Source organism: Hibiscus syriacus, unplaced genomic scaffold, assembly GCF_006381635.1.
Source record: "Hibiscus syriacus cultivar Baekdansim isolate YM2019G1 unplaced genomic scaffold, ASM638163v2 tig00112926_pilon, whole genome shotgun sequence".
Classification (NCBI taxonomy): Eukaryota; Viridiplantae; Streptophyta; class Magnoliopsida; order Malvales; family Malvaceae; genus Hibiscus; species Hibiscus syriacus.
In genome coordinates this window covers 39,841-166,527 of record NW_024063421.1, presented here as the reverse complement: position 1 = coordinate 166,527, position 126,687 = coordinate 39,841, and the positions used below count along the sequence as shown (strand labels likewise).

The window sequence follows — 126,687 nt, the reverse complement described above, 5'->3', positions numbered from 1 at the left end:
ATTGATATACAGGATGTGTAAAATACATGTGATTGTTTATACGGTCACATGTATTTCAATGATAAACCTTAAATAAGACAAATAATATTATTTTTAAAAAAATTATATCTAATTTTCTGATATTTGAAAGCGGAAATTGTCTCATGAAATTGTCACACCTATCGATATTTGCATTGATATCACATGTGGTCTTATTTTTATCATTTATGTGGTATAAACAATAAAAGGGAACTTTGTTCTTTCTAAGGTTTTTGGTTCGAATAGTTGCATTTATAGGGTGTGTGTATATTGTCAATTAGTTAAAAGAATTCCGAATGGATTTGAATTCTTCTCTAACGTAAAATTCCGAATGGATGTACAGTTGAAGGTTTTTGGTTCGAATAGTTGTATTAGAATCTTAGTTAAACGAATTCCGAATGTATCACCATAAACTATCTAAAAATTAAAATTATTATGAAATTGAACAGTTTTAACCTTTTTCAAAAACAAATCTCGGTAGATACAGAAAATCTAGTGTACATGGCCAAGATTAGTGTGATTCCACTGCATTGTGTTGTACAACTAGAGAAGCAAACTTTTTTGAATGGATTTTAACTGATTCCCGTATAAAATAATACTTGCCATTGAAGCTTCAAATTAGAGAATTTTCTGTCATCATTATTTTATTGTATAAATGGACTGCTTGATCAAATTGTTTTCATCACAACTTATCCGTGGACAGGACACACTCAGTTTCTCCGACCACAATATGCAGAGTTATACTCAGATGGTTATAGGTCTGAGTTTTTAATTCATCCGAATCTGATTTGAATAATTCAACTCGACCCGACTTTAAAAAGATTTTATCTATTTTAAAACTCGACTCGGTTGAAGTCCATGAGAAAATGAAAGAAATGCATAATTAAGGTAAGTCAACCGTTGCAAACATGTCAAAGACGAAGATGGGACAGTATTAAGATCAACATGCTGTAGGAACGGGAAGGCGGCGCAGCCCTCCTACTGTTTAGGTGTTAATATATATATTTATTGGTCAAAGTGTTATTCTATTCAGGGTCAGAATATAAAAGATTAAGAAGTAATATTTACATATCATTCGGCGGTTTAATTTTAAGGTTAAAGAACAATTGAGAATAGATGCAATCTAAAATGTTATATAAAAAAACATAATATTTTCGGTTAATTGTAACTTAAAATGTTAATTTTTTAATACTTTCGGTTAAACCGAAAATATTACTAATATAATAATATTTTCGATTGTCAATAAAAAATGTCATGAAAAATATGTGCAATAGAAAAATATTAAAGAAAAAGTTAACATTTTAGGTTGCGTCAAACCGAAAAATTTTATGTTCTTTTTTATTACATTTTCGATTACGACCCTTCTCTGTTGTTCCTTATTCTTAAACTAGGCTACAACGTCCCTTAGTCTCAAACTCTGATACTTATTAAGATATTAACGAGTATCCATAATTTTTCATATATTTAGGGTTATGAATTATAACTCAAATACACCTGGTGTAAAATTTTTAATTGCATAATTTTTAGGATAATTGAATGACTAAAAATAGACAATTAAGATTATAATCCTAAATACATGTAAAATTTTAAAAAAAATTGTATATATATATATATATATATATATATATATATATATATAAGATGGGTAATGTTGGCTTGAAGCAGAAGCCATTAAGAGTGGGAAGCATTGGATTCTGGGAACACAAAACTTTAGTGTTTGGGAACTAAGATTCAAATGAAATGGATAAGACAAAATGTACCAAAATGCTAAAGCTTTAGCTGTATTCCACTCTACTCAGTTGCATGTAGGGATAGATATAGGATACGAATCTAACGGGTTCTTATTTGATCGGGTCGATTTAAAAAAAAAATATTTGGGTTGGGTCGGGTTGGGTTCGAGTTTAGGGTGAAAAATACTCGACCCGACTCAAAAAATATAATTTTATATTATTTATTTAGGAATATTTACAATAATATCCCTCTATATATAATTTTTTTTTCAATTAAGTCATTGTTTTTATTGAATAAAAATAATATTTTATTATTATTATTTCGGGTAAGGTCGGGTCGGATGAAATTTATTTAATCAGGTCTCGGGTGGAAGATCCTTTGTTCTCGGGTCAGGTTGGGTGGACCAAAACCCAACCCGACCCATGCCCATCCCTAGTTGCATGTTTAAAGTGACGTAGAATTTTACGTTAGAGAAGAATTTAATTTATAAATTTTAGGGGAGACGGACTTAAACTTATAATTTTTAGAGGACGAAAATAGATTTTTAATAAAAAATTAGATAAAAATCTAAAATATATAATATTTTTAAAATTTTAGAAGGACAACCTCTCCCACTCGTGTCGTCCAGATCTATCTCTGCCGCTATTCCGGTATTAATTTCTGTGCTGTGCCCATCCCGTTCATACTTATTATTCATTTTGTTACATTTATACCTATATAAAGTGTAATCCTTTCTCCACCTTTTGTTTACATTGACTATATATATATAATTTCAATTTTTGATGTTTTATGATTCTGAAATAGGAATAATAATAATTTAATTTAATTTTAAAATTAAAAACTATATATTATAAGATGATATTTTTGAATAATCTAAAATCATATTATTATTATTTTTTAAATTAAACTTAATTCGTTTTAAATATTAAAAGAGAGTTTGATTTTCATACTCCACTTTAAATTTGATTATTAGTTCTCTAACTCAAACAATATTAAAAATGGAAAAGGTTTTCAATACTAATTATAAATAAAAGTATATATATATATTGCCAAATAAATTGTTCTCAAGGATTGTTTATTGGGTAAATTACACCCCAAAGTTATTTAATCATGACTTTGATAATAAATATGTCATATTTTAAAAAGTTACAAATAAACCACTCAATTAAAATATTTTTACAATTAAATTACGTAAATATTAGACAAAATAATGATGTGACTTAATATACTAACAATTTTAATCATTAAAACTTATACAATTTATCAATTTGGCCTTAATCTAAAACAATTCAATAAATTTAACTCTTCGTATGTATAAAAATTATATCATTCTAATCTTCGAATTTTTCCTGAAAAATTAGATTTAACTCGTAATTTTTATTAATCTCCCTATATATATTAAAGTATATGTAAAGCTCGGTTATTGTGGTACGTAATGCATGATAATGTGGGGGTGCTTTGGCATTTTAGGAATTAAGAAGTGCATGAAAATACCCAAAACTGAAAGCAAAAGAAACATGGCACCGTATAAAGCAAAGCAAAGCTCTTGGAGAAAGTAGCAGCGAATCCCATCAACTTCCCCTCTATAAAGAACACCCAGTGGCCGAGCCGTAGCTTGTTCAGGGTATGTACGTGCTCATCTTGAATTTCGAATTTTTTCTGATTAGTCTATCTTGAAATATGAATTTTCTTCTATTAATTATTTATTTTATTGAAGACGTTCATCCTGAAATTTTATTTATACTTACCATATTTAAAAATTTCATATGGTTAAAGATATGTGTTTTTACCTTAAAAAATATTTCTGGATCCGTCACTGAGAACACCCATCGAACCATATGCCCTACTTCCCTTCTCTTATATATATATATCACCATCATCATCATTTAACGTTGCTAATAATCTCCCTTTCCTTCTCTTCCTTTTATGTCCCAAAGATATAGGGCAATAACAGTCAACCATGGGAGGAGCTGGTACTTCGTTGTTGTTTATAACTCTTGTAGTTTTGGGAGTTGTGTCGTTTATATCGATCGGAATCCTGCAAAGCGAAGGACACGGAACGAAGACGACGATAGCACGTGGTGACCATCGGTCTTGGACGTCGACGACGACGGCGAAACTGCAGCAGCGGGAAGAGCAAGTGAAGGTCTTAGGAAAAGGAGAGTCGAGTGTGGCGCATCCCAAGCAGGATCTCAACTACATGAGCAAAAGAAGGGTTCCTAATGGACCCGATCCTATTCATAACAGGTACAACTCTAATCATATTTCTGCATGTATACTAATAATTCGAGCTTAAATCATAGAGATCACTTGGTTAAGCGAACTTCGAATTCGGAACATGAACAGTAAAACGAATATGAAAGAAAAAAATGTAATCAACTGTTACATTGAGTCTTGCTGTATATGTTGTATAAACATTCACTTTATTCAATCTCTTAATCTTGCTTATCCACTGCTAATTATCATTGGCATAAAGCATTTACAAAGCCTTGAATTACTTATGTCATGTTAGCAACCTAGCTGATCAGCAAATCAATAGAACTATAAGCTGAGCCAGCATATTTAATAATATACTATTTATACGTAGATAAAGTCGGAAGACTCGAACAAAAAATAAATAGATCGATCGTAATGTTAAATATGTACATATAATATTTTTAAAAATGATTGTATGAATCAACTATTATTTCACGAGAAAAATTATTTCATCTTTATTAGAGATTTTTTGCACTTTTCAACAGACGAGCCGGCAACTCGGGACGACCGCCGGGACAAGCCTAGCCTCGGCATCGATGTGTGTGATCGGGAAGCTTCGAATCAAGCCGAAGTGCTAAAAGATCGATGATGAACGATGGCAACTGCCATATATCTTGTATGTATTTTTTTGTTAGAAGTAGGACTATAACATTAATATTGGGAAAAAAACATTTGAAATATCCAATATTAAAGCTTGCAATGCATGCTTGTGTAGTTCTTTTGATGTGATAGAGGAGTAAACAAATGGAAGCTTGGTTCATACCATGAAAATACATTCCCATCAAAAGCATCTTGCAAAACCCTTTTGTATCAACTTTTAAATATGCATGCATGAGAGGTCATGTACCCCAAATCTATCGAGCGTTTGAATCCTGATATTTGAGAAGTCAACAAAAGGTCTAAACCGTTTCTCGTTTACATTATTAGCGGATTCGGTTTATCGAATGTGTTTCGAGTTTATATTCCGGAGAGAGGAGGGGCATGAGTTCCAAGACTAAAGTGAATTCACCATTAAAGGTGTTAAAGCTCTGAAAAGGAAAAGTTGTTTTGCATACAACTTTGGGTGTTGGTCTTTTTCGCTTGATTCTTTTGGTGACTGTTTTGGTCTTTGGGTCCATTCAAACTTGCATGAGCATGAGATTCTTACAACTCGTGCCAATCAAAGCAAAACAGATCTTGTGTTTGAGAAGCAAAGCAAAAGTATGGTAAGATTCAAATTGGGGCAATTACTGCTAAAGAGAAAGCAAAAGGAGGGAAATGCATATGTATGAAGCTTTTGCTGCATTTTGCATGTGAGATTGATGAATTTTTCTTCTATTTAAAAGTCTTATGAAAATAAAAGTGTACATATTATTAAAGTTATATCTATAATTCGACGATGACAGAGTTATAAGTACATACAATAATTGATTCTTAAATTAGTTATATAAAAGGGTTATAGTCTCCAAGAAATAGAAAATCTCGTATTTATTATTTTCCTGTTAGAGAGTTTATACTTAAGAGAAGTCTATTTTCTTGGAAGATCACAAGTAAAGAAAGATCCAAGGATTTCAACTTATCAATTAATTCAGTTTATTCCGCGTTAACTGCAGATTACTTTAGCAATTGAATTACCATTAAGTAATTCATTTTTCCCTTCGCGGTAACTTTGTTCTGATTAAAGATTTGCTATTAAACATATATTTGTTTAATATTATGTGGAATATATATAAATTAAATTATATATCCAAACTTTATTTTAGTTTTATCTATCGTGTTTTGTTTTAATTTAGTGAAGTAATGATTAAGAAATTTTGAGTAATAGTTAAAGATTTAAGTTTTTCGGTTTCTAATAATGACTTTTAGACCATTTTATTATGATTTATTTCGGAAATTATGACGTGATTAGAAAATTTTATTTTGATTTTTTATTATCATGAATTATAGAATATACATTTGGAATTGATATATTCGATTTAGTTTGGAAAAGTTTTAATTCACTAGTATGTATTTTTTTTTGAAATATGTGTCTTGTATAAGAATTTGTGATAATTCAAGAACTCGATGAAACTATGGACTTCGTTAAAAAACCTCATTAGTCTTAATTGGAAGAAAAAGAGTGCACCATGGCCAAGTCTATGCATCGTGGACCAACGGAGCTTACACAATACAACTCTCAAAAACGCCAGCAGACCTGCTCAACAATACATCCACAGACCACCGTAGTTATACATTCGACTTAATCCATAAAAATGGCTGGTCTCGCGTCACCCCCTCACTTGCAAGGACATTGGCATCGAGGTTCTCTTCCCTATACACAAACTTCACAGACCAAGCAGAAGGAGCGCAACATTCAAAACATCTATTTACCAAATCAGCATAGAGAGAAGGGGATATACTTGGGTTATTAATCCAGTTAACTACCAGTTGGCAATAAGATTCAATACATAGATTCTTAATACCGTTCCATCTGGAAGAGGAGAAGAGCTAGCAAGCCTCATGAATTGCAACAAGTTCAGCGCTAGTTGGATCTGACATTCTAATTGATCGGGAGAAGCGAACGAGGGCTTCCCCAGAGTGATCTCGCAGAACGCCCCCAATACCAGCTTACCCAAAACTTCCGAGAACTGCAACTTTGACATTGAATTTCATATTATTGATATTAGGAGCAGTCCACACACCATTAGTAGATCTACAGGAGACGTTGCTGACGGGCATCTGACGAACTCATTTATAGAGACAACCGAGCTAGGCCAAATGCTTCTTGCCCAGGTTCCAATCCTCAAAAGTGATAAGTCGAATATGTTCTGTTCGTTGCACTGCTTGAATAAAATTCCATTCTGTACTAGCCATATGGTCTACACAATACCAAGGAAACCAACTTCCACAAATTATCAGCATTAACACCCCTACTTGAAACTTGTTCACATAAAACTCTGGGCATATAACATCCATTGGAGTTGCTAACACACCGCAACTCATCATGGCTCACCACGTTATTGACAGCATTTGATAAATAGTTAAAGAAGTTTTGCCACATATCACATTCCCAATTGAACAACCGCCGACGTAAATGGACTCTCTATTCCCAAACAGCACTAACCCTGAACCCGAATTCCTTTACCTTACCCTTCTTTTTCAAACCGAGAGTATAAATACGTGGAAACAAAATCTTAAGAGTGGATCCCCCAACCCACGGATCCGACCAGAAGTCAATTAAGCTACCATCCCTTACAATGAAACGAAGATTACTAATAAAATCATCATCTTGATTCTGCATAGGTCGTGATATGTCTCTCCAAATCCATGGTGAGTGATTCTTAGATGCAACACCCGGAAGCAGCCTTCTCGAATCAGAACCTAAACTAGCATCAATTACTCGCCTCCACAATCCTTCAGTTTCAGTACTGTAACACCATAACCACTTATTGAGTAGGGATCGATTGCGAAGTTTGACGTCAAACACACAGAGACCACCATAAGCTTTTGGCCTAGAAATATTTTGCCATCTGACCTAATGGATAGGACGATTGGAAGAAGGGACCCAGATAAAATTTGCTATCAACTTGTTTAGTGAAGATGCTTTGCCCAACGGGACTTGGAATATGAACATAAAATATACTGGCAGATTTACCATAACTGATTTTACTGAAGTCAAACGTCTGTCAAAAGACCGCAACTTACCTTTTCATCCACTTAACCTTGTTTTGAATTTATCAATGATCGGCTGCCATAGAGATTTTGAATTGCGCCGATGACCCAAAGGAAGTCCGAGGTATTGAGTCGGTAGCGATCCCACACCACACTATGGACTCCGCCCAATTGATTAACGTTCTTTCATCCACATTTACACCAAACAACTTCATTTTCTTCATATTCAGTTTCAATCCTGATGCGACTTCAAAATTTCTTAGGACAGTCTTAATATTAGACAAATAGGGTCCTGATACGGTTCAAAATAAAATAAGATCATCCGCAAATTGCAAATGAGTTACCAACGGACCGTTTGAACCCATCTTCACACCCTAACCATACCGATGTTCGAAGCCTTACGGATAAGAGAACTGAGAGCTTCGCCTAGAAGATTAAAAACTAGGGGTGAGAGAGGGCACCCTTGACGTAAACCCCTATTGATAGCAAAACCAGGAGAGGGAATGTCATTACCACTTGACCCAATCACACCATTTTTGCCCGAAACCCATTTTTTGCATAATAAGGTTTAAGAATGCCCAATCTACAGTGTTGTAGGCCTTTTTGAAGTTCGCCTTGAATATAATCGCTTCACTCTTATTGTGTCTAAGTAAATTGATTACCTCGTTAGCAATTAATGCACAGTCTAGAATATGCTTTCCAGGAGTGAACACAAATTGGATGTCGCTAACAACCTCATTCATGCAGCTTGCAAGTCTCCTAGAGAGAACCCGAGTTAAAATTTTATACAAGCTGCTCACCAGGCTTATCGGTCTGAAATCATTCATTAGCTCTTGACTTGCGACCTTAGCAATTAGTGTAATGAATGAACTGTTGATGGAAGAATCCACCCCGCATCCTTGGTGAAACTGCTCAAAGAAGCTCATCACTTCGCTTTTAATTTCCTTCCAAAACCTTTTAAAGAAGTCGAGGTTGAACCCATCAGGACCAGGCGCCCGAGATCCGTCAGATGAGCTAATTACCGACCAGACTTCATCCGCCGAGAATGGGGCTTCTAAAGCAATAGACGAATGGAAACTCAACTTTTTTCAATCAACATCAAATATCTTGACTGGTAGCGTAGGGACCAGATCGTACATATCTCGAAAATGCTTCACAGAACACGTTGATATCTGCTTATGGTCGCTTATAATTCGATCCTCCACTCGAATGCTCATGATGTGGTTGTTGGAAAATAAACCAAGTACAAGTAATTTCCCTATTACCAGATTAGTGAGAATATGAAATAAAAGCGGAAAAATAATACCCGAAATTGATAACGGAGTTCAGCCAATTGTGCTTACGTCTCCGGACTGCTGCAGATCTTTTTACTAAGAGAGAAAATTTACAGGTGTTTACAAAACACTCACTACTCACAAGAAAGCTCTCTAGTATTGGGAGAAAGAAATGATTTTTGGAATGGTTTTGAAGCTAAATGAGCTAGGGTATTTATAGTTGAAACTTAAGGACTTAATCTTGTAAATACCCTAAAGCCTAGGTATTAATTGTGATTATCCCATTATCATTTTTCAACAAACATCTACCAAACTTTGAAAAACTATTTTTCAAAGAAACATTTACCAAACTTTGAAAACTATTTTCAAAGAAACATTTACCAAACTTTGAAAACCATTTTTTCAAAGTTGGTTACCAAACTTGAAAACCATTTTAATACTTTCAACAATCTCCCACTTGAAGACTGATTTTAATCTGTCTTCACACCTCGATCAATGCAACAGCTTTTCTAGTCTTGTTACTCTAGCATGCCAACTGAAGTTGAACACAACTTCAGTTTGTCTGTAGTCACCGTCTTTGTCAACATGTCTGCCGGATTTTGAGCTCCACTGATCTTTTCAAGTTTCAAAATCCCATCTTCCAAAAGAGACATGATAAAAATGATATCGCAATTGTATGTGCTTTGTCCTGGAATGAAAAGACGGATTCTTTGCTAGATGTATAGCACTTTGACTGTCGTAATACAAGACATTGTTATCTTGTTTCTTGCCTAACTCTTCCAAGAAACTTTGGAGCCAAACCATCTCCTTGCTAGCTTCCGTAACAGTGACATATTCTGCTTCAGTTGTGGAGAGAGCAACTATCTTCTGTAGTTGAGAAACCCAACTCACTGCGGTTCCTCCTAGAGTATAGACATACCCTGTAGTGCTCCTTCTGATGTCAACATTTCCGGCTAAGTCAGCATCTACATAGCCTGTCAGTATCGTATCTCCACCTTTGAAACAAAGTGTTTTGTTTGTGGTACCCCGCAGATATCTGAGGATCCATTTGACTGATTCCCAGTGTACCTTGCCTGGATTATTCATGTACCTGCTAACAGCTCCCACTGCTTGAGCAATATATGGTCTGGTACAAACCATGGCATACATCAGACTTCCAATTGCTGAGGCATACGACACCTTCACCATGTGTGCACGTTATTCCTCCGTCTTTGGTGACTGTTCTTTGGAGAGTCTGAAATGAACACCTAAAGGTGTACTTACTGGTTTAGCATCTTGCATGTTGAACCTGGAGAGTACTTTGTTGATGTACTCAGCCTGTGATAATATCAAAGTCTCTGACTTTATGTCTCTCTTGATCCTCATCCCAAGAATCTGCTTTGCAGCGCCCAGATCCTTCATAGCAAACTGCTTTGACAATTTTTGCTTCAAGTTTATAATCTCTTGCATGTCTGAGCCTGCAACGAGCATGTCATCAACGTACAACAATAAAATAATGAAGTTATTGTCGAACCTCTTGATGTAGCAACAATGATCTGCTTGGCATCTGGTAAAACCACTGCTAATCATGAAACTATCGAACTTCTTATACCACTATCTAGGAGCTTGTTTTAAACCATACAAGCTCTTCTTCAACATGCATACCAGGTTTTTCTTGCCTGCCTCTATGAAGCCTTTTGGCTGCCTCATATAGATTTCTTCCTCCAAATCACCATGAAGGAAAGTTGTCTTTACATCTAATTGCTCAAGATGTAAATTCTCTGTAGCTACAATTTTCAACACCAGTCTGATTGTAGACAGTTTCACGACTGGAGAGAAAATTTCATTGTAGTCAATACCTTCTTTTTGCTGAAAACTTTTGACAACCAATCTCGCTTTGTAGCGTTTGCTCCCATCGTGCTCTTCTTTGATCCTGTAAATCCACTTGTTGTGAAGCGCTTTCTTGCCTAGTGGTAATTCAACTAATTCCCACGTCTGATTTGACATAAGCGAGTCCATGTCATCTTTCATGGAAGACTCCCACTTGACTGAATCCTCCACTTGCATTGCTTCATCATAGCACTCTGGTTCACCATTATCAGTCAGCAACAAGTAGTGCAAAGAAGGAGAATACCGTTGGGTTGGTTTAGGAATTCTGGAGGAGCGTCTTAGTTCTGGTGTGCCTGGTTCTTCTTCTTGAACTGCTTCAGGACTGATCTGAACATCATTTCCAGAAATCTCCTCGAACTCAGTAAATTCCTTTGTTTCAGCTTCGGTATTACTTGATTCTGCGGTTGACCTATCTTTGTACATCACATTTTCATTGAAAAATGACATCTCTGCTTCTAATGATCTTTCGATTTTCGTAGTCCCAAAATCGGTAACCAAACTCATCACCACCGTAACCAACAAATACGTATTTGTTGGACTTGGCATCAAGTTTACTTCTTTCAACAGAGTTTATGTGTACATAAGAAATACAACCAGACACTCTTAAGTGTGAAAGGTTTATTTCTTTCTTGCTCCAAGCTTCCTCTGGTATTCCGCCATCCAAAGGAACTGAGGGCCCACGGTTGATCAGGTAAGCTGCAGTGTTGATAGCTTCAGCCCATAGAAATTTGGGCAATCCGGCATGTATCCTCATGCTTCTGGCACGTTCATTCAGAGTTCTGTTCATGCGCTCTGCTACGCCATTCTGCTGCGGTGTTATGGGAACTGTTGTCTCCATCTTGATCCCATTGTTTGCGCAGAAATCTCTGAATCTACTATCTCTGTACTCTCCTCCATTGTCAGACCTCAACCGCTTGACTTTTAAACCAGTCTCATTTTCCACCATGGCCTTCCATTTTCTGAAGGTATCGAAGACTTCTGATTTCTTCTTCAGAAAATAAACTCACACCTTCCTTTGTTGAATCATCGATGAAGGTGACATAATATAGTGAGCCTGCAAGAGATGGAACTGGGGATGGTCCCCATACATCAGTATGAACCAATTCTAACCTTTCTGCCTTGGGTGTCTTGCCAATCTTTGCAAAACTGACTTTCTTTTGTTTGCCAAAGATGCAATCCTCGCATAGTCCGACATCTACATTCTTTAGATCCGGCTGCTTCCCCTTTGACAAAAGTGTCTTCATCCCTTTCTCGCTCATATGGCCAAGCCTTTGGTGCCATAGGTTTGATTTTCCATCAGCATCTGCTACTGCAATGATATTCTCTAAATTTGAGGTTACATAGAGAGTACCAGTCTTCTTACCACGAGCAATGACGAGTGCTCCTTTGGTAATCTTCCATTCACAACTTGAAAAGGTTGTACTGTATCCTTCTCCATCAAGCTGTCCTACAGAAATCAAATTTCTTTTGAGACCATGAATATGTCTCACTCCTGTCAGCTTCCAGGTGGTCTGGTTTGGCAGCTTTAGTCGGATGTCTCCTTTTCCGACGATCTTCAAGGTTTCATCATCAGCAAGATGAACCTTCCCAAAATCACCACTGACATAGTTCTCCATGATTTCTTGGCATGGCGTGGAGTGGAAAGATGCCCCTGAATCCAAAATCCATGATTCAATCGGACTGTTGACGCTTAAAATCATAGCATCACCTGTCTCCTCCGTCATGTTGGCAGATTCCTGTGCGTCGGTATTTTTCTTCGGTGCTCGGCAATCTCTTTTGAAGTGGCCCTTCTTGCCGCAATTATAACAGGTAAAATCTTTATTTCCTGTTCTTGATTTTCCCCTTCTGGATTTCGATCTGCCACAATTTGAATTTCTTTCTGAAGTTCTCCCTCTGGACTCCGTGTGCAAGGCTGAGGAGGTTGATGCTTCACCCGATTCTCTCCGTCGAATTTCTTCGCTCAGTACCAGATCCCGAACATCGTCGAATTTTAATTTGTTGTTTCCCGACGAACTGCTGACTGCTGTAACAGTAGCATTCCAACTGTGTGGTAAAGATGATAAGAGAATTAAAGCTCGAACTTCATCATCAAATTCAATTTCCACTGAACTCAACTGGGTTGTGATTGTGTTGAGTTCATTTAGGTGTTGTGCCACCGATGCCCCTTCCGTCATCCGCAAATTAAATAATCGCCTCATCAAATGAACTTTGTTTGAGGCCGATGGCTTCTCATACATACTGGAGAGAGCCGTCATAAGACCCGTCGTGGTCTTTTCCTTTGCTATGTTGAAAGCAACATTGCGGGATAACGTCAGTCGGATAACTCCGAGGGCTTGTCTGTCGAGAAGAGCCCAGTCTTCATTCTTCATGCCCTCTGGTTGTTTTCCTGAGAGGGGTTGATATAGATTTTTCTGGTATAGAAAATCTTCAATTTGCATCTTCCAAAATCCAAAGTCCGCACTATCGAACTTTTTAATTTTCACCTTCCCTTCGTCTGCAGCCATCGCTCCCACTCGAATCTAGCTTCGTTTGGATCGTTTCTGACAATTTCCGCGAACCGCCGTGTATTAGAACACCTCCGTCGACAAACTCGTATCGCCGACCGAATTTCACTATTCACAAAATTCACTATTCACGTGAATAGTAACCCGAATAGTAACCCCGCAAAAAATTGACAGAATTCACAACCAAAAGCTCTGATACCAGCTGTTGGGAAATAAACCAAGTACAAGTAATTTCTCTATTACCAGATTAGTGAGAATACGAAATAAAAGCGGAAAAATAATACCCGAAATTGATAACGGAGTTCAACCAATTGTGCTTACGTCTCCGGACTACTGCAGATCTTTTACTAAGAGAGAAAATTTACAGGTGTTTACAAAACACTCACTACTCACAAGAAAACTCTCTAGTATTGGGAGAAAGAAATGATTTTTGGAATGGTTTTGAAGCTAAATGAGCTAGGGTATTTATAGTTGAAACTTAAGAACTTAATCTTGTAAATAACCTAAAGCCTAGGTATTAATTGTGATTATCCCATTATCATTTTTCAACAAACATCTACCAAACTTTGAAAAACTATTTTTCAAAGAAACATTTACCAAACTTTGAAAACCATTTTCAAATAAACATTTACCAAACTTTGAAAACCATTTTTTCAAAGTTGGTTACCAAACTTGAAAACCATTTTAATACTTTCAACAGTGGTTTATTCTTCTTCTTATAGACGCAAAGGCATGGAAAAATTTCGTGTTCCTGTCGCCATCTTTGAACCACTTGAGGCGCGATTTTTAAAGCCATTCCCTTTCACCTCTTCTTAATTTGTCCCACATTGCAGTTCTGCACGCTTGTAGTTCGCTTCGAATGTTCAATGAGTTTTGAGATGATAATAATTCTGCTTCCAATTTGGATTGTTTCTCTTCGATATCCTTCAACAATTTACTCTCTCTTTCTTTGAACTTGTGACCCAAATTTTGGTTGCAGACTCGACGTCTTTCAGTATGTTCACCACACCAACTCCTTGTTTACCTTCTATAGATCGCTTTACAACCTCCATAAACTCAGCTTCATCAGCCCAATGTGAAAAATACTTAAACGGACGAGCACCCCCACCAAGTCTTTCTTCTTTCAACAAAACATGATTATGGTTTGACACTCCTCTCGAAAGAGAGCTTTGAATGACCGACGGGGCAATCCAAACACAGCAAATAAGCTTAATTTAGCCAAAAAAAATTACAATAAACAAAATTTATATGCTAAAAATAGTGTGAAATATATATTATATATTTAGATTATGCATAAATTAAAAGATATTTACAATAAAATAACGTTTGTGAATAAATTCTATATATAACTATATTATTATTAAAATTGAAAATATTAGTAAATTATATTCATGAATATGGATATTGTAGCATCAATATAAATCAAGGAGACGATTGTATTTTTGAAAACTTTAAATTCATATATAGTTTAGGTATTTCTTTTATATTTCGAATTAATTATCAAATTTTATTCGAAAAATCTTAAAAATATAATTTAACTTACTTGATAAAAAAATAAAATTGTGAAAAAACAATATTTATAATTAATCCTATAAATAATTAACATAAATTAAAAATGCTGATTAAATCTAAGAAGTGGAAAACCCTTGTAACACAAATATACATATATCATTCCATCATAGTGGAATTACGGAGTAGGTTACTCTCTTAAAAGGTAAATATATTTTTGGATTAATATTACATTTTGTGCTCAAACTTTACACTGTTCCTTGATTTAGCATTTGACTTTTTATTTCTTTCAATTTGGTGTCAAAGTAGACAAACGTAACACAAATTGTCCCAATAATATAATGTAATTTGTATAATTGATGTTTGTTAATCTAAATGTCGAGTTGGAAGAAAGTATCAAATATCAAATTAAAATAATCTTAAATAATAAATTAAATCACATAGTATCTAGGGATGAGCATGGGACCTGAACACGACGGGTTCTGTAACATCCCAAACTACGGGTTAATGACTAAATTGTAAAAATTTCAGAATATGGTGATTAAAGTAGAATAGTTGAATAGTTTAATGATTTATGTGGAGATATTTCCTGAAAGTTATTAGTAAATATTAAAGGAGTCAAAGGGCAAATAAGTAATTGAACAAGGAAAATAATTAAATAATAATTAATGGGTATTATAATACCCATGTGGATAATGACTGAAGAGATAAGCTTCAAAGCAATTATCTTCTTCATCTTCTTCTCTTCTCCACGTGAAAACTCAAAGCAAAGGTGAGTTCTCTAATTTCTTGATTGTTTGTTGATTTTAAGCATGAGTTTTGATCCTTAGAGGATAACTAAGCTTAAGGAAAGCTTAAGTTATCTTAAAATCAAAAGATGAAGAAGTTATAAGAGATTTAAGAAAATGAGTTTTTATATGAAATCATGGAATAGAGTTGATAAGTTGAATTTTAAGTTGAATTTGACTTGTCATCTATGAGAATAAGAAGATAGAAGTGTTAGAATTGTATTTAGAACATATGGAAAATTGGGTATGATTCTTGAATTTCATATGAAGGATAGGATTTTGAAGTCATAGAGGATTTTCATGGATATAAGTTAGTTTAAGTAATGGTAGTTGAGTTTAATGACATGGTAGGGGTTTAATATAGAAGAATTGAATGAAAAATTGATGATTTTCGAGCTTAAAATACAATTTCTGGGTAGAGGGAACCGATACCCTATGAATGGGAATCGATTCCCCCTCTTGAACGAAAAATTCCAGTATGTTCAGGGGGTATCGATTCCCCTGGGGGGTATCGATTCCCCCTAAATGAAAATATAGAATTTGATTCATTAAACCGGTTTAAGTTATTAACATCAAGTTTAAAGTTTAGGCTTCTGATAGTTGTTTTGAAATGATATATTTATATAGATATTGAGCCTAAACAAGTTCCGGAATAATCAAAGGATTATAATCGAATCAAAGCAAGGCTAAGGTGAGTGCAATTTAAATTGTACTTATGTGATTGATCAAACATTGGCTTGCGATGAGTCAATGATAGAGTTACTATGGTAAGAAGTAACTTATAAAATGTTATGTGATTACTATGTGTGCATTAGTACATAAAAATGGATGTATGTTTATATATTACATGATTTACATGCTTACGTGAAAATGCAACATATGATATTAGATATATGTTTACACATACATGTGGTATGTGACAGAAGAGAAGGAACATGTGATTAGGAGATCAATGATTACACGTACATGTGATACGTGATTGAAAAGAAAAGATATGTGTTTATAAGAGAAAGAATATGAATAAGTAATGTGAACTGTTATAAATGATAATGCCCATGTTATGTGATATGAGAGCTAGGGGTATAGTTGGCATGCCAAGGGTTGAGGGTTTACCTATGTTCTTCGGGATATATGGACTGTTTACCTATGTTCTTCGGGACATATGGACTGTTTACCTATGTTCTTCGAGACATATGGACTGTTTACCTATGTTCTTCGGGACATATGGACTGTTTACCTATGTTCTTTGGGACATATGGACTGTTTAACTATGTTCTTCGGGACATATGGACTGATTACCTAGGTTCTTCAGAATCTATGGACTGGTCCTTCGGGACATTTATACGAGCTGTTGTGACAGCATAGTGGTGCACAACCTCAATGTACTCACATACCTTAAGTTCTCAAAAGTATACATGGGCTAATACATGGTCTTTACAGAGAGTAAATAAATAAATTGATTTGCTACTATGTATGTTTTGTTGTGAAGTAGTATATGTATTCCATGGTATGTAGAGAAATGTTCGTTATATATATACTTATACGATAAAAAGGTATTAAAAGTACTTGTATTATCTTATGTTATCATGTATACTGAATTATATGCGACACGATTGAATTCATAGATTGAATGTTTATATTTATGAGAAATGCATTATTATTATGTTTTGCTTCACTAAGTCTATGACTTAGCGTGTAAGTGATTTACACGTAGGTACTGAGAAGCAGAAGGATCAAAGCTAAGTTCAAAGTAACAACATATCTCTGTTCAAAGATCAGATCAGAAGTAAATTACACAGTATGTATTATTACGTGATAATTAGGTTGGCATGTAAATAAAGTAGGTAACTTAGGTATTTATGCTCTGATCGAGTTTTGTAATATTTTAAACATATTTATATAAGTATAAATGCAAAGAAATGAACGGTTAAATTATTACGAGTATTATGTACAATTTACGAAAATCACTGTAACAGGTTATTGTAGTACTGTTCATATCGTATTTCACCGTTCATAAACACGTTTTTATCTCAAATTTTTATACCAAACACAATTGAATAATATATGATTGTATTTTCTTAATATAAATTCAAATGTTCAGTTATTTTACAAGAATAAAGGTTTTAAAAATGTCAATGTGACATCTCGGACTCGTATCCAGGTCGGGTACGGGTTTGGGTGTTGCAGGTTCCAACCCGACCCGATCAGGTCGGATTTTTTTGAAAAAAAACGGGTTCGGGTCGTTTTTTTTTTGTGATGTTCGGGTTGGATTCGGGTTTATGGTGAAAAATACCCCTACCAGACCCAACCCGAAAAATACAATTTACCTTATATATTTAGAAATAATTACAATAATACCCCTCTATATATTATTTTTTTAATTAAGTCACTGTTTTTATTGAATAAAAATATAATTTGTCTGGTCGGGTCGAATCTCGGGTGGAGGACTCATTGTTCTTAGATCGGATCGGGTGGATGAAAAACCCGACCCATGCCAATCCATAATCAAATTAATTGTCAGTCCTTTTACTGAAAATGTCGATGAGTAATGAATTTTCATCCTAGGTTGCCTACTTTTTTACACGCATCACATGCCTATGCCTCTTTCCAAAACGGCAAACACAGCAAATAAGGTTAATTTACCAAAAATAAAAATAAAGTAAACTAAGTTCATGAATATGGATATTACAGCAACAATATAAAATTAGGATAAAATTAAATAAAATATTTCTCATTTTATTTATGTCATGTTATATTATTATTTATCTTCATTCTATTATCATTCATGTTGTTTTTTATCATTTTGATTTTGTTGTTTTGTCATTAATATTTATTGTATTGTTATTTATATTTGTTTTAATTTTTATTACATTATATTAACATTCACCTTCATTATATAAAAATATATTTATTAATAAAAGATATAATTGTTTATTCATCTAATGTCATAGTCTTTTTACTAAAAACGTAAATGAATAATGAATTGCATTGGTTCATTCTTCACCTACTTTTTTACACACATCACATGCATCTTTCCAAACCCGCTAACACTGTATGGTTCATTTTATTACTGTTCAAGTTCGTTCTGGTCTTTGCTACGCTGTATGGTTTATATTACCATTCCTATTCGTTTCCGTCTCTGTGATGTTGTATTATCATTCACTTAATCACCTAATCATTTTTGTTCCAGTCTTGGCCACGCTGTATTATCATTCATCTTCATTACATTACCATTCATGTTCGTTACAATTCATATCACGTTTATTGTTATCCGTCTTGATTAATGTGAAAATCTGAAAATGGTATTTATTTTTAAATTAAAAATATATTCATTTATAGAAGGAACAGTTGATTTCTTGAAAATCAAGATTATTCAGCTGTTCTCTTCTCTTGTGCCTCAGAACAAAAGCCATGGAAGCGGTTGACATGGAGATGGACACTTCCCAACAAAACTCTTCTGATCCTCTCTTGTTTGCCAGAAGGTGGTTCCTTCTCATCTCTTCTCTTTTCATAGTTCACCTGACGATGAGGGATAAAAGTTTCTTCCTTTTCTCTTTATTCTGTGCTCTTGTCACCCTTGGTTAAATCAAGAAGTACGAAAGTTCAAAGCTGTGATGTTTTTTTTTCTGCATTTGATTGTTTATGAAACAGCTACCAGGTCGAAGCACTAGAGAAAGCTATCAACCAAAACACGATAGCTTACTTGGAAACCGGCTCCGGCAAGACACTGATCGCCATCATGCTTCTCCGATACTACGCCTGCCTTATTCGGAAGCCTTCGTCCTTTTTTGCCGTCTTCTTGGTTCCCCAAGTAGTCCTGGTTAAACAAGTATGCGCCAAATTACATGTCCATTTTTGTTCATACCATTACTAGAAAACCAGGAGAACAGTGTGGTTTTATTCGAGTATGACAAAATAGTGTTTTTGTTCTCATATTGTGAGCTCTGCATAACATATTTGAGTTATGTGTATTGATGTTAGTGTTTTCCTTTTTTGGCAAAAGCTTTGATTTGTTGTTTCTCTCATTGTTTTACATGATGATTAGCAAGCTGATGCTCTGGAAATGCATACGGACTTGAAAGTGGGCAAATACTGGGGAGACATGGAGGTCGACTTTTGGGATGGTGCGAAATGGAACCAAGAATTCGAGACATATGAGGTGGGGTTTCTCTATATGCATCGTTTAGTCGATCATGGCTGTGATGCAGGGCAACTCAGGAATGGATGCATGATTTTGTGTCGCATGATGCTAATCTAAGAAATTATATTAGAAATTCAGGGGTACGGAATTACAAAATTTAGGGAGATTTGAGTCTAAAATGGTGGTACTTAAAAAATGGATCTTTATGGTACAGCTAGTGAATGAGCAGGCTCAAACCCATTATTAACTTTATTGCACTAAAAATGGGTTTGAGCCTACTGATTCACTACCATGGGAGCATTTTTCTTTCGTTCTTACATGTTTTACATGCAGCTAGCAATGCATGTCTTTCTTACAAACAGGTGCTTGTTATGACGCCTCAACTTTTACTCAATGGATTGCGCCATGGATACTTCAAAATGAACATGATAAAGGTACTCATAATGGATGAATGCCACCATGCCAAAGGAATGCACCCTTATGCTTCCATCATGAGAGTGAGTTCTCTTTCTCTTCACCATGCATTGCTGGACATGTTTTATGTTATTACATATAGGTAACTAAATATAATTCTATATATATAATCCAGTTATGCTTGAGGATTTATCTTCATTACAGGAATTCTATCATCGTCATTCGGAAAGCGGTGTATCTAACCTTCCTAGGATCTTTGGGATGACTGCTTCCCCTATTAACACAAAAGGTGATTCATTCAAGTGTTCATGTTTATTGGTTACTTGTGTTCCTATTTTATATTATTTGAACATCTTACCCTTCTGCATTATTCTAGGGGAAAGATCGGCTGATGGCTATTGGAGGAAGATCCATGAGCTGGAAACAATCATGAATTCAAAGGTTGAATTTTTCATTTCTGTTTTTATGGGCCTGTTCTCATTTCAGTTTTCCTCCATTGAAGGTATATACATGTACAAGTGAATCAGTACTTGCTCAGTTTGTTCCATTTTCGACTCCAAAGTTCAAGTTTTACAAGCATATGAAAATACCAAATGACATGTATACACACTTGGAGAAGGAACTAGATGATTTAAAAGTGAAGGTACTTATATTCTTTGTTCCAACTTTTTGCTACTTTTCTTATCAGGATGATAACAGTAGATGCACTGCTTTGCAGCATGAATGTTCGTTGGACAGTTTGGATCTTGAAGCTTCTGCAGTAACGTCTGCAACGAAAAAGATATCGAAGATACATTCGGTTTTAATATACTGTTTAAACGAGCTCGGTGTCTGGTTGGCTTTTAAGGTACCTATTTCGACGATTAATTGATGTCGCTAATGTACGTAGCGTTGATTCTGTTCATTCTGTAATAGGCTGCAGAGTACTTGTCATGTTCTGAAAATGAGTTTCTTCCATGGGAGAGATTGGAAGTGTGTGCTGAGAAAATTATTAGGAAATTCAGTTCGGATGCTTTCCGTGCAATTAAACCGTGCTTACCATCTGGTACTTGTATATTCCTCATATAGTGAGTTGATGATCGGTTTTATTAATATTTTTCTTAATTGTTTTTCTGTTGTTTTTGATTTCACCATTTAGGTCCAGATTGGACCATTGGTGATGATATTAAAGGCAGCGTGGATGCCGGGTTTCTGACCACAAAAGTTTTATGCCTTACTGAATCTCTTTTCGAATACAGGTAATACAGTTAACATAAAGTTGAATCTCTTTACTCTTCTTTTTGTTATATTCTGTTATGTGCTACGATGCAGGGCGTTGAAGGACATAAGATGTATAATTTTTGTACAACGGGTTTTGACAACCATTGTACTTCAGTCGCTACTGAGTGAATTGCTTCCGAAGTACAGTAGTTGGAAGGCTAAATACATTGCAGGAACTAGCTCCGGATTGTTAAACCAGACTAGAACAAAACAAAATGACATTGTAGAAGAATTCCGTAAAGGGATGGTATGTTCTTACGTCACGTATAGTAGGAAACGATGCTTTTGCTAGCAGCTGCATTTGAATAATGGTATTCCGTTCCTGCAGATTAACATAATCGTTGCAACTTCGATCCTCGAAGAAGGGTTGGATGTCCAATCCTGCAACTTAATAATCAGATTTGATCCTTCATCGAACATTTGTAGTTTCATACAGTCTCGAGGACGTGCTCGAATGCAGAATTCAGATTATCTATTAATGGTGGAGAGGTAATGATCTATATTTATATTTCTAGTGCTACCGTAGATAACTTATAATACCTTAACAGTGGTTCTGGTTTAATTATTGCAGCGGGGATTCGAGAACACTATCTCGACTGCAGGAGTATCTTGCTTGTGGAGAAGTAATGCGAAAGGAATCGTTAAGCCACGCATCCGATCCGTGTTCTCCTCTAACTAACGACTCGTATGATGAAGAGTTCTACCGAGTTGAAAGTACAGGGGCACGTATGACTCCTAGTTCCAGTGTTGGTCTGATACGCTACTATTGCTCACGTCTCCCTGGAGACATGTTAGTAATACTCAGTATTCACTTGTTTTACATTCCAATTAGAGCATCAGTCTCCTTATGTCCGCAGTTTGATGTTATCGCTTCGTTCTCGTGTTTGTTTGTTCTCTCCAGGTACTTTAAACCGAGCCCGAGGTGTGTCGAAGACAAGGAAATGGGGATTTGCACCATCCATTTACCCAAGAGTTGTCCTATACAAATTGGTTCTGTCAAGGGAAATAATAGTAAAAACCTCAAGAAAAAGGCATGCTTTGAAGCATGCAAGCAACTCCATCAAATTGGTGCTTTAACAGATCACCTTGTGCCTGATGTTGTTGAAGAAAAGGATGTGGAAGAAACTGGTAATAACAATCAATGCATGCCTATATTTTATCTTATCTTTAACAATCATGCATGTGATTATTCGATGTAATTATTCTATTCGTAGGGAAGGAACCCTATAATGATGATCAACCTATTTTCTATCCACCTGAGCTGGTTACTCAGGGATCACAGGAGCCACTGGCAAAGTATTACTGCTACTTAATGGAGTTGAATCAGAACTTCGACTGCGAGTTTCCTGTTCATAACGTCGTGCTTCTCTTGAGGAATCAGCTTGAAATGGATGAAAGAAGTGTGGAATTTGAAATGGAAGTTGATAGGGGTGCTTTAACAGTTAACTTGAAACATATTGGATCAATTAGTCTTTATTCGGACCAGATTATAGTGTGTAGAAGGTTTCAGATCGCCGTTTTTCGAGTTCTTATGGACCGTAAAGCAGAGAAGTTGACAGAGATGTTGTGTGACCTTACTTCAGGGAACTCTGACATTGATTTTCTTCTTCTTCCATCAAATTACGTGGACCAGAAACCTGCCATTGATTGGTTCGCAGTTTCTTCTGTCTTGTTTTCTTATGAAAATGTCTGGAATCGTCACAAGAACTGTAATGCTGGTCTGATACAGACCAAAAGTGGCATGTTATGCGCTTGCATGATTGAGAATTCGTTGGTCTCTACCCCTCACAATGGCCATGTCTATATCATCAATGGTTTTCGAAACAATTTAAATGCGAATTCGGTGTTGAAGATGAGTGATGGAAGCGAAATGACCTACAAGGAGTATTATCGACAACGGTAAGCATATTTTTTTATTACTTATGCGAAGAATTGAATTGGAATATGTTAGTAATCCAATTCTGGTGTGACATTACAGGCATGGTATTCGATTACGTTTCGATCAAGTCAGTTTCCTTTCGGCACGAGACATTTTCCCTGTACGTAATCACCTTCAAAGGTGCAGAAAACAGAAGGAGAAAGGCATGTTTTCACTTATCATCTTGTCTTCTACAGATTAGAAAGTTAGCTGTGAATGATTTTGTTTTACTTATTTTGCAGAATCAAGTAATGCATTTGTAGAATTGCCTCCTGAACTTTGTGATGTCCTCATGTCTCCCATATCGATTAGCACGTTTTATTCTTTCGCATTCGTTCCATCGATCATGCATCGGATCGAGTCTTTACTCCTTGCTACCAGCTTGGGAAGGATGATTCATCCGGTTCACTGCGTGCAGAATGTTGCTATTCCAACCATGAAGGTAAGCTGGCATTGTTTCGAATTCGTCGTACAGGAATATTATGTGTTACTCTTTGGTTCGACTTGATTCGACTTAGGTTTTGGAGGCAATTACAACCAAGAAGTGCCAGGAAAGTTTTCATTTGGAATCGCTGGAGACACTCGGCGACTCTTTTCTGAAGTACGCCGTTTGCCGGAAGCTATTCCAAACACATCAAAATCATCACGAGGGCCTTCTCAGTATCAAGAAGGACAGAATCGTTTCAAACGCAGCTCTTTGCTTCCTAGGGTGTAACAAGAAGCTTCCGGTAAATTTTCCTCTACATATGTTTAATTCATCCATGATGAGCCTTTAAATATGCTTCAAAACTCCCCAAACTGCAGGGATTTATCCGCTATGAGCCTTTCGATCCGAAAAGTTGGATGATTCCTGGTTGTCGTTCAGGAATTTATACTTCTTTCAATGAGGAGACGCTTTGCAACTCAAGAAAAATGTATGTTAGTGGGAGAAGAAAGGTGAGAAGTAAAAAGATTGCTGACGTTGTCGAGGCACTTATCGGTGCATATCTTAGCACCGGAGGCGAAGCCGCCGCCTTATCATTTATGAAGTGGCTCGGTATAACTACCGAGGTTCCGGACATACAGGATGAACGACGATTTGAAGTGCAGGCTCAAAATTTTGTTAATGTCCGGTACTTGGAATCACTTCTGAAATATTCATTCAAAGACTCATCTGTGTTGGTGGAATCACTAACACATGGGTCTTACATGCTTCCTGCTATTCCGGGATGCTATCAGGTTAGTCCGGTGATATTCCGCTTTACGATCGACATGTTAAAATTGCATCGTTTCTTCTTTATCGACCGTAACCAATTCTTTTCCGCGCAGCGGCTGGAGTTTCTTGGGGATTCTGTTCTAGACTACCTCATTACTCTGTATTTTTACAACAAATATCCCGGCATCGTGCCGGGATTGTTAACCGATCTGAGGTCGGCATCGGTTAACAACAACTGCTACGCGTTATCGGCCGTCAAGGCCGGGTTGCATAAGCACATTCTCCATGCTTCGCAGAAGCTACACAAGGACATGAAAGAAACTGTCCAAAGTTTCCATGAATCATCGTTGGAACATACTTTTGGTTGGGAATCAGAAAAATCTTTCCCCAAGGTATGTTACTAGATGACAATAACATTTACTATTACATAAGTCATTGTTGTAAACTCTTTTGAATGCGTCTCTACTTAATACAATGCACCAGGTACTCGGGGACGTGATGGAGTCGCTCGCCGGTGCCATACTCGTCGACTCGGGGTACGATAAAGACATCGTGTTCCGGTGTATAAGGCCGCTGTTGGAGCCGATGATCACCCCCGAAACAATGACGGTTCACCCCGTGAAAGAGCTGTACGACCTGTGTCAGAAAGAACATTATGAACTAAGAAAACGGGTCGTCTCACGCGACGATGGCGTTTCTTCGATCACGATCGAGGTCGAAGCGAATGGCAGGGTGTTCAAGCACACATCCACAGCTTCGAATAAAAAGATGGCGAAGAAACTGGCTTCCAAAGAAGTTCTGAAATCCGTAAAGGCGGCTAATTTTAGCTAGCTTGGCTGTATAAAGAAGAAGTATTGCAGGTTGAAATATTTTGAACATGCAAAGTTGAACTTGCAGAACATATGGAGCACATTAAAGTTTGATGTTCGCGTAATTTCCAATTGGGATTGATTATGACTTTAATTTTGGCATCTAAAACAGGTTTCAAATCACGTTCCGAAAACGTGATTTCATCTGTGAAATTACGGTTTCGCCGCCGTCCGAGTTACTCGCTACACCCGTAATAGCACCCAATAATGTCTGCGACAGCCCAATCACGATAAACCCAAAATAAACGAAAATGCGACCGCGATTTGAAAACCGATCTAAAAGGAAATAGTAAATGTTTGATCGCAATTAAGAAGATAATGAATTAATGATAAATTTAAATTTGAATTTGTTAAGTTTGGACATCCAATACACAATTAATGTTGATTTTAAATTTGGATATTTTTATATTTAAATTCTATACCTAGGCCAATAAAAGAAAAAATTCATAAATATTAAAATAAAGGCTTAATACACTTTTTAGTGCCTAAATTACATCTCAAAATACAATCTAGATCCTAAAGAAGTTTTTGCTAACACTATAATCTAGATCTCAAAATAAAGGCTTAATACACTTTTTAGTACCTAAACTACTTCTCAAAATACAATCTAGATCCTAAAGAAGTTTTTGCTAACAATAGGTGCAGGATGTTTCCGGCGTTACACATTTAGGTGACTGGACGATGATGACCCTTAATTTTGATCGTTATCTGACACATGTCACATATATAAAATTTCAAAATTTATTTTAAAAAACTTAATATTATAATTTTAAAAAAACCCAAAAAACTCTAAATTTTATATCTTTTACCGCGATCGGCCACCGTTAGTCCATGACCATCACCATCGACACCATCAGAACCGTCTCACCATTGCGAACCAAACTCAGTCCCCCACCCACTGTAAAACGACACCGATCGTCGTGAAATATGCCGCAAAGGATCCTCGAATTTCTAGGTTTTTCATTATTGTTTTTCAGTGATTTGTCGGCTACAGCCGTCCGTACATTACACGGTCGTCGCCATTGAGTTCCTAATCCTGCTCAGAACAAAGCCCAACCGGTGGTGAGCCTTCGGCGTCGACGGTGGGGGATGGGAGTGTAACATCCCAAACTACGGGTTAATTACTAAATTGTAAAATTTCAGAATATGATGATTAAAGTAGAATAGTTGAATAGTTTAATGATTTATGTGGAGATATTTCCTAAAAGTTGTTAGTAAATATTAAAGGAGTCAAAGGGCAAATGAGTAATTGAACAAGAAAAATAATTAAATAATAATTAATGGGTATTATAATACCCATGTGGAGAATGATTGAAGAGATAAGCTTCAAAGCAATTCTCTTCTTCATCTTCTTCTCTTCTCCACGTGAAAACTCAAAGCAAATGTGAGTTCTCTGATTTCTTGATTGTTTGTTGATTTTAAGCTTGGGTTTTGATCCTTAAATGATAACTAAGCTTAAGGAAAGCTTAAGTTATCTTAAAAATCAAAAGATAAAGGAGTTATGATAGATTAAAGAAAATGGGTTTTTAAGTGAAATTTTGAATAAGAAGGTTTAAATGAATTTGGATGATAAATTTGACTTGTCATATATGAGAATAAGAAGATAGAAGTGTTAGAATTAAGTTTGGATAACATGGAAAATTTGGTATGATTATTGATTTCTATATGCATAATAGAATTTTTGAGGTTTAAGATGAAATAAATAGATATAAATGAGTTTAAAATGTATATTTGAGTTAAGAATATGAAAGGGAATGAAACTTGAAGAATTGAAGTTGAAAGAGTGAATTTTCGTGCAATGAACAGTGATTTCTGGGTAGGTGCATCGATGCATTGATATTTCGAAGCTATTCTGTGTACCGATTCACCCATAGTGCATCGATACACCCCTAAAGGAAAACTGAATTTTTGGGTTCATTAAATTAGCTCAAGTTATTAGTATTGAATTATAAGGTTTAGGCTTTTGAAATTCATCTCGGAAATTATGTTTATGTAGATATTGAGCCTAAACAAATTCTGGAACAATCAAAGAATTAGGATCGAATCAAAGCAAGGCTAAGGTGAGTGCAATTTAAATTGTACTTATGTGATTGATCAAACATTGGCTTGCGATGAGCCAATGATGGATTTACTATGGTAAGAAGTAATTTATAAAACGTTATGTGATTACTATGCATGCATTAGTATATAGAAATGGATGTATGTTATTATATGTTTACACATACATATGGTATGTGACAGAAGAGAAGGAACATGTGATTATAAGATCAATGATTACACGTACATGTGATACGTGATTGAAAAGAGAATGTATGTGTTTATAAGAGATAGGATATGAATAAGTAATGTGAATTGTTATAAACGATAATGCCCATGTTATGTGATATGAGAGCTAGGGGTATAGTTGGCATGCCAAGGGTCGAAGGTTTACCTATGTTCTTCGGGGCATATGGACTGTTTACCTATGTTCTTCGGGACATATGGATTGTTTACCTATGTTCTTTGGGACATATGGATTGTTTACCTAGGTTCTTCGGAATCTATGGACTGGTCCTTCGGGACATTTATACGAGTTGTGGTGACAGTATAATTGTGCACAACCTCAATGTACTCACATACCTTAAGTTCTCAAAAGTATACATGGGCTTATACATGGTCTTTGAAGAGAGTAAATAAATTAATTGATTTGATACTATGTATGTTTTGTTGTGAAATAGTATATGTGTTCCATGGTATGTATAGAAATGTTTGATATATACTTATACGATAAAAAGGTATTAAAGTGTTTGCATTATCATATGTTATCATGTATACTGAATCATATGCGATATGATTGAATTCATAGATTGCATGTTTATATTTATGATAAATGCATTATTATTATGTTTATGTCTCACTAAGTCTATGATTTAGCGTGTAAGTGTTTTACACGTAGGTACCGAAAAGCATATAGATCCATTATAAGCTCAGCAGAACAACATATCTCAACTTGAAGGTCAGATGAGAAGTAAATTAGATAATATGTTTTACCATGCGATAAATAGGTTGGCATGTAAATGAAGTAGGTAAATTAAGTATTTATGCTCTGATCGAGTTTTTGTAATATTTTAAACGTATTTATGTAAGTATGAATGCAAAGAAATGAACGGTTAAATTTTTACGATTGTTATGTACAATTTACGAAAATCACTGTAGCATGTTACTGTTCATGAAAGGTATATTTTCTTAAATTGATTATAACGAGCATAATTCAATAATATATGATCGTATTTTCTTAATATAATTTCAAATGTTTTGTTATTTTGTAAGAAAATCGTTTGAAAAGTTAATGTGACATCTCAGATTCGTATCCGGGTCGGGTACTGGTTAGGGTGTTACAGGGAGGGAGAGGGAAGACGCGGGGTGGGGCGTTTGAGTTTTTTAAATTTTTTTCTTTTAAAAAATATTTTTATTTTTAAAAAATTTTAAAAATATAATGGTAGACACTTAAAATTGTAATGGAGAAAACTATAAACACTTAAAAGTGTAACGGAAAAAAAATTATGCACCTATTATTAACAAAAAAAATATTAGGCATCATATCGTATTTGGAGGTATAATTTAAGCATGTTAAGCTTAAAATAAATCTTGAAATTAAATTTAAATATTAATAAAATATTATAAAAGCAGATACGATACCCGACCAAATGCATCCTAAAAATATAATCACTAAAAAGAAAGGTCGCAATCCAGATGTACTTAATTGTGTTGTTGGTGTTTCTTTTTCTTTGTTTGTGCTATTTTACTCCTTAGAGAGAGATCCCGTGGCCAATCAGTCGTCTTTCTTTTAAAAGACCGTACTGCGAGACAAGAGAGTTGAGTAAAATAATGTTATGATTTAAACTTTAGGGTTTATGAATTATAATTTTATATTTTAAAATTAAACCATATAAATTATGTAATAGATAATATATATAGATATATATTTATACAAATTAATTTATTTTAATTTTATTTATTTAAATTTTTGTATTTTCAATAACTCTATATATGTGTATTTGAACTCAAAATCTATAAAGATATTAATTACCTCTTTAATCACTAAAATTTGTTGGTTTGTATTTCTCACTCTATTTTTAGGAAAAATTACAAACTTAGTAACTAAACTTTATTCTCTCTTATTTCACTCACTGCACTTTAAATCTTTTTAATTTTCTTACTGAATTTTAATGTATTAGATTTTTTTTGTCATTCAACCGTTAAATAGTTAACGACATTAAAATGGGTTTTTATATAGATACAAAAAGACAATGTTTTGGTAAATTTTTTTTAAAAAAAAATATCATTTTAACGTCATTAACTATTTAACGGTAGAGTGACCTAAATAAGAGAGAGAATAAAGTTCAGTAACAAAAAAACCGACGTATTAAGTAATAATTAACCCCTATTTTATTGTGCATATGATAAATTATTTATATTTATTCAAGAGAATAAATCACACAATAATATCTTTTAAAAAAGCTTTAAACAACAAATACAGATAATTAAACCTAACACCTCTTAGTTCTCTGTACCTAAAAGTGCACAAAAAAGAGACCACGATGGGCTGAAGAACAGCAGCCAGTCACCCACAGCATCAAAGGCAGAGACATCCCACTTTCCTTGTGACTGCTCCTCTAATTAAGTAATAATTAATCTGTACAAAACAAGGGATTTCACCTAATCACTTAATAATCTATTCTCTTTTCTTTTCTTTTTTGTTTATTTTTATTCAATCTTGTCATAATACGGCTCCAGGTAATTTACTACTGTATGTATCCCCATATATTCTTCAAGTAATCTTCAAGCAACGCTGATGATGCTGCTGTTATCCCCGCTTGACATGGCCTGAAAACTAGACGAGTGTGCCGCCGACGTCGGCGGCTGCTCATCGGAGGAGGAGGGTGTCGAGAGTTTCAATGAAAGCGGTGAAGGGTCAAGTTGGATCTTCTGGTTTAAATTAAGATCGGGCATTTTTGATGATGGAGGAAGTGGTAGAATCGGCACCGGACGGTTAAGGTTCGGGGACGTTTTCGCCGCCGGGATCGGCCCTAGCTTGAGATTCTGCATAGATTTATTTTCGCCTGTGAATTTTGAAACTACCGGAGTAGTGCTTAGACTCACCGGAAACATTGACATTGGAAAACCACTCATCTGCGGTGGCACCGGAATGTTTTCTCGGTGGACTACTTCATCTTCTTCCAAAATGGTTATTTTTATGAACTGCACAATTCAGACCAACAAAAAAAACAAACATAAATAAATAATTCCATATTAGGAAGACATGATGCACGAAGTTCACGTACACGTACGGAATCAGTTGTAATATCAAAAAGACTAGATCTCCGACGGCGGCGATTATGGTTATTTCGCCGGAGAAAGTACTTTTGTGCATGACTGGCCACCTGAGTTGGTGTACGTGTCTTCACGAAGTTTCTTGAAATCCCTCTCCAGTCTCCTTTCCCTACCTTCTGTAACCCAAGTAAGAACAATCTATGCTCCTCCTCCGTCCACGGAACACCTGCAAACAAAATTTGCATTGAAAAATAAACCCAACATGAATCATAAAACGAACATAAAGAATAATAAAATAAACCTCTCTTTCGTTCACGGTATCTTCCCGATGCATGAACGACGTGGTCGGAGGCATATCCGGCATCGGCGTTAGAATCCTGAGGAGTCTGATCGAACTGAGACAGATTATTCATGCTAACACTTTTCCTAAACGATCCTTCCGTCACTCGAACACCGAATAACATGATACCCTTCTCTCCACCACCGCCGCCAACAACCCGAGACATGATGCCCCAAGTGGAATGAAGAAGAAGACGGAAGAAGATATACAACAAAAGAGTGGAGTGGAATTAGGGGAGTGTTTTCAGTTCATGAAAGAGGGGATAAAGGGTGGAGCATGGAGAAGAAGAAATAAGGACCTGTCCAACAAGGAGTAGTTATTCAAAGCAACATCTGCTGCCCATTTTAAGTGTTGCCCAATGATCATGAATCACGACCATCCAATGTCCCTAGCCCCCCTTTAACGATATAAACAAGGCCAAGTGTTATAATAATACCCAATAGACCAGATTTCTCGTGTGTCTCCTAACATTGATAGTTACGTTTTGGGACATGTATGTTAATATATTAACATTTTTTATTACGGTAATGATTATAAGATAATATATGTTTAGATCGTAAAATTTATTGGTGAATAGGATATTAATTAAAACCACGACGGAAAACGGGCATTGGTTTAATCAACTGTGGGTGACCATTGGTTTTGGATCCAATTATAAATTATATGATATTTTAAGAAATGTGTGCATATAAATAACAAAGATGCGTTAAAGGACAAAACTATATGATATGAGAAATATTAAAATAGAACTAAATCCATGATAAAAAAAAAAGGGTATGGTGGAAGAAGTGAGCGTCTCCCTACCGTCGAATTGGCATATTCGGTGATGTGTACAGAAAGATTTGGTTGTCTACTCTCTTATGCCCTTTCCTTCCCCCATTTCTTTACTTAATATCGTGGTGGAGGATAACAAAACATGGACCCCACTAATCACCCACACTTATATATATATATAAATCATTATATAATTAAAAAATAATTTCAAACTTTTAATATATCATCACTTAATGTACTGATATAATATCATCAATAAATAAAATATGAGATTGTATTAAAATATTTTAATTCTCGTAAACAGTTTGATATTATTTAAATAAAGTCTAAAGTTTGAGTTTTTGTATATATAAAAAATATATACCGATCAAGAGACTCATTAAAATCAAATTTACAAAGTAAATAGGTCCGAATTAATTAAAATGAACCATTAAAAAAAAAAGTAAAAGATGGATGATTGGAGTGTGCTTTGATAATTGGAGATTCGGTTGGGCCCATTTATCCCCTCGTCTTTCCGGGACATCCATTAAATAGTGTAGTGACTGGTTTACGACTTTCACGTATGGTGGGAGCACGTGTTTTATTATTAGAATCCTTGTTCTCTTTCACCTGCTATTCATCATTTTAAATTTTTTAATGCTTCCTACATATTTTAATGTAACGTCCTCGCCCTTGTATCTTTCTTTTCGTTTGGTCTTGTTGGCTTGCATTGGATGTATAATTATGACAAAAAGGGTTAGTACACAAATGGTACTTCAATTATAGGATAATATTTTGTTGACTTCCTAGAATGTTAAAAGTCACATATTGGTCTCTAGGCTATAGGACGTTGTTTTGTTGAGTCATCCGACTATTAAAAATTACAAAATGACCATTTATTAATAATTTAATATCGTCTTAGTTAGACGTTAATATACTGACTGAGATGTGATAGTCGTTTGATATTTTGGGATAAGATTTTATTATATCTCAATAAGCAGGTTAACGTCCAACTCAAATTGTCATCAATTTTTTAACGAAAAAAGACGAGTTTGAAACATATGAATAATCATGAAGTCATTTTGCAACTTTTAGTAGTCGGGAGATTCAACAAAGTGAAATCCTATAATCTATGGTATATTTTATAAATTTTAATAGTCGAATGACCAACCAAATAATGTTTTATAGTCGAAATATCATTTGGTACTTTACTCTAAAAATGTATACAGTATAGTATTGTATTATGGATTAATATTTTGGTAAAATATTATTAATAATTCCACAAATATTTTTTATGGTTATGGGTACTTTTACTTTGATTTTGTTGATAAAGATTAAGGTCTTGAGAATGTACTCTAATATTAAGTATAAATTTATGTATAATTAAATATTTACAAATATAATTGTAAACTAAAATATAATTAAGACATTTTCCTATAATCATTAATACAAAAATTAGCTACCTAGATCACACAAAGACAAAAGAATGAAAGGTTAAAAAACTAACCAAAAAGTTCAAACAAAATAAATATACGAACAAATTTGATTATATCTGCAAACAAACTATAAAAGGGGAAGAAGCTACTAAAAGATCATCGACAAATCGCAAATCAAAGTCGAGCGACATGAGAAAACTATCAACGAAAACAAAACGCGTAGCTAAATCAATATGATGGTCCAAAGCATAGAAGATCAGCATGATAGTAAATAAGCATCATCTTGATGAATTGTAACGATGTCAAATCCAACCCTAAGAAAAGAGATAAACGAAAAAACAGCCAAACGACCAAAAACTACCATCATCGATCAATAATTCTTTACTTACGTTAAAAGAAAATAAAAATATCAGGATCACCATTTAACTCGTCATATATTTTACGTTGATCAGAAAAATATTTTACGTTGATCAATCAATTTTCTTTCGACCAAACACTAGAAAATGAGGAAAATATTTTTCAAAAAAAATGTTTACGTTAAACAAACGGAGCTTACTTTTTCTATTGGAAAAGCATTTCGAGCTCTTTCCTTGTTTAAGAAGAGACGAATGAATTTGAACCGTTGTTTTAGTGCATGCAAGCTTCCAATGAACAAAACTGAAGTGGGATGACATAAGGACATAAATAACGTGGCAGATACAAGCATTATTTAGGGTTTTATTTTAAAATCTAAATTTCTTCGATTAATTATTTATTTTACTGATTATGTTTACGTTAAAATTTTATTCGTATCGATCCACGAGTAACAACTTTATGTTATTAATATATATAGGATCATCAACAGAATTATTTCTGGATCCGTCGTTCGAATATAATACGAGCCATACAAGAAGTTATGTACCCTTAAATGCTAAGCAATGATGATCAAATGTGGATGGTTGGTTTGTCCTTTTGACTTGGCATGAGATATTCATGGAATGGACGCACACCAAGCATTGAAAGTGAAAGGGAAGAAAGAGGAAGGTTCATTAGCAATATTCAAATTATAGTTTGAAAAGCATATTATAATCAGTGGGCTGCTTTTGGTGCTTTAGAGCAAGCAAAGAATCCATATGTTATTTGCTTTCACATCACTGTGCGGTGACAAATGGAAAAACATGAGAAAATTTTACTACGTGGACGATAAATATACAACAAGATCATTATTAATAAGGGTAAACTACTCGAATGATCACCTAGTTATAGGGTTAGTGTTGATATCAGTATAATTTTAAAAATTTTAATCACTATGGTCACTTAATTATTTAATTGGTTTCGATATAGCCACCTAATGTTAACATTTAACGAAAGTGCTTACGTAACAGTTAATAAAATTAGTATAATTACGTATTTGATCCTCAATACTTGTACATTCAATCAATATGGTCATAATTTTAATTTAATAAATTAACTCTCCAATCCGGACGTAGCATGTGTCAGCACCTAATTGGATAGAAAATAAATTGGAGATAATATGCATTCGTAGAGGCTTGAATCTAGGACTCTTGATTAGAGAGGGGACATCCAAACCATTGGGTCAAATGCTTCATTTGGTTAAGTAATGTAACGAACTCTATCTATCTTATACTATTATTAATGATAGAAAAAAAATGAAGAAATAAAATAATTCAAATGAGGGTTAACCTAGGTCAATTATAAAATATAAGAGCACCTAAACTAATTAAACAAATATGATATTTTTTATAATTAAATAGGATTTATATATTATAAACCGTATTTAATACAAGATTTAAAATTAAAAATAAATTTATTATTTTTTAATTTAAATTCAATTTTATATTAAAATTATTATTTTTTAATTTCTAAATTAAATTCGGTATTTTTTCATATTTATATTTCTAAAAATAAATATAAAACTATAAAAATAAGTATGAAAACATTGCATTTAGTTTAAAACTATAAAAAATAATAAAATTATTTTTAATTTTAAATCTTGTATTAAATACAATTTATAATATATAAATCCTATTTAATTATAAAATATATCATATTTGTTTAATTAATTTTGGTGCTCTTATATTTTATAATGGCTTAGGTTCGAATTCTTATTTGAATGATTTTATTTCTTTATTTTTCTATCGTTAACACGTGTCAACTCATGATTGAAGATTTGATTTATTAAATTAGATTAAAATTAAGACCAAATTGATTGAATGTACAAATATTGAGGATTAAATACGTAATTATATTAATTTTAACTACCACGTAAACACTTACATTGGATGTTAACGAGAAATAGCTATATTGAAACTAATTATATAGTTAAATGATCATATTGACAAAATTTTGAAAATGACGATCGTATCAACACCAATTCTATAGTTAGGTTGTCATTCACATAGTTTTTCTCATTATTTATGGTTATCAGAACCGAACCGAATTCAATTTTAAGAAGGTTGTGATAGTTCATCTCGTTCTTACTAGTACCGAATTATAGAAATGAATTGTGAAAGAAGCAAAAACTGTAAATTTTGTGATGATGAATTTTGTGACCGTAATTTCATCATCACAAAATTTACAGCTCTGAAAGAACCCTATGCTAAACTGTGATCCCAATATCTATTAAAAAAATGAAAACAATGGATTTTTGCTGGTGTAATTACTCTGTTTTACCCAAGTTTGGTATTGTTACAAAACCGGCTTCTCCCAAGGCAAGGCACCTGTGGCGGGATCAGCTAAGTTTGCCAAGACAAAGTCCCTCAGACCGGTGTCCCATACTTCACAAAACTGTAATTGCCAATTCGGTGGTTCAATGGCCTAGTTCCGAGCCCGGGCGCCCGATCTTTCGACCCTTGGTTCTGGTTTTCTTGCCAGTCGACGACATAGGTCGCCACCCTTCTGAAGAACTTGGTTCTGAATGTGCCCCAAACCTGGTACTTGTAGTGGTTTATAATCATGGAAATTTCGTGCACATTCATATATTTGAACCCTTTCCTCAGCTAGAAATGGTGCACCACATTGAGAAGTGTCTCGTTGAGCAAATCGGGTCGTACGATCGACTTTTGCCGCTCGAGACTTTGGAGCCGGCAAGTGTAGCCCACGGTTACTCCTTGTGATGGAGGTGAAGTCAATCCAGATGGCCCAAAACTGTGGTAAACTGTTCTTATTTCTGCAATGGTGGTTGAGGAAGAGTGATTTGCAACCAAGGATCTTAACGAATTCAGACCGAGAAGTCCTCTCCGGTGATGATGAGGGAAGTAGTAGAATTCATCAACGTCGAAGAATCCTACCCATTTACACTCATCTCTTGCTCTCAAAGCACAATGTGAAAAGCCAGCCTCTTGTGTTTTAATCCATGGCCAGGCATGTCTGCTGACATTATAGTCTAGAAAATCTAGCTCTTCAATTACTTGTTGCGTTCCATCGTCGCTGTTGTTGTCGTAAATGAACCAGCGTTCGACGCCTAGCCACGCGTGGTACATAATCCACTCGCGCAATGCCGATGCCTGGTTCCATAGCATAGTGAAGGCACAAAGCTCATACTTTCCCCTGTTCTTTTCCATCATGTAGGACTCCGAATTGTATAGTTTAGCTACGGATGGCATCCAATTCAGCTCGCCCCGGGCACCACGGTCACTAGCGTGGACGAGACTGACTCGAATTCCCTGAGCCTTGTACGGATTGTTTCGTATATACTCCTCGGCAATGAACACCTAACCTCCTCTTGTGCAGCCGCCACTGCTTTGCTCACCAGAACAAATCCTTCATTTTTACCTAAACCGAACCGGAACCCGAATCAAGTCGGATTCGATACTCGATGGGGTCGAAGATTTAATCCTTTAACGAAAACCACGGCCGTTTCCCCATCAACTGCGGCTTCGTACACCATTCTATCCCATGAATGAACCGTTGTATTAGTCTCAAAGACGAATTACGATGAACATTGTCACCACGCCGCCTCAACTCCGCCGTAGCCGAGTAATTCAGAGGTGGGAGAGGACACCTAACAATGGATCTAGACCCATCATATTCATCAACAGACAAAAACCAATGCTGGATAAACCAATTTATCAGCTTGATAAACTTTGCCGGAAACAAGTAAGAGCAAGTGATCGGGGAACAAGACTCGATCTTCTACTACCAAAGGGAACAGTGATTTACCACGAAGAGAACCCTGAAGGGAAATCTTGGACAAGATTGAGAAGCTCGAAACGCTGAGGAGCGGGTGGAAATGCACAGTCCGAATCGGAAACCGGGAGGAAGACAAGAACAAAGGCAAAACCAAGAAAAATAAGCATACCATTAACAACTTTAGAGACAAGAAATGGGGCCGGGAGTTGGGCCTGTAGCTTCTCCTCCGCTTCCGACGCTGCTCAGACTCCATTATCTTTCCAAAAACCAAGGAAAACCCATGAAAGAATAAACGAAGAAGTCCTAGTGACGAGGCGATTAAGAGTGGCGTCAAAGGTGATGATGTGGTAGAGGAAAGTTGAACATGGAACAGAAGATTAGCTAACAAATGCTTCTTAATGCAATGATGATGTCCATTGGAGACACCTGCCGCTACCGGACAGGCTGCTGTCTTCATCACTTTGTTTTACTGTGATAAACAACAATTGTTATGAAGTTTCCACTTGTCTTGGATACTTAAAAGGGTGATTTTGTTTCTCTTTTAAGCTTAGGAGATTAGATTTATTGGCTTGTGGATATAGGTTGAAGCTTTTACATATGGATGTGGGCAAAGGGCATCTACTTAATATACTTGCTTTGATGTTTGGCTTTATTTATATGCAGTATGGTCGGGGCCACCTTCTTCTACTGCAATTCATCCTACATAAAAGGAGCTTTCATATAATCATTTTAATTACTGAGAATGTATACGTATAATGTAAAAGTAATTCAATATATTATATAATATTTTTTTTATAGAAATTATTAAATTTATTAAAAAAATATCTCAAATTACAATAGAAGTCTATAATTATAAGCATAAATTAAATACATAATTAGGATATTTTCTTAAAATTATTGGCACAAAACTTGTAATTTAAGATCGTATAAGAATCATACAAAGAAATATTAATAAAAAATCTAACAAAACTCGAACAAGTATATACATAACAAATTTGATCGCATCGACAAACGAACAGCAAAATAAGATCAAGCTATTAAAAGACCACAAAAAAATCGTTAATCAGAGTCGAGCGACGTGAAAAAAATATCCATGAATGTAAATTAAATATCCAAATCCAATCTGTGAATCTAGAGTAAGGAAGATCAACATGATAACATGTAAGTGTTGTCTTGATTAGTCGTGGTGAAGTCGAATCAACCCTTAAAAAAATAAATGAATTACAACAATCAAATGACAAAAAAAAATATTGAAATACAGAGAAAAATATGTCATAAAAATATATAAAAACGTATCATAAAGATATACAATATACTTATTAAAAATAAAAATAAAGATGTGATATAAAAAGTAAAAAAAATATTGATGAAGATTAGTATAACCGCCAATATATTAAATAATAACTCTCTTTTAAAAATTATAAAAAAAAAAAACTTCTTTATGGTTTATTTTTAGTGTTAGATTGAGGATAAAGCTTTAACTAGCCGAGTCAAGCCGCCAACCAACCCGCACGCAGCAGCCCATCAACTGCTTTTACTTACGATATCTAAATTCAATACTAAAAATAATAATAAGGTTTAATATCTAATAAGTGCCTAAACTATACTCATTTTCCCAAATAGGTGACTAAACTAATTTTTGTTTCATTCAGGTATCTAACGTTACAAATGTTACTCATTTAGGTGCTTGGGCCGGTAGCGGTGTTAATTTTCTCGTTAAATGACATGTGTCACAACTAGTAATTTTAAAAAAATTATTTAAAATTAAAAAATTTAAATTATATATATTTTAAAAAACAAAAAAACAAATTTTGAAATTAACCCAAACTTTGAAAACATTCATTTCAACCCCTAAACCCACGATGGGCATCCGCCTTTTACCATCGACGAAGCTCCACCTGACCTCCCCTCTGCCCGGCGACCAAACCCTATGAAATCGTGATCGATTGATGGCCTATCGACAACGAATCAACTTTTTAAACTACCGGAACCCTAAGATTAAAATCATGATTCCGTGCAATTCTTACGACCAATTGACAGAAAATACGACGATGTATGAGTAGGAGGATAGCATGGACTACATCGGTGGCGGAGGTCATGGTCCTAAAGGGGGCGACAGTGGATTAAGGTTTGGATTTTGGATTTTTGGGTTGCTTTATAATATAATAAAAGTTAGTTTTTTTAATATCATAAAATTTGTAATATTTTATTTTAAAAAATAAATTTTAAAATCACCAGATTATGATACGTGTCACTTAACGAGGAAATTAACGTCGTTGACGGCCCGGGCACCTAAACGGGTAACGGTTGTAACATTAGGCACTTGGATGAGAAGAAAATTAATTTAGACACCTATTTAGGAAAAACGGTATAGTTTGGACACTTATTTAAATACCAAATTGAATATTTGAATTTAGCACCATCAGTATAATGATAAAAGATTTATATTACTTTCAGATATTGATTAATATATAATTTAAATTTTAAATTTAAATAACTTTTTCTCGAGTTTTCGTTTCATAATTCGATGATCAAAATTTAAATAAAATAAGTGAGGATTAACTTTTAAATAATATCTAAATTTGAATCATAGTAACTTGTATGCGTAGAATTGAGTTGAACAATGTTAAGGAGTAATGTGGGAGAAAAATATCTTTTAGGACTAAAATGTGTATTAGACCTTAAATAAAAGTAAAAGACGATTTATCATATAAAAATAGGGTAAACTACATATTTAGTATATAATCTATCAATTTTGGTTCGTTTTAGTACCTAAACTTTTAATATTTTCAAAATCATTCCTAATGTTTAGTTTTTGTTTCATTTTAGTAGTCATCGTTAGAAACTTAATGTGTTTAGTACTTAAACTATCAGTTTTGGTCCATTTTAGTACCTAAACTTTCAATTTTTTTAAATCATAACGTTTAATTTTTAACGAGAGTACTAAAATGAAACAAAAATTAAACTTTAGGTATAATTTTGAAAAAAATAAAAGTTTGGATACTAAAAAAATATCAAAATTGATAGTTTAAATATTAAATGAGTAATATTCCCCAAAAATATCACTAAAAGAACAACGTTTCTTTATGAATTTGGTATTCCAAAAAAAAATAGCTGGCCTTATTCCCATATATAATGGGGTGAGGGGGAGATATGATAGTAGACTGCTCCCAATGCCAGGTTGAGAGCAACTTCCGTGGAAGACCTCCGGCAGTCAGAATTATGAATTGCCTACCGTGAGACTTGATCCCACGACCACAAGGTTAAGAGCCTTGCGTTCTACCAACTGAGCTGGACGGGCAATTCGAATTTGGTATTCCAAATATATATAATAAATAATATGGCTAACTACACACATGATCACTTATGTTTGTGTTTTATCCACTATTGGTCACTAATTTCAAAGAACATAAGATAATATATCTTTCGTTTTTATTTAATTAAGATATAATCACTTTCGTTTTTATTTAGTTAAGATATGGTCACCCCGAGTTAACTGTCGTTAACAACAGTTAAATATTTTGATATAATCACACATTTGATCTATGTTATTTATATATTCTCTTAATTTAGTATTACTTTTAAATCTATTATGTTAGCTTTATAACTATAAGATTTATTCGACTGATGTATATGATAAAGTAAGTCTAATTACATTGTTGATATATCATTTTATCACATTCTCTTATATCTTTGGTCACTTTAGACACTTATACATTTGTTTCATTATCGTTTACCAATTTAATTTTGTTAATATATTTATAAAATTCACAAAACTTAAACATTTATCTCTTTATTTCTTAAAGGGGTAAAAACTTTGTCGGACTTAATGGTTTTGGACATGGTCAACCAAAATTTTAAATAGTAAGAAACATGCTTCAATAAGAAAAATAATATATTATGAAACTAACTTCATCGAACCATTATAGACATAGATTTTAGCATTAGAAGATTAAAATTTTGACGTGATTTTCATTGATTTGAATGAAATTTGAGAAAAACAAAATTATTGATAAGAAAACGGGGATAAAAGGTAAACATTGTTTTACCATCTGTCACATACGTTGGTAGATGATAATTGAAATGGTTTAATTTTTACAAAAGAAAAAAAATAAAATTATAAACCTTAAAATATTAACGGTTTGATGACTAAAAAATGAATTAGAAAACTTAAGTACTATAATTTTAACTTTTTATAGCTCAATCATCAAAAAAAAATATGGTCAAAGTTTAATATTAAGAACATATTTTACCCTTAAAAACAGCAATCACAAAATTAAGCATAATAAAGGGACTAAAAATGAGAATTTGACCTTTAAGATTTATACCAAATTAGGACTAAATTGAGATAATTTGTAAATAATAGGAACAAAATGTGTGATTATATTAAAATATTTAACTGCGTTAACGGTAGTTAACTCAGATGATCATATCTTAATTAAATAAAAATAAATGTGACTATATCTTATGTTTGTTGAAATCAATGACCAAAATTAAAGAAAAAAACATAAACAAAGTGATCACCTTGTAGTTAACCATAAATAATATTATTTATATTATAAGCAAAAAAAAACATTTTCTGATTCTATTATTCTCTTTCTTCGCCTTTATTTTCTTGGTTCTCTCTTTCTGAATCTTTGGATTGGACCAACTTCCGTTTCATAATCCGACGGTCGAGATGGCTCTATCGTACCTGCGCTCCTCTTCTTCCAGCTCCGCCAATCTGAAGCTCCTTTCATCCGCTGTATCCATCCGCCGCCCCATCTCCACCGACACAACTCCTATTACCGTCGAGACCTCCGTGCCTTTCACCGCTCACCAGTGCGAAGCCCCCTCGCGCTCCGTCGAGACCAGTTCCAGTGAACTCCTCAACTTCTTCCGAAACATGGCCTTGATGCGTCGGATGGAGATCGCCGCCGACTCACTTTACAAGGCCAAACTCATTCGAGGTTTCTGCCACCTGTACGACGGCCAAGAAGCAGTCGCTTCCGGCATGGAAGCCGCCATAACCAAAAAGGATTGCATCATAACCGCCTATCGTGACCACTGCATATTCATGGGCCGCGGGGGCACCCTGCTGGAAGTTTTCGCCGAGCTTATGGGACGCCGGGCTGGATGTTCTAAGGGCAAAGGAGGTTCGATGCATTGTTACAAGAAGGATTCGAATTTCTATGGCGGTCACGGGATTGTTGGGGCTCAAGTTCCGCTAGGATGTGGCTTGGCGTTTGCACAGAAGTATTCTAAAGACGAAACCGTGACTTTTGCTTTGTACGGTGATGGAGCTGCTAATCAAGGACAGCTGTTCGAGGCGTTGAATATTTCTGCGCTTTGGGATCTGCCTGCAATTTTGGTCTGCGAGAATAATCACTGTGAGGGATATGAATTTGAAAGAAATTTTACGGGTTATAAATTCAGTCTATTTGTGTTTTATTTCATATAAATATTTATCTGATTATATGCAGATGGTATGGGGACAGCTGAGTGGAGAGCCTCAAAGAGTCCAGCATATTACAAACGTGGGGATTATGCCCCTGGTTTGAAGGTGAGAATTAGTTGGTTTGCTGAAGCTTGAGACATTAATAATTGTATTAGAGTTATGGTTTATCTCTTCTTTAGTAATGCTGTGGTTATTGTAAGTAAATGATGTTTCAGATGATTTTGGTGTTTGAAGTAACTGATAAGCAGATGTCAAAATTCTGAATACTAAAAAACTGCAATGGTTTTGATTTTGAGCTATGTGAAAGTGCTGCTTCTGCTAATTCAAATTAGATATTGAAGTTTTACTGAACCAGAATCACAAGGGCTTTATACAACTGCTTAAACTATTGGGTTCTTAGTATTTAAGTTGGTTCTCTTCTAAGGTTTGAGAGTTTGATGCAAAAAGAAACCGTTCATTTAGATCTTAAAGTGAAAACCTTTTGTTCAGCTGTAGAGATGTAAGTTTTTCTATCATGTCTAGATTTGAGGTAATGCGTGTTAATTCTCCTTTCTCCAAAAGATAGAAAACAGTGTACTTATTACCATACGTGGTTCTATTTTTCATATTCTTCACTTCTAGGTGGATGGCATGGATGTTCTCGCTGTGAAGCAAGCCTGCAAGTTTGCCAAAGAGCATGCGTTGAAGAATGGGCCAATTGTAAGTTTATTCATCCAGCTCTTGATTTTTTTTATTTGTCCATTTCCTTGTGCATATTATTTTTCATGGTAAAGTAAACCCCGATTATAAGACACTGCTTTGTTGAGTCCCCAACTATTAAAAGTTACGAAATGATCCCTTGATTATAGGGCATTGCTTTGTTGAGTCATATGACTATTAGAAGTTACGAAATGGTCACTTGACTATTCATATGTTCCAAACTCATCAGTTTTGTTAAAAATTTGACGTTAATCTGAGTTTGATGTTAACCTCCTGATTATGATATAAAATTTGATTCCAAAATCTCAAACGACTATCATATTTTTGTCAACAGCTAAGCATTTAACTCAAAATGACATCATTTTTTTACAAAAAAAGGACGAGTTTGGAACATATGAATAATCGAGTGATCATTTTGTAACTTTTAATAGTCAAGGGACTCAACAAAGCAACGCGCTATTGACGGGGACCATTTTGTAACTTTTAATGGTCGAAGAACTCAATAAAGCATTGTCCTATAGTCGGGGGATCATTTACGAAATTTACCCTATTTTTCATATGCTAGTTTTTCCTTATTAATAGTTTGAATCAATGAATTCTGCATCAGAAGACTTTGCTCTTCTCTCACTTCTATAAGATCTTCATATTAGTTTCATTTGTTTTACTCTCATTACCTTGGGATTGTTAAGAGTGCCTAGATCAGTGAATCGCTGGGACTGTCCCATTTTGACAATGTCATGTTTGGATAAGAGGAGTTTAAAAGGGAAGGGAAGTGAAATGAAGCAAAAGTATGTGTTTCTCTTTATTTGTAGAGCATAAAAGAAATGAAAAAGTGATACAAGCAAATTTCTATTTTCCTTGAGTTATTTAGATATTGGGAGAAGTGGTATGGAGAAAAAATAAGTTATAATATTAAGTGAAGAAATATAACGGGGTATCCTAGAGGTATTTTAAAAGTGGATAGATGATAAGTTGGCACTAAGAGCTTTTCTTGTCCATTTTTTATTATCAAAACGGGAGAAATTTATGCTCTTCTTAATGTCATTTTCTTCTTTCTATTTCTCTGAATGATCTTATTACTGATATTTTGTCTGAAGTCTCTGTGTGAAGCCAATAAGCAGTATTTAGAAGCATAATTTTTTTTTTTGTTTTGTAGCTTTACATGCTATTAGAGTTGCAACCTGGAAGCTTAACCTTATCTACTTAAATAATTAATCCTTGCAGAAGAGTAACCTTTCCATTTTAGCTAGTTTTATAAATCACTCCCATTTATAGGCTTAAAGCAATTTTCTGAAGCACCTTGAACTTATGGATTTCAATTTTGGCCCTGAAATTTCTAGTCATCTGCTTCATACCTGAATATATATCTGTGTCAAGGTGAATAGCACTATAGGCAAGCTGAAACATGATAGAGCATATTCAGAACAAACATTGGAAACAAATGCTTGAGAAATCTTCATTACGTGTGAAAAGCTAGGTGTAAATTTACATCAAGGGTAAACATAACTTGCAAATTTTTTATATAAAGGTTGAGCATCTATGCTACTTAACTCATGTTTTATGGAATTCATGAATCTTCAATGTTAGATTCTTGTGATGAATGACTTCTTTATTTAGGGAACGAGGATGTTAATGTATGACAGTCATATAGCAGCTGATAAGTTCTTTTGCTGATATGATATCAGATGCAAAGATTTTTGCATGGACTGTCTATTGGTATGATAAAAGGAGTCATATAAGGAACAAGCTGTAAGCATTCCTTTTGAGTTTCCATGGAATTCATGAATCTTCAATGTTAGATTCTTGTGATGAATGACTTCTTTATTTAGGGAACGAGGATGTTAATGTATGGCAGTCATATAGCAGCTGATAAGTTGTTCTTTTGCTGATATGAGATCAGATGCAAAGATTTTTGCATGGACTGTCTATTGGTTTGATAAAAGGAGTCATATAAGGAACAAGCTGTAAATTTACATCAAGGGTAAACATAACTCCCAAATTTTTTATATAAAAGATGAGCATCTATGCTATTAACTCATGTTTTATGGAATTCATGAATCTTCAATGTTAGATTCTTGTGATGAATGACTTCTTTATTTAGGGAACGATGTTAATGTATGGCAGTCATATAGCAGCTGATAAGTTGTTCTTTTGCTGATATGATATCAGATGCAAAGATTTTTGCATGGACTGTCTATTGGTTTGATAAAAGGAGTCATATAAGGAACAAGCTGTAAGCATTCCTTTTGAGTTTCCATTGCCATTTACGAAGCAAAACTAACATTATCCTAAAATCAGTTGGGGCTTATAGGATGATCCCTGCAACTCCCAGGATGCTTGATATGGGAAAGCATATTAGGTGCTTCCCATGGAAAATTAAGAATATGACTCCCTAATGCATAATTAAGTGGTATCAATTCCTGGTTTTGGGTTGTGACTAAGTTTTTTTTTTTGTAGATATTTAATATTTTTTCCCTTGTATTTTTTTAAAAAATAACTAATAAATACTTGGATGATGTAACTTCTAAGCAAGAAGACGCTATAAACTAAATTAAAAGGATTTTGTGTCTTTACTCTTGTTACTCACAATAGTTTAAAGGTGTAAAAACTGTATTCTTTTGATATATGATTCTGAATGCTGTGGGCTTTTAAATAATGATATTGCATTTTTATCGAAGGACTAATTGAATCCTTGCATTTTATCTGATTTTATGAGGAGACCTGTTTATTTGCTGCTAATTCCTTTTTGAAATCTCCTACTATTTTCTATATTTTATTGCATTATTGCTTTTGATTCTTATTTATGCAGATTCTTGAAATGGATACTTATCGGTATCATGGACACTCCATGTCTGATCCTGGAAGCACCTATAGAACACGTGATGAGATTAGTGGTGTTAGACAGGTTGATACTCACACTACTTTTCCAAGGACTCATTTTTTAAATGATAGAAATTCCATGTTGTGTTGTAATCAAGTTACTGAAAAACTGAGATTCTTGATGTTATGTTTGTAGGAGCGCGATCCAATCGAAAGAGTTAGGAAGCTGATATTATCCCATGACCTAGCTACTGAGAAAGAGTTGAAGGTATTTTAGTTAAACTTCATTTATGAAACTATCAGCATTGGAATGTTGTTAATGGCTTCATTGTGGTAACGCAATTATCAAAATATTGGGGGGGAAATTCAGGACATTGAGAAGGAAATGAGAAAAGAGGTAGACGATGCGATTGCTCAAGCCAAGGTAATTTATTTATTTATTTATTTTGCTCTTCATTTTGTGTTGGTAATTCTCATTTTAATGAAGTTATTTGCATGTGATTTTATTTATTTTGTTTTGTTGTTTTTTCTTTTTTTTCCCAGGAAAGTCCAATGCCTGAACCTTCCGAACTCTTCACGAATGTGTATGCCAAAGGTTTGGGTGTTGAGGTATGAATGTGTATTTGCCTGACCTTATCTCTTTTCATTTTTCTCCGTTAATAATCGTCGTCGGAATTCATGATTTCGATTTTGGTTTTAAACTGCAGTCATTTGGGGCAGATAGGAAAGAAGTAAGAGCTACACTTCCGTAAATCGAGTTTCATTCGTAAGATTTCGAACTCTGTTTTTGACTTTCACTACACAAAGAAGAACAATAAAACAGGCTAGGGTGATTTGTGTGCCACGGATTCATATTCCTTGCCTGTGATCGATTAGGTCGCTGTTGGCCCAGCAGCAATGTATGAATAATATTCTTTTCTTGAATTGCGGATGAGCGTTTTATGGCTAGTTTTATGGGTAAGTAGCTTGAGGAGGTTCAAATATATATATAAAGTGATCAAAATGAAATGGTATTCATAGTTTGAGAACTGATATGAAATATTTGAAAGTTTATAGACTAATTTAGAATGAGAACCATAGTTTAAGGACATCGTGTGCAATTAACTCTATATATATATGGTTGGAAGAGCATTCAAATGTGACCAGAAATTCAACAAAATACAGTTGACAAATACTTACAATTTTAAAAAAATAGATTCCATTTGAAAGTTGAAGCAATTCAAAAGAAAAGAAAGCTCACGCTAAAGAATATATTTCATCGATCGTTTGATTTGGTAATGATACATAAAGATTTGATGATTTTTTTTATTCTAATTTTATGAGATCTAAAGTCCTTTTAGGAAATTTATACAAATAAGACAATAGAGAGAAAAAAAAAAGCACTTTAGTGACGATTATTGACTAAACAAATGGGACGATTCAACGACAATATAGATGAAATCGATTATTCAAATGATCAAAATGTAATTTTTGAAAATTGAATGGTTAAAATAAAAAAAAGTAAAACATAAATAACACTTTTAATTTATCCTAAATCTTAAGACTAATGGTTTTATATATCGTTAAGCATGAATTTCATTCTCACCGAAAAAAAAAACAATATTGATTTTCTTATAGGTGAAGTAAAACGAAATATTAATTTTAAATTTAATATATATTTTTTAATAATTATATAATTAGAAAGAAGATTGAAATTTATTGGGATGAAGGCTAGGCTAGGTAGCAAAAAGTGAGGCCCTCATTCTCACGCCAAAGCAAAGTGGCTGTATAAACAATCAAACTGAGAGTAAAATGTAGGGCCCAAAGCGGTATCAGTTTTGCCCAATGGTTGAAGGGCACTAGGTCCCCAACCTTCACACCAATCACATGTGTACACTTGCACAAATACCTTTCCCCTAATTCATATATATATATATATATCATTTTTTTAATTAAAAATATTATAATTTTTATTCCATTTTCAATTACATCTTAAAATTAATATTTTGTAATCTTATATTAAATTGTCGCAAGTCAGAATTGGGTCGAAAAATAAATTGATTAAGACAAGGAGTGGCAGTTGTGTCACGCCAGGCTAGCCCCCCTAACACAGAGGGGACACATACGTCCCCACTGCCCAATCTTCTTCCAAATATTCCCTTCTCGACACCAATATCATATCGTATCCATTATTATTTCCATACTCATATCATCTGGACCGACCTCTCCATGTATCACCATCACCCAAATTAATTAATTTAATCACAATCTGTATTAGGAGAGATTTTGTAAGTGATTTTGTTGCATTAATTATATATTATAAAAAAAGTACAAACAAAAAACAAGTGGACCAAATAATGGGGGGGAGGTGAAACCAGCAACCAAAAACCGTTAAAATTAACGGAGAATTGCAAGGGAAATTCTAAAAGTTCTGTGAGCGAATTAACTTACTTTTTTTCAGGGCTTTTGTTCTATTCGGAGCTTGTCGTTTTGAGACGTCTGGTGGGAGAATCTAGTGGTGGAGAACTCGGTGCTGATGCTGATATGATTGACGGTGGTGATGGTGACGGTGACTGTGGGGATGGAGATGATGACGATGATGATGAAATCGGAGATGATAAAATGGACGGTGGAGATGAAGAGAGATCGTCAAAGCTGTCTCTCTGCTTTCTCTTGTTGATTCCTTTTCTTGTTCTTTCTTTCTCTTCTCCTTCTCCGACTCGGAAATCTCTGGTCATGTAATCTTTGATGCGTTTAACGTCGGATAATTTCACCGGCTTCACAATGAAATCCTCCGCTCCTTCTTCCAAACATCTGTCCGTCAAAATTTTCCAGAGAATTAGTTAGCCGATTTGCATTCGTTTTAACAGATTGAAAACGATAAAATTACCTGTCGATTCGAGCTAAAACGTTCTCCGATGACATGATTACGACCGGGATTTCTCTAAAAGCAGAGGATTCCTTCACTTTCTTGAGTAACTCATAGCCCGTCATTCCAGGCATACAATAATCGGTGATAATCAGATCGACTTTCAAATCCTGAAATCATGAATAAAATAAGCTGCGAGTCATCTGGAATTTTCTCGGGAAACTGTGATTATTGGGGGAGAAGTTCGAATTTGACTCACGTTAAAGCCATTACTGCTTTTCTCTTCATCTAATCCCAAGAACTGCAAAGCTCTGATCCCGCTATCAACTGCAGTCACTGCATCAACCAACCCAAATCGAATGAGAAAATCCATATAAAATGAAGTGGTTACTGGAGAAAAATTCAAAGAAGTTATAGAAATCCACCTTTGCAAGAGGATATTCTGAGCAGTCTTTCAATGACTTTCCGATCAACGAGACTATCATCAACGGCCAGAACATGAACTTCGCCGTCGATCTTCCCCGTCCGCCGCCACGTAACGCCGCCGATTCTCGCCATCTCTCAAGGTAAGACCCAATAACTCAGAACCAAACCAGGACCCGGATTTTTGTTTACAGCTTGGATCAAAGAGAAAGGAGGAAATACACATAAACGAAGAGAACCCTTGGGTTTGTGGCCTTGCTTTTATTTATACGCTGTAAGATACAATACAATGCCTATCTGTCTCTTCGCCTTTCTCTTTCGCCATCAAGCTCCATTGTTCTTTTCTTTATTTTATTGCTTACTATTTGTTTTCTATTTATTTTTCTCTCTCGAAATCAAACATTCTCTTTCTCTAACAAATCCACCCAATCTACTTTTTTTCTAAATACAAAGGCTTTTCAATAGTTAATAGTAAGGCGATTTTACGAAATATCATTCTCACACTCATTAATTATTTGTCAGATATCTTATCTCTTAATATTATTTATCTCGTATTTTTCTAGCAAAACGCAAATCACCATGGACATCTTATCTTTTAATATTATTGATCTCGTACTTTTCTAACAAGGTGCAAATCATCATCCATATCTTTGTTGAACTTCTGACATATACGAAAGGCACGAAACACGAAACACGCATCCCATAAAAAATGTTGACATGACGTCACATAATAATACATGCTTCAAGGAGTATGCCATCAAGGTCTACATTTTTATCCATAAAGATAGATTCATTATATATAAAGATAAAAAATTAAATATATATTTTAGTTTTTATCTCACATTATCAATAAATATAACATAAGCACATCAATATGTTTATATAAACTAACCCCAATAAATTCTTCAACTCATATAATTAATATTTATTAAATTATGGTTTTAGTCCATATATTTTTTTAAACTATATTTTTTTAAATGCTTTGAGGGATGGTGTGAGCCTTGGGAGGCATGTCCCTTGAAACATGTATTTTCACGTGGTGTCATGTCAATATTTCTCATAGAAGATATGTTTCATAATTTGTGCCTTACGTATATGTCATATGTTCAACGAAGGCGCGAATAAAGATCCATGTATTCCCTTACGTGACGCCAATTTAGATAAAACATCACGAAGATGCGTATAGTGATATGTATTTTGTCATAAAAAATATTAGAACAATAATATTATGAAAAAAAATATCTAATAGATAATTAATAGATATGAGGATGATATTTCGATAAAAAAAACACCTAATAATCATCGATGGGATTCGATCATTTTCTGGTGGGAAAACAGAAATTAGTCAAATCTCTCGGGATACGTGGTAGTGGTCGGGATATGGAATTTGACCGTAGACGCGGACGGCGTTAATTAACAATGGGAGGGATAGAGTTTTAAAATTGTTGGGACTAATCATATTTTAGGTCCATACTAATTTGAATACAAGTTAAATTTTATTTTTTTTTATCATTTTAATTTTTTTAATTTAATATTTAATATATTTTAATTATTTTAAAATTTTGATTTGTTTTTTTCTTTGATAAGAAGTTAATAGATAATTACAGTCTCTATTTTGACAACTAGTGAAACAAGTAGTTTTTTTGGGATAAACTATTAAAATGATCATTTTCATTTCTTAAATGTTCATTTCCGGACACTAATTATTTTTTTAAAAAAATTATTATTTTACTTATCGATTTATAAATTTTCGTTATTGAAACATTAAATAATTTTAGTTTGATGATGTGACATAGTAATAAAAAGTACGTTTTGAAATTAATCCATAAATTTTAAATAAAATATTAGTTTGACTCTTTAACTTTAGATACAATGTCAATTGAACTAATCAAAGTCTTCCATAATCGGTCATCACTCACCACCATTTCTGCTCACCATTATCAACAATTTTAATTATATTGAAAACAATATTTTTTTTATATTTGATCTGACTATACTTGACTATCGACACATTAATCATAAAACAGATGTTGTGAGATTCTGTGCGAACAAGAAAATACACAAAAGTATGCCAAAAACGTACAAAAAATATATATAAAGACATAGATGAACTGAAAGAGATAGGGTGAGGACAATCTTCACCCTAAAATTTTTAAATTAATATATATTTTGGATATTTTATATTATACTTTCAATTGATGATATGCTTTCACCCTTAGAATTTTATAAATTTGTTCCTTCTTAAAATTTTAGAAGTTTGCCTTAATATAAAATCATGTGTCCGTCTTACATAAAGATCGTGTCACGAGAACAGAGAAAATACGCGTCATAAAGAACACAAAAAGGTTTCATGATGGACAAAGATTGCTATTCAAAAAAAAAAAAAAAGAAAAAAAAATCAAGAACAAAATAAATAACATAGTACAAAGAGAATCAATAACGGATCAACATTAAAATATATCGTCGTCGATTAAACAAAAATTAGAGGCTCAATAATCTCATTTATACCATATAAGGAAGACAATTAATTTGTTTAAAAAAATTTCTAAAAAATTGTTTCGATCAATTATAAATATTGACGAACTTAAACAATATAATAAAATTTATAATCAAGTATTCGTTTTGTCCCACTTAAATTGTCTTTTATTTACATTTTTGGTCAATTTTTTTAAATTTGTAATTAAAAAGTATAAAAATATTTTACAAATTAAAGTAATTTTATATATATATATAATAAAATTTAAAATAATATTGATCAAATTTTCAAAATTTTAACTTTTAAAATATCAATAAAATATATTTTTAATGGGACGAAAGTAGCACAAGTTAATATATATAATTTAATGTCATGTGCTGACCAAATCAATCAATTACTTATATTTTTTGGATAGTATTTATGAAAAAAAAAAGGTGAATGTACTAAATGTAGCGAAAAAATTAAATAAATTAATTATGATTTAATTTGAAATTTTATTTATATAAAAATAGACGGAGAATTAGGAGATTTGGGTGTCCCGAACAAATCTAGGAGTGGGGACCACCAAAGTTTTTAAAATTAATTAATTTAGAATGCATTGGACTTTTCCTAGGTTTTTTCAAAACTTTCAGACACTGTCTCCGACATCAATTCCCCGAGATCGGCTCCATGTCGTGTCTTGCCGATGACGATTCATCATCTCGTTGTAAGAATTCAGGATATTACTTTTTTTACTGTATGGGCAAATCTGTCGTCACAAGCGACGTGACGTTTTCCCACTGTAATTTTCTTTTTTTTTACCTCTACCGCCTCGTGTACGTTGAAGTGCCTGACTTTAACTAGACATAAATAAATGAAAAGGCCTGTGGTGCGCTGTAAAAAGTGAAGATGTGCGATCTGATTTACCTGGGGGTAAATTCTCTGCCTCTGCTTTGATCTTTCACGGAAATGTCTATGTGGGTCCCGCTTTCAACTTGAGTTGCTATTCAGTCACGAGTCGGTCGCGTAGACTCGTCAACTCTACCAACGTGCTCGACGTTATCGGGTTAAGTCTTCTTTTCCTTTTCAGATTAATTATTATGTTTGAACAATTTATTTTTAATTTTTTTAAAATCATATTTATTATTTATTTATTTTTATTTTAGTATTTCATTAAAAATTTATTAAAATATTTATTTATAATTATTAAAATATATTTATTAATATTTCTAATAAAAGAATATTACATTTTTTAATTTTTTAATAAAATACTCAATTATACTATAATAATTAAAGATATTATAATTTTATTTTAATAATATATAATAAATTATTAAAAAAATTATATTATTAATTAATTTCATATAAATAATATTATTAAATTATTAATAATAAATAATATTATTTTTATTTAATATTAATTTAATAATTTAATAAATATATTTAAAATTTATCAATTAATACTTTTTAAAATATAAAAAATATCATTACTTTAGTAGATGATTTTATACTTTATAAAATTTTATTTAAATAAAATATACTAATCTTAATATTTTTATTAATAAAATTATATAAATTTTATTTTAAAATAATAAATAAATCATTCTAATATTTTAAAATAATAATATTAAGTGTTTTTTTTATAAATAATATTATTTATTATATTTAATATTTATAATAGTTTTTTTTTAAAAATTCATCAACTAGTGATAATTGGTTTACACAACCTCTTCCAAACATAGTAAAATGTTTTTCACAAAATGTTATCCATTTATAACACAAGCAGTTTAGGTACTAAACACGTTAAAATTTTAACGATGAGTTACTATAACGAAATAAAAAACTAAAAAATAAATATAATTTTTAAAATTTTAAAATTTTAAGTAGTAAAATATATTAAAACTATTAATTTAAGTATTATAAACGTAGTTTACTCGTATTATTATTGAGAAATGATGTAATTTTATATTATTACATCGTTAAAAATTAATAGAATTATTAATAAAAAAAATTAACGTAAAGAAGGGTGTTGACTTTTATTATCATGAAATGCATAATAAATATTCTTACTTTTTAGTCAGCAAGAATCTAAATTTTGAACAAATTGGTCCCACCAATTCCAATTTCCTTTACCTTATTTATTTTCTTAAAGAAAAACTGATTAGCATTTAGCAAATGTTTGTGTAGGGTAATCCCATCTCTTCCGACCATTTCGTCTTCATCAGCTCCTTGACATTCGTTGCCAAATTTCAACTATTTATAAAAGGGTAAATTATATAAATGACCATTAATGTATGAATTTTTTTTTAAATTTTCCTGTTGAAGTTTCAATTCTCAAAACATATTAGTCACTAAAGTTATCGATTTATTATAAAATGACTACTTAATTTTTACCCCTATGAAATTAATAAAGTGACAACGTTAATAAAAAATAATATTTAATTTTACTTCTAAATTACTACTAAAATATCAAATAAATCACTAAACAATAATTTTATATATAATTTATCATTCCACAACCATCGTCGTATTTCCCCCCTCCATGCTTCTCCCGCCTCATCCGCTCTAAAACCCAAACGCAGTAAAAGAGTATCGTTTTGATAAATAATCAAAGATGAGTGTTACTTATATCGAATCTTTGTTTGTTTGTTTGCTTTTTTTTTTTTTTTTGCTCTTTTGATTCGTAAGGCTAATATGGACTGACCCGGGTCACACACTTGACTTTGGTTGGTAAGTCTCTTAGTGGGGATTTTCTGCATACACAAGGACGTGAACTTGAGACATGCTTAAGCGATATCAAGTTGCTTACCACTTGAACCATCCATATGTTACTTGTATCGAATCTTAAAAAATACTATATTTGAATAAATTAACTTAATTTTACCTGTTTAATTATTACAATACATCTTTAAATTTTCTTCAAAGTTAGAGAGCAAGATCTTAAAAGTTGCATCAATCTTTAACACAATCACCCAAAGAAGACAATATCTTCAAGACTTGAATGCTTATCTTTGCTATTACTTTGTGTTTTTCCTTTTATCCAAAGCTAAAAGAAAGCAACGACGGTGTGAAAACGTCGGCATAAGTTTAGAAAAATGGGCATCTTCTTTACCAAAAAACAGGTAATGAAGACGCCTTTCCCTTCTTTTCAAACCAATCCATGATACCATATCGAGTTAGTGTTGAAAAGAACAACATTCATGTCCATCAAAGATGCCTCGGAATATATGTATGCCTATAGAATTGCCTTGGAACAATCTTCATGTATAATAGAAGCAGGTTGTATTATTAAAAACAGGAAATATTTAAAATTATAACGAGAGTTTACAACTATTATCTTAAAATAAATACAAAAATTGAATATTTTCTCATAATATTGAAACTAGCAACTTTAGATCATACAAGAATCACACACGAAAAAGGTTGAAAATCCAAGCAAAAGATTCGAACAAAAAATAGATACGAACGAATATGACTGCATCGGCAAACGAACCACAAAAGGGAATTGAACTATTGAAAGACCACCTAGAATCTCAAATAAGAGTCGAGCGTCGTGAGAAACTATCTATGAACGCAAAATAGCGCATACGAATTTAATTCGACGGTCCATGGCGGGGAAAATCAACAAGATTACAAAGAAGTGTCATCTTAATCAGTAGTGGTGACGCCTTCAGATCCAACCCTAAGAAAACATAAATAAAACAACGGCCAGATGACAGAAAAAGAAAACGAAAAACGTGTCACAAAGACAAAGAAATTTGTGCTAAAAAGATAGAGAAAAACGTGTCATAAAGATAAAATTATTCTTATTAAAAAAATAAATAAATAAATAAATAAATAAGAGAAAAAATTGACGGTTGACAATCAACATCAAAACCGATGTCGTCATTGACTAAACAAAATAAAAAATTTGATTTGATCTATATAATACGACACAAATTCAAAGAAAAAGAAAAGGAGGGTCATGGGAGAGCAACACTTTCTTGAATATTCATGTTAGGTTAAATTTAATATCAAATATATTTAAAATACATAAATCAAATTTTGAACATGTGTTATTTCATTGATAATTTGAATATGTTATGTAAAAGAGATATTATGTTATTAAAATTTAATTGAATTATTTTTTTATTTTTTATCACATCTTTTTTATAGAAGCAATTAATTTTATTCAAAATAAGAAATATCTCAAATTACAATAAATATTTACAATTACAACCGTAAATTAAGCACATAAGTAGGTAAATTTCTTATAATCGTTGAAACAAAACTGGCAACTTAAGATCATATAAGGATCATACAAGGAAAGATTAAATCTAACCAAGAAACTCAGATAAAGATAGATACAAATATATCTGATCGCATCAACAAATGAACCACAAAAGGAAATCAAGATATTGAAAGACCACCGAAAAGTCACAAATCAAACTCGAGCGACGTGAAAAGCTATCCACGAATCCAAATTAGGTATCCAAATCTAATCCGATGGTCTAAAGCAAGGAAGATCAACAAGTTATCAGATAAGCTCCATATTGATCAGTTGTAACAATGTCTAATAAACCCTTAGAAAAAAGATAAATTGAAAAAGACCAAAGAACCGAAAAATATGCCAAAAAGTATAAGAAAACATGTCATAAAAGCATATGAAAACGTGCAACACAGACAAAATTATTGAAAAAAAAAGAAAAAGAAAATAAAGATGTGATATAAAAATAATAATAATAAAATATATTGATGGCTGGCAACCAACATTAATGTTGATGCCGCCGCTGATCAACAAAGACAAAAGAAAGAAAGAGATCAACAGTACATCAATGAGAGAAAATTAGATTTTAGGGTTTTTTTTTATAAAATTAATAAATATAATTATTACATAACATCTAAATATTCAAGCTCATAGCTACATTGATAGAAGCGGTTAATAAAAAATATTAATATTTAAGGATTTTAATTAAAGCATTTTGAAGTTCAAAAATTAATTGAGAATTTAAGTCGTAGTTTGAGAGATGTTCAATGCAACTAACTTATTTATTCATAAAATAAAACACAAAATATTCGATTAATTTAATTATATTTTTTATTATAATGATACATTTAATTCTCAATATTTATAATTTTTAGATTTAATTTTAGTTAATATTTATCATCAATATTTTCTTCTTTCTAGTAAAATTGGTGTGTTTTTAACAAAACTAATGATTGGGCCGTTAAATTTCACTCTTATGGGTTTCTGTATTGAGGGTCGCCATAGGGCTCTCATCGTCGAGTTTATGCCGAATGGACCGCTTGCATATCTAGAGGGTTGGAATATAAGGAATTAATTTTTTAAACTAAATCCTGATTTTAATGATCTAAGATGAGTACAAAATGATAATTTAGGTACTAAAACGGGAAAATTGATAATTTAGATAGTAAACACGTTAAGTTTTTAATTATGAGGGTATCAAAATGAAATATGGTTTGAAAAAATTAAAAGTTTAAGCACTAAAATGAACCAAAACTGATAGTTTAGTTAATAGATGCGTAGTTTATCCATCTTTTTATTTATAAATCGGGATAAGGGGATAAAAAAGTCAAAAAATATTCTATTAAACTTGATTAATGAGTTGTCTTCGATCACTTTGAATCTTTTAATTTTTTTATTAAACTAAAGTAATTACAAAGTACTAAAGTAGTATTAGTTACAAATATTTTTAGTTATTTGAAAATGAACGTTCAATCGCTCTGCTGTAGTTGTTTGTGCTCGAATCCGTGACTTATAGGAACAACAACGATTTGTTTAATTACTGAGATAAATTGATTCGTGTTTTAATATGTTAATTTAACAATCGAATCAATCACGTAGCGCATATAATATTTTTACAGCTCTTATATTATTAAGAGCACGCAAAGGGGGGTTATATAAGAACAACGTAAAAATATATACTTGGGGACAAGTAATTCTCGCAATTCCATATAATATTTTAGGATTAAAAACGCAATAGTATTTAAGTAGTGTATAAATCATGTAATGCGATCCATCATCAAATCTGAATTGTATTGAACTGATCGCACCTGCGCCTTACGTCCCCAGCGTTATTTTCCTTCACCATGTAAACGCTCAATTTACGCATCGAATGAGCAAACATGTCGAAAAACGCCGTCTGGTTCGCGGCGTACCGGTCGACGAATGGCTTAGTCCTGGGGTCAGTCACCATGGCCTGATCGGAAGACAACAACCCTAACCCTCTTTGCAGGTTCTTGTAATACATGTTATCGAACTTCCCCGGGGTGTACACGTCGTTGAAAGCCGACATCGCCGGATCCTTCGTGTAATTATGACAGAGTTTCCTCAACCCTTGTGCGTACGTGGGGTTATAGGACGGATCAACCTCGGACGTCTTGCTGAAGTGGAATATCCGGTTGGCGAACTCTTTACAATGGGAGAAACCGATGGTGTGTGCGCCGACGAGAGCTACCATTTCTTCGACGGAGAAACCTCTGGAAGCGAAGAGAGCGAGCAGGTCGTTCATCGGAGTCAAAGCTTTGGGAAGGCTTTTATCGACCATCGCCGGATTAGATTCCCTGCTGTCTTTTCTCCCCAAGGGTACTTCGTAGAACGGGCCACCGACCATCACAACGAGGTCTCTAGCCGAAACGGCGAGGATGTCGGCGCATGAGACAATGCCGGGACATTCGAGCTCGAGAGCGGTCTTGACACGAGTGATTAAATCGAAACCGTCCCCGGCAACCGACATGTTGCTGTCGGCATCGAGTTCGGATTTGTTGAAGGGGGTGGAGGCAATGAGCAACGATGCATCGCAGCCGTTGACGAAACAGTCATGGAAGAAAAGACGGAGGGTGGCGGCGGCGGTCGTGGGGTTACTGAGTTGCTTACCGGACAAAACCGTTTGCAGTACGTCGTGAAACTTGGGGCATGTTTTGCTGTAGTACTGGGTAGTTAGTGCAGATTCTGTCCATGGGAGGAGTGAAAGGAAAGAAAATAACGTAAAAACCAAGACGATATTGGGAAGGGCCATATTTGCTATGAGAAATATGAAATAATGGCAAGGAAATGAAGATGGCGATCAGCTTCTTTTAAGAGATGATGAAGAGGAAGAGAGAATTTTATGGAGAAATTCATGTGTTATGAAGTATATTATGTATATTATTAACGGTTGTTGGACTAACGTATGACCGATGAACGGTCAGCGGGGAACCTAGGGCACCGAATTTGTCTCCCAAACGCCAATCCATGGCAACAAATTAACAATTTTATTTAAGCTGAATGAGGCTATTAGGACATCCAAGATCTAAAATAGGGTAAAGAACACAAATGGTCCCCAATTATAAGGTACTGCTTTATTAAGTCACTCGACCATTAAAAGTTACAAAATGATCATTTGACTATAGAGTGCTATTTTTTGAGTCATTCGACTATTAAAAGTTATAAAATGGCCACCCTACTATTCATTATGTTCTAAACTCGTCTTTTTATGTTAAAAATTAATGATATTTTGAGATGAACGTTAACTTGATGATTGTGATATGATAAAATTTGATCCCAAAATCTCAAACGACTATCATATCCCAATCATCATGTTGACATCCAACTTAAATAATCGCCAATTTTTAAACATAAAAAGGACGACTCTAGAACATAATGAATAGTCGGGTGACCATTTTGTAACTTTTATGATCGAGGGACTCAACAAAGCAACACTCCATAGTCGAAGGACAAAGTTGTAACTTTCAATAGTCGATGAACTTAATAAAACAGTGCCCTATAGTCGGGGGATGATTTGTGTTATTTACCCTATAAAATGATGGATACATTTTTATGTTCATATTTAAATTTTTTATCGTAACTTTTTAATAATATCAAAGATTCAATCTCAATTTCTTATTAGAAGTATAATGCATATTATCATTATTCTCGACACAAGTTAATAAAATGCTTATGCACCAACAACCGGTTGATCTAGTGGAATGAGGCACTAGGTCCCTTACGCAAGGTCTGGGAGTTTGAATTCTGGTGTTTTCGAATGGAGCAAATTGGGTTGAGAGGATCGCCCTCGCCTTTGCAGTACCCGATCTGGATTAGTCGATCAATAAATCAGATATCAATGATCAATTAAAAAAAGGCTTATGCATATTTATGAATAGTTCAGGATTTTTCAGCCTTTTGATAGTACATAGGTCCTTCATTTGTTTACTCAGCTCATCAGCTCCCACCATAATTGTTGCAACTTTTGTTCTTGAAAAACTTGACAGTCTTATTGAATTGATGATCAAGGTGTCTTACGGGAAACAAGCTCAAGCACGTCTCTTTCTTTATTTGACCTACACAATTTATCGTCCCGAAAGAAAAACGAGCCAACGTAGATATTATGGCAACTGCAAGTCGCCGACGGGCTTGGCCTGCGATCCGACAGGTAACGTGATCACTGAATAAATCTAAACCAGGAGTAGGGAGCCTTTGTCTCTATAATGTGGGGAAAGGAATTGCAACAGCTCACCATGCTTCCATTATAAAGTTGGATGTGAAGGAGTCAACAGCTTATGGTGCATGTCTACGGCTTAAAGCAGGGAGGGGTTAAATCAAATCATTCAGTCATTGCATGATCGATGGTTCTTCTTAGCCTTTTGTGAAGGTCACCGACTATGTTTGCATCATTATTTATGGAGGAAAGAAGTATTAATGTCACCCTAACGATAAGTTAATCTAGTGAGATAAGATGTTAGATTTTTTAGGTAAGGTTAGAAATTCGAATTCTAACGTTTACAAATGGAGTAAACTGGTTTGGAGGGTCACCCCATAATGAGTCTATATATAAAACTTCGTACTCGAACGTGAACCTCTACATATAACAATCATCCATTCAATCACATAAACCGTTTGATTCGTGTTGATTTAGTTGCTAGAATATCACATCATCACATGCATTAATTTTACAAAATTCATATGTTAAACTAAAAGCAAAAACATCAAATCAGAGCAGAGCAGATATTAAAATCGAGTCATTATTTATATGATCATTGTGTGACTACACGAGGGAGGATGGGACATTGCTAAATTTGGCATTTGTGGCAAGATACAACTATCTCTGTTTGAATTAATTGGTTAATCTGTGTTGGTTTCGAGGATGCAACAGTGTTGCATATTTTCTATGTTTAAATAATTAAGGCTCGGACGAAGCTCTCCCCCAATTATTGTCATTCCTAGTTTTATATGATTTAGAAAGTTCTATTGTGATAGAACACAATAATTAATGCCCGTCCAGTTCGGTTGGTAGAACACAAGGCTCTTAATCTTGTGGTCGTGGGATCGAGTCCTACGGAGGACATTTCATAATCCAGACGTCTCTCAAGGAAGCTGCTCTCAACCTAACGTTGGGGGCAGCATACTATCATGCCTCCCCCTTATCCCATTACATATGAGAAAAAGGGTCATCTAATTATTATGATATAAATTTATTCTAAATATCATTAAACTTTAGTAGAGAATAGTTTATATCATTGAATTTTTTAAATAAACATTTTAAACTTCTCAAATATGAAAAAATCCTCAAATTACGAAAAATGATAATTTTTTTGTTTAACTGCATCGATTTTGAGAATATTTGATGAAAAATAATCATAAAAAAATTAGGAAGGAAATGTCAACGTTTTAATATTGATTTTGTCACGAATGACAATTGTGATGGTCGATGATTCACTGCTAACAATGGTCGAAAAAGTACAATGCCTATAACTGGAATGTTTAAAAGTTTAATGATAAAATTAATACATCTTTTAAACTTTACAACTAAAACTACATTGTTTGGGGCATCAATAGCTACAACAAAACGACATTGTTTTGTTCATGTAATTGTGTCGTTTGGATTTTAACGATTTAATAATATGATTAGAGTCAAAATTAAAGTTTGATGTTATAATTAAAATAATTGAAAGTCTAATAATATAAATGATGTATCGCCCAAAATCTAGTGATATCTGGTGTAGTTATTCTTATTATTATAATATTTTTTAACAAAATCTTAATTCAATAAATATAAATATCATTGTTGTTATAATATTTTAGAGGATGTAGAATCATTTAAATTATAATATTATTTAATTTACATATTTGATAGATTATACTTTTTTGTGTGGATAATTCTATTTCATTACCCAAGAAGCAGGAAACTGCTACAAGATACAAAGTCAATAAACAACACTATTAAGCAAAGCCATGACAACAAACATAGCTAACCCAGGTTGCGAAAGAAAAGAAAACAGCAGAACAAGCTCTGCTTAAGCAATTCCCCATTTATCACAAAGAGCAACATTGGTCGATTATGTTATGCTAAAAGCCAAGTTTTGCAGGCGGATTCGAATGATTTGCTTGATGTCATCCATCACATCGTCCTTGGCTCTATTCCTTTTACCAAATAATTTGTTATTCCTTTCCGTCCAAATGTCATACATGTGACTAGTCCAAGCAAGCTTTAGAACCCGTACAATGAGAGACTTGCCTTTAAAAAATCGAACAGCCCAGGCCAGCTCACTGTCCCAACAGCTAACTCCTCGGTTAATGCCACACAATTCAAGGATGGATCCCATAGCTCCTTAGCAAAGTTGCACTAAAAAAATAAGTGTTCTATTGTCTCTACCACAGTGCCACACAACAAGCACTTTGTCAGTTTCAATGGTTAAGCCCATATGCACGAGCCTAACCCGAGTAGGCAGTCTATTTAGCATTGTCATCCATGCTACAATGCTAAATTTGGAAATGCGCCAAGAGAACCAGATCAGGTGGTGCCAGGGTACTTTAGGGGCAATAGCACGCAAATCATCCCAGACTTGCCTCGTGCTCAGATCACAAATTTGACCCGAGAAGAGGTGGGCAACTTCAGGCCTGATTTCTAGTAAGTGTTTGAAATTCCAGCTAGCATTTGTAGGGATTTCCATCTGCCAAAAGTCAGCATTCCTAATTACATAGGAGTACATCCAAGCCACCCAGAGATAACCTTCATTATCAAAAAGCTTTCTAATAAGTTGCACAATACAAAACTTTCCAACACCCAACATCTTGCAACTCCAATCCCCCTTCAGATTTTATGAGACAAATTTTCTTCCAACTAACTCTTACACCTTTAGCAGGCACATCCGACCCCTTCTAAAAGATGTTGGAATATCCTTCTTGAATATACTTAATTTAGATATTATATGATTTTTTTTTTCGTTTTGGAATTTTACTTCTCACGAGATAATGAGAAAAAATATATTATATAATTCAAGGTATATGCTTACTTGAATATCCTTCTTAATTTATACATAAGTATAAAAATAAATTCAAAGAATCGTTTATATACTAAATTTATATAACACTCAACTTAAGTTAATCGATTAATAGATCAAATATTAATGTTTATGAAATTTAAATATAATTTTTATTTTTAAAATCTAATATAATTCATAAATAGGGATGAGCGTTCGATCGAGTCGAGTTAAAAAAATTCGAGTTATTCGAGTTGACGAGTCATATTTTACAACTCATACTTGATTTGAATTTTTTTCGAGTTAAGTCGAGTCGAATCGAGTCAATTGAATTTCTGTTTAAATTTAATTATAAATATTTATAATATTATAATATTATTTGATTACTATTTAAGTAACTTTCTATAACCATATATGCAATATAAATATATTTCTTCCCATTTTTTTCATACATCATACAAAGTCTAAGGAATTGACTCAAACTTGAAAATAAATCTATTAATTACTAATTTTTTTGAGTTATTTGAGTTGCATTTTTCAGCTCGATTTGAATTTGAAATTTTTTTCAAGTCGAGTTGAGTTTATGAAATTACAACTCAAAATCAATTAAATTCAATTTTTTTCGAATCGAATCAAGTTAAAAATCTTAATTTTTCGAATCGAATTCTGCTGACTCTTATTTATAAATATTTTAAAAAAAATCAAACCGATAACTTCTTTATTACCTTCCGAAAAAAGAATCCCCGTTTTGCCCGGCAAACTCTTACCGGCCAACCAACCAAACCCCAGAAAAAAAGAAATATACAAAATAAATAAATAAACAAATAAAACCTCAGATATTTATATCTCAAACTAACTGATGGAATCGAACTACCAAAAACTGCGATCCAAAACCGATTCTCTCCCTTTCCTCCTCCTTTCTATTCCTCGATAACCACAAGCACAAGCACACGCGCACCCGATTGTTTAACAACGCCGTCGTCGCTTAGTACTAAATCGACGACGTTTATGGAGAGAGGATGAGGCATAATCGACGGCCACGATTGCCGGCATCCATATTATCGTCATCATTACCACTTTCGACATGTCGGTGAACTGTTCCGATCGTTTCAGCGACTTACTCTGCGGTGAGGACTCAGACGAGGTATTCTCCGGCGAATCATCGGCACTTTCGTCTGAGCTTGACTCTCTGGCGTTGTGCCTCGAGGAATCCTCTATCGCCGGCTTTATCGAACACGAAAGAAACTTCGTTCCCGGATGCGATTACTTGGCTCGGTTTCAGTCTCAGTCTCTCGACGCATCGGCTCGAGAAGAAGCAGTTGCATGGATTCTGAAGGTGAACTGACTAAAACTGTACCTCAGTACTTTGACTATCTTTGTTCATTGAATATTACGAAAATACAGCTAGCGCAAGTTAGCAGAATTTTCACTGTTTCGCTAAAAAGCACTCTGTATGCTAGGCGTTCAAAACCGAAGTAAAGAGATCTAATAAAAGCCGTTCGATGGACGGAGATGAATCATCGATTGGCGGCTCCAACTTTACAACTTTTTCCATTTCACCTTTTTTTCCCCAATCAATAATGCTTTTAAAATTATCTTTTTGTTTGTTTGCAGGTACAAGCATTCTATAATTTCCAGCCTTTGACGGCGTATCTTTCCGTCAACTACCTGGATCGGTTTTTATATTCTCGACGCTTGCCGGTGAGTTTTCTTTTTTCCCGTCACTGATTAGTAAATTAATAATCATTATCTGGATAATGATAATTTGAGTAATTAAAACTCTGACTCTTCAGTGCAATTATGTTTCACTTTTCAAGGTCGATAAAACATTTGAAAAAGACTTGAGTATCAAATAAATAATTAAGAATAGCTAGACTTTTTTGTTTGTTTGTTTGTTTGTTGAATCTAACAGTGGCTTGCCTTTGCATTTACTACAATAGGAGACTTTTACTGAAGCGTAATTATTGACCTTTCCTTAAAGACTTTTGTAGTAGTAATATTTTTCTTTATGATGGCATGTATATATGTACTTTCATTAAAGTTATACTGGAATATAATAATATTATTCTTGTTTCTTTGACCGGCAGTTGGTGTGTGTATTGTTAATGAACTCAGTAAATGTGCATATAATTCACCCTAGTTATTCATTATTGTTTTATTATTGACGTTATGATGAGCTGTGCTGATTAACAACGAGATGCCTTTTTTTTTCAACACTTTTCAGCTAACTAGTGGGTGGCCATGGCAACTTTTAGCTGTTGCTTGCATATCTTTAGCGGCCAAGATGGAGGAACCTCTTGTTCCATCTCTTTTAGATCTTCAGGTATATTTCTTTTTGTTAAAACTTTTTCAGGGTTGTCTTTTTTTTTGTTTTATAAATTCCATTGAATGATCATTAATTAGTTTGCTCTTTATGCAGGTGGAGGGTGCCAAATATATTTTTGAACCCAAAACAATTCGCAGAATGGAACTGCTTGTTCTCACGGTTCTGGACTGGAGGCTACGATCAGTAACGCCGTTAAGTTTCATTGATTTTTTTGCTTGTAAGGTCGATCCATCAGGAACATTTTTGGGGTTTCTGATTTCAAAGGCAACGGACATCATCTTGTCCAATATCAAAGGTCTAGTTATTTCATTTTTCATATATCCATAATGAACGAATAAAAAGAAACTTGTTTGCTAATTGTGAACAGAGGCCAGCTTTCTTGAGTATTGGCCGTCAAGCATTGCTGCTGCAGCGGTCCTTTGTGCTGCCAATGACATCCCAAACTTGTCCCTCGTTAATCCTGAACATGCCGAGTTATGGTGTAATGGACTAAGCAGAGTAAGCTCAATGCTCAACTAATGTGTAATTAAATGTCGTAATTCTCTCAGTTTAACAAAGAAACGTTTTGTATTCCAACTTGGACAAATATCCATTTGTTTTTGCAGGAAAAAATCCATAGCTGCTACCGGTTAATGCAGGAACTGATAGTTGACAATGGTAGGAGGAAACCGCCAAAAATCGTAACGATCAGGCCAAGAACAAGGTCCAGTGACTCATCACTTTCATCTTCCTCGTCACCTTCTTATAAAAGGAGGAAATTAAATAATTGCTTGTGGGTAGATGATGACAAAGGAAGCTCCGAGTAAGGGGGGTGTGGGGAGTTGGGGAAATTATAAAAGATTAAAAACGGTGGTCCAAGATGTCTAGAAAACCTCAATATTTTTTTTGGAGGGTTTTGTGAGTAAATTGACCGGAATGATAATATTAGATTATCTAGTTTTATTAATGTATGTGTGGAATGAGGTTTGGCGAGTTTGCATTTTCCCAAGGGAGTGGGAATTTGTTAAATAATAACAATAATGGTTAGTTGTGTGAGAAATTAGGGGAAAAGAGAGATAGAGAGGGCCATGTTTGGGATTGAGGAGGTTTGAAATAAGGAAGGGATGGACTTGAATTGCAAAGCCTACATCGATTATTGAATGAAAGAGAGAGATGGCCGACGGGTCCACCCGGGACAGGGCAGGTTAGGCCGGGTTAGGGATTGAACGGTTCATCAGAAAAGTCAAGCAAAGCTTCCCCCATCTAAGGCCATCGGTATCGTTTTACTTCAACATCCGCCTGTTTTTTTTTTCTATTTCGGTTTCGCAACGCACAGCTACATGGAGGAGGAGGAATAAATATTTTGTTTGTTGGATTTCTTTGAGTGGTTTTCGTGTGTACACTCCTATTTGGTATGTGTGACGCACGCGTGTCCGAGCACTGGGCTTTTCGTCCGGTGGTGATCGTGTGCGTGATGTAACACGTGTGAATAGCTCTTATTTTTTTCATTTTTTTAAAAAAATTCCAAATAGAAGAAAGAAAGAACCCTCTTTCATGGCCATTGTTTGGCCGAACACATGAGAAGAAAGGTCTTTGGGGCCTTTTTTCAAGCGTGTTGTATGCGTTTGATTCGTGGATGAAAATAACAATAATCAAATCATTTGCTTATATGTAAAATGTAATTATTTATTTTCATATTGTTTTCTTTCTGCGTCAGTACGTGATTGACAATACATTCCTAACTGTATCCCGATGAAGAAAATGAATGCATTTCAGTGGAATTTTGTGGTGGCAACGCTGAGTGAAGGGACTAGGACTCGGCCCCGCAGCCAATAAAGTCGGTTCATCTATGAACATCATCCCCTTAATAGTTGGCTATCGTGACAGCCACATGGTTGCCTGGCTGGTTTCCTCCCTTCCTTCTTTAAGTGTCTCCCAACTGCCAATAGAATCATAGTTTAATTGATACTTATTGATAAGAATAAAATGATTTATGATTATTATTAATGTGGTTATTATTAATTTTTGGTTTAGATGGGAGTCGTAGTTAGTGGTTGAATGGTTAGTCGGTATCTATGTTTTGCGTCTTCATAAAGAGGAGTATAAAAGTGAATATGAGATGATTTTATAGTGAACCATAATACAAGTTTCACGTGTAGGATTACGATAACTACTTACAGATAAATGTAAATTTGATCTGATAGTCTGTTAAAAATCATATCAAGAGATCTTAACTTTTCGAAAGATGTTTGATACTAGAAATTCTTTCAAGAGATATTCTCTTCATATCATCGAGTTATAGATAATAAAGTATCTAAAGTTAATATAAGTTTTATATTAAAAGAGCTTCCAACTCTTAACTGTTAAAACTTATTTAAATGGGTGATAAAAGGAGACCAATACATGGAAGTGGGGGTAGAGTGAGATGGACATTGTTTATAAAAGCCAAGGCGTGAAAATCAATCCCCTTTTTTCATCTGCGAATATTGAATTGCAATTGCACATGATGGCAGTTCTCTTGTGACATTACAAACAGAAAATGTCCATTCAAGTTGTCATTTAGCCCTTGATCCCCGACATAGGTTATATATAACACCGTCTTTTGCCTTGCATGAGATAATAGAATGGCCCTTTACCAAAAGGTAACCATGCATTTTAGCTAGGGCAAACTAAACTAATGGCCATGCAAATTGCAAACCTTATCACTCAAAAAAGAAAAAGAAAAAAGGTTTGTGTGCCCAGTTTCCTCCATGGGTCACAGTGACAGAAGATCTGGTACTAGGTGACAATTCTTCACCAGTACAGTTTTATCCTACTCTCTTGGATCTACTCTCATTTAACTTGGGGAATATATATATATATATATATATATATATATATATATATTATTTTCCATTAATAGAGGAAACTTTGATGTTGAAATAAAATAATTAAAATTGAACTGGAATAAATTAAGTCGGGAATCTTCGAATAAAATCCTGTGTTTCCGCCATCGGTGGAAGCTAAGTGGGAGACGTGGATTTGGACTTTTATCAAGATATATGTTAAAACTAAATGCATCCAATCAATCAATAAAAAGATAATCAGATTAGACGTTAAATTGTAATTTGATTTTACATAATGTCAAAAATAGAAATTAGCCATTAAAATTTAGGTTAAACTACATTTAGTATCTAAACTATCAATTTTGATTCGTTTTAGTATCTAAATTTTCAATTTTTTTAAAATCATACATAACGTTTAGTTTTTGTTTCATTTTAGTATCTTACCATTAAAAACTTAACGTGTTTAGCTCCTAAACTATCAGTTTTGCTCCTTTTAGTACCTAAACTTTTTTAAAAAAATTCAAAAATTGATGTTAAATTTTGAACATGTACTAAAATGAAACAAAAGCTTTAGCTATGATTTTGAAAAATGGAAATTTAAGTATCAAATTGGATCAAAACTGATACTTTAGGCACTAAACGTGTAATTTACACTAAATTATTTGGTTTATGATGTGATTTTCAGTACATGTACAGGTGTTGGATTAATCTACAGCTTTATATTTTCGACAATTGTTAGAATGAAATGGCGTAATTATTAGCCAAGAAAATTTGTAGTTTTTAAATATATTTTAGCTAAAAGGGTCGAAAGGTTATGCATCTCTTCTTTTATCTTTGAACTGAAAAAACACAAATGCCCACTCCTTTTTTTTTTTATTTTATCTAAGAACATGATGCTTTAAAGTGGGGGAATCCTAAGTTCAGCCCTAAAAGCCAAAATTTCTTTTGCACTACTCCAGAATCTGGCCAATTATTTTACCAACCTTTTCTTTATATTCTTCTCATTTTTTGGTATAATCGTAACTATACGATTCATTGATCGACTGATTTGGAACATGTACTATAGACGTACATTACAAAGATTACTCTCTCAACTCAAACTACTTCATTCACAACACCATAAATCGAACCATGAAATTTGTTTAAGGTATATAATGTCTCATATCTCCTCCATAGCAATTTGGACTTTATATGATGGCAATGACAAAATTGGAGACCCCTTTTGAAATGATGACTTTTCTCTTTAGCCATTGGCCCCAAATCAAAGCTAGAATGATATGTTGAGGATTTTAATGGTGATCTGAATACTAAGACATACATTTGCCATTTTCATCCACTCCATTGGCCACTTTAAACCAAAGGAAAATGTCCCCATCAAACCTTTCACAGTTGCTTAACTAAACAAAGTAAAAGCGGTCTGTTTTTTTTTTTTTTGGTCAGAGGTCAAGAAGCGGGGTGAATATTGAAGTATTGGTATGGTTTGGCTGCGCCTCAAGTGGTTTTGCAGTTGTGTTTGTTGAGATTTCAGTTTGTCTAACTGAATTTGTTTTTTGCCTGTTACCTCAAGTTGGGCCAAACTCTTATGTTGGTTTAGAGAGGCATTTGGGCTATATAAATTGAACAAGAGTAAGGGAGCGAGACCAAGTGTCTTGATGCCCACATTCACTGCTTCTAATTGTTTTTCACGTTTCTTTTATTGTGTTTTACAAGTACCATCAAGTGTCTTGGATGGTTCTGTGGTCGTTCCTTCACATACGATTCTTGATGAAAATGGTGAACTGGTGGTCAATCCTTCCTACCGACAGTTCAAGAAGCAAGATAACTCTTTTGCGTCGTGGTTATTGTCTACCATCAGTCCATTGATCTTGCCGCAGTTGGTGGGTGCTCAAACTTCATCGGATATATGGGGTACGGTCATGAAACTTTATTCAAAGCTCACTACTACCAAGGTCACGAGTCTTCATGGTAGGCTTCGTTCTCTTTGAAAAGGGGATCTGTCGATTCGTGAGTATGCTACACAGATCAAGGAGATTTGTGACCTATTGGCTACGAGTAGATCTTCAGTCTCAGAGGTTTAGCAAATAATCACTTTGCTTAATGGCTTATCGTATGAGTTTGAATCGTTTGTTGCTGCGATAACTGTCAATCGTGAATCGTATACGTTTGACATAGTTACTTCAGTTCTCATATATGCTGAAGCTCGTGTTCAGGGTCTAGCCAAGTTGCCAGTCGGTATCAATCTGGCCAGACATGACCGTGATAAAGGTTTTGGCGGTTATCGGTCTAGGAGTGAAGTGCTCAGAGTGGTAACAACCGTGGTAACGATCCATGTGGTGGTGAGTATAAAGGAAGACCACGACACCAGTGTTAACTCTGTGGTAAACTTGGTCATCTAGTTGATCGCTGTAGATATAGGTTTGATAAGGATTTTAAAGGTGTTGGACCAGCTCGCTCAAAATCTGATAAGGATATGGAGGTTAATGTTTGTAAATTTACTACTGGTGACACTGACAATTATTACAATTCTTTTTTTAGTACGTCAACGGGATCGGAGGTTTCGGCTGGGGATGATTCACATGACACAGCTCATATAAATTCTCTGGATGCTAAGGGAGTTCTTTCAGTCTAGGATAGGCATTCGACGTAAAATCGTATAATTATATGATCGGTACGAACAACACCATCACTTTTAAACATCAGGACTTTCTTTTTGTATGTAAATTTTCAGACATGCATACACATGTATGTATATAATATACCTATGAAGTTGATGTTTATGTAGATACTTTTGGTCTGACAAGTCGCACATGATGCAAAGGAAGGTGCCAAAATATCCAATTATCTCAAATGCAGTCCAACTCAAAATCCCACCTCGGAAAATATTTTTCCAACTTAACGACAAAGGGAAAAAGAAAGGGGTGGGCATGCAGGGGCAGTAGTGATGAATCCAAAGCAGTGGTGAGAACAAATGTACATAATATTTATCTTTCCACTTCAACTGTTGAATCTTGATCCGTTGCTATTTGGAAAAATGGAAGTTTTATTAATTAATATAGCTTAGACAATATATGTTCAAAGGTTCTCGTAATGATCTCTCGTATCCTTACCGGTGTTTGAATCTGTGACCTTTAAGAAGAATATCGAGTTCCTTAACTACTGAGGTCAATCGGTTCGTACAAGTATCAAAGATCTTTACCACACTCGATAGTAAGATCATTGGTTACATGCAACGTGCACTGCCGATGAAATCCCTCCTATTGCTTTTCACAAAGAGAAACGTTACTATAAGCCCAACATATATATACGTAGAGTACCTGTAAATGGATTATAAAGCAAGATTTCCAGTAAATCAAAACAATAATCCACTTCCCCCTACTTGTACTGGTTTCATTACCAACCAATTGATCTAAAAAATGGTAGAGGTAGCAAAATTTTCCATTGCTATTCGCCTATTCCAGAAAGATGACTCCTTTAGGGCTTATGATGTTCACAATCATGAAAGGGAGGTGGAGAACAATTATCACCATGCAGAGTTTTACAGAAAGAAGTGAGAGCCTAGAGGCTTGCACATGCACTTAGACTGTTCGAATGCTGAACTAAGGGATTCATAGGAGCAAGCGGCCGGAAGGAGCAGGCCTGAAGTCACACAGTAGCATCATATTTAAAATTCAAGGATTGAATTAAAAATTAATGACCACAAGTGAATATTTATAAAATGAAAGTGACCATTTAAATAATATACCCTATTAATTTTCACACTTAAACTCTTCAAGACTTCAACCGATGGTATTGAAAAATCAATTATTTTGACTCAATAATCCAAACCCTTCATATTCTTTTCATGCGTCTTTATCAACTTCCCATGGTTATAATGTTTCCTCATATTCTTCATTAGAATCCTTATTGTTCATATGATACAACTTCAACCCATCCTGAAACCCACACCCAGGCCTTTTGCATTTGTGCAGAAAATCGATTGGAGTTCCTTCACGCATTCCGGCATCGAGGGTCGCTCTCCGCTGTCGATGCGGACACAGCGTGATGCCAGGTTCGCGAACACGGCTATAGATTCAATCGTGTATGAATTTCAAGCCATGTCCGGATCGATCACCTTGCGTAACTTCTTCCGGTCGTTCAATATGTGCCTTACTTGGAGTACAAGGTTTTGATCATTTGACCCCTGGTTTATGTCGACCGCTCTCCGTCCAGTCAATAGCTCCAGAAGAACGACTCCGAATGCATAAACATCGCTTTGTAACGTTAGTTTCCCGGTCTGTCACAAAAAAAAGAGTAAAGTCATGTGGAGAAAAGATGTGCGATAGTTCCGTGACCTGAATATGCATACCGATGTATATTCGGGATCGAAATATCCGAATGTCCCGATAACTTTGGCCGTCACATAAGTCTCTTGACCCTTTGGCATCAGTCCGAAATCCGATATCTGTGAAGAGTAGAAAATCGAGTCGTCGTTATGAATGTTTTCTAATCTCAGTGCCCCGTGAAAATGTACCATGTTTCGGTTACCTTTGCTTCGAAGGTTGCATTTAGAGGGACATTGGTGGACTTGAAATCTCAGTGAACTATTGGGATTCCAACAGCTGAACTAGAATGGAGATAAGCAAGTCCCCTGGCTGCACCAAGTGCCACTTTCAGCCTTGAAGGCCAATCCATTTCGTTTCACCCATACCCTATTCGAGCAGTTAGATATCGGTTAAATGTTCAATAGGCGAAGAACTTTATCGGAAACGGATTCGAGTTGAAAACCGACCGTTTAAATGATCCTGCAGGTTCCCTTTTCTCATGTGTTCATAGACTAGAAACCTGTGCTTCCCGTCTGCACAATAACCTATCAACGAAACCAGATTCGGATGGTCGTGTCTGCTCAAGATATCGACTTCTACTCGGAACTCGCGTTCTCCTTCTGCTTCTTTGAACGGCGGCAACTCCATCTTCTTGATCGCAACAACCTGATCAGAATACAGAAAGAAAACAAATGTACTTATTGCCATAACGATTCTATGCCGAAACAACATTATGAAAGTTAACGTATACCTCTCCTGTTGGCAGGGTGCCCTTGTAGACTCGGCCGAATCCTCCTTTCCCAAGAAGATTCTCATCACTGAAAGAGCATGTCGCCGCCTCTATCTCCTTTAGCTTAAAAACTGATGAACGTCTCTTCGTCGGTGCCGGCGTTGATCGTCGATTTGCCAGTACTCTGCTGGTTTATAAGTCCCTGGCAAGTAACATGATGAAACCTAAACAAGTGAAATCCAGTTTGTAGAGAGGGACACACGATTTTATCTTATTATCAACAACAAATACAAAAAACCATTTAAATTATATGAGAATTTGAAATTTTCATGTAAACCGCCCATGCAAGTTTTCACGAATGAACTAGTTATCACATGTAGCAGAGCAACGTACAAGGATAGGTATGATTTCTGGGATTGCTTCTCCGGAACTAATTCCATGCCGAGACCAAACCTAAAGACATTTGTGTCTCCTTGGCCGGATTTATCTCCGTTCGATGATCGGAACGGCGGCTTTTACTACATGAAACAAACAACAGGACAAAGAATATGAGGAAATGGGTTGGTGTCATAAACAGATGACAAAAAAGCTCACGAAAAGATGAGATTTTTAAGTTGGAGAAAATTACAGAGACAGGTAACTGAGAGACATGTACTTGAACGTCAAGAAAAAGTTGGGTTTTTGCTTTTGCTTTTGCTTGATTGCTTGCTTACCTTTCAATGTCTAATTTGGTATTGGTTTGGTTTAGAAGCATAACACACATTTGTCAAATAAAATACTAAAGTCCATAAAATCTGAAAATATAAGTTTATTAAGGTTTGAAAGTGAGCATTTCGCGAAAACGTTGGTCAACAAATCATATTGAGTTTGTTTTCGAGTTACAGGGTCATACTGAGAGGAATAATAATAGGAGGACGACATTGGTTTTTTTCAAAAGTACATGGACTTATGGGCAATTTTGTCATTTTTATAATCTTTTAGGATGTTGATTGTCTTATTTTTAGGACTGATTATGTATTGTTAAACCCTTTTTTTCAAGAATAGTTGTAATATGTTCATTTAATATGTTTGTGAATTGTTACTTTGGTTGTAATATATTAGTTTGGTATATTTATGAATTGTTACTTTCATGTGCTTCATACACTATTTTGATCATTTTTCTTTTAAATTTGTTAATTTATGTTTATATTAAGGTCTATATAGTATTACGAGATTTCATAAGATTTTTATCGAACTTATCAAGTACCGAATCAAATCAAGTAGAAGTCGAACAATTTTCGAGTCGAATCAAGCATTGCTTAACTCGTGATCAACTCGCTCGCTAAATACTCATAATCATGTTATCAGGTTCAAATCAATTTGATACATTAACCCAACTCAACCGAATCCATCTTTTATACAAAAATCCTATGCGTTCAATTCATGATATATCAAAACCCGTCAAATTTAAATCGAATATACATGGCGTTGGACCAAGAAGCCGTGGAAGTTGGGGAGCAAGGTCGAATTTTTAAATATCATGTATAATTTCAAACACAACGCTATACAGTTATAAAATAGTCATTCGATTATGAAGTGTTACTTTGTTGAGTTTCTCGACTATTACAAGTTATAAAAATAGTCACCGACTATTCATTATGTTCATAACTCATCATTTTCTATTAAAAAATTATCGGTCGTCTGATATGAATGCTAATACGATGATTGGGATATGATAATCGTTTGAGAGTCTATGATCAAATTTTATTAGATCACAGTCAGTGGGTTAACAATGAACTCAGAATACTGTCAAATTTTTAACGGAACATGACGAGTTTAAAATATATGAATAGTCGAGTGATCATTTTGTAACTTTTAATAGTCGATGGGCTTAACAAAACAATACTCTATAGTCAAAAAAACTATTTTGTAACTTTTAATAATCGAAAGACTTAATAAAATAATGTACTATAGTCGGAAGATCATTTGTGTACTTTATCCTAAAATTTAATTATCACACCCGATATGGACATTTATGAATCCATACACCAGAAGTCTCAATTGCATTGCCCATGACCATCCCTAATTAATGCTACACGAACCAGCTCTGAAACACCATAGTGAATACTGTTTGTGAAGAAGGTAACACCAAAAACTGTGGCAAAGACTATCCCAAATGGCTTGAACATGGGCCTTTCGTTCGTGTACATGCTAAATGAACGTTGCTACGGTTAATGCTGCCAAAGGCCCCCTATAAAACAATTTGATGTCATTGAATCCGTCGTTAAATGAAGTTTACTTAGCAGATTTTCAGGTTTTCCTGTATCCTTACCGTCGAAACAACGAGTAAAAGGTCTTGTTTGTGTATCAATTTCCAAGCGTTTATGTCTCTCTCCATCAACAGAGAGAAGACCAGACACTGGAGAGTCCCGACCGAGCTGTAAAACGAGGCCACTTTCATCACTTGTGGATATAGTTTAACAGTCCCAAGCTGAATGATATTCCATATTGAAACGGATACGGAGGCGGCAGCTAGGAGAACACCGCCGAGAACCAAACGATCCGGCGCCGAGTAGATCACAAAAATGTGGGTTCTTGTTGAAGTTGATGGTGGTTGCCTCGGAAGAAGAAGGATTTTTGTATAAATGGGCCTTTGTATACTTCTACTGCAATGGCTCCGATAATCGAGACCGAGGTGCCAATCACTTGGGCTTGGCTGCTGGTGCTACTCCAATCGGGCTTTTTCCTCCTATATGATAATGAAAACGTCAGCCAACTTTTGGAAACTGTTTACTTATTAGTTACTATTAATTATTAATAATGTTTAAATTAGTATCAATATTTATTTAAATGATTATTTTAGTCCTATTATTTTTGGTGCATCTTAATCTTAAATTCTTAGTCAAAATGGTTTGTGTTCAATACATGGCTAACATTACACTTTCACGTGTGTTTAATTATTGATGTCTTACATACCACCTCATCACATCAGATGATGTATCACATGTCAAATCATTATCTTAGATGATATGTTACATGTCATATTATCATATTAAGTGACGTGACATATACCATGTTATCATCTTTGATGACATACCGCATGTCATATTATCATATTAGGTGATATGATATGTACGGTATACTACATCATCAACTTAGGTGATATGTCATATATTATATCATCAGCTTGAGTGACACTATACATAAAATGTCAATATCTTAGTACATATAAAAATATCAACTAAGATAATGAAGTGTTAAGGATTAAAATATTAAACAAGAAAATATAGGGATCAGAATAAACATTCAAACTGAGAGCTAATTTTAACAATATAACTATTACTATCATTCCCATGAATCATGCATGTGTTGTTGTCATCATCATCATGAGTTTTCCTTCTTTTTTTCTTCCTTAACTGAAAGAGATAACGCCAAGAAAAATGTGGTTTTGGGAAGAAGAAGAATGCAAGGTTCTGAGATATAGCTATCCTACAAATACATCAGAAAAATAACTAAATAAGAAATATACGCTGGAGGAAGGGAAGGTGAAGAGCGACTGGTCTGCTCTGCAAATATCAAAGAAACAAAGATAAAGAAATGGAAGAGTGCACAAAAAGGAGAAAGAAAGATGGAGGAGAGATTCCAGCAGTTGAAGGCACCTTTCCCGATGAAAAATGAAGGAGAAAGGGAGTAGCAAGAGAGATCCAACAGCATTGGTGTAAACCACAAACACAAAAGGGCTCATTCCGGATGTTATGGCTGTCTTGGCTAAAACAGTGAGTGCTATGGTACAAGCTTCCATCATCACCATCGCCGTAAACGGTGCCATTTCACCAGCTAGTCTTTCTCTCGTCATCAGCACCATCTCCCCCTCGGTTCTGCCGATGAATGGAGACGACAAAAGAAGAAGAGAATCCCTGGTTTGGCCGCGTGCTGGCGTGTAATGTGCGGGCAATTGTGAAAAAAGACAGAAATTAAGCTTTGTTTTGTGAGAAGACAGCTAGTTGGATTAGCCTTTCAAGTGTGGGTGAAGGTACTTGGGGAGTGAAAAAGCGACTCGGGTGACTGACTCTAGGGCTCCAAGTAGAGGGGGAGATGTAGACGTACTACTATTCATATATTAACAGCCACAATCAAAATGGTATTTGATTTTATGGGGTTCACTGGGATGAAGCTTTGTACTAGACATTGATAAAGGCCCTACGTCTAAAGCATGATAATAAGCACCAATGGTCCACTCAACCCAATTTGATTAATTTAAACATAAAAAAAAAGTCCTTCAAGTAAGGCCACCAACAGCATTTTGTACTTAATATCCATTTCCTTTGTAGTTTCTGTTTTGTTTCTCCAAAATCTTCATCTGGGAAGTTGTTTGAACAAATTGAAGTCAAGTATATAGGGATGGCAATTTAATCCGAATCCAACGGATTCCGACAGACCCTAATCTGATTCATTGTCATCCCTATCAATACATCAGGTTTTAAGCATCAGTTGAAGAAACGTGTGCTTTAACCAGGCCAACATATCATTGTAAGTAGAAAACTACATGGCTACAAAAACAGGCATCTTGTACAATATTGCAAACCCCATGTTGGGAATTAATGAGAAGATGTGTATCAAAAGTAAACCACATCTCCAGGCTGCTATCTGTTCATCTTATTGGGCTAGATTCTTGGCTTCTTCAGAGTAGTGGACTTATGGGAAGGCCAGTACGGAATGCTCGATATCTGAGCAAAGGCCCGAAACAAAGCAATGAACCAGGAGCAAGGGAAGATTAACAGCTTCGAAATAGAGTATAAAAAAGGGCTTAGGGTCAACCACAATGGATAAAAAAACCCATGCATATGATGCATTACAACAAAACACAAAGTATAATTATTAGATCTATCTAGTTTGTTTGACTTACAAATAACTATAATATTCCTATGACTGATAAACACTAAAGACTACTATAAATACTCTTAATCATGACTGAAAACGAGGATCAAACTCGCACTATCTCTATATCGCATTTTTCTCCAATATTAATCTTTTTAGTACAAAAATATTGATCGATGATTGTTCATTCACCTGCATCATGTTAACCCATAGACCAAAGACAGATGAGAAGCGCTTGAAAGCTAAAACCAACAGCATCTTTTGCTTAAATCCATTCCTTTGTAGTTCCTATTTTGTTTCCCCAAAATCTTTATGAAGGTATTTTGAACAAATTGATGAAGTATATCAGGTTTTAAGCATCACTTTAGATATCAGTAGAAGAAACATGTGCTTTAACCAGGCCAACGAATCAAAATGCAAAGATATTTCATTACAGGTAAAGGCAACACGACATTCCGGGCAAAAAGCTGCAGCTACATACAAAAATCCCTGGAAACAGACAAAAGATTGAAATGCAAAGATACTTTCCGTACAGTAGAGCTAACACATTTCCCCAAGAAACAAACACCTTCAAGCCAAGCCACGACTAGTCCTAGTCCTAGCCTGCTGTCATATGTACTTTGTTTCCCATTTTTTTCTGTGAGGATTATCTTCTCTTATATGCAGGTTTATTGGACTAATATGGGAGACTATGTTGGAAATGAGCTTGAGTTTAATTCCATTGAGTTTACCCGATTCTCCTTTTACTTGTATTTGTTTTTACATTTTAAATATTGGTGAGAATATAGATTAAATTGAATACCATATGAAGTTTGGATTTCAAGCTGTGAAGCCTAAAGAGCTTAAGGGCTAGTGACATAATTTACTATTGGCTTGCAAACAAAAGGGTAAAAAGAGTGTGGTTGTCGAAAATTAAACAAACATGTTCACAAACGCTAAACGAACCGAATACAAATACCTTAAAAAATCTTAAAGTAACTGTATAGTAGGACTGCTTTGTTGGATTTACTACCACCTTTTCCTTTCTTTATACAGAAGAACTTTTATCATCTGTCCTGCTTTGCAGGAAAGGGACTTCATGGCTTGCTGATCCCAAACTCTCCTCTTTAGCCTTTCCCCACAGCACACCATAAAATCCACTCATTATAATCACTGCACCAATTACCCTACAATGGAACCAATCCACAATTAACCATCAATTAGTTCCTACTTTCCATAATATGTTGAACCATTTAAAGCACATGTTGATGCTTCAATTTATTCAAATACCTTCCCAGAGAAAGGTCTTCTCCCAAGAACACAATGCCGATAGCGGCTGCAATGACAATGGCCAACGGCTTGAACATAGAAACGTAGAGAGGTCCTGCTTTCCATAGGCACCACGAAAACAAGCTGATTCGAAACGTAGTCGCCACTATCGCCTGCATAAACAACACCATGTAATGAATCCTTTGATCTGTGACTTAAGTAACAACTATAGTATGCTTACCGAGTATAAAATTGCAAACAGGCCTATACCAGGCCTTATTTTCCAAGCAACGGGGTCCCTGACTAGAATCAACGAATATATCAACGAAAGAATCGCATTGAAGAAGCAAAGATAGAACATGACAGTTAATACTGCAGGGAACTTTTTCAGAACCATTGCCTGCAGAATTCACAAAGGGTGAAAACCAGTGAATACTGTATTTATATCTCTATAATATCATTGTTAGGATAATGTATTTATACCTGTACAATATACCATGCAGAAGTCATAAAAGCTTCAATTGCAAGAAGAAGCCCCCCAAGGATCCATTGTAATTGTGGAGATGAAAGAAGCTGATGAGACAGTCTCAGAATTGTTGGTCCCTTGTAAAATGTCACTACAAATGCCCCTGTTATGGAGATTATGGTTCCAAAAACCTTGGCTTGGCTGCTTGTGCTTCTCCATTCAAGCTTTTCCATCCTGAATGACGAAGAAGGAAAGATTTCGAGTATAGTTTTACAGATTAATAAGGTGATAAGCCAACTCTAAATGAAGCAAAACCTGAAAATGATGGCTAGTATGAAGGTGAACGCTGGAATGAGGTTGAGCATGGCGGTTGCCATTGCAGGAGAACTGTAGTCTATACCTGCGTATCCGCATAGCTGGCCGATACATCTGCATTGATAAAGATGTGAAAAAACTATGGGTTTTCAGTTTCTTCTCCTTCTTTTGAACAATGATCCATTAAAGATGATAGTTGTGATCTTGAAATTGCAGGAGAAGAAAGAAGGTACAAACCCAAGCAAGGAAAGTAGAAAGATCAATCTATACAGGCTGGAGGAGGTCCATGGAAGACGTACAGATCTGTAAAACCTCAGAATTCAGAAACACACAAAGAAAAACGAATCGAAACAAAGATTTCGAGCTAAATTTGTACCTGTGGAATACAAAGGAGCAAGGAAGGAGAACAAGGCTGGAGAGAAGATTAGAGTAAACAATAAGAACATATTTGTTAACCCCACTAGACATTGCTGCTTTGGTTATCACCATGCTGCTAACTTGAACTAAAATCACCATTATCATTCCCACGAAAGGCAGCATGTTCCCCATTTTTTCCCTTTTGCAAAATCTTTATCCCCTTTCTCTCTCTCTGTCAAACTGTTACATATATGAAGTGAAACTTAACATGGAAGCCATGTTTTTCAGCTGAATGGACCCAAGAGAAAGTCGCTGTCTCTCATGACCAAATTTCCAGTGAAAATAATGAATAATTTCCGAACTCATTTATTGTGAAACGGTACTCATCAATGCTTACTGGTCCACATGGCTACTTTTTTTCAAGATGACAAGAAAAAAGAGGGAACGCGTTAAGTAATTTAAAAAATACCTTGGTGTTACTGGGAAAGAATCAATGGGATATTTCAAGTTTATTGGTATTTTTAACGTTGTTTGCAAGTCTGATCCTTTTGTTCCGTCCTTTAGTGCATTAATCACTCTACCAGTGCTTTCATTGGTTTACCTAAAGATTTATGTTCATAAGTGAATTGCAGTGTCACTTTTGCATATACCCAAAAGCATTCCTGGAGTCTTTATTTCTCCACTCCATCATGTAAAGGGAAATAACAAAAAAAGAAACTTTTTTCTTTACCAACAATTTCATTAAAAAGTAAACTCCCACAACTGGGCATGCAGTGAAGGATGAAAGAAGTTGGGAGTAACTCCCCTTCAAACATCAAGGAATCACAAACAATTTCATTAGGAACTCGAAAACCAGAATAAAAAAAAAAACAAAGTAAAATGCTTAATGGAAGGCAGCAGCTTCATCCTGCAAGTGTTGGAGAAGTGCATCCATGCTGCTTTGTGTTCTGCCTTATCCCTCACCCGTACACACACCTGCATCCAATTAACGCAGTTACCATGGATTCATCTAGCTCTCTTTTTTTACTTGAGAATCATAATCAGCAGCAACGATACACACGAGGAGGCACGCATTTGCAAAGGTATGCAAATTTATTAAAAAAGGCACATAAATCTATTCAGAAAGCATAGGTTTGACAAACCTGCTTATTGTTCACTTCTACTTCTCCTACAACCAAAATATAGTTGTATAGTGCCAGCTGAGCTTCTCGTACCTGCGTTCTGACACGAGAAACAAGCGGGGGGACAAATTGGTTACTTCCAAAATATACATATAAACCTTAACTTGGAAATTGCAGAGCAAGCTGGTTGGAGATTGTAGACATAAAGTCAAAAAGGATAATGTAATAAAATAATCAGCACTGGCAGTGTGGTTCCACTTCCCCCTAAATCCATAACCGTGCGTAGAAATAGAGTTTATAACTTGTTGACTGTAAGAAAATGGAATTTGATGTAATTGAGGATGTCCGGAGTTGCTCCATTTTTTGGATTGTTCAATCTGTCATATCAACATCTACATAATAACCGGCCTCATGAATCCGATCCCGAACCTAAGAAAATGAAATAAGAGATGACATTTGAGTATTTTCTCCCTTCAAAAGGACTGAAGCATTCCAAGCAATCAACTCATTGACAATAAACTAAATGGATCCTACTGTGCCACACTTCATAAAATAGTGCAGAGTCCTACTTTCAATAGTTTCCACCCACAAACGGTTGCTTTGTTCTCAAAAATCGTCCAGAACAACATAATAAATGTCTATTTCGGCAAGTTCATAGGAACTCCAAAATAGCATACAAAATTCTCATGTGTCGAGAAACAAATAGTCACACATAAAAAAGATTAAGAGAACAACATACAGGCAGGACACAACATTAACAATTTATGAATGTTTTAAAATTGTCCAATGAGGGAGACAAAGGATGTACTATGCTGCGGCAACTCGAGAAATAACATCGTGTCCAACAAGGGGAAATCAAGGCAGAATACAGAGGAAATAGACAATATCAGATAGCAGATGCAATGATTATATATAAATGCACCATAAATTCCATAAGGTTGGCAATTGATCGAAAAGGAGCATACTCTGAGATCAAATTACCTCTATCGCATAGTTCTGGGACTTATCTGACACAGGGCAAACAATTGTTTGACGGGGACTAAGCCAGAAGGGCCATTTACCCTTGTAGTGTTCCAACAATATAGCAAACATACGCTTAACAGACCCAAGGATAGCTCTGTGTATCATAAGAGGTTTCTCCCTCTTGGCTTCATCTTCGGCTGAGTACTCCAACTTGAAGCGCTCAGGTAGCTGGAAGTCCAGCTGAAATAAAGGGCACCAGAGTTTTCATAAGACAGAAAAAATTAGAGAATACAGGCAGAAAGAAAAATGAAGCACAATTGAACATCACCAACCTGTAATGTTGCACATTGAAATTTCCTATTCAAAGCATCAGATACGCTAATATCTATATTCGGACCATAAAAAGCCCCATCAAAATGACTAATGTGAGAAAAATAGTTTAAAAACACATCAAACAAAATAGAGTAAAATTATAACTAAAGAGTGGCTAAACAAAAGGTGCCAAATACAAGAAAAGAGATATTGAGCAACAAATCAAACCCACTTGGTATACTCACCACTTTTTCTGGCACAAAACATTCACACCTCAAAATTTCAAATACTATTGAATCATAAGCTTGAACTAATATTTTGACTTGGCAATAACTTACTGAGGTTAAAAAATTTGAGAAAGTTCTATGTGCATTTATATTGCGTATGACCTAGACGGGAGCGGGTGAGACAGTCGTCTGTATAAAAATCTAAAATTATCATATATATTTTAGATTTTTTCTATGTATTGTCTATTAAAAATTTGTTTTTGCCCCTCTGAAATTTTTAAGTTTAAGTTCATTCTCATAAATTTTATAAGTTTAAATTCACCCCTAACTTAAAAATCTTGTGTCCGTCCATGAGTATCCCACGTGAGAGCCTCCTAATGATAGCCTGCCCTCCATGCATGAGAGTGTGCAAGGGAAACCAAATCAACCTTGTTCTTTCTTCTCTCTAACATCCATCTCATTGAATGTTTTACTTGAATCTAGCACAAGTTTCTTCCCTTTAAAATATATGCTTGAATCCAAGCAATTCATATCAACCCTTGCTATTTCTTTTATTTTATGTTATTCGGACTCTTCATTTTTAGAAATTTATCACTTTCGAGTCTTCGATGATTAGTGTCGAATATAAAACCTTGTAGGTGGCTAGTTGCCCAGCTCAGCATCTCCAGTTAGCGAGGTATACCAGCCTGGAAGTTATCATGGGTTGGTTACTGCTATATTTCATGCATAAAAGCTGAAGCTCCATGAATAAGAAACTGTGCATGCGATATCAATTCTTGTTGTATTCTCTTTACTTATTGTTTCTTAACAATTAGATACCATGAGTATTTAAGAGGCTAAAAAATATGAAATTTTGATAGTTTACTGACAACAAACTGACCAGGTACCAACGTGAATGAAAAGCTCTACACATATGTGTACATATATAGTAAATTTGCACATTAACTGTAAAGATATGATACATTTCCGGTTTGTATATGACCAAAATTATCCCACAAAAGAAAAAATAAAAAATGAAAAAGAGTTTAAACATGATATATCATACCCACCTCCAACGTAGATGCATGTGGTACACTTAGCGCATAGATTGATGGTCGGCTATTTCTTCTCAAGAATTCATACCCAAAGTTTATTACAAGTTTTTTTTATCAGGCTGGACCCTTGCTTGGCCTTAGCATACGAGTGCCCTAGTATGTACGCTATCCCGGCTTCCCTAGCTTCCATAAGTTCCTGCAACTCTTCCCTCGCTCCGGTGTTGATCTCCGGGCTCTTCGGGACGATGAACCGTACTCTTTTTCTCGGTTTCATTACAGGTGGTGGTGACCGTATCTCCTTCGACTCTGATGGACCAGCTGCCTCTATGTTGTCTGCGTCGTCCTCACTCATCTGGATCCCTTCTGTGTGGCTAGAACATGTTCCGACAACTGTCATTTTATCTTCATCCTTTAACGGATCTTCGTTAACATGGACAGGAGAAATGCTTCCCGAGCATATGAACTCTGCTATACTACAGACAAGATCTTTCTCAAACTCCATGTCATCTTTGTGAACTTCATGATAACCGTATCGTACAATGCACCTATAGAGCCTGTATTCCCTAGGTCCAATATGACCAACTAAAAACCGTTCCTCTGGTTTAACATGAGGAACGGGGACGGATTTGATGCAAAGAAAGACTAAGACCTGATGGAAGGCTAGAAGGTTAGTGACAAAGTGGGAGAAAATTGCAGGGATTCCAGATACAAGCTCCGTGTGTAGAAGTCCAATCCCACGAACCCGTACTATGCCTAGACTGGGACCCAAGCTACGTAGCCAGTTGATAGACACCTTGTTTTGAACATCGAACTCGTATTTTTTCAGGGTGCCGTAGTGCCAGACACACATGATTACAAGGAAGATGAATGCAAGGGCAACCGGAACCCAGGCCCCTTCGAGGAACTTGGTGAGGGAAGCGGTGAAGTAGAGAGCTTCAATCGTGCCGAAAAAGAAAACAAAGGCTATTGCCAAGAACACACTCTTCTGCCAGCATAGAACAATTACCAAAGCCATTAGGCAAGTAGTTACCAGCATCACAGTTATAACAGCCAAACCTGTCCCACAAGAAACATGGAGTCAAAATCACTAGAACAAAACCAGACAAAAAGGCGATTCGGTTTCTGTTTCATATCGAGCCAAACCTGTCCCACAAGAAACATGGAGTCAAAATCACTAGAACAAAACCAGACAAAAAGGCAATTCGGTTTCTGTTTCATATCGAGATTCAGACATCTATTGTACAAACAATCTATAAAAGAAAAATAATTAATGTTGCAAATGGACCTAATGTAATTGAGACATCTATTGTACATTGCGAATTTTTCAGACTTACAAAAAGCAATCTATAAGTTGAGCACGGTTTTAGGTGGGTCGAAAAGGATACCATAAGTTTCCATTTTCTGCGTATAAAGAAATGGTTTTGGCTAGAATATGAAAATGATATTGCAAGATGCTCTAAGCCCCAAGTTATACAACCAATTGAAAACAGTTATGGAGAGGATTGTCATACCTGATGCATTACCCAAGCGCCTTGTGTCCCTAAAGCCAATAGTAACTGCCAAGCATAACACCATCAGAAGCCAGTTAATCTCAGGAATGTAGATCTGACCGTGGATTTTGGACGATGTGTGGACTATTTTGACCTTCGGGAAGCATCCAAGGGAAGAGCACTGTTTGATTATCGAGAACGTTCCAGTTATGATAGCTTGGCTTCCCACTACTGCAGAAAGTATGGCTATAACCAAAACTGGCCATCTTAACTTCTCTGAAGCAATAACATTTGAATAGTTTCGATTAGCTGAAAAATCAAATTATTATCCAAATTAGACCATTTCAATAACAATTAAAGTTACCTACCTGGTACAGACACCTAAAACCCAATTTGGAAATCACTGTCCATAGTATGATGCCGAGATAGATAGGCAGCTTGCCCCATGTATGCAAGAATCAAGGATGGATAAACCAAAGAGGTGAAAGCAATCTGCAGAAATGGGGTAATTCCCATTCGATAAAAGCAGTTCATTGGCACAATTTAAAGCTCAATAATAACCAGCAATCATGCAACTCTCAGAAATTCTTTTGCAAACTAGAAGTGCCAATTATAATCCTAATTTCATAAACTTGAAAAACTTGCTCAATACATCTATAATAGCCTATTCGATAGGTCTAAATGCTCACTTATTTAAAAGAAGAAATCCCTAACCATGAATTAAGGATATATACCTTTATTGACAATTGTGAAAAATGCCCAAGATCGGCAAACATAGCTTCTGAGCCTGAAAACCGAAAATCGAAAATGTAAATCAACTTAAAACGAACCTCTTTATTTTAAAATAGAAGAAAAATTATACACACATGCACACACCTGTTATACACAATAAAATTCCACCCAGAGACATCCAGCCACCTCTCTGGGTTTTTCGAAAGAATTTGTACATAAAATACGGAGAGAGTGCTTGATACACATGAGGGTTCCAGTGAATGATATTATATAACCCAATGGCACTGATGCAAAGAAGCCATAATAGAACCACTGGTGCAAACAAAAATCCAACCCTGTGAGTGCCATAATGTTGGAGGGCAAACAAGCCTATCAGTATGATGCAGGCGACTGGAACCTCTACATCTGCAAAAAATTGTTGAATCTTCATAAGAGGTGGTACAATGCTATATCGAATTATGAATGACATACGAATAGAAGAAGGTGGTACAAATACTCATGTATCAAATAGAGAACAACTTGTATAGAAGCTGTGCACCTAAGAGTAAAAATACAATTAGTACTCGTGGCTAAAAATTCTGCTAGGAAACTTCGAAAACATTTCAATTTAGTCTTTATTTATAGCATTTGATAGGAGCATTAGTCATGCTAGCATTTCATAGGAGCATTAGTCATGCTAGGGGTCAGAAAGAACCGCATTCAATTGAACATTAATTGCACAACTAAAACCACACTTCGAAGACCATGAGTCATTGTTTAGTGTCAATGTGAAAAAAGGGTCCCAACAGCACAAGAGTTCACATCGTACACGGTTCAAATAAGTTGCCTAATTTGAAAACTTGAATTATTGGGTAGGCCATTTCTTTTAGAAACTAAACTAGATGCCAAAGTATGCACTCATAAAACCTCTATCCCAAAGTGGGGCAGTAGTTTTGACTTAAAAAAAAAAGTTTCAGATGAAAGCAGTGTACGCAAGCAGAAATATCGCTGAAGAAATTCGATCTACTAGTTTGGGCGGACTATGCAACAGTGTCCCAGTTTAGCATGTTGATAGAAAGTCCAACCAACTTGAGGTGAAGGGTAGAACCATGGGTTCCACAATACATATGTTTAGGGTTTGGGGGACCAAGATTAAAGACTGAAGACAATCATTGAAATCATGCGCCTTATCATTTAGGTTGTTGAAGAACAAAAGGCCAAGAGGCAAATAATAGAAACCTAGGAAAAGCCTAAACAACCATCCTAGAACTTGAGAATTACTGAAGCAATCAAAAGGATTAAAAAATCTCACTTTTTGCTAAAATACAGCAACACCAACAAGGGAACAAAGTGAAGGGAGAAAGTACCTTACATTTGTGATGTTCTTTTGACATTGAAAGTTCAACACCGGACACGGCTGAGAATACTGCACAACAACCCAAACAATCAAGCAATTCAATTTATGACACAATTAGCACAAATAAATCAATTCAGGGAAAGAAAAGTCCAATTACCAGAAATAGCTGGTGTGAGGATGCCATCACCAATCACCATACAGGTCCCAATCAAAGCAAGAACAAGCAAGAACCTTTGCAACACCCTATGCTTCTCCAAAGTGGATTTCAAGCTTGACCCGAGACTCGATTTCGGTGCCAAACCAATACTGTCCTTCTTGTACTCAAACAGCTCTTCATAGCCAATTGGCAATTGGGGAGAGAGTTAACTCGGGCGTGTCGACACAGCGATGAATTCAAGGCAAAAGTCCCTCCTTCACCATTATCATCGGCTATAAGCACAATGAACACATATTTGAGTAAAGGCACCAAAGTTAAAGTCCAGAAAACAAAGACAAAACCCCAAAGATCTCTTCATTTGTCTCCGAGTGTCGAATATCTTCCTCAAATGTGTTCTTGTGAACATACAAAGGAGAAGTGCTTAAATCCCCATAGACTACACCAAGTCTTTGGTATGCTAAAGTCAATACAGTTCTCCATGATTCCTTCTGCAAGAGAAAAAAAATCCAATTAGAACCTGAAATCTAAAACCCAAAACAGAAATGTGTTTTCGATTAATAAAAAGGAATTAATATATTTTCTTCAAACAAACCCATCTTACCTTAACATAGTTTTGGTAAACACCAGTTTCCAGATCCATGATCGAGGAGATTCAACGAATGCCCATTTGCTAAATAAACCTTCTCCAGAATCTACACAAACTGAAAAATTCAAAGACCAATGCTTTTTTTTTTTCCTTTTCTTTATTCTTTAGTGACAGAGTTGTATGTATGTGGAGAGCAGTTAAGCATTCATCAATGGAGACAGCAAAAACAAAGAAAAACTTGCAAGACCCTGAAAACCAGACATGAATAACAAGTATAATACTTGGTAAACAGAAGAAAACTTGTAATGATTAAAAAACATAAAAAATAAGGGACTAGGTGTGCTATGATTCTTTTGCGTATGACTTGTGAAGCTTCTGGAGAAAGAAGACAAAGAGAGAGAAGCTTGTTGTTTGTTGTGTAGAACTGTAGTTGGCGGGGGAAGTTTTATATGGATTTCAGTTTTTTTAATAACTGCTATTTTTTAAATAAATAGAATATTTCATTGAAAGTTGTATCAATAAATATTTTATTAAGTATAGATTGAATAAATACAGTTATAATTATCAAAAATAAAATATAACAATGATCGTTTAGAGATAGTCTAATAAATAAAATTATTAACAAGTGAAGCAACGTCGAACATATTGAAACATTATCGACCTCGAGCATCAGTCATGAAAAAGAGAAACTTAAAGAATAACCAAAATGTTCAACGAAAAAAGCGATCTCCCCTTAACAGCAATCTCCTCTTAACAGAAATCTCATTCGGCACATATATACGATAATCAACGAATCGTTTTGTACAAATGAACTAGGTATTGTAGGAAAAAGAAAAGACCAAAAAGAATACTAATAAAAATCATGCATCTAGAGTCTAAAAACATCGGTAATCATGATATCATTTACAAAAAAAAACCCAAGAGAAATTATTATTGTAAATAGTATAAACTATAATTAAAAATGATGGTAAGAAACCACCACTACAACGAACGAAGAGATTTTGAAAACCGCTTTGCAACTTTGTAACCGTGTTGCCTACAAGTTGAATAAGACATTGTATAAATTTTGTGTAGATCATATTGATTTAAAATTTTTATTAATCTAAAATAAATATAAGGGTATTATCTATTTTTTATTAATCTGTGATAAATATAAGGTATCATATGTTAAAAAACAATATTCAATCGTTAGTAGGTATGACAACGGGCCAGATTTGGACCGGATCCAACTAGACCCAGATCTATATTCATTTTCATATCTTGGATCCAAACCCGTCTCGAATTTGCGGGTCTAGAAAATCGAGACCCATATCTAGATTTGACGGATTCTATTGTCGCAAGCCGATTTTTAAACCTATAACAACTCAGGTGTCTCCCTTTATAAAATATCTATATATTAAAAATCAAATGTGGGCTTCTTTGTAAACGAATCCAGACCCGATATCTTATTGTTAGATCCGAATCGAATTTGTACTTTAATTAGAGGATCCATATTCGGTCAGGATACGTCAAGTCCAAAATTTTAGGGTCCATACCCTATAAATTGGATGGATCTACAGATTCGAGTCAGGTTCAATATCCATTGTCATCCCTAATCGTTAGACATTAAGCCTCATACTCCTGATATATATGGTATTTGAATCCGAGTCTTCAAAGAATAATAACAATTCTTTTACCACGGATGTCACTTGGTTCGTGCGGGTAATATCTATTTAAATACAAAGGTAACTCTCAATCATTTGACATCGAACATTTAACTTTTACATTTATGGTATTCAAATATTTTTTTCTTTTTGATAAATGTATGATATTCGAGTTTGGGATCTCAATTATGACAATAACTTATCTACTATCGAAGTAACTTGATTCATGTATGTTGATAAAAATTTAAATTTATAATGATTTTTAATCCAATTATACATAGTAATGTTTTATTTCTTTTTATAACTAGACTAGCAAACTTATGGTTTATGATCATATTTTGTACTTTGTGAGTGTACTTCACACAAAAATTACTCCAAATTCTTTTGAATACTTTTTTAAACTAATAAAAGAATTTAGTTTTTTAAATAAATTAAAATAAAATTATAAATTTTAAATAAAAAAATTTAAAAAATAAATTAATCACATTATTAATCTTTATGTTGAATATAAGGGAAACCATACCAAGAGTCCATTCTCTACAAATCACAACTTCGAACATTCTTATAGAATGTAACACCAACCATGGATGATCAAAATATTCAAATTTGATGGGTCCTCATCCGGCTCGATTCTATAGGAATGAATTTTTTTAAATAAGATTTGAACTGATCGGGACAGTTATATAGTATATAATTTCGAGGCAGGGTGTGATGTGATTAATTTTAAGGTGAAAAATAACAACCTAACCTGATTCGTTTAATTTATACTTTTTATATATATAATATATTTAATATTTTATACACAAACTAAGTGATCTCAGTGGTAAAAAAATAAAATAAAAAATTCTGTAAAATAAAACAACACAAAACTTAAATAAAAAATAGGAAAAAAATAGATAGAGGAGAACACAGCAATAGTTACGTTAAAATAATAAAGAATATAACGTTGTCGGTTTTTAATCAAGCGACTATAATTACTTTTTGATATTTTCTTCATTATAATTTAAGTTAATATATTTTATATATCATACTATTAATAAGTATAAATAAAATTTAAATTTTATGTTTTTAATTTATAATATAATGTCTATAATAAACAATTTTTTTCAAATTTATTTGTTAATAGTAATCTTAAACAATTAAATTTTAAACAGTATTTAAAAAAAAAATTACATCACTTTTAAAAGTCAATCTTCAATAGTCCTGACCCTAAAAAAAATAAATTAAGAGTATGGTTTACTTAATAGTAAAAAACATTTCTTGGGAAAAATCTCCAAATTAAGTTTTTTTTTTATTTTAGACTAATTGTATGTTATATTTTAGATTAATAATATGTGGTGATTATAAAATAATATTTATTTGTAATTTATAATTATCAAACTAAAATTATAATTATTTAATACAATAATGTGGTTAACTTATACACGCTAAATTTATATTTAAAATAGAGTACAAAATACGTTGAAGAATTGTCATCGTTGAAAGTGAGACAGCAATGGCTAAAGGTAGGGAAGATAGTTCGATCGAGTCGAGTTAAAAAATTTTGAGTTGACAAGTCTTATTTTACAACTCGGATTTGACTTGAAATTTTTTCGACTCGAGCCGATTTTTCGAGTTTACATTTAAATTTAATTGTAAATATTTATAATATTATTTGATTACAATTTAAGTGACTTTCTATAACTATATATACAATACAAATATATTTCTTCATTTTTTTCATATGTGATATATATATATATATTATACAAAATCCAATGACTCGACTCAAACTTGAAAATAAATACAGTAATTACTAAAAAAATTTAGTTATTCAAGTTGCATTTTACAAATCGATTTGAACTTGAAATTTTTTCAAGCCGAGTCGAGTCGAGTTTATGAAATTGTAACCTAAAATCAATTCGAATCGAATTTTGCTCATCTCGTAACTAAATGATGTGTGAACATGAATGTTCCAATATTAATTTATGAAACATCTATTATTATATTATTTAATATTTTTATTCAATATTAATTGATTCTTACAGGTTACATTGGAACTGGATCCTTGAGCATTAATTAGATTGATTTCTCCAAGAAATGCAAAAGAAAAAGTTGTTTACTTGTGCAGTATGAAGAATTACGTAATGTATAAAGTTTGAATGTCCCTTTTGATCAATTTGACAGATGTTTACATTTTTTTTAGTAAAAAAAATTATTACAATATAATATATAATCGGATTATTCTCAATCATTTTATAGTAAAATTAAAATATTTTACTACAATCATTAATATTCGAACTCACAAAATTTAAAAATAATAATAATTTTTCTAATCACTAAAGTAAATTAGTATGTACTCAAATACATGTTTTATGTACAATAAAAGAGTCAAACTTATAACGTCAATCTTTTTGGGACCACTTAAAAAAAAGCATATGCAAATCCATAACGCAGTTGCCATAGTATGATTTTCATTAAATTATTATTATTAAAATTGATTTTTCAATGGATTTAATTAGGGGAGAGAGTTGGATCTGAGTCGAGTCAAAATGTTTTGAGTTATTTGAATTGACGAGTCCTATTTTACAACTCCAATTTGACTTCAATTTTTTTCGAGTCGAGTGAAATTTTCGAGTTTCTGTTTTAAATTTAATTATAAATATTTTTATTTTTATTGTGATTTAAATTATTTTTTATAACCATATACGATGCATATATATTTTTCATAAGTGATATACATATATCATATAAATTCGAGGGATTTGACTTAAACTTAAGAACCAATCCACTAATTGTTAAAATTTTCGAGTTATTCGAGTTACTATTTGAGTTGTATTTTACAACTCGATTTAAACTTGAAATTTTTTCGAGTTGAATCAAGTTTATAAAATTACAACTCGAAGTCAATTAGACTTCAGTTTTCTCTAGTCAATTCAAATCGAAAAAATTAATTTTTTGAGTCGAGTTGAATTTTACTCACCCCTATATTTAATCAATAATGTAAAATTAATTGATTTTTTTAAAACAGTTTAAAGATTGATAATTAAGACAAAAAAAACCTTAAATAAATCAGTTCTTTTGCTCATGATTTTCTTTAATCTATAATAATATGTATAGTTTTTGTAAATATTATTTTCAAATTAAAATTCTTTAAAAAGATAATAATTTTTCACTGTTGAATCGGTGTTTACAAGTTAAATGCTTGAAACTTGCATCATAGTAGGGATCTTTAACGCCAAAGTCTTAAATCCGGCCTTAATGCATGGGTAAAAGAACCGTCCAGAAAATAAAACAACCTTAATATATATAAAACAAAAGTAAAATTAACGCGAGTAAAGCGATTTTAGTGATAAAAAAATTATTATCTTTTTTATTTTCTAGACGGTAAGTTAATAAAATAATTGAATAAAATGATCTCGCATATTGTGAAGCGCGAGGTATCTTTTATGATCTAAAATATCGTGAGATTTATGAAGAATTTTACGGCCTACAAAGCGCGATGACAATAGATTCCTTACCCACCCTACGGTGTCCATAACCTTGTTCGGATATTATTTTCGGGTGGGAAACTAATTTTTCTTAATTTTTAATTTTAAACGTGTGGTGTTGCAATTTGTCTTTAATGTGACGATAATATCAACATATATAAGATATTTTAAGCGAGATAAATATGACGTTGAAAATGGTTAGAAATCATGGTTTTGTAACTGAAGAAGAAAAAATGGTTTGATAGACATATTAAAATATTAAAAATTTTATTTATGGCTTGTAAATATGAGTAATATGTGTTGTTAATTAAAATAATAATAATGCAAAATACCCATTTAATTGATACGTGAGTGTGAGCGATTGAGACATTTGTTCTTCGTGTGACCGGGATTCCTACATATAGAACATAATATCGGTTGTTCGGTTCTTTCTTGATGTTTGACCAAATCTTCGTCACAAAAAAATTAGGTTGACCATGGACGATCGATTTTTTTCGTCGTAGTGCATAATCTTGTCGCATTATAGCAACATCGCAATAAGGCGTCCACAGGAACTATAAAATTAAAATTACATAGTTTTGTAAGATAAAAACCTCAAAAAAATTAAATTATTCTAAAATTATAAGATAAAAGTCGAACGAAAATATTTTATTACATGATGTCCAAACTTATCGATCAAAAGTCTGAAGTCTCGTTGATGTGTTGGTAAGTAGGTTTGAGAGGTTTTATCAGTCCACATATTATTAATACAATAGAATTGTATTATTTGTTAATAACATTATAAAAAATAGATAAAAAAATATTTTTTATCTCTTAAGTAACGAAAATTCATATGGGACATGCGGTTTAAGGATCGGGCATAAAAATGGCATTCGGATCCAGGCCCACGAGTGCAACAACAATAAACACCCTCCGATGATATTTTTCTTCGGATCTACGGCTCTATAAAGTTGTCAGAACAAAAATACCAAAACTGTCAATCCCCAACTTATATTTATTGAATCACTCAAATTTTGTAAATGATTCAACCACATCAAATGCACCTTATTTCGGGATTTGCCTAGCATTAAAATCCCCCAATAACTCGTAGTATATGCGCACGAACAAATCGCTTCAAAAAATTAATAAAATAATATAACTACTTAATTTCCAAAAAAACAAGCAAATTAAAATATTAATGAATATTCATAGTTAAAAACATTTATATTTACCTCATTAACTTCATGCTTCGCATTATGGGGTAGGTTCGTAAAATTGTCATCTAAAAATTTAATTTTTATTTTTCCATCATCACGTGTATCATCAGACGGATCAATTTTGAGTAATACCTCACATAAGTTTCTACGGGTGCCGACAATACTAGTAATAGCTACTCTATCAATAGACAGTCACAGATGAAATGCAACATCTTGCAGGGTAGAAATGCAACATCTTGCAGGGTAATGATTGTCTCCCACACTATAAATGAAACGTGTGCGTCATCAGTCTCCATATTTCCACCAACACATCTATAAGTGGATGATGCAACTTCACACCATCACCAGTTATACTACTGATATAGTCGAAACCCGCTAAATGTAAATAGTATCCTCATCGGGTGGTGTCACACGATTTATATGACACTCCAATACACGTTCATATATTTATGAAATATAAATATTAAAAAATTATTTAAATACCAAAACTTATATACTAAATCAATAAATAAATTATTAGTAAAAATACAAAATAATATTAATTAATTTACATAATCATTTCGCCTATAATAACCGAATACGTGACTTCGATAACGTCTTAAATGATATTAAATCTTTGAATATATGAAATAGATGGGTGTGGTGATGAATAGGAGTAGATGACCATATTTATAACTTTTCCCACACCCGAAAAAATGTGGTACGCGAGTTACTGAATTTATTTCGTTCCTAGTACCTTGCGGTGTGTAAAAAACGAGATTATTTTATCTTTTGAATTTCAAAATATATTATAATTATAATATTACTAATTATTTATTATATTTAATACTTTACACATAATTTTTCATTATTTAAAAATTTAAAAATATATTATAATTTTTTATAAAATATATATTTTAATTACTATATTTATATATTATTATATTTTAATTATTTATTACATTTAATAATTAATATTATTAATTATTATTATTATAATATTTATTTATCATATTCATTTAAATTCTAACGGAAATCGAAATAACCTCACGCTTTGTAAGCCACAAGTTCCTTCATAAATCTTGTGATATTTTGGAGCAAAAAGGCTAGCTCGCGCTTCGCAATTTGCGATTCCATTTTATTCAATTGTTTTATTACCTTACCTAGTAAGTGCGTCCACGTCGGATGTATCTCGTTTTTTAGAGGGTGCAAGCATTTAACACGCGGTTTGTAGGCCGTGAGGTCATCCGATGTGGACGATTTAAGAATTATTCTTCCAACTAATTATGAGAACCTTATTTTTTAAAATAATTATTTTTGGGGTTTTTAATATAAAAATAACAATATGAATTAGATCAATAAGTCAACTTGAAAATTATTTTGTATTTTATGACATTTGTTAGTGTAAAATGGTAAAACTTTCGAGATAATGTTCTGGAAAAAATTAATTCACGAGATAAAGCACTCCCAAGATTAATTGCTCAAATAAGGTGAAATCCACAGTGTTGGCCGTAGGTCGCCATGCCTTCCGGGCGACCTACTAGGTCGCCATGTCTTCCCGGCGAGCTACAAGAGATTGCATGTGCCATGCACGTCCCAACACGCTGGGCATCCGAGGCCATCCGACCGAGGCCATCCATCCGAGGCCATCCGAGAACATCCGACCGAGGCCATCCGAACGAGCTATGCGAGGGCATCCGAGGGCAACCGTGCGAGCTATGCGAGGGAAGCCGAGCGAGGGTAGGTCGCCCGGAGTGCATGGCGACCTACAAGGTCACCCGGAGTGCATGGCGACCTTGTAGGTCGCCAGGAGGTTATGGCGACCTACAAAGTTGCCCGGAGGGAATGGCGACCTATGTGTTGGGACGTGCATGTGCCATGCAACACGTTCATTCTCACGTTCATTCTCTCTGTTTGAGCAAGGGTAGGTCGCCCGGAGTGCATGGCGACCTACAAGGTCGTCCGGAGTGCCTGGCGACCTACGACCAACACTGTGGATTTCACCCTATTTGAGCAATTAATCTTGGGAGTGCATTAGCTCGTGGATTAATTTCTTTCAGAACATTATCTCGAAAGTTTTGCCAGTGTAAAATATATTCGTAACTTCCATATTATGAATTTGTTCGTAAATCTCAAAATAAAATTATTTGTAGCCTATTTTGCAATTTTTTATGGGATGCCATATTGGACAAAAAACCCTAAATTACCGTTATCTAACTTTGGGGGGCAATGTTGTTTCCTAGTTTAATCATGGATAAATTACATTCTAGGTCATTTGATTATGAGTTTAGTAATAAATATGTCACATTTAATGTGACGTGATATAATAACATTTCTAATCCCTTAAACTTATACATCATATCACTTTTCATAGTTCAAAATAATTCAACAAATTCAAATTTTCATGTTTAAAAATTATATCAAATTAATTTTTTTGTGATTTTATCAAATCCAGCAAGTCCATCGAGTCAAATCAATAGTTGAATAGCTATATTATGTTATAAAGCAAAGACTTATTGTTAAATTGTTATTATACCACGAAAGTAACAAAAAATAATAAAATATTTCTATAACAAGAACAAACAATCTAAAACAACAAAATTAAAGTAATAAAATTTTGAGTATAGTATATAAATGGTCCCTTGACTATAGGGTATTGATTTGTTGAGTTACTTGACTACTAAAAATTATAAAATGGTTACTTGACTATTTATATATTCCAAACTCGTCATTTTCTATTAAAAAAATTATGGTAATCTGAGATGAACATTAACCTGGTGACTGTGATATGATAAAATATAATCCTAAAATCTCTAATGACTATCATATCTTAGTCAACATGTTAACGTCTAACTCAGATTGTCATCAAATTTTTAACGAAAAAATGATTAGTTTGGAACATATGAACAGTCGGATGACCTTTTTTTTAACTTTTAATAGTCGAGAGACTTAACAAAGCAACACACTATAATCGAGAGATCATTTTGTAATTTTTAATAGTCAACAAACTTAAAAAGTAATACCTTATAGATGAGGGTCATTTGTGTACCTTACCCTAAAATTTTTAAATATGAAAAACAAGCAATTTGAATGTCAAATTTAAAGATCGATTATACACACACAATCATCCATAGTTCAAAGTTTAGGCAAAAATAAAAACGATAAAAAAGGAAAATAAAGGCCCAATTAAAAATGTCGTGGAATTAGGAGGGGTTTATTAACCAGCAATAGTCTGGAGAGATCCAGCGACCAGGGAGATCGGAGATGTCGATACTGTGGGAAAAGAGCCAGTCCTGTCGGTGGCTGGTGAGGCGGACGAGGGATTCGAAGCCCTTCTTCTTGGCCTTCGCCACCATCTGCGGCGTCGTTCCGGGTGTCCTCGGCTACGGCGTCATGCAACTCACGAACTCCCTCAACCCTCAATCGGAGGCCCAGCTCTGCCAGAACGCCCGCCCCGAATCCCTCGTAACCAACCCTTCCCCTCTTTTACTCTTCAGCTCCATCCATGTTTAATTCATCGATTAACTATTAATCAAAATTTGATTAATTTCATATTGATTAATCAAAAACTTTGTTATCATTTTAATAAATGAACGAATATAAAGATAGGTGTATTCGATTTATTTATGTTAATGAACAAATTTTATTTGTTTAAATTTGATTAACTTTGATCTCTAACTTTAAATTCAATGAAACAGAAGCCAATACTTGTGTGAGAAGGGAGAACCATTTGAATTAAGGTACCGTTTTAGTTCTTCTTATTAGTGTTAATGGTTGGTTTTGAAGTATAACAGTTTGTCAGCTAGTGTTTGCTCTTCATTCCATCCTTCGTACTACATTGGATTGAGTAATGTAAACGAGAATATTGATCCGAATTGAATTACACGATTCGGTTCGGGCTTTTCAATTTGCAGTTTGATTTTAGTTCGGTTTAAAAGAATAAATATACAATTCGGTTCGTTTTTTATTTTTTTTTATGAAAATCGTTTAAACTAAATCAAACCGAATTAAAAAAAATAGAAGAGTATAAGAATTCAAAATAAATTCATTTTGAATTTATTATAAGATAAATTTAAATAGATATAATCTTAAAATTAAGATTTTTTTTATAAATTTAAATTTATATATTTTGACTCGATTTAAAATTTAAATTACTTTTTTAGAGGTTAAGTTTAAAAAATAATGAAGAATCAAAAATTAAAAAACTGAATTGAAAACTACGGTTTTTATATCATTCGGGTTCAGTTATGATTTCAATTTTTAAAAATTCATAAAGTGTGAATTTATTTATATTTTAGTGAAAAATTGAACGGAGTAGACTCTATTTGACTCCTAAGGGTGCGTTTGGTTTACGGAATGTAAGATTACCTACGAGAATAGGATTACCGAAATATAACATTATCTAACACATTACCGAGAATATTACATTATTGTGTTTGACTTATTTGGCAGGAATGTAAGATTACAGTGTTTGGTTGAAAGAATAAAAGATTACTGGAATAAAATATTACTGGAATATATATTTTACCAAATTGTCATTGTTCTATATTTTTTTAACAAATTGAATTCTAAATATTTAAATGAAAATTATTTATATAAAAATTCATCGATTATATATTATTTTATTATTTAAATATATCATGTATTATTTTAATTTTAATTAATATTAAATTTTACATAATTTATCTAAACATATATTAAAATTTTACATCAACATTTAATTAAATAAACATATGAACATTGTAATAGATGAACCATTTTACTCCTACCAAAATGTACAAAGATGACTTTAGAGAATATTTTTAATTTATTAATTATAAAATATATTATTACTAGTATTAAAAAATCATATTTTTAATTATCAATATTAAATAAAAACAAGCCACTTGAAACTAAAAGGGTGAAACATTAATATCACAAAAATACATACAAATGTATACTTATGTGTTACATATACTAAAAACAAAAAAGCAAACTAGTTGCATGTGTATTTTCACGCTTCCCACTTATAACTCTAATATCCAATGACAATCTTTCTCAACTTCCTGCTATGTACACCCAATAATCAAATTGCACTTTTCAAGCACATCAGGAACGTCTTTACCATCCCAAGAATCAATTTTGTAAGATCCATTTTTCAAGTGCAGAATCCCACTAGCCAATACAGTAGGAATGTGGTTTTTCAAAGGGGAATTAACTTCACAAAGAGTGTTGTAGAATTCAAGCTGTATGGAAGGAAAAAAAACTTAACAGTGTGTAAAAGATACATGGACACTAAGAGTATAAATTTGCACATACACCTACCTCAGTGCCTAAATCGTGTATAAATTTGCAAATAAATATAATATACCCAGCAAGCAAATGATTAAACACCAATCTAACAGATTTCTACTCCACTAATTCAATACTGTGAACTAATTCAATCAACAAATGTGAAGAATCCAACAGCAAGCAAAGGGAAGATGATCAAAAGAGAGGGAAGATGATGTTAACCGCAATTGTAAATAATGTTGAGATTTTGAGAAAGACAGTTGCAGATACAAAAATGATGGATTTCTCTATTTCAAAAACCAATTTGACATATATGAATTATTATTAACTGATTCATTTTATAAAATCTAAAGAAACAAAGACCTAGAAATTAAAACAAACACAATACACTAATAGTAATAATTTCGTTTGAATGCCAAAATCATTCATCAGATTAGATTTCGATTTTAAAAAACTTGAGTGCAGGCTAACTTAAAGACACCAAAAAAAAAATACAACAAAACAGGGGCTTTACTCTGCTTGGTGAATACTGTAAACATTCCAATTATACTTAGCAATGTAGTAGTTCTACACAATGGTTCAAGAATCAAAGCATTAAAAGAATTCAAACACAAATCACCAGAAAGCTTGTCGCATCCATCATTTGTTAGGCCACATTTTCCAAGATTTAAGTATGCCAATGATTGCATGTCACATGAAATTATTATAATTCTAAGAAATTTGATAGTTGCTCAAACTCCATGGACTTGCTAACAACTCATTGTATTTTGTGATATGATGAAGTTTGATCTTCTATGCATGATAATGATAGAGAGTTTATCCTTATCTACCTATCTCACAACTCTAAGACATTACATCCACCTACTGGTTTTCCCCATGAAATACATGTCACTATATCTGAAGGCACATCAATGTTCAATGTATAACAGCTACAAAATGTAGTGTTAAATTATCAGTAGAGGTAAGTAATGAGAATATACCTGAGATGGAATCTAAGCATGCAACAGTAACGTTACATCCCTCCAGATTCAACATATTAAGTTTGTTCAAACCTGCCATGGAAAGTAATGTTAGTACATAACATAATATGTTTAATTCTTTAGGTCATCTGGTCTTATTAAGATAATAGATTATTAGTACGGGAAATAAGATTAAGATGCCATCACTAGGAGAACCTGAAGATTATGACCTAAAAGGTAAGATGTATTAATCATGTTACATTCAATGTATTAGGAACTGAAACCAAGAACAATGAATATAAACAAAGAGAAGTCATATCCTTTTATATAACACAATGGACGACAGTGTGTGTCCACCATGCAAAAGAAAAGGTAGATAAATACCTCTCAAATAAGACATCCTAGAATTAGTGATGTTACTATTTGATATATGCAGCTCTTTCAGATTATTAAGCGCTGGAATAAAAGAAAAAATAAAGCCATAACCAAAAAGAAGAAGAAAAAATCTAGAATCTAGAATCTAGAATCTAATCTAATATAAAGAATCATGCTTGAGGCTCAGCTACATACCTTGAGATCCACATTTGAGCGTGAATGCAAGATAGAACTAAACTCAGGATCTGAAAGGATATTGCACCATTTTCCAGTACCATGCTTAAGAACTCCTGCCTTGAGTGCAACTTCTTCTTCCGCTGTCCATTTCTTCCTCTGTTTTTCTGATAGATAAGGGAAATCAAAGAAGAAGAATGCTTCTCTCACCAAATCGAAGAATGTGGTTTTTGAAATCGGAAGAGGAATTATACTCTGAGAGTTTCTCTCGCCAAATCAAAGAAGTTGAATTTTTTCCATCGCAGAAGCAAGCAAACGGGGAGAAGGTATTTTAGCCCATTAATCACGGGAATAAAGAAATACCTAGGTGAGATGTGAGAATAATATTCTCAGTAATTCATACCCAAAAAATACTGTTGGTATTGACCTTTTACCCTCACTTGAGAATATGACCCATTCAAACATGAGTATATTTAACTCGAAAAAAACAATACTGCGAATCCAAAAATCTATCAACCAAACATCCCTAACAGTATAAAGTTTTTGATAATTAGAACTCAATATTATATAGATATTTGAATATTTACTTTTTTAAAACTTAATTTATTCTTTAAGACGGAAAGAGCACGGACCCGAGGACCTCAATGGAGATCGTTCGACCCGATCCAACAAAGCTAAAGGCCATATATTTGGTAGATCCGACCCGTTCCGATCCCTAGACCCAGGCGTCTTTACACGCTACATTGTTTTGCCCTTTAAAACCAAAAATCAATTTACATTTTCATGTTCTAGGGTTTCTAATTAGTATCCAACGCTTTGCAATTGTGTGCAGCAGAGCCAAAACAATCGATCGTACACTTCATTTCTTAATCTCTCCATCTCTCTCATCGTAAAAACGCCCTATAAACTTCATCTAGGTAACCCCTAATCGTATTGTCTCCCTCAACTACATATATTCCTTCGATCGTTTCCTACAAAAGCCCCTAATTTTTCTCTGACCTCTTTGTAACCATCCTATTCCTAGGGTTTTCTGTTTCTTCTAGGGTTTTCTGTTTCTTGTTTCACTTTTAGTGATTTTTTACTTATTTGTTGGTGCTATTATTTATATTGTGCAGTGATTTTCGAGAATGTCTCGGGTTTATGTCGGGAATTTGGATCCTCGGGTCACTGAGAGGGATCTCGAAGTCGAGTTTAGGATTTTCGGCGTTCTCCGCAAGTAAATATGATTTTATTTTTCTAAATGAAGAAAAAAAAATTATTTTGATGGTGACCTGAATATTATGTGTTTTAGATGGTAGCAGTGTAGCTTTCGTTTTTTTTCTTGCGACATTCAAATCAAGTTAACGTATCGTTTTAATATTATATGTAATTTTATATATCTTTAAGTATGAATGCATTTTTATTGTTTGATTGATTAGTTTCTGATGGATTCAGTGTCTGGGTAGCTAGAAGGCCACCAGGATATGCATTTATTGAGTTTGATGACCGCAGGGATGCTGTGGATGCAATTCGTGAATTGGATGGTGAGTATACTGCTTTTATTACCATTTTTACTTTGAATTATGATGTTTTCTGTGTTTATTTTATCTTTTTGCTGCATTTCTCAAACCTTGCATTTGGTTTTTGCTTGATTATATCTGTTTTCCCTCATTTTATGTTGTGCATATGCTTTAAACCCATTAACAATTAAGCTTTTATATGCATGTTAAGAGAGATGTCTTATATGATTCTTCTTAGTATTTTTACAAGCTGGGAATTGTTTACTAGTTGTTTGCAGTCTATGGTTTGACTCTGCTCTTTTGTTATGTGCTTCTTAAAATCAATGATGGGTTTTTGATCCTTCCTGTTTTACTGACTTGGAGTTTGCTTACTGTTTTTATTTTCTCCTTGAAGGCAAGAATGGTTGGCGTGTGGAACTCTCTCACAATTCTAAAGGTGGTGGAGGCCGTGGTGGTGGGCGTCGTGGTGGGGGAGAGGATTTGAAGTGTTATGAGTGTGGAGAACCTGGTCACTTTGCTCGTGAATGTCGCTCACGTGGTTCACGGGGACTTGGGAATGGGCGAAGGCGAAGCCCCAGTCCTCGTCGCCGTAGGAGTCCAAGTTATGGATATGAGCGCAGGTGTGTTTAATGGTTCTTTTTTTTTGATAAGAGTGTTTAATGGTTCTTTCATACATACATTGATTACATTTGAGGCTGTATGAGGATAGTTTCTGCCGAATCAGGTTTGCAGAGCTGCCTATACTATGCAATGGTACAATACATGTTATGCCTTTTCTTTTGCTAAGCAAAGCCTTTCCCCCCTGATTGGCTATAAGTAAGAATATTCGTTAATGAATTTAGGATGTATAGATATATATTCTTGGTTTTATAATTGAGGTAAACTTGAGTTGCACTTGGGTCTGTACGTATTTAGGCCATAATCTTTTGACTTTTTTAACCTTGATGTGCTCAAATACATATTACGCCTGGTTAATAAGGCTTGTTTTTTTTATAACTATTTTACCTTTGTGTGTGTGTTTGGATTGTTATGATTGTCACCTGAACATGTGTGCGCAGATTACTTACAAGATGTACTTGCTACTTTTACCTGCTCATAAAACTTCTATATTATGTGGCAGGAGCTACAGTCCACATGGGAAAAGATCTCCTCGGCGCCGCAGCATATCACCTCATCGTGGTCGCAGCATCAGCAGGTCACCTCCATATCGTCATGCTCGTCGTGATTCACCTTATGCTAATGGGTATGTCATACCTACCAAATTACTTGAATCACTTCGGATCTTATTTTTGATACTTACAATGTAGTTCCGTATTTGACATGCTTTGTTTAAATTCTTTTGCAGAGATTAAAGCAAGACCTGATCTGAGCAATTCTGGAATATATCTATGGAAAAGATTACGTAATACTGTTTTAGGAGCTTCTGTGAGCAAAAGAGATTTATGTTATATTTGTTTTGTGACAATAGGGTCTTGTTAGAACTTGTGGTTTTGCGTGGTGTCCACTCTGCAAAGTGTTTCAGTTGCCAAAACGGGTGATGGCTTGCTCTAAGCAGCATATGAAACTGGGAAGTCCCTTTCTTCATGTTGTTATCTACTTCTATTTATCTGTTACCTTCATATGTTAAACTTAGTTATTATGTTAAGTTTGTCTTTTTGTGATTGATGATTCTAAAGGATTTTTATGTTTTGTTTGATTTGTGATTTTGAAGTAAACCAGCATCCTTTCGCCCCTTTACTGCATCTTAGTGCACATGGTTTCCTCACTATTGCTTCTCTGGACCACCTCTTGTACTGGTTATCGCTCCTGCATGTTGTAGAAGCTTGAGTTGCATGTTGAATTCGCTAATAGTAACAAACAGTGTTGGTTGCAACCTTGTTTGTAGTATATTCATCTTCAACAAAGCTTCTAAATTTTTTAAGACGATGAAGTCAGTAAATGGTCTACTGTTAGCTTCTCTGCAGTTCGTCATCTACTTCTATGATCTACGACTGCTTCATATTCAGCTCAAAACTCAATTGTGCAAGATCCCTCCATAGTACCCCGTCTTCAACAAAGAGTTTGATCTAGCTTTGATCTTTTCTTCCATTGTAGCTGATATCAGAAGGTGCCAGTATTACTTTTATCTTGGTCTTGTCTAGTACTATTTGTTGATGCTGGCTAGGATGCTCATACAACCTGCATAAACTACTTTGATGATCATCTTAGGTGATGGATTATCTGCAATTATCCGAAGGTAAGCATCAATTTGTTCGTCTGTCTTGTATATTTGCTTTTTCGTATTGGTCCTTAACATCAATGTCTTTTATTAGCTGATATGGATAATGGTAAATGGTTTAACATGCCATTTAGGTCCATTCCTCTTGTAAATTTGATTGCTGCGTGTGCATACACTTGTGGAGGTTCCAGTTGAATGTAATATAATGCTAGGTGGTTACATTTTCCTAGGTGAATTATTTCTACTTTCAATAATTTGGATGTGCAATTCAAGTTTCTCTTTCACTTTTTTACGATGAAAGAAGGTTTACAAATATCTTTCTTTTCATCGAGTGAATATAGATTTAATGGGTTTTTTTTATCTATATATATATATATATATATATATATATATTTAATGGTAGCTGAACTTATCAAAATCTCTTTAAAGTTTTGTGGGGGATCGGATGTATATAGACAGATGAATAATGCTAGAGAGAAAGTAAAGGATGATTCGAATGTATCCGTAATTGATGAAATGCATCGACTGAATATTCTTTGGCCGTAGGTAAACCAAGTCTCAAAAATACTAAATTTGAGCTTTAACACAATCATAGTTAGGGATGTGCACGGGTCGGGTTTTGGTCAATTCGATCCAAAAATTTTATACCCTCCACCCGACTTGGCTTTTTGAGGCAAAATTCGAATCGGATTTGAAATAATATATTTATTAAAAATATTGTTTTTATTCAATAAAAATAGAGATTTAATTGAAAAAGCTAATATATAGTGGGGTATTATTGTAATTATCTTAAAATATATAAGTTAAAATTATATTTTTTCGGATCGGGTATTTTTCACTTTAAACCTAAACTAGATCCAATCCGAACACGACCTCTAAAAATCCCGACATGAATTCGATTTTTTTTTAAATCTGACTCGTAGTAATACAAATAACGTATGCATAGAACGGAAGAATGGGTCATTAAATACAATAAAGTAGCAATATGTCTTTCAACAACTTTCGGTCAATTATTGGGTTTGCCATGAAATGTTTCAAGTTCTCAAGACGAGAACAGAAGATTTTGATCTCATGCTTAAGAAATTAGTAACATACTGTTCAAGATAGGCAAGTTTCTACACATGGATTCATCTCTAGATATGTTAAAAGAGAAGGCTTGAGCTATTGTCATTGGTGGTTCATTCTTTTTGATCCGCGTTCAACATTTTAAATGAAATTATAGGCAAGTGACTGCGATGAGTGACACAAGTTATCTTACCATGAAATATTGACGATGATTTTCAGTCTAAATTAGAAAGGATAAATCGTTTACATTGCCGTAATTCAAATGTTAGATCAAAGAACTTCATCTTCTTCATCCTTTTTACGTCCATTCCTTCATTGTGTTCTGCTCGAAGATCATCCTCCAGAAAATGAAGCCTGATTGATACCTTCACACTTGACGTATATTTAGACGGGGACTCATCAATTACCGTCCGTGTTGCCGATGAGCCTATTTCTGATGGGGAAATTCCCAACTGAATGGATTCAACTTTTTCTTCTTCACTTGGGACCTTGACTTTAGTTATCTACCAGGACTGTAAAATATATCAATAAACCCCACAGTTGAGCATTTTCTTAAAAATTAAAACTGTGACATGGGAACAACAAAATTGCCTAAAAACCCACAAAAAGCCATTAGAATTGTAGAAGATATAGCCAAGAACAGTTCAAACCAAAATCAACCCGGTTGGTCTTACATCATAAGAAACCACCTTTCTCAAAGAAATCCCGATCAAGTGCTTTCTTTACACACCCAAATACGCCAGCAGGGACTCTACATTTTAGGCCTTGTTCCTTTGATATTCAAGGCATGTGCTTCTGCTTCTGCTTCTGCTTCTGCTTCAGCTTCAGCTTCAGCCCAGGATTATGGGAAATCTTTGCATGCCGAGTCAATCAAATTTGGTGTATCCGTCGATTTACGTATCTCCTCGTCATTGCTTAGTATGTATTCAAGATGCGGCAATTTGATCGATTCCCGGAAGGTGTTTGATGAATTGCCCGAGAGAAATGTGGTGACATGGAACGCGATGATAGGTGGGTATTTGAAAAACGGGGATAGCGAATCTGCATTGAATTTGTTTGAAAAGATGCCCATTGGAAGAAACTCGGTGACTTGGATAGAGATGATCGATGGGTTTGCAAAGAGTGGAGACACTTTAAGAGCAAGACAATTATTCGATAAAGTACCATCACAGTTAATTAACGTGGTGACTTGGACGGTGATAGTTGACGGGTACAAGGCAAATGGAGAATTAGAAGCTGCAAGGGAGATCTTTGAAATGATGCCAGAAAGGAATTACTTTGTTTGGTCATCAATGATTTCTGGGTTTTGTAAGAGGGGTGATGTTAAGGAAGCTAGGAAATTTTTCGATAGAATCCCTGTTAGGAACTCGGTTAATTGGAATTCGATGATTTCAGGGTATGCACAAAATGGCTTCTGTGAAGAAGCTTTGGAAATGTTTAGGAAAATGCAGAACGAAGGTTTCGAACCCGATGAAGTTACCATCACAAGTGTTTTATATGCTTGTGCACAGTTAGGTGAATTAGATGTTGGAAAAGAAATCCATTATCGTATCAAGACGAAGGGAATGAGGCTAATCAGTTCGTTTTGAATGCATTATTGGATATGTATGCCAAATGCGGTGACTTAGGCCAAGCGAGGTCGATCTTTGAACAAACGAGTCACCGGAAAATCACCTGCTGGAATTCCATGATATCGGGTTTCGCCATTCATGGAAAAAGCAGAGAAGCTCTGGAGTTTTTCAAAAGAATGGAAGAGTCGAACAAGATGCCGGATGCCATCACTTTCCTTTCGGTTCTATCAGCTTGTGCCCATGGCGGGTGTGTAGATGACGGGTTGGAAATTTTCTCCAAGATGGAGACTTACGGCATCGTAGCAAGCATCAAACATGACGGTTGCTTAGTCGACCTTTTGGGGCGTGCCGGAAGATTGAAAGAAGCTTTCGGCCTAGTCAAGAGAATGCCGACGAAGCCGAATGATGTAGTTTGGAGGGCTCTGCTCGGCGCTTGCAGGATTCATATGGACACTAACATGCTAGAACAAGTGATGCGAGAAGTTGTTGGAACGGATGATGACTTGGATTCTGGGGATAATTCACATCATGTGCTGCTGTCAAATATCTATCCAGCTTCAGATAGATGGGAAAAGGCTGAAAAAATGAGGATGGCAATGGTGAACAAAGGGTTTCAAAAGATTCCTGGCCTCTGTTCAATTGTACCCTACCATATGGAGCTGTAAATTATCCTATCATAAAACTTTGATCACGATTCAAATATACACATGAAATTCTTATTCTGATTCAATTATACATATGTATAGAAGTATAAACTTACGAATTAAAAATTAGGTTTTTCTCTTTCATCTTGCTTGGCGAGCGACAACATTAATCTTAGTGCTAATTGTTGGTTGTCGATATTCTTTGTTTTTCTTTTACTTATTTTTCTTATTTTTTTAATAACTTTACTTTTATGGCATGTTCCCTTTTGCCTTTCGGAATGTTTTATGTCTTTTTAATTTGTCGTTTGACTGTTCTTTTTCTCAGGGTTTGATTTGATGTGCCTCGACTGATCAAAATGACATTTATTCATTATCTTGTTGATTTTCTCTGTTTTAGATCATCGGATTGAATTTGAATATGCGATTTTTGTTCATGAATAGTTTTTCAAGCTGTTTGACTCTGATTTGCGGTTTGACGATAGTCTTTAAGTAGTTTGATCTCTTTTTGTGGTTTGTTTGTCGATTCAGTCAGATATGTTTGTATGTATGTTTTGTTCGAGTTTTTTGTTTGTTTGTTGAATTTTCAATATTTTTCTTGCATGGTCCTCCTAATTATAGTTATGATTATGATTGTGACCCTCTATTTATAATTTTAGATATATATTTTTAATAAATCTAATTACTTACATAAAAAATTAATACATATAAGCTCTTGCACATTAATTGAGAGGGACACAATAACGGAAATCATTGGAAATCAAACAATGAAAACAAGAACCCTTGAAAAGTATAGTAAAAGTGTAATATAATCTTAAAAAAACTGACCCAATTAATAACCTTCATATCGGTGACTAACCAACTTTCCCTTTAGATTTCTTCATACCATTCTCCAAAGTTTTCTCCAGGAACTCCATGAACCAATTCCCTGCTTCAGTTTCTATCTGCTTCACCTTTTGAGTTATGTGCCATATGGGATGCTGCTTGGATGAAATTGCGCACAACTCCATGGACGTTGGTCTATGGAGTTGTGCGCAATTTCATGCAAGATTGCAGGCGCGTCTTCACCTTTTGAGTTATGTCCCCAAGTTTCATTTTTTTACTAAGAACAAAATCATCTTGCTCAGAAGGAAGACTAGCGTAAATCGAATGCGAAGATTCGTGACCTTGATCTAGAATCCATGTTTAGGCCAAAGATTCTCCTCATCGAAATCGGCCGGTACAATATCGGTGACCTGCAAAATCGAGCTTCGATGTTCCCCGGTTCCAAATTTGCCATATTTTTTCCTGATCAAAAAAATCGTCCAAGATTACTGAAATTCAGTGCTTGCAAAGAGAAGGTTGGGGGATGGTTTTGCAAAACGTGGAAAGAGAAAGGGCTCTTTTAAAAATTTTGGAAAATTTGGAACGTCGTGGCAGCTGTCGTATGGTGGAGCCGTCCCACTTGAATTATACAAATTCAAAAGCTAAAAAGCAGGTAAGTGACGTCGTTTCATTAACTTTATGCAGTCCAACGCCATGGATTTTAGATGAAATTAGAAATTAAAAATATCTTAATCTCTTCCCTATAGCTGTTAAAAAAGTAAGTAATCATATAACGAATCTGTTTCAGATTTTAGATGAAATTAAAAAAAAAATAATTTATTAAAATATTTAAAAAAAACATTTAATTATTACATTTCCCGAATTTAGTGAAAAAAAGTTTTAAATGAAAATTTATTCCATCAAAATATTATTCACAATAACAAAGTTAGAATTTTTTTAGTTGAATTTGAATTATAAATTTTATGAAAGTTTATATGTAATTATATCACCGTATTATATTGTATTTAATAATTTTTAAAAGGATTAAAGTATAACTTTATCACTTTAAAAAAGTTAAAAGCATAATTTTATTATATATTAATTGATGTTTTTATAAATTTTAAAGAATATAATTTCTTTAATTTACAATTTAGTTTTGGTACATAGATTAATTATTTTTGCATCATTACTTTCATAATTGTTCATTGTTGTTAAATTTACTATTAACTTCACAAAACGAGCGACTTAAGTGGTAAAGAACATGTTGTTATTCCTTGAGGTCCTGGGTTCAAGCGTCAGGAATGTCAGGGGTATGAGCGTTTAACGTCAAATGGTTGAAAGTTATCTTTGAACATATAATACACTTATACTTAACCCATATTAATCAAAAAAGAAAAAAATGTTATTAATTGTATCTTTGAAGTTTCTATTTAGATAAACATACTCTTTTACTTATCAACTTTGGCGTTATTGGAGTGTTGGAATATTTCTCGTACGTAAACAATTCTTGCATTTGATGATGATTTTGGTGTAGATAATAAAAAGATCATATTTGTAGATATTTGATCGAGTCTAATCTAGATCGAGTACTGCAAAGACGATGACGATTCTCTCAACTCAATTTACTCTATTTGCAAACGTTAGGATTCAAACACTTGACATTGCTTAAGGAATCAATGTCTCATACCACTAGATTAACTGATTGTTGATCAATTACGAATTTAATTACACGTGACGAGTACCTTAAAAACTTAACACATTCAAATCACGGCAAGATGACTTAAAAGTAGATTCAATTCTACATTCAAAAAGTAGAAAACAATGGCATGCATATCTCCAAACATGCAGCTTTAATCTTCATCTTTTAGGGTTTAATTTGCAGTAACTAAAGAAACTTTCACGAAATCTGTAGTCTTTTCAACCTCTCACGCACTCTGAGATTTTCAATCCCAATTCTAGAGTAAGCAGCCTGCAAAAAAAAATTCCAATAAATTTACATTTCAATACATTTTCATATAAATAAACAAATCGATGAATGTTTTTACTTTGTACCTGAGAATGAACTGAAAGACGGATCCTATTGCCATCCTTATGATAATTAACACTCACAACTTCGGCTCCTTCTTCCTCGAGGATAGTGATGATGTCGCATAATGCCGACGTCGTCGTCGCGATCAAATTGACTTCCATCGTGGATTCCGAATCCGAATCCGTTATTTCGAGGGCCGGCGATATTGTTGTTTCACTTTCCAGTTGCACTTTCCTTAGGTTGAGTTACTCCACACGCTCTTGCAGTTGTTTCACGTAGACCGTGGCATTCTCCACCACCTGAGGCATTGGCATCTGCAACAACATTTATCAATGGCGTAATCGATTATACGAAAAACCGAGCAAATATATGATCACAGCACAGTGATCCGGTAACGGTACCTTTTTCGGGCGAGGAGGAAGAACACTAACGAGCGTCGAAAGGAGCAATCTCATTTCCGATCTTCGTTCTCGTTCGATCAAATTTCGGTTCGTTCTCGACAGTGATGCGGTCGGATCGGCCATGGTTCTTTCGAGTGTCGCACAGAAGGGAAAAACAACGTATGGAATTGCAACACTACGACATATATGTTGGCGTTCTTATAGTACAACGTACCGGTTTTGGTGGAAATTTAAGAACTTAGTAATTTAGCGGCTGCATGAACCCTATACGACTTTCAATTCCAAACTCGTTTCTTCCATGCTTGCAGCTCGAATGGCCCAATTTGATGACAATTTTAAAGGTTATATTCCCACGTGTTTAAAAAGCTATTTGAGTTAATCGGATATTCAGAATATTTATTATAAAAATAACTTTATTTTAGTTCAGTTTATTATATTTACAAATATAAACGATAATAAATCTATTTATATTTTTTTATATATGATTTAAATTTAATAATTAAGGATAGTTGATATTATACTCTCACGAGACCTTCACAATAATTATAAGGAGCTAGAAGTCTTTTGAAAATACTACAGAAGTCAGGGCAAAGTAATTTTTATGCTCATAATCTCCGAGTTCTCTATTTTTTGTTTATATGCAAATGAGTGTCGTTAAAACCCCCTTCATATCCGATTGACGCCAAAGTAAACTTTCGAACAGTGGAAGGAGGAAAAGAGTAATTTCATACATGAATACGAGGATATATTCCTCAAACATATGATATGTATCCTTTGAATATATTCATCTCACTAATTAAGGGTGATTGTACTAGAAAATATTAACATTACAACTATTTTCGATAATTGACTCTTGAAAATAATATGTACAGTTTCACTACTGAATGAACTTATCAGTGGTACCTAGTTGGCTGCCCTGGAGCCAGAATTGTGATCGTTCCTGTCCACGCCAGATAAAAATATCAGAGCAGGACCGGTTACCGATTTGTATTTAGTGTCGGTTGCGAAGCATGTCCAGAATATTTATGTCCTCGCTATAAGAAAAATATTAATAATTAATATATGTTCATCTTAAAAAGTATATCTAAATCCGCCGCTGTTTGTATTCTTTTATTACAAAGATACCAAATGACAGGGATGACTCATGTATGAAACTGCAGAAGCCGATTTTAATTTGATGCAAAGTTTAAACACGACTGCAGTGATTCAAGTGAAATGTGGTCCTGGATCTGTTGTTTTTGCCGACCATGTTTGATTTTGGTGTTCCAAAATCTGCAATTGCAATTGGGGCAACATCGACCATTGTTGCAGAAGTGGACCGACATGTGTTGCATGTTTTTGCAGTAAGACGCAAAAGTTTGGGGACTGAAAAGAAAAACTTGACTCTGTCTGACAAGTGTCAATATACCAAAACAGAATAATATATGACAAGTTTGGACCAGCTATTTCTTTTTTTTTTCTTTTCTTGAAACGTAAAATAAGACTTCGTTAAAAAAAACTCTCATATGACAAAAATACCTTCCAACATTTGTACAAATGATCATTTTATCTTCTATTTTTTTTTGGAAGCATTTTACACCCTGAGACGGGAGTAAGACAGCGTAATGTGCGCGACGGAACAAGGCCCGGAATAACAAGGGCCCAAAAAATTAGATTTATTATTATTGTTACAATAAAAAACTAAACAAAGTATTATGGATCAGTGGTAAAATTTTTGAGCACAAAACCACAGAACCTGCGATCGAATCTTGCTGAAGTCATATGTAAAATACCAATAATTAGTACTGTGCTACAGCTGTGAAGCTTATCTCATTTTTTTGTCTAACTCCACTATACGAGAAATGAGTTCATCTTCTTCAATTCACTTTACCAAACTTCAATTATTCATCTTCTCTCGTTAATTCTCATTCCCACCATAGTCATAAATTTCTTACCTTCCTTTAATTAACTAGTTCCCTTAATCTCAATTTTTCAACTACATTATTTTTAAGAATTTACACATGGCCTCCAACGTCCTAGCCCCGACCCTATTTACACCTTAACATTAAGATATTTGGTCAAAACATATCATATTGGATGGAAACCATTAGTTCACTAATGATCAACCCATATTACCGATTTGGTATTTTCACATGTGTTCAATTTGACATGACATGTGTCATATAATCAAAAGTGATGATGTGTTATATATCACATCATCAAATTTAGTAATGTGATTTGTATCACATCAATAATTAAATACATATGAAAATATTACGTCAGTAACATAGATTGATCATTTGTAAGTTAACGATTTTCATCTAACAAGATCTATTAATATGATACCATGACGTATATCACTAATTAAATTGTTCTTATCAAGAGTTTATACGTAATTAATATCTTATAAAAGTTTAGTTTCAATTCTAATATGAATAAAATTAAATCATAATAGTATATCTTTTATTAAAAAATAATGAACATAGGAATCTAATTTTGTTTTATATTAAAACATTAAACCTATAAAATTTCGACCTTTTATCTCCCATAAAACCAAACCTACCATTGATCATCATTGTTTGTCGGAAACTCGATTTTTTCTACACAAATTGAAAAGAAAACACGACACACATAATGCGTAATATATGAGTTAGGATTTAATTATACAATATCAAATATTTTAGTTTAACACAGATTTAAAATTATTGGATGAGTGAAAATATACGACTGAAATTAACAATAAAAAAAAATATTCACTGAAAAAAATAAAGATTTAATCTCAACCGTTTATTTTTAATTATTCAACCTAAATCTTTATAAAACAAAAAATATTTTAAATTATATAAATACATCACAACCTATAATATACATATGGTAAGAAATTCATGTGCATAAGCTAAGAAGACCTCAGCTATATACGTCATTACAGCTCGTCATCGATTGGGCTGTTTGCATGTAATGTATTGTTGAAAGAATGTTCTGAAAAACGTTCACTTGCGGCTAACATTCCTTAAACTAAGTATCTGAATTATGTATGTTCTTTTAATATATACATTTTTACCATTGTTTTGATATTTTTAATAATTTTTTTGCAAAACTTAAATTTTATTTTTAAAAAAATACACGATGAGCATAAATCAAGTTACTTCGGTGGTTAAAAGGATAATTGTTATTCATTGAGGTCTCAGGTTCGAGTACATCATATGTCAGGGGTGTTTGAGCGTTTATTGTCAAATGAATTCGGAATCTTTCGAATAGATACCATCTAAAAATATGGAAAGAAATCATTTAACATAACTAAGAAAAATCATTGTTCATGAGAACAATTACATGGGTGCAATTCCTTCTTTATTCCCCTTTCATGGAATACATGGAAAAATATAAGTTCCTTTTTTCAACATATCAGGCGCTTCAATCTCTCAAGGACACTTGAAGTTGCAATGCCAATTCTAGGGTAGACAGCCTGCAAAAACAAAATGCCAAAACTATGTGTTCAATGGAATGATGAAGAAAAGTGTTGATGAGACCAAATTTATTGTGACGGTTATTGGTGGTTCACTTGTTTTGGATTGATCGGAGAATCGCAATTTATCTAAACTCGAATCAAAAGAGGTGAACCATTAGAATCCATTTCGTCCTATCAAAAGTAACCGTACCTGAGAAAGAATTGTGTAGGTTGCCCTATCTTCTGTGCACTGGCAAGTTGCACTAATAATTTCTGCTCCTTCTTCCTGGAGAATACTGATGAAATCAGACAATGCAAACTGGTTATTCAACCCTGTGATCAAATTTACTTCCAAATGGGACCCCGAATCTGTGATGTTCAGAACTGGTGATATCTTTCTGCTTCTCTTTGAACAATCCAGTTTCATTTCCACCTTCATTTGCTTGTATTTCTCCAGATTCTGCTGCAGTTCCTTCACGTATGCAGTGGCTTGGTCCACCAGCTCCGGCATCGACATCTGCAACATAAACCAGCGCCTTTTAATGTGCTAAAAACGGACAAATTAGGACCATATATATACAATTTACCACAGAGGCCACTTTTAGACCACCCTAAAGATATTCAATGGATTCATACAATATATATAAGAATACCCTGGTTGGTTGAGGAGGCAGGAGAGCAGAGAGCTGGGAAGAGAGAGATTTCATGTGACGCCTTCGTTCTCTCTCGACTAAGCATCGATTGATTCTTGTTGAATCACTTCCAAGCTCCATCACTTTCTGCAAAACTTCTCAAACTATTCTGCTTCAACGTTTTGCCTACGCAATTATATATATAGCCCATGCAAGTTGCAGATTAATGATGAAGACAAATCTATATATGTGTGTGTGTGTGCTGGAAATTGATATTCAAGAGGTTCATGCATGCATTGCATATTGCGAGCGCAAAATGAAGGGACACAAAGGGATTAGAAACTTGAAAGTAACATCGGGTCACTATGTCTGGAAAAAGGCTGGCATATTGAAATCTTCCATCTTTCCTTGTCAGGCTTTTACTGGCATGTTTGATAAATTGGTATATGAATTAGGGTTTTTATTTGATCTAATTAGCGTTTAATTCAGTATTTGTTTAATTTGTTATTATTTTTTAGGTGCTCGTAATTCGTTTAGATATATTATTATATTGATAGTGTTTATCTTTTATCATTTACAATGTAATATTTATTTGTATATTCTATTTCCTCATATTATTTAATTGAATTTTATTAACATTTTTATATGATTTTATTTTATGGAATGAATAATATATATATGAATTCTATATATTATTAACCTATTAGGTGATGGTACATTATTGAAACTAAATTTTAATGAATGAAGTTTCTGAAAAAAAAGTTGACAATTAAGATGACGTCAAGACCGATTAAGATGACAATTATTTGTAATCATTTGGTCGTTCTATATATTTTTTGTTCTCTCAAAGTTGGATTTGATGACATCAAGACCGATTAAGATGACAATTATTTGTAATCATGTTGATCTTCCCTACTATGGACCCTAGGATTGAATTTGAATACTCAATTTTGCATTCGTAGATAGTTTCTCATGACGCTCGGCTCTTTGATTTACAGTTCTCTATGGTATTTCAATAGCTTAATCCCTCTTTTTTGATTCATTTGTCGATGCTATCAGATTTGTTCGTATTTATTTCTAGTTCGAGTCTTTTGATTCAGTTTTAACCTTTTCCATGAATGATCCATATATGATCTAAAGCGGCTTGTTTCTATGTTATAGAAAAATGTTCAAATTATATATTTAGTTTACAATTGTAGTTGTAAATTATTATTATAATTTTAGATATTTTCATAAGACTGATATCTTATATTAAAAAAGGGTAAATTACGCTTTTAGTACCTAAACTATCAGTTTTTGTTCGTTTTAGCACTTAAACTTTCATATATTTTTTCCAAAATCACACTAAAGTTTAATTTTTGTTTCATTTTAATATCTCATCGTTAAAAACTTTAGTTTTTGTTTTATTTTAGTACCTCATTCAAAATTTAACGTTAAGTTTTAATTTTTTTTAAAAAAAAATAGGTACTAAAACAGATCAAAATTGATAGTTTAGGTACTAAAACGTTAAGTTTTTAATGGCGAAATACTAAAATAAAATGAAAACTAAACGTTATGTATGATTTTTAAAAAAGTAAAAATTTTAATATCAAAACAAATCAAAATTGATAATTTAAATATTAATTACGTAATTTACCCTTAAAAAATTAGATGTCAAAGATTTAAAGTATGAAAAGGACATTTCATGAATGTATTTGGGCTGTTATTGCAGCATTCATGACCCCATACAGAGGATTTTGAGAATGCCTTACTTAACCCAGTCAATAGGTGTACTCGTATGAAATGAAATGAAACTACACCAACCAAGGTCTGTATATATGATTTATGAAGATAAACGTTTTATATTATATATATTAACTATTTTGTCCAAAATTACAGATAGTGCCATTGGCTCAGCCAATACACACCACTTTGCAACATTTTCTTTTTATTACAGCATGATATTAAATTGCGTGCTCAGCTGTCACATGGTATCTAACAATTTATAAAACAATATGGGAACAGTACACATATAGTCCCCTTACTATAGGGAATTGCATAGGCGGACCCAGGAACCTTCGTCAAGGGTTGCAAGAACTCTAAGGGTGACACTTTTGAGGGGTGTCACTTATATTAGGAGAGGCACTTGTAGAGGGGTTGCTTGGGATATCCCGAGCACCATGGAGGTCCGCCCCTGGATGAGAGGTTGCCCGGGATACCTCGGGCTCCATGGAGGTCCACCCCTGGGGTATTATTTTATTAAGTCTCTCGATTAACAAAAGTTATAGAATGATCTTCCAACTATACAATGTTGCTTTTTTTTTTTATTTTCTTAACTATTAAAAGTTACAAAAGGGTCGTCCGACTGTTCATTATGTTTTAAAGTAGTGCTTTTTCATTAGAAGATTGACAGTTGTCTAAGTTGGATGTTAACATGATGATCAAGATATGATAGTCGTTTGAGATTTTGGGATCATATTTTATCATATCACAATCAGCAGGTTAACGTCTAGCTAGAATACCGTCAATTTTTTAACAGAGAATAACGAGTTCGTAACATAATGAATAGTCGGATAACATTTTGTAACTTTTAATAGTTGAGGAACCAATAAAACAACACTCTATTGTCGGATGATCATTTTGTAACTTTTAATAATCGAGAAACTTAATAAAATAATATCTTATAAACAGAGACCATTTATATACTTTACTTTAAAAACTTTTACAATAAATAAAAACTTATAAAACTTTAAATCTCCAACTTATTTACACTGTTATTATAATTTTTTACAATGAAAACGACTAATTTTATTTAAAAATATTTATAATTATAATTAAGTTTTACCACCGTAATTGTAAACTAAACTTGACTGCACAGTGAGCACATCAGTGGAGTTTTCGTGGGAAGTTAATATTTTTGGATATTTACATGATTCCTCTTATTTTATTATCTCTTATTTTATTTATTGTACTTTTATTTTTTTTATTTTACTCATTAAATTTTATAAATTAAATCATTTTGCTCACCATGTCGTTAGCTCTTTAACAGTGAGATATCATGTCATTTTTTTAATTATTATTTTATATAAAATAATTGAAAATATAAAGGGTAAATTACATCCTTCATCACTAAACTTTAATTTCTCTCCTATTTTACTCACCCAACTATAAAATAAAAATATAAAATAGTCGGATGACATCGCCGACCATCGTCGACCGTCGTAGATGGTGACCATTCGGTCCCAAATTTCATGGGTCGCTTTTCTTCGACACCTTTAGTCCGAATCTAACATCTATTTTGTCAAAACTTGCTCTGAAGTCCATGGCTCGAAGATTGAAAGTGAAGAAGTCGAAACGTTTTAGCCGAGATTCATGGATTTTGGGACATTTTCGGTGAAACAACCACCAAATTCGGACTCAGGGGTTGAGACGAACAAACCCATGAGTTTTGGGACCGAACGACCACCATCAACGACGGTTGACGGTGGCCGGAATGAAAAATGACGTGGTGGCTAGCGGCAACAATGGGGGGAAAGAAGAAGATTCTAAACGATGTTGTTTTGGTGTATATTTGAGTTTTTCAAAACGACGTCATTTTGATGCTTATGTCATGTCATAACGCCATTAAAAAATTAACGACGGAATGAACAAAGTGATTCGATCTGTAAAGTTCGATAAGCAAAATAGAAAAATTAAAAGTAGATTAAACAAAATAGGAGAAAAAATAAAGTTCAATGAAAAATAGTGTAATTTACCTTATTTTTTGTAATGATTGGAGTGAAGAGAGATTGTGCTATAATTCAACTCAACTAATATGAAAATGATAACAGCCGATTTGATGGTCCGAATGCGGCACAGGGAAGAGGTAGACCATGTTATGCTCAAACATGTGTTTTTCCATACATCGTACATACATATACACGTTTTATTTCATTTTCTAACACCTACACGAGTCAAATAAATTATAATAAATCCCTATTTCCCCCCCTCCCCCTCTCGTTTATTTCACAGTTATGTTATTTTTTTCCCTTCTGGAAAACATAAAATAGATAAAATATTTTTTGGATTCTTTTTCTTAAAAAAATAAATACACAATATTTTGAAGCTACATAATGACTAATGTTATGTTTGATTCTGTCTTTCCTTTCCTTGTGACCAATTGGGGAGTTGTCATGTTTGATTTTTGTTTCGTTTCTTTGCATATGGAAATTGTATATTGGGTATAAAAAAATTTATTTTTTATTTTCTTAATTTATTAAATAATATTTAATCATTTTTTAAATAACAAGGATGCACTTAATTCGATGAAGACTTAATGCATCCGCCCCGATACACCTAACAAACGCCTAACATACCAACTATATATAGGATCCATTATATACTCATTGAACTAAAAAATAACGCTATTATAAAACCCGATATATGGGTAGTTCTATAATGCAGCTGGTTAAAAACCAGCTAAAATAAAGTGTTATCGATTTTATTATTATGTTAAATAATAAAACCGATAAAAATTATTAGAAATATTATTAGACTTAAAAAATACCGGATTAATATAATATTTTAGATAATTACCAAAAAAAATTTAAGTAAATTTTATTAATTTTATTATTTAAACGATAACAAAATTAATAACACCTTATTTTAATTGTTTTTAAACCCGCCGCATCGTAGAACTTCCCTCTCAATGACCATTGGCTAAGCATGCATGTCTCTAGGTTTAGAGTAGCATACATATAATTTTTGAGAATATGATTACGGCTAGAGAAGGTGGAGATGTAATCATTGCATGTGGCTGTGGATGTAGGCTTCCGTCTACTTCAAGGTTTTTTCAAAATGAAGAAAAGAAATATCGTTGTGACCGAAATTAGTGATAGATGTAGATATTATTTAAAGAATAAACGATTTTTTTTTTTTGAAAAATTATGAATCTCGCGTCCAATAAAATGTAAGGTTCATTAAACACATTTATAAAATGTGAGGTAATTTTACGTAGATAATTTAAAGAGTATTTTTTTAATTAATGTTGTTTGCGAATACTTTTCCAATAAATGTATTTTTTAAGGTTTTTTTTTTTTAAATAAAAACGCCGTTTAGAATGAACACCTATGTGTTTTAAGATTTAAAATTTATATTAATTGTATTTCTATTGAAAATATCTATCATCAAATTTTATGGATAGGTTATACAAATGATTCCTTGAATATAAGGTGTTATTTTGTTTAATTCATCGACTATTAAAAGATATAATACGGTTCTCTGATTATAGGATGTTACTTTTTGAGTCCTACGACTATTAAAAGTTACAAAATAATCATGTGATTATTTAATATATTCTAAATTTAATAATTTTTCATTAAAAAATTAACTCAATTCAACCCGATTGGGTCGATTTTTTAAAAAAAATTGGGTTCGGATTCGAGATTATTATGAAAATCTCAACCTGACGCTAAAAAATATATAAACTTACTTTATATATTTTAGGGATAATTACAATGATAATCCTTTATATATATTATTTTTAAATTAGTTTCCTATTTTTATCAAATAAAAACAATATTTTTTATAAACATATTTATTTTGGACAAGTTCAAATTGGGTTCGAATATTATCTCAAAAAATCAGGTCGGGTGAAGTCACCCCTAAACTTGGGTAAAGTTAAGTTTCAGGTGGAGAGTATATATTTTTGAGTTGGGTCAGGTTGACCAAAAACCCGACCCGACCCATGCCCATCCTAGTATGAGCCGGATGTTAATATGTTATATAAGATATGATAAAATCAGACATCGGAGTCTCAAACGACTAACATATCTCAAAAAATATACTACATCCAGCTTAGAATGCCATTATTTTTTAACAAAAAATGACGAGTTTAGAATAGAATAAATAGTCGAAGGATCATTTTGTAAATTTTAATAGTTGACGGACTCAATAAAGTAGTGTCTTATATTCGGGAGACCATTTGTGTACTTGACCTAAATTTTATTTATATTTTTTAGATAAAATTGTAGGGTAGAATATACATTTTGTACATAAACTATTAATTTTGTCATGTTTTAGTATCCAATTTTCAAGATAATATCTAACATTTAGTATATGTTTAAATTAATATCTATCGTTAAAAAATAACTAAACTACTGACGTGATTTTTTTTTATTTTTTAATAATGACGTGGAATTATTTTATAGTATATATGGCTGACTATAAAGGGTGCACCCTGAGCAATTGCTAAGAGCCCCAATTTTTTTATATTTATAATTAGGGCCTCCAATTTTTATATTTATAATTAAGACCTTTAATTTTATAATTTCAATTTTTTAGATTTTACCCTCTTTTTCAGTTCTCTTATCAATTCATTCAATTTTGAATTAAATTTAACCATTTTTATATTTATAATCAGGACACCTAATTTGTATAATTACATAAAATGTTTAGTTTTTACCCTCTTTTTCCAATTCTCTTATTTATTCATTTAATTTTGAATTAAATATAATCATTTGTTTTTCTTTTTTCAAATATTACTCTTCAATTTATCAAATATTCTTTAATTTTTAGTCTCCTTCAATCTAAATCTAGCATACATGCATTCATTCAATTTTTTTATTATTCAAAATCAAGGTACGTATCATACATGCATTCATTTTTATTTATTTATTAATTCCCTTTTAATTGTATTTAAAGTGTTTTCTTAATAAAATAAAAAAATATTTTTACAAAATTAAATTATTTTCCTATGACTTATTTATTTATGTAATATTAAATTAATTGTTCAAAATAATTAAATATACTTTCATTTTATAAAAGCATATTTTTTTAGTTTTTTCTCAAGACCCGAAATGTCTGAGACAGCTATGATGGTATACACAAATATCACCATTAGATTTTCAACGACGATATAACAAAATGAAACCTAAACTAAACTTTAGGTATGGTTTTGAAAAAAATAAAGTTTAGGTACAAATTATATTTATAAAATATAGATTTAATTGAAAAATTTATTTATAGAGGATTTTTTTGTAATTATCCCTAAATATATATAAGGACAAATTATTATTTTTTTGGGTCGGGTCGGATCTTATATTTTCAACTCTAAATCCAAACTAAACCGATCCGATCCCAACCTTTAGCGTAGTTGCTGAAATCAACTTCAGCTCCATTGGAACCTTTAGCGTAAGACTGGAAAGAGCTGTCACCTACACTGGCGTGGTCTCTGTAAGTTGAGAAACTATCGACGGCGGCGTTGCCACCTTCGCCATAGCTCTTGAAGCCATTTACCGGATTATTGGAATTATCGAATGCGTGCGAAGTGAAAGTATCTTTAGCTCCGTTCGCTTTTTGTCCATAACCGGAAAAATCCGACCCGATAACATTTGATCCTTTCCCGTAGCTACTGAACTCGTTAGGAACGCCGTTGCCGTTTTTTCCGTAATTCGAAAACGATTGCTGGCCGGAGTTGGCGTCCTCTGTGTAGCTCGTGAATGGCTGTCCATAACCGTTCGATTCATCGAGTAGGAAGTGAATTTAAGGTTAGGGACGTTAACTTCGTGGTTGTAGTTTTTGAAATTCCCGGAACCGCCAGTGGCGGCGGTGGAATAGGTGTTAAAGCTCTGGTCAACAACATTTGATCCTCCGGCGTAATTGTCGAATTGATCCTTGTGACCGGCGGAGTCCCGGCTGTATCGGCGGAACGAGTCGACGATAACGTTGTCGTTTTCGGAGTAGTTCATGAAGGTGTCGGCTCCAGCGAGACTACCGGAGCCGTAATCGGTGAAGTTCTTGTCGAGTAAGACGGCGAAGCTGACGTCTTTGGAGTGTTTCTCGAGACTCAGCGATAAATCGGGGAAACAAAAGAGTTTAGCGGAGGAGCAAAAGGAAGGGAGGCGAAGATCAAGGTGGTTTTGGGCAGCGAGTTTGGAGAAACTGGCGGAGTCCACGGCGGTTAAAGGCGAAACTTTAGAGAGTAAAAAGTGTCTTTGGGGTATCCCTGTTGAGCTGTTTGTTCCAATAACTAACGAACGAGGTTTTTGGTGTAAACGGGTTATCCGACGCCGATGAATCACCGGCGCCGCCGAAAGCCACCTGCATTGTCCGAAAACAAGACACGACAAGTCTTGAAAATAAAATATCATAAACACAAGAATAATAAAAAAAATGAAGAAAATTGCTTTCAGTGAAGTATGAGAAGAGGAGGAAGGAGAGGAAGAGAAAATTCCAAAGAGGAAGCATTATTTTCTGGGATTTTGATTTCTTGAGAATATTTGCTTGGAAGAGCTTAATTTATAGAAGGAAGATGAACTGCTAATAATCAGATGAGTTATTAATCTGATTAATTTGAGTTTATGTATTTGACAGGTTTTAAATCGCAGTCGCGGTTGTATTTTCGATTATTTCGATATCGTAATTGCGGCCGTCACGGACGCTATTGCGATCGTCGCGAGTAACTCGGACGGCGACGAAACCGCTATAACGAGAACGAAATCGTAGTTGTTGATCGTTTTTTAAAACCCTGATATTCGATAATATCATAAATAAGAAGTAGGTAATAAAAATAGTACCTTAGTTCCTTTCATTTCTTAGATTTTCCTTGTAAAACAAGTAAGATAGTCGCACGGTGATCTCCTTCTATACTGTGGAACCGTCATTTGGTTGAGCTGGAATTCGATTTGGATTAAATGAATTAGGTTAGAGTCGTCATCGATCATTTTAAAAAATATTTAGGTTGACCGGACACTATGCATTTTACCAGAAATATGTCGGGTTCAGGAGTCGATTACGGTCGAAGAAGGATTAGCACCCTTGAACCGCCCTTTCAGTATTAATTAATTTATCGGTTGTCTTAATCATAAAAATTAAAATTTAAAAACTCGATTCAAGTTACTTACCTTTAATTGATTTTAATTTCTTTAAAAGTAGAAAATGTTAAATAAAAAAATAAATACTAGATAAATCAAAGGAAAAATATAAAAAAAAAATAAAAATTAGTGGGAAACTATTGGGAAACGTATGATAAACAAGTGTAGTTTCAGCGTTACGACTGCAAACTTTGTTTCAAAAAGTCAAGACCAAACACTCAGCATGTAATCTGTTTTTTGATTAAGACATTGGTACTACTAAATGTACCAATTCAAACCAATTTTTTAACACCATTTACTAAACTTACCAATAAAATCATTATTTATAAAGCACCATTTCTCTCAAAATCCACTTTTTTTAAATGATTATTCATACCTCAACTGCCCTCTTTTTTTTATGGTGTCGTGACCCTTATCCAGCAAGTAGCAACCTAAAATCCACTTTTTAAGGACCCACAAAACCATTTCTCTCAAAGTCACCGGATTTCATGGGATTTCAAGTAGATAACCAACTCAACAAATATATATAAAATAATAATAATAATTAATAATAATAATAAATTATTATAATACTATATATATATATATTTTAAATTCGATCAAAAATGGGTGTCTACATATACCTATTACTTTCTTGGTATAATGTTAAAATTAGGTTTTAGCGTTTATCGAAAAGATCATTTTAATTCTAATGTTTTATTTCAATTTATAGAATATTTCATTATCGTCCATGTGAGTCATCATCTCTAGGGGTGTTCTAAAATTTCATTAATCGGAATTCTATTTAACCGTTAATCGAATTGAATTTTTTTTGAAAATAATTAATCGAACCGAACAAAGTTCATTTAATCGGTCAATTAACCGAATTAACCGAAATTTATAAATAATACATATTATATATTAAATATTTTATATTTCCAGTTAATTTGGTTGGTAATTAATTAGAACTGAAATTTTTTCGAAATTAACTAACCAAACCGAACAAAATTCATTTAATTGGTCAATTAACCGAATTAACCAAAATTTATAAATAATACATATTATATATTAAATATTTATATTTTCAATTAATTTGGTTGGTAATTAATTCGGTTAAAACCGAAGTTTAAACACTCTAATATATAAATAACATATATAATATATCAATTTTTTTTTGATAATTTTGGTTAATTCAGCTAATTCGGTTGACCGATTAATTTTGAACTAAATTAACTGATAACTGAAGTTTAAAAAATCATTAACTATTAATCGATCGAACCTAAAATTAATCGACCAATTAATCGGAAAAACTTCCATTCCTACCCTCATTTTATTTATATACACACATTGACGCATGCATCAAAAGGTGAGAACGAGTTGGATGATTTGAAGGATTTGAGTTCTTTAAGTGTTTTTATTCACTCTGGGTTTGTTAATTTTGCAGATTTGTATGTAAGAATTAGAGCTGTAAATGAGACGAGACAGATCGCGAGTTACTCGAGATATAATCGGTCAAGGCTCGATAAATACTTGGATCGAATGGACTCGACTCGAATTCTTAATGAGCCGAAACGAGCTACTCGATACTCGACTCGAAAAGCTCGTGAACAGCTCGAAAATATAATATATTAAGATTTTATTTTTTTAAATAAATTATTAATAATATTAACATTTATGTGTTAATTTTTTAAAAATATAGTAAGGTTTTCATGTATTTAATGTTTATGTTCGAGTTTGAGTTTGAGGCTTCAATCTAGTTAAGTTTAAGAATTTTTTTCATTTTGAATCTTTTCGAGCTGCTCACGAGCTTCGGTTTAGAATTTCGATTTCGAGTCGAGTTTAAAAATTTTAAGCTCGCGAGTTTTCGAGTCGAATCGAGCTCTATTTCAAAG

The 126,687-nt window shown here is 33.8% G+C and overlaps 12 protein-coding genes and 6 pseudogenes across 14 annotated transcripts; 6 read left to right on the top strand and 12 right to left on the bottom strand.

Annotated features, from left to right (window-relative positions):
* Positions 1 to 3,652: 3,652 nt before the first annotated feature.
* Positions 3,653 to 4,821, top strand: LOC120184715 (CLAVATA3/ESR (CLE)-related protein 25-like). Its single transcript, XM_039189102.1, has 2 exons — positions 3,653 to 3,996; positions 4,491 to 4,821. Exons 1-2 carry the CDS (start codon positions 3,710 to 3,712, stop codon positions 4,528 to 4,530), a joined length of 327 nt encoding a protein of 108 aa, XP_039045033.1. The 5' UTR covers positions 3,653 to 3,709; the 3' UTR covers positions 4,531 to 4,821.
* Positions 4,822 to 18,990: 14,169 nt separating this feature from the next.
* On the top strand, positions 18,991 to 25,340 carry LOC120184711 (endoribonuclease Dicer homolog 2-like). Its single transcript, XM_039189100.1, has 21 exons — positions 18,991 to 19,061; positions 19,231 to 19,408; positions 19,625 to 19,738; positions 20,083 to 20,217; positions 20,339 to 20,423; positions 20,511 to 20,575; positions 20,637 to 20,777; positions 20,853 to 20,981; positions 21,050 to 21,179; positions 21,273 to 21,372; positions 21,446 to 21,641; positions 21,723 to 21,883; positions 21,966 to 22,184; positions 22,296 to 22,522; positions 22,609 to 23,293; positions 23,373 to 23,476; positions 23,555 to 23,754; positions 23,831 to 24,040; positions 24,117 to 24,530; positions 24,621 to 24,899; positions 24,991 to 25,340. The coding sequence occupies exons 1-21, from the start codon at positions 18,991 to 18,993 to the stop codon at positions 25,336 to 25,338; spliced, it is 4,191 nt and encodes a 1,396-aa protein (XP_039045031.1). The 3' UTR covers positions 25,339 to 25,340.
* A 4,506-nt stretch (positions 25,341 to 29,846) lies between these two features.
* LOC120184701 (transcription factor MYB1R1-like) lies at positions 29,847 to 31,407 on the bottom strand. Of its 2 annotated transcripts, none has more exons than XM_039189094.1 (4): positions 30,991 to 31,407; positions 30,707 to 30,915; positions 30,191 to 30,617; positions 29,847 to 30,127 (listed from the first exon to the last, which is right to left on the bottom strand). In XM_039189094.1, the coding sequence occupies exons 1-3, from the start codon at positions 31,193 to 31,195 to the stop codon at positions 30,198 to 30,200; spliced, it is 834 nt and encodes a 277-aa protein (XP_039045025.1). In that variant the 5' UTR covers positions 31,196 to 31,407; the 3' UTR covers positions 29,847 to 30,127; positions 30,191 to 30,197. The 2 variants fall into 2 exon arrangements, with proteins under 2 accessions (XP_039045025.1, XP_039045024.1); XM_039189093.1 differs by having other exon boundaries at positions 30,017 to 30,122; positions 30,184 to 30,617; positions 30,991 to 31,405.
* A 4,371-nt stretch (positions 31,408 to 35,778) lies between these two features.
* On the bottom strand, positions 35,779 to 37,602 carry LOC120184684 (annotated as a pseudogene).
* A 4,327-nt stretch (positions 37,603 to 41,929) lies between these two features.
* Positions 41,930 to 47,253, top strand: LOC120184683 (pyruvate dehydrogenase E1 component subunit alpha-1, mitochondrial-like). Its single transcript, XM_039189081.1, has 8 exons — positions 41,930 to 42,718; positions 42,812 to 42,891; positions 43,408 to 43,485; positions 46,295 to 46,390; positions 46,502 to 46,573; positions 46,676 to 46,729; positions 46,849 to 46,914; positions 47,013 to 47,253. The coding sequence occupies exons 1-8, from the start codon at positions 42,028 to 42,030 to the stop codon at positions 47,055 to 47,057; spliced, it is 1,182 nt and encodes a 393-aa protein (XP_039045012.1). The 5' UTR covers positions 41,930 to 42,027; the 3' UTR covers positions 47,058 to 47,253.
* A 1,502-nt stretch (positions 47,254 to 48,755) lies between these two features.
* Positions 48,756 to 49,711, bottom strand: LOC120184692 (two-component response regulator ARR5-like). Its single transcript, XM_039189087.1, has 4 exons — positions 49,579 to 49,711; positions 49,413 to 49,489; positions 49,175 to 49,323; positions 48,756 to 49,098 (listed from the first exon to the last, which is right to left on the bottom strand). Exons 1-4 carry the CDS (start codon positions 49,709 to 49,711, stop codon positions 48,756 to 48,758), a joined length of 702 nt encoding a protein of 233 aa, XP_039045018.1.
* An 8,286-nt stretch (positions 49,712 to 57,997) lies between these two features.
* Positions 57,998 to 59,061, bottom strand: LOC120184691 (peroxidase 31-like). The gene has a single exon (XM_039189086.1). The coding sequence runs from the start codon at positions 59,048 to 59,050 to the stop codon at positions 58,055 to 58,057; it is 996 nt and encodes a 331-aa protein (XP_039045017.1). The 5' UTR covers positions 59,051 to 59,061; the 3' UTR covers positions 57,998 to 58,054.
* A 4,990-nt stretch (positions 59,062 to 64,051) lies between these two features.
* On the top strand, positions 64,052 to 66,438 carry LOC120184702 (cyclin-D1-1-like). The gene is made up of 6 exons (XM_039189095.1): positions 64,052 to 64,608; positions 64,887 to 64,973; positions 65,497 to 65,595; positions 65,692 to 65,893; positions 65,966 to 66,096; positions 66,204 to 66,438. The coding sequence occupies exons 1-6, from the start codon at positions 64,357 to 64,359 to the stop codon at positions 66,402 to 66,404; spliced, it is 972 nt and encodes a 323-aa protein (XP_039045026.1). The 5' UTR covers positions 64,052 to 64,356; the 3' UTR covers positions 66,405 to 66,438.
* A 5,768-nt stretch (positions 66,439 to 72,206) lies between these two features.
* On the bottom strand, positions 72,207 to 73,896 carry LOC120184689 (annotated as a pseudogene).
* Positions 73,897 to 75,469: 1,573 nt separating this feature from the next.
* LOC120184707 lies at positions 75,470 to 77,277 on the bottom strand (annotated as a pseudogene).
* A 2,039-nt stretch (positions 77,278 to 79,316) lies between these two features.
* LOC120184695 (WAT1-related protein At5g40240-like) lies at positions 79,317 to 80,946 on the bottom strand. 2 transcript variants are annotated; one of them, XM_039189089.1, is made up of 7 exons: positions 80,696 to 80,946; positions 80,524 to 80,622; positions 80,320 to 80,469; positions 80,022 to 80,238; positions 79,780 to 79,938; positions 79,560 to 79,711; positions 79,317 to 79,456 (listed from the first exon to the last, which is right to left on the bottom strand). In XM_039189089.1, exons 1-7 carry the CDS (start codon positions 80,866 to 80,868, stop codon positions 79,318 to 79,320), a joined length of 1,089 nt encoding a protein of 362 aa, XP_039045020.1. In that variant the 5' UTR covers positions 80,869 to 80,946; the 3' UTR covers position 79,317. The 2 variants fall into 2 exon arrangements, with proteins under 2 accessions (XP_039045020.1, XP_039045021.1); XM_039189090.1 differs by having other exon boundaries at positions 80,320 to 80,433; positions 80,557 to 80,622; positions 80,696 to 80,943.
* Positions 80,947 to 82,161: 1,215 nt separating this feature from the next.
* Positions 82,162 to 84,044, bottom strand: LOC120184705 (threonine--tRNA ligase, mitochondrial 1). Its single transcript, XM_039189097.1, has 5 exons — positions 83,982 to 84,044; positions 83,318 to 83,325; positions 83,093 to 83,180; positions 82,779 to 83,000; positions 82,162 to 82,226 (listed from the first exon to the last, which is right to left on the bottom strand). The coding sequence occupies exons 1-5, from the start codon at positions 84,042 to 84,044 to the stop codon at positions 82,170 to 82,172; spliced, it is 438 nt and encodes a 145-aa protein (XP_039045028.1). The 3' UTR covers positions 82,162 to 82,169.
* Positions 84,045 to 84,240: 196 nt separating this feature from the next.
* Positions 84,241 to 90,071, bottom strand: LOC120184687 (annotated as a pseudogene).
* Positions 90,072 to 102,481: 12,410 nt separating this feature from the next.
* Positions 102,482 to 104,708, top strand: LOC120184697 (serine/arginine-rich splicing factor RSZ21-like). The gene is made up of 6 exons (XM_039189091.1): positions 102,482 to 102,618; positions 102,817 to 102,917; positions 103,136 to 103,224; positions 103,595 to 103,820; positions 104,321 to 104,443; positions 104,546 to 104,708. The coding sequence occupies exons 2-6, from the start codon at positions 102,829 to 102,831 to the stop codon at positions 104,550 to 104,552; spliced, it is 534 nt and encodes a 177-aa protein (XP_039045022.1). The 5' UTR covers positions 102,482 to 102,618; positions 102,817 to 102,828; the 3' UTR covers positions 104,553 to 104,708.
* A 2,694-nt stretch (positions 104,709 to 107,402) lies between these two features.
* Positions 107,403 to 108,748, top strand: LOC120184688 (pentatricopeptide repeat-containing protein At3g21470-like). Its single transcript, XM_039189083.1, is given in 2 exon segments — positions 107,403 to 108,052; positions 108,055 to 108,748. Coding segments are annotated over 2 exon segments (1,314 nt in total). The 5' UTR covers position 107,403; the 3' UTR covers positions 108,720 to 108,748.
* A 2,618-nt stretch (positions 108,749 to 111,366) lies between these two features.
* On the bottom strand, positions 111,367 to 112,052 carry LOC120184698 (annotated as a pseudogene).
* Positions 112,053 to 115,296: 3,244 nt separating this feature from the next.
* On the bottom strand, positions 115,297 to 116,137 carry LOC120184694 (transcription factor bHLH167-like). The gene is made up of 3 exons (XM_039189088.1): positions 116,007 to 116,137; positions 115,565 to 115,870; positions 115,297 to 115,371 (listed from the first exon to the last, which is right to left on the bottom strand). The coding sequence occupies exons 1-3, from the start codon at positions 116,124 to 116,126 to the stop codon at positions 115,303 to 115,305; spliced, it is 495 nt and encodes a 164-aa protein (XP_039045019.1). The 5' UTR covers positions 116,127 to 116,137; the 3' UTR covers positions 115,297 to 115,302.
* A 6,916-nt stretch (positions 116,138 to 123,053) lies between these two features.
* On the bottom strand, positions 123,054 to 124,205 carry LOC120184704 (annotated as a pseudogene).
* Between the last annotated feature and the right edge of the window lie 2,482 nt (positions 124,206 to 126,687).

Coding starts and splice junctions, on each gene's coding strand:
- LOC120184715 (XM_039189102.1), top strand. CDS start 3,710: ATGGGAGGAGCTGGTACTTCGTTGTTGTTTATAACTCTTGTAGTTTTG. Junction 3,997..4,490: donor CCCGATCCTATTCATAACAG/GTACAACTCTAA, acceptor ACTTTTCAACAG/ACGAGCCGGCAACTCGGGAC.
- LOC120184711 (XM_039189100.1), top strand. CDS start 18,991: ATGGAAGCGGTTGACATGGAGATGGACACTTCCCAACAAAACTCTTCT. Junction 20,218..20,338: donor CTTATGCTTCCATCATGAGA/GTGAGTTCTCTT, acceptor TCTTCATTACAG/GAATTCTATCATCGTCATTC. Junction 22,185..22,295: donor TCACGTCTCCCTGGAGACAT/GTTAGTAATACT, acceptor TGTTCTCTCCAG/GTACTTTAAACCGAGCCCGA.
- LOC120184701 (XM_039189094.1), bottom strand. CDS start 31,195: ATGTCTCGGGTTGTTGGCGGCGGTGGTGGAGAGAAGGGTATCATGTTA. Junction 30,916..30,990: donor ATACCGTGAACGAAAGAGAG/GTTTATTTTATT, acceptor TTTTGTTTGCAG/GTGTTCCGTGGACGGAGGAG. Junction 30,618..30,706: donor TTGATATTACAACTGATTCC/GTACGTGTACGT, acceptor TGAATTGTGCAG/TTCATAAAAATAACCATTTT.
- LOC120184683 (XM_039189081.1), top strand. CDS start 42,028: ATGGCTCTATCGTACCTGCGCTCCTCTTCTTCCAGCTCCGCCAATCTG. Junction 42,892..43,407: donor ATTATGCCCCTGGTTTGAAG/GTGAGAATTAGT, acceptor CTTCACTTCTAG/GTGGATGGCATGGATGTTCT. Junction 46,574..46,675: donor CTACTGAGAAAGAGTTGAAG/GTATTTTAGTTA, acceptor GGGGAAATTCAG/GACATTGAGAAGGAAATGAG.
- LOC120184692 (XM_039189087.1), bottom strand. CDS start 49,711: ATGGCGAGAATCGGCGGCGTTACGTGGCGGCGGACGGGGAAGATCGAC. Junction 49,490..49,578: donor CAGAATATCCTCTTGCAAAG/GTGGATTTCTAT, acceptor TGGTTGATGCAG/TGACTGCAGTTGATAGCGGG. Junction 49,324..49,412: donor AAAGCAGTAATGGCTTTAAC/GTGAGTCAAATT, acceptor TCATGATTTCAG/GATTTGAAAGTCGATCTGAT.
- LOC120184691 (XM_039189086.1), bottom strand. CDS start 59,050: ATGGCCCTTCCCAATATCGTCTTGGTTTTTACGTTATTTTCTTTCCTT.
- LOC120184702 (XM_039189095.1), top strand. CDS start 64,357: ATGTCGGTGAACTGTTCCGATCGTTTCAGCGACTTACTCTGCGGTGAG. Junction 64,609..64,886: donor CAGTTGCATGGATTCTGAAG/GTGAACTGACTA, acceptor GTTTGTTTGCAG/GTACAAGCATTCTATAATTT. Junction 64,974..65,496: donor TATATTCTCGACGCTTGCCG/GTGAGTTTTCTT, acceptor AACACTTTTCAG/CTAACTAGTGGGTGGCCATG.
- LOC120184695 (XM_039189089.1), bottom strand. CDS start 80,868: ATGGGGAACATGCTGCCTTTCGTGGGAATGATAATGGTGATTTTAGTT. Junction 80,623..80,695: donor TGCTCCTTTGTATTCCACAG/GTACAAATTTAG, acceptor GAGGTTTTACAG/ATCTGTACGTCTTCCATGGA. Junction 80,239..80,319: donor ATACTAGCCATCATTTTCAG/GTTTTGCTTCAT, acceptor TTCGTCATTCAG/GATGGAAAAGCTTGAATGGA.
- LOC120184705 (XM_039189097.1), bottom strand. CDS start 84,044: ATGGAGCTTCAGCTTTTATGCATGAAATATAGCAGTAACCAACCCATG. Junction 83,001..83,092: donor TTCAATGTGCAACATTACAG/GTTGGTGATGTT, acceptor CCTTTATTTCAG/CTGGACTTCCAGCTACCTGA. Junction 82,227..82,778: donor CCCAGAACTATGCGATAGAG/GTAATTTGATCT, acceptor TCATTTTCTTAG/GTTCGGGATCGGATTCATGA.
- LOC120184697 (XM_039189091.1), top strand. CDS start 102,829: ATGTCTCGGGTTTATGTCGGGAATTTGGATCCTCGGGTCACTGAGAGG. Junction 103,225..103,594: donor TGCAATTCGTGAATTGGATG/GTGAGTATACTG, acceptor TTCTCCTTGAAG/GCAAGAATGGTTGGCGTGTG. Junction 103,821..104,320: donor AGTTATGGATATGAGCGCAG/GTGTGTTTAATG, acceptor ATTATGTGGCAG/GAGCTACAGTCCACATGGGA.
- LOC120184694 (XM_039189088.1), bottom strand. CDS start 116,126: ATGGAGCTTGGAAGTGATTCAACAAGAATCAATCGATGCTTAGTCGAG. Junction 115,871..116,006: donor TGCCTCCTCAACCAACCAGG/GTATTCTTATAT, acceptor TTTATGTTGCAG/ATGTCGATGCCGGAGCTGGT. Junction 115,372..115,564: donor CCTACACAATTCTTTCTCAG/GTACGGTTACTT, acceptor TTGTTTTTGCAG/GCTGTCTACCCTAGAATTGG.